General features: G+C 42.1%; 1 protein-coding gene and 1 pseudogene across 2 annotated transcripts; one reads left to right on the top strand and one right to left on the bottom strand.

Annotated features, from left to right (window-relative positions):
* The first annotated feature begins 47,166 nt into the window (after positions 1–47,166).
* LOC141422921 (small nucleolar RNA SNORA28) lies at positions 47,167–47,276 on the top strand (annotated as a pseudogene).
* Positions 47,277–55,261: 7,985 nt separating this feature from the next.
* Tnfrsf11a (TNF receptor superfamily member 11a) lies at positions 55,262–106,237 on the bottom strand. Of its 2 annotated transcripts, none has more exons than XM_074069682.1 (10): positions 106,127–106,237; positions 84,689–84,770; positions 83,226–83,351; positions 79,471–79,614; positions 76,037–76,125; positions 74,741–74,826; positions 73,352–73,465; positions 69,600–69,652; positions 67,553–68,303; positions 55,262–57,758 (listed from the first exon to the last, which is right to left on the bottom strand). In XM_074069682.1, the coding sequence occupies exons 2-10, from the start codon at positions 84,725–84,727 to the stop codon at positions 57,472–57,474; spliced, it is 1,689 nt and encodes a 562-aa protein (XP_073925783.1). In that variant the 5' UTR covers positions 84,728–84,770; positions 106,127–106,237; the 3' UTR covers positions 55,262–57,471. The 2 variants fall into 2 exon arrangements, with proteins under 2 accessions (XP_073925783.1, XP_073925782.1); XM_074069681.1 differs by having other exon boundaries at positions 76,037–76,130; positions 106,127–106,231.
* Positions 106,238–121,896: the final 15,659 nt, after the last annotated feature.

Below are 121,896 nucleotides of genomic sequence, written 5' to 3' on the forward strand. Positions count from 1 at the left end.
AATAAGAAGGAATTTTTAAAAAGTTTTCATGTTAAGAAAGTTTGGGTAGGAAATACGGATCTTTTTTTATTGCTTTATTTTTGTTTTAAAATTTGACACATAAAAACTATACATATCCATGGGGTATCATGTAATGTTTTGATACACGTACAAATGGTAGGATCCCCTTCTTCTAGAAGCTTTGACACACAGCAAGTTATGCTGAGCTGACGGGCATGAGTCAGCGCCTGGCTCCACTCCTAGTAGGCATTCTCCATCCCCCAGAGTCACTATTCTCTGTGACTCAGCTGTCATGACCTCTTTGGGCAAGTTCCACTACATGTTTTGTGGGCCAGGGCTCTTAATGTGAATTCAAAGACCTTATCAGCCAAGCAGATGGACCAACAGCTGCCACTTCCCAGGGAAACCAGGAGTTCCCCCTGGACCAGCAGGGAAAGGTTTCCTGTGAGGATACCACATGCAAAGTCCCCTGGGATGGAAGGCATTCTGAGGATGTGAGTTGTCACATGAAGCTCAGCAAAGCTTTTGAGTTGATATAAATAACTCTGCACTGGCAGCAGATGGGAGGAGAGCCAAATAGTAATAAATACTAGGACAAACAAACAGGCCTCCGGGATGCCAGCCCAGCCACTGGAAACCACAGTTAGCAACAGGCTGGGTGGTGGTGGTGGTGGGCGAAGCTGTAGTGACAACATTGCATTAATCACTGTGAGTGAAGGGAGGAAGCGCTTAGAATAATACAAGCTCAAATAATTAGGAAAGTCCACACCCTAGACTAGAGCATTGAATTGAAAGGGACATCACCATGAAGCATGCTAATTTGCTCGATTTGATGCTTAAATATTAACCAACAAATCAGAAGTTACATAATGGATACGTCCTATATACAAAGTACTGTGATGTGACATTGTTTCAGCACCTCCTCCACCCCCAACAGAGAGGAAATAATTGAGTGGAAATAAATTGAAAAAGGAAGCCTAGAAGTATTGTATGCAATTAAATCCTATTTTAAAAAATCAACTTTTTTTGCATCATTGTTGAGTTTGTATGAAGTATGAGGGGAAGAAAAGTGAGATGAAACCAAGGGGTCACACCGAGGCACAAACAAATAGGAAAGACAGAGTTGCCTTGAGCTGGGATGCCAGTGTGCTCTGTGGAATGATTAAGTTGTGGGCCGTGGCAAAAGGAGAGGTGGAAATGGAGTTTTTTGCACTGGACTGGGATGGTGCCCCCTGTCCTCAATAGAAGCAAACCCAAGTTCTCCCTGAGTAAGAACGTCCCTATCTTAGGCCCTCAGGATTCCCATGGAGTAAGAGCAATGAAACGAGTTCTGAGTCAAAAACAAGTAAACAGGCAACCATGAGCGAGAATCAGCAGAAACAATGAAACCAGAATTGAACCTCCTTTCTTCAGGCAATGTAATGTTGGGCTCAAAATGTAAAATAATATTGGATAAAATGTTTAAAGACTGAGAAAAGGAATCACAGAGATAATTAAGGCTACAAAAATGACCGGGAGGAAAAGAAAAATGGAAATTTGAAAAATAGAATTGGAAGAAGGAGAAGAAAACTCTACTCAATGGATGTGTAGATCATTATTTATTTCTTATTTATTCTTCTTTACCTATGGAGGAGTCAGGCCTCTATCCCTAAATGTAAAAATACTTGTCTCATGGTGCCAGGCTGCAATCACACTCGAACAGCCCCCTTGAACTAGTGGTTATGAACTTTGAATTTTACTATCAAATGTAGCTTATAAGCAAGCCCTAAAACTCCTTTCACCCAGGTTTATCTGGGTTCCTTCATGTCTAGGGTCCTCTAGTCCCTTGGCTTTGAGGACTTCCTGGACTCCTTCTGTCAGATTTATTTTCACCCCCTTCCCTGCTTCTGTCTCATGGTGCCATTGAGACATTGTACTGTGGTCGCTGTCGCCTGCTTTCAATTTGAGCTCCTGAAGGACAAGGCTGAGCCACAATCATCAAATACAATGCTCAGGACACTGGGTATTTCATTAAATTCTTCCAGAAAAGGCTGAATTGTGAATGTTTGCCATAAGATTCTTTTGGAGCTGTTACTAGATTTGGTTTGTCTTTAATTTAAGCACATTGCTGAATGTGCAATCAATATTTTAGTAATTATGTACAAATAGTCCCTGTTATAAATCAAAGCTTTGGCTTTGGTAACAAGGCTTGGATATTGCCCTGTTTTTGTCTCAGTCAGCACTCAGCACCATTCTCCTCTGAAACTGCATGTTAGGGTAAGTAGGAAGCATCTTACAAAAAAGGGTAGATGCGGAGCTGGGTGTCATGGCTCAAGCCTGTAATCCCAGCTACTGGAGGCATAGGTAGGAGAATTGTGGTCCAAGTTTGGCCTTGGGTTTTGCATAAAACCCTTGAAGGAATTATTGGGAACTAAGGTCACTCAACTCAAGGAATATTCCATTTTCGTCAAGATTTAAGGACATCACAAGTACACCTAGCACTGAGGTCAGGTCAGACCAATAGGCCCCTCTGCAGGCTGATGCTCCTCAGTAGACTAGTGCCTGCCTCACTGCTTTAGGGGGCCTGGCCCTTGCTCTCAGGTGTGTTGCTTGGCTCATTTTCATCAGAATCCCTTTCACTGGTATTGAATTAAAATGCAGTTTCCAAAACCTCACTCAGGCCTCCTGAAGTCCTCCTGCAGGTCAGGAGGGCTCAAGGACTTGTGTCTTCAGGCAAGCAATCTGTCCCAGGTCAGCTTCCTGGAATCAGAGCTAAGGTGCACATTCTTGTGAATGTCATTTACTGGGGAGGAGTGGGGCGGGGTAGGGGAGCTTTCTCCTGAGAAGAGTGAGGGAACCTGACAGGGCAAGGGAAGCAAAGATGTGGTTTTCACTTGAGACACTTCAGTCCTGACCCCTGCATGGCTCAGAACACAGACTACTCCATTGTCCCATCTTGATGTGAGGGGACTGCCCTGTGGACCCCATTTCCTCATTTTCTAATTAGAGAGAACTGTCATCATTCAACAGGAGACAGGTGAATCGACACCAGCCAGGTGCATAAGGCTTTGATTAGATTTCTTATAATGAGAAGGGAAAATACCACATATCTCTTCATATTATTTCATCATTGCATCGCCAGTACTGTCCAGAAAGCCTTCAGAGAGGATATATGGAGTGCTCACTGTGTCCAGGGCTCCTCCCAACTTATTCCAGACAACTTCACTGCACCCCTCTGTTTCCTTGAGGAGGGACCTAGCAGAAACCCCACTGGTCTTGTAACACCTCAATTCCCACATAGGTCATAATGAGAAACATGTATCCCTCACTCCATTCTTGCCTTTGGTACAAATAAACTAAAAACCCAAAACAAAGATTCTAACGGGAAATGAGAACAAAACCCTAATCTGAAAGAACTAGTCATTTACCCCCTGCAGGTCTGAATAGCTCAGGCTTTGCTCTGAATCAAGGCGCTGAATAAAACCATATGTGTTAAATATATATTTAAACCTTACCTCAGACAGATGACTAATGGGTGTTATGCTGGGTTTATCTGTTATTGTTAAACCCACAGAAATAATTATTTATCCAATAAAATGTAAACTGTTATCATAGCATAATTGGAAGCCAATGGTGTTATTTTTCTCTTCCCGCCCCTTCCCAGCTGTGCTTGACATGGTCCTAGAGTACACAGCACGCTCCTGTATAGTTCTGAGGCAAAATATGGGGAGGAAATTCCCAAACTCAGTCTTCTTTCTAAGCTCTCCTGACCTCAAATGTTATCCCTACGCCTACCTGATTCCTTTTCCCCACCCCCTAGAAAAAGGAGCTTATCAAGTTTACTATTTGGGAAAAGGAGGCTGGCCATCTGTAAGTTCTCTTCTTGAACCATTCAAGGGAACCCTTGGGTATCTGTCCAGTGGTCTGAGAGTAGAGAACTAGGAAATCTTAGAAATAGATGAGATGAGGGTCAGGGAAGGGGAAGGAAGTGTCAGGTGCACAGCTGACTATCATGGATGTGAGCTGACCAGGGGTGTGCCCCATCTGACAGCAGTCAGGAAAGGAGTTGGATCCAGACCCAGCTGTTGGGGAGTCTCCTCCCCCCATGGGCTTCTGAGCACCGTCTCCATCCTTCATTAAGGCCTTTCCCAGTCAGCCCCATAGATCTCTTTTGACTTAGGAACATTTTTGAATGTTCTGGAATAACTGAAGTGCCACACCATTCTGGGAAATGTGATGCCCAGGAAACAAATTAACCTCTATTTGGATTTATATTACATAAATCACCCCAGTTGATCAAAATATGGGTCCAGAATCATGAAAATAAAACATAAGTTTGGTGCATTTCATGAAACTACAAAACAACCCTTCTTCAAACCTATTTTAGCAGAAAGTAACAACTCAGCCATGTCTGGGCTTCCAGTTAGCGCCTTCTGTTTATGGGATGGGTAGTGGAGCCTTCCAGGAAGGAGAGAGCAGTCACAAGATTTCTGCGGGTCAGCAGACTCTCCGTGTGGCACAGGAGCCACAGCACTCCCTTTCTTTGGAACCTGCAGCCAGAGGTCTCACTGCCTTCCCTATGACTCAGACCCCTCTCTCCTCATTTGCATTTCATCCTAGAGACCAATGGCTACCATGAGAGCCTACAGACTTTCATTCCTTGACTCAGGTTCTAGGGGTCAAGAGGCAGATGCATTAAGCCCAAGTGGACTTGATCCTGGAGAAGGGGGAGGAGCCACAGCCCACCTGGGGATGCCCCTGTCAGGGCTCTGTCTGTTCTCCACCTTTCTGATTGGCTTTCATTGATCCCTTCATTCTGGATTTTTCGGACACCATCCCCCAGAGCTGCGAAGCACTGGACCAGCAGGTGATTGCTGTGTCTGGAATCTATCAGTCCCTTGAAAATGCCTTCACCAAAGGGGGAATAAACAAAGCCAAAGAGATTTCAGTCATCGTTAATGAGGATACCTCATTGGAAAAAGTATTTTTTTTCCCCAAAAGGGACAAAGGCTTATTGACTTGCTGGTTAAGAAACATACAGCACGGGATGCTGATTCTTTTCAGTTACTTTCAGCAATAATTATAAATGAAGGAAAAGGTAAGAAGATTAAATAATTTTTCTCCCTGGAGATGAACTATGGGTAACATTCAGGAGCTCTAAAAAAAAAGAAATGTTATCTTGGAAAATATCAAACAGCAGAAAGAAAAGTACCTTTGTGCTTCCTTCTAAATTGTTCATTGTTAAAGCAATTTCTCTAGCACAATGCTCTGATTGACGGAATCCTTATGACCAGTGGCCACAGGTATGAAATAAAGTACCTGGTGATTATGCAGATTATTCCTCCGTGCCCCACCCCCATTTTAAAGTTTTTTCAACCTATGTCTAGCACCCAATGGTCCACATTTGCTTCCATTGTTTTCTTGGGTAGTTTGCTGGGCTGTTTAAGCCTACAAAGCTGCCACAGGCCTTCAGTTTCCATTCAAAACCACTGATGCTCTGTGCAGCTGATTATAGAATGGGTTCAACCTCATTCGAGCTCCAACATGGCTGCCAGGTGCTTGGATCTCATTTGTACTTTGTGACTGAAGCTGTGTCTCAGTTTTCTCATCTGTAAAATGAGAATATTTATACCTATTATCATGGAATGGGTTTCCTCTATCCCAAGAAAGGAAGATTTGGGACAGAGATACTATTTGGAAGGTGTCTTAGTATCCTAGTGCTGTTGTAAGAAATGACCACAAACCCAGAGGCCTGAAGTAACAGAAATGTACCTCTCACAGTTCTGGAGGCCAGAAAATGTTGGCAGGGCCATACTCCCTCTGAAAGTGTAGGGGAGGACCCTTCCTTGCCTCTTCCTGGCTTCTGGTGCTTGCTCACAATCCTTTGTTTGTAACTGATCCCTTCAGTGTCTGCCTCTGTTGTCACACAGCCTTTTCTGTGTCTCTAGGTGTCCTTTTCTGCATCTTATACAGACACTCTTGTTGGATTGATGGCGCACTCTGATCAGTGTGACCTTGTCTCAATCCTTAATTACTTCTACAAAGACCCTATTTCCAAATAAGCTCATATTTTGGGGTTCCATTTGAGCATGAAATTTAGGGGGACCACTAAAGTCCAGGGCTTCTGGCTCCTTGAGGGTAAAGTGTTTGACTAGGGCTCCAAATATCTCAGTGTCCATTCCATCCTTGGCTGGAATTTCCCCAGGAAGAATTTCTAAGCAATTGGACTCCATCCTGAGGCAGGGCAATAACCTCCAGGGAGGAACCACCTCAAGTGCAGTTATCAAAGGGATGGGCACACCCCAATCATCTGGGTGGGGGTGGGGGTGGGGCTGTCACAAAGAACATCTGCCTCAGGAATTCTGAAAGGGGGCCAGGAAGGAGGCCCGTGCAAATAAAGTAATTTCCCTAGTAAACTGCTGTCGTTTCTGCTAATGTTTTATAGAGCTCAGGTGTAACTTCTGTTTCAAGACAAGATTAGCCACTTCCTTCCAGGGCTTTGCTCCCTGCCCTTGTGTCAGGGAGGAGGTGGAACATGGGTGGAGAAAGCAGAAAGCTCACTAGAGAGCAGCTGGCTGAAAGGGCAAACGACTCAAATTTCACTCATTTCACATTTCCTGGAAAAAATAAGCCTACAATGTGTAGCCAGATGGCAAATGGAGTTCAGCTCACTAGTTGAAATCCTGGGTAGAACGTGTGGCTGGGCAGAATGCTGTGTTAGGAAAGATTCTGGGGCTGTATTTGGGCTATGTGACAGAGTCAAAGGTGCCACAAAAGTCTACAGGGACACGTGCCATAAATTTGTCATCCCAGGTGCATAGTTTTTTTTAGGACCATTTCCTAAATATGTTTTTGCCAGACATAGGTAACAGATTTTTCATGTCCTGGTATAAAAATACACAAACAAACAAAGTCACAGAAAGGAACTATTTCTATGCTATTACTCCTTTTCCATATTTCTAAAGACATCTGGTTGCTCAGTGTACAAATCTTGTGATTTTTGAATCATAAATTCTTAAAGGCAAAGCACTGCATCTATTTATACTCTAGTTGAGTTCAGGCTTGGTATCAGTTGTATAACCAGGATTGCTGGGCCTGGGCCAAGCCTGAGCTGAGTGAGTTGGATTTGGGTTGGATGAACAAATGAGAAGTTGGGAAGGACAGTGTTCTGGTCCTAGTTCTGCCTCAAAAGGCAGCTGTACCATCTTGGGTGGTTTATCCCAAACTTCAGTACCTCAGCTTCTCCATCTCTAAAATGGGAATTGTGGTTCTGCACCTCTCCCTCATCACAGATGGAATGAGAAAGTGTGAAGCTTGCAGGGAACAAGTGTGGTCCCAGGCACAGCCAGAAATGTCATTAAGAAATCATTCTTGCTCATTCTTCAGGCAGTGTCATGAAAATTAAGAATGTTTGCACGAGGAGGGCACTGCCAGGAAATCCAGCACTGAATGTTAAAGAGAGACAACTAGAAGTCTCCAGGGCCCAACCATTCTGAAGATGCCAAACAAGGACACATGACCCTTGGGAAAGTCAGCAGTGGTCCCTGGGAGTCCACAGAGGGAGCAAACGGTTTCAAGAGCTGACCTTTCACTTCCTCAGCACCATTTGCAGGAGCCCAGCACAGCCTGGTCAAGGTCATTTGACCTCCCAGTCCACCCCTGAGGACACTAAAAGGGACCTAAGAAATTATTCAGTTAAACACTTGCTTGTTTCTTTAAATATGAGAAAGCATGATTCAAACCTAAACTGTGGCTGAAAGGCAATAAGAACTCCCCTTTCCAGATGGCCCAGGAAGACAATTCATGGGGAGCCAAGAAGCCCCAGAAGGAAACCCCTAGTTTCCCATGAAGAGCTGGGGTTGAAAGATGGGCAAGATGAAGGGACGTGACAGTACTGGGTCCATTTCCAGGCCAAGGAGCTTTGGCTTGAGCAGAAGAAAATAAACCTGTGGGATTTCAGTCTTCAAATCTATTTAATCCAGTATAATGAAATCAGCATGGCAATAGGAAGTTATGGAATTGTGGGAACCAAGGGGGATGTCCCTGTAATCTAAACTGCAGCTTTGAAGCCGGCAAATTTTCTAGTTAATGTCTGAAGTAGATTAAAAGTGAGTGGATGAATGGTAGAGCAAGACTGGGCTTGGGAGTAACCAGACCTGGTGTGGACAATACAGGAAGTCGGAAGACAATGTCTGTAGAGGATTCGACCCTGTAAAACTATCTGAAAGATGGCCTGCTTTTCATTCTCACCATATTATGGGAATTCTAAATCACATTAGTGACATAGTTCTCCTCCCTAAATGATCTTTTGCTGCTCCAAGTTCTAAACATTGTGGCTGCTGTTGAGTTTAATAGTATATACAGAAGCCTAAATTAGCACACTTTATTGTTTCTCCTTTAATAAATATCATCTTCCACATGGAAATTAATTTATTTAGCTGTGAACTCACAAGGACTCAGCTGTGCATGTTTGGATGAGCAATAAACAATGAAGTGATGTAGAGACAAGGAACGGAGCTTGAGCGACTTCATCTCTGTCGTCCTGTGTAACCATACAGAAGTACTTGCAAACTAAGTAAGAATGTGTCTTGAACCTTACTATGGTTTAGATAAGTGTCCCCTAAAGGCACATGTGTTAAAGGTGTTGTCACCAAACTGTGGTACTACTGAGCGGTGGTACAACCTGTCAGAGGTGGGGTGTAGTGGGTGGACATTAGGTCACATGGTGCAGCATACCCTTGAAGATTTTGGGAACCCCAGCCCATTTCTCTCTGGGTCACTTCCTGGCTGCCATGAGTGAGCACCTTCATTCTACCACATGTTCCCACCATGATGTGCAGTGCTCCCACAGGCCCAACAGCAATGGAGCCAAAATAAACCTTTTCTCCCTGTAAGTTATTTCTCAGTTATGTTGTTACAGTGACAGAAAGCAGACTAACACAAGGAGGCACAGCAAAGTTTAAAATTGTTCCTTCAAGATCAGTGCAAAGAAAGCGTAGAGAAGGCCAATACTGCCAAAAAAAAGGTGGGGAAAGGGACAGTTACACTAAAAAGAAAAACAACATACAAACAGAAAAGTTAGGAGAAATGACGAAAGGTTCCAGCCTCAGAAGAAACTGAAAAGCAGCATTTGAAGCCTCAGTTGGTTTCACCAGGAAGCAGAGAACACAATGACTCAAGCCGTTTGCTGTCATGTGGCCATTTTCTCTGATTTTTGCAGAAGAAAAAGTCAAGCACCGAATATAATAGAAGTGTGTGATAAATTTGCTGGAGATGGTTTTTTAGGAAAAAATTCAACTGTGGAGACATTTGAAAGTGGCTAGGATATGCATTGTATTGCCATTTCTGGAATTTGTTGTGACATGGGGTTTAATGGATCGAGATCTCCTGAAAATTCATCTTTATGCTGAAGACTTTTCTTAACTCCATGTATTTCTCTTGCTACAGGGGAAAGAAAATTTCAGAAGTTAAAATGAACCAAATTCTTTTTCTTGATCAGCAATGAAAATGAATTGATCAATCTGGCCATGCTACTAGAAAATGCATGGAAGATCAATTTTGATAAAATCAGTAACAAATTTGAAGAAGTCTCAAAACCAAAAGCCTCAATGTTCTATTCATGACCCACATGTAGGTTAAAGTTTTCCCTTTTTCTCAGGAAAAAAAATATGATTATGATTTTAAAATACTTGCTTTTAGTGCTTTTAGTGGCACAGATCTATAACCTCAGCACTTGGGACACTGAGGCTGGAAGATTGTGAGTTTGACCCAGCCTAGGTCTTAGAGTCCAGACTTTTACTTTTTTTCACTTGTTTTTGGTAATGCCCTATTTATTTATCTACAATGATTATATCTGTGAAATTTAAGAAAAGAAAAACGTCTTTGTCTGTATTTCTTCCCCCATCATTATTTGTTATATTTTGCAATTACTACCAAAACTAATTTTTGTCATATGGTAGAGTTGTTAAAAATGATCCACTCCAGGTGTCAAATACACTAGGTTCACTGCTAGAGCAGACATAGCATTCTGGGGGTTCTGCCAATTAAAGGTGACATTTCCTCCTATCAAGAGATAGGGAGTAGCTCAAGTGGTAGAGTGCCTGCCTGGCAGGCATGAGACTCTGAGTTCAAACTCCAGTACTGCCAAAAAAAAAAAAAAAAAAAAGAAGAATAAAAATATATAATTTTGCATAAAAACTAGCACCAACACTGATACTTGCATTTCCATGGTTACCTTTATCACACAACAGATATTTGCCATCTGTTTCTCTTCTTGGCTGACAAGGGGTGTTTTCTGTACCCCCACTGGAAAATTACCTTGATTCTGGTGAAAATATCAGCTGCTACTTTTAGTTTCTCTTGTTTCAATCCAAGACCAGGCCCAGCTAGGACTGTGAACTCTGGGTGATTTATCTTTGCAGGCTTCCTTCTGCTTTCTTCTCTCTTTTCTCCTAAGAATTTAGTTTTCTCTCCCTTTGCCTCTTATGTTCTCTTACTTTGGCTCCTTATCAAATCCTCATCCATGAAAGTTTTCACACACTGGGGAAAGCAAGGGTGTTGGGGCTAAGAGAGACATAATTTTGTAAATTCTAACTCTGTCAATTACTAACTCTGTGATCCTAGGCAGCTTGCTCTCTGAACTTTAATTTTTTTATCTGTGAAATGGGGGAGGAATTTTAAGGGCAGCTCTTTGTCTCTGTGGAAAGGCCTTCTCTGCCCTGTCATGAACAACTTAACAACTGGTACATGGCTTTGGTCCTACCATTAGAGCCACACTGAGCTCTAATCAGAGTTTCATCTCAGGGCCTACTCTAAAAATGCCATATTGAACAGTGACATTGAGAGCCATGGTGCTTTGTCCTCACCCCACGAGGAGGAGGACTCAGGTGGATTAGCAATGCCTGCTGAAGGAGAGAGATCCAAGGACACCAACCAGTGTAGCTTATTTGCCACCCTTGTTTTTGTCTGTTAGCTGTCAAAGCTGAGCCTGTGTCCTGTACCCTAACACTACTCTTTCCTTACCTGATTGATACAGGTGATAAGAACTGCCCCTTGCCACCATTCTACAGCCTGAGCCGCAGCTGGTCTCATCCCTTGCAGAACAAAGCCTACTGTCCCTTATCTCCTGCCACCTCCCTTTGCCTGCCCCTAGCCCTTGCTTTCTCCCAAATGCTACTTAAGGCCAGACCCTCTGAGAGAAGCTGCTGCGCCATTTTTTCTCAGCCAGCCAGGCTGCTTATTAAACTTTTGGACATGAGATACCTCTCGTGAGCCTCCTTTGTGTGCGATGTGCGGCATTTTCCTAACATTTTGGTGCCGAAACCCAGGACCAGGTGAGCTTCCGGCATCAATCTTGCTCTCCCAATCAGTAAATTCAGGCCTTCCCAATATATGCAGTGCTCCCAAGCCTACTTTGGCCAGAAGGCAGACATCCCCTATATAGGGGTGACTGGCCGAGGGATTATACTGGCCTGCCAAAGAGCTGCCTTCCTTAAGCCTGGATAAACTTACTGGGATTTGAGCTGCTTTGCCAGGACCCCTGACCCCAGACTAGTGCCACCATTGCCACTCTCACTCACAGGGAACCTCCTCAAGGCCAGTGCGCTCCCATTACTTGCCCACCACCCGTTGATTTCCTCAGTCCTCCCTTGGTGAGTTCCCTTGCACTGTCATGCCATGAGTCATGGTTCTCTCTTTCTCGGTTGGTCAAAATCCTAGTACTAGGTCCCAGCTCACTTGCCCCAGGAACCGGATTCCTGGGGTGTGGACGATCCTCTTGGTGAAGACGTTCCCTTGAGGTCCTCCACTCCTGTTTCATCCAGGAAAGCAATATCTTGGGGACACCGACCATATTATTCCTTGGACCGGGTCTCACCATGGGGACTGGACCCTCCAAAATTCCCTCAGACACTCCTCTGGGCTGCCTATTGGCCAACCTCAAGCCCTTACAGCTCTCACCTGATCTCAAAGCCCCAAAACCATTTTTCTTTCCAATCAGGCTTGGCCACAATACCAATTGGACAATGACTCAAAATGGCCACTTAACGGCATGCTCAACCCTAACATTCTCAGGGATCTCTATAACTTCTGCAAAGCACTGGAAAGTGGAAGAAGATTCCCTATGTCCAGGCCTTCTCTTACCTCCATTCTAAACCTTCTCTCTGTACCCCTTGTTCCCCTGCCCAGGTCCTTCTGGCTACAAAGACCCCCAACTACCCTCCCTGACTCCAATGCTTTCCCTTCTTTCGATCCCGCTGATGAGCCTCTGACATGGGCTGCCATTGTTCAACCATTGGCCCCTGTCCCTCCTTCTGCCATTCTTTCTGCCCCTCTTTCTGCCACTCCTTCCACCACTTCCCCCACCCCCCTCCCACCCCTTCCTCTACTCCTCCCTCTGCTTCCCCTTCTCCCTGCCATCCTACCAACTCGGAACCACTGGATCCCCTGAGTCCCCCACACACTCACTCTCATGGACCCCCCAGCCAACCGGTTTCCCTCTACCCACTCCAAGAAGTGGCTGGCGCCGAGTTCATGTTCCCTTTTCTCTCACAGACCTTTCTCAGATTGAAAAATGCCTCGGTTCCTACACCACTGACCCTGACTCTTATATTAAAGTATTTCAATATTTGGCCCAATCTTACAGCCTCACCTGGCATGACATTTATACCATCCTCTCCTCAACTCTCCTCCCAGAGGAGAGATGAAGGGTCTGGGATGTGGCTAAGACACAGGCAGATGAGATTCACTGCACCACCCCTGCCCACCCCATGGGAACATTGGTGGTTCCAGAGGCAGAACCCCATTGGGACTATCAAACTAATGACACAACTTCCAGAGACCAGATGGTCACCTGCCTAGAGGCAGAGTTAAAGAAGGCTGCCCAAAAGGTTATTAATTTTGATAAACTCAGGGAAATTCAACAAGAGGAAAAATAAAATCCAGCCAGTTTCTTGTCCCGACTCACAGAGGTGCTACGATGCCATACCAAAGTTGATCCTGAAACACAAGATGGGACAATTATTCTTATGACCCATTTTATCTCCCAGTCAGCCCCAGATAAAAGAAAATTTAAAATGACTAAGAAATGGTCCTCAGACTCCACAGGCTGAAATTCTAAATGTGGCTTTTAAGGTTTATAATTACCGTGAGGAACACCAAAGGGCTAATAAGGAGAGAAGAGATAAGACCAAATTCCAGATGTTGGCCCAAGCCCTCCAACAAAACCCCTCAGCTTCCAACACACAAGGCCAGGGAAAATCCCGAACACCTCCCAGCCCATGTTTTTGGTGTGGCCTTGAGGGACACTGGGCCCAACCTGTCCTAAGATATGCCAGCCACCAGGACCATGTCCTAAGTGCAAACAAGAGGGCCACTGGACGATGGACTGCCCCTCCACCCCTCTAGGAGGGGGGTCTAGACCTCCCTAACTGATTTTCTAGGGCAGCAACCACGGCAGAAGACAGACGGAGCCCAGGACTCCCAGGCCCAGTGACCATAACTTCACGGGAGCCCAGGGTAACAGGCATCATTGATGGCAGGCCTATTTCTCTCCTCATAGACACTGGCGCCACTATTTCTGCCTTGCCGGAGTTCTCGGGACCTACCAAGCCTTCTTCAACCTCCACAGTCATGGTGGAGGGAAATCCCACCCAGCCCTTAATGACCTTTCCCTTAACTTGCATATTGGGAGACACCCTCTTTACCCATTCCTTCCTAGTGCTACCTAATTGTTCCACTCCACTCTTAGGTAGAGACATTTTAACAAAATTCCAGGCCACCCTCACCTTACATCCATCTCCACAAAAGCCGCGACCCATCAACCCTTCATCTCCATCCTCACGGTCCCTCCTCACTGTCATAGGTGTCTTGCTCCTCCCAACTCCTTGCCCTTACCGGCAATGTTGGTGGACCCCATTGTATGGGATTTCAAAAACCCCTCTGTTGCCTCACATCATGAGCCAGTTGTCATTACTCTCAAAGATCCTTCTACTTTCCCAAACCAATCTCAATATCATCTCTCTAACCCTAGCTCCAATGTTAGACGCACTTCCTTTCCTACCCACCAAGCCAGGGGATGCCTCCCTGCCATGGACTGGCAGGTGGACTTTACCTATATACCCCCAGTAAAGAAAATGATACACCTCTTGGTACTGGTTGACACCTTCACAGGATGGGTGGAAGCCTTCCCTACAACTAACAAAAGGGCCTCCACAATAACAACAATTCTGGTCACAGATATTATCCCACGGTTTGGCCTCCCAGCCTCCCTGCAATCAGACAATGGGCCTGAGTTTGTTTCCTCTATTTCCCAAAGCCTCCAGGCCCTTCCAAAAATACCACTCATGCTCAGCCCCTTCGAGCTCCTTTCTTCAGCCAAATCCCCCCAACATTTCCCCCACTCTCCTCAATCTTCTCTTTACCTTTCTTTGCTGTTTCTTTTGGTCTCATGCTCATGACCAATTGTCACAGCCTTCTGACACCACCAAAATAACTCCCTCCCTCCAAATGGGAGACCCCATAAAACCTTCCACCATGGCACTTCCCTGGGCTACCCAACCACATCCAGCCACCTACAGGAAAAATGGAGAGGCACATTTAAGGTCATCCTCACCACACCCACGGCTGCTAAGTTAGCAGGATTCCCTTCCTGGGTACACATTCAAAATCTAAAGTTGACAGCCCCACAAAAGATCTACCAATCTCTCCTTATAGGACCAACAAAAGTAAAGATCTCCTGCCTCCCTAAGGTCTCAGAAGATGGAGACACACCCACTGAGACTCCTGGAAAATAGAATAAAACCCTATGCCCAGGGATCCAACATCCTGCCTACTTACTCTCTATAGTTCTCCTCTCCCATTCTTTCCTGTCAGTGCCTGCCCATGCTTTTACTCCTTCCTATACCCTCTACTCTGAGACTTTAGACTTCCCACCTCCTAATACAATTAGTCTTCTTCCCTTCTCATACCTTTTCTACCCTTATTTTATAAATTGGATATCTGATCTCCATCTCCAGGGTACACGCTCAGACTTTACTCTTGAAGAAATCTACTCATTTTCCAACATACTCTTCGCCTTACTGTAAATCACTCCACCTATGCTTTCACTCCATCCCTTCCTGTGGGTGATTCTTGTCATCGTCCCCATTCTCCTGAGTGTTGGTCTGTGGGCAACTTCTCCCCCTGAATGGAGATGGCCCCATCGCACAGCTCTCTGCCTCGGGTGCCTTGCCCTGTGTACCTTACTCCCTATACTCTCCTCATTCTTATGACCTGGATCTTTATTATCCTTCCAGTTGGTTCCCCGTGTCTGTTATATCTCTGGAGATTCAGGGTCCGAGAAACCTACACACACAACCAGGCCTCAGTCTCTCATGTTGCAAGAACCACTGATTGCCCTATACAGGGATATTCCTCTACAATCACTATTTCTGTTGACCTGCAGTCTATATCCCCCACTTACAACCCCTTTGTCTGCTTTCAATATGACCAAAGTAGAGACTATTGTAAAAATGGTGACCCCACCTGAGAACATGTGCCACAACCTGCCAGCCAGAAGCAGCCAGAAGATCAAACTGTGCCCCAATACCCGACCCTTTTCTTCTCCCTCTCTAAGAAACAAAAAATGGGGGAATAATAAGAACTGCCTCTTGCCACCATTCTGCAGCCTGAGCCGCAGCTGGTCTCATCCCTTGCAGAACAAAGCCCACTGTTCCTTATCTCCCACCACCTCCCTTTGCCTGCCCCTAGCCCTTGCTTTCTCCCAAATGCTACTTAAGGCCAGACCCACTGAGAAAACCTGCTGGGCCATTTTTTCTCGGCCATCCAGCCTGCTTATTAAACTTTGGACATGAGATACCTCTCATGAGCCTCCTTTGTATGCGGTGTGCAGCATTTTCCTAACAACAAGAATGGGATAAAGTCTGGTCATTTAAGCAAACACAAATATACAATTGGTGGTTTGAATCCAGACAATGTTTTTCTGGAGTCAAGATCATAATTTGAGAGATGGGCCCAGGCCAAATTTCTATGAGCTGTCTGGCAATCCTGACAATTGTTAAATATTAGTAAAATATTGGTAAACAGTGTCTTTAAAACATGTTAAATGCCAAGCATCTTATATTTAGTTTCTAATATTTATTTATAGATATTTCCTACCATTTTTTTAGGACTCCCAGTAGCAAGTATCCAACTGTTCCAAACCTGTGTCCTGAGGCTTCTGAAATACATTTATGCTTCTGAAAGCCTTCCAGAGAAGATGGAAACCAAGGTAAAATTGGCTCAGGGGACTCCATAAAACCTTCCACCATGGCACTTGCCTGGGCTACCCGACTCCCTGAGGCCAGGATCTCTTCTCTCTTTCATTGGCCCCCTAAGATCAGTAATTTTAATCACATCCTATCCTTTCTTTAACTTCTTTATTTGTTTGAATTCCTACCACATCCTAGAGTAAAAATAAATAAATGAAATAACATGGACTCGTTCTACTGTAAGAGGAAGTTGATTCTTATTTGCCTTAAAACTGCCTTCTCTGTCCTGTCAAGGATAACTGTCTGCATCTGGTAGTCTGGAATTTGGTCACACTAACAAACCACTGTCAATTTTCAAAGTTAATCATAATTTTCATGGGTCTGCAAACACCCAGTTTAAGCCTTTCCAGTCTTCACTTTGGAAAACCCTCCTACAAAATCTCTCCATTTCTGATCATTCACTGCCTCTTTCTGTGCCCCACTTTCTCATGGTATTCTAGAGGTGTGAGGGGCAGAAGAAGGCTCCTGAGCTGTGGAGACAAGTGTGTCACCAAAAAGGCTTCTTGCAGGAGTAAGCAAGAGCACAAAGAACTTGAGCAGTTAGCTCTTTCTCTCTTTTCTCTGGGGAAAAATCCTGCTTCCTGTAATGTGGAGCTGGATGGACCTAGATTTTGGTGAAAGAAATCATTTCTATAGATTGAGATTCCCTGTGAACTTTCCTGGAAGCTTGCAGAAGGTCTAAGAGCTTCGTTCTGGCTTCTAGGCCTTGACCAGGATACCTGGGGAAAGGTCTGGTAGCAGAAGAAGCAAGGTGGGTTAGATCGTAAGAAAGAAGGAAGAAGAACAAAAGCACATTTAGGCCACAGGAAAAGCTAGGCTTGCATGGAAGATTATTCAGCAATGGTATCTTTCCTAAGGGGCAGGAGTATCCCCTAAAAGCTAGTTGGAGCTTAGCTATCACTTTCTTGCCACTATTTAATTCTGGCAGTTGTTGCTAAAGAGGGTTCAGGGAAGATGCCTAAAGGATCACAGGACTTGGTCCTTTTAAAAGACTGTGACATTCTGTGCTGTGTGCTGCTCAATATGGACAATCAATATCATTAGAAATTTTGGTGTCTCCTGTACATCTCTGGCTTGGGCATCTTTTCTTTATTGTTTTAGCAATTGTCCTAGAGCCACACAGTCCAATAGTAGTGTACAACTATTTAAATCTAATTTAATTGAAGTGAAATAAAATGAACAACTCATTTCTGTAGTTGTAGTAACCACCTTTCAAGTGCTCAACAGCCACATGTGCCTAACGGTTACCATTACTGGACAGCGCAGGTTGAATGTTTCCATCACTGCAGGAAGTTCTGCTGACAGGGTTATTCTAGACAGGATGATATGCATCTTTGACTTACTCAAGTTTATCTTAAACTAGCACTACTACCATTGCCTCCAAATGAGGTCATATCCTCTTCAATGTGTTTTTCTTCCTGTATTACCCTGTCTTTGTCTAAGGCCATTTTTCTTTTTATCTGAAGAATTTCCTTAGGACTTCTTTTAGTATAGGTATGCAGATGAAGAATTTGCTCATGTTTTTTTCTGAAGAGATTATTTTGTTTCTCTTTTTAAAGGATTTTTCTTCTAGATATAGAATATACAGATTGACAGTTTTCCCTTTAAGCATTTCGAATATACCATTCCATTGTCTTCTTTCTATGAGAGAGGTGAACTGTTAGTTTTACTGTTGGTTTTCTGAGGGGATGTGTCTTTTCTGTTTGGCTGTTTCCAAGATTTTCTCTTTTTATTCATTTAATTAAGACATGCCTGAGTGTGTTTTTCTAAATATTTCTACTACTTGAAGGTTAAATCCTTTAATTGTGTCTCATATGGTAATATGCACTTTTCTGTAGTTTAAAAATCATTTTATCTCCATGCTTCAGAATCGATATTTTTATCCTGATCTGTTTTCCACTTTACTCTCTTCTGCTGTGTCCACTCTTCTACAACCTTTTTCCATTTAATCATTAATTTTAGTTGTTTTTTAAATTTTAATATTCCACTTGATGGTTTCTAAAAAGTTCTCTGGTGAAAGCACTCATTTAAAAGTCTATTTTCTTGGATATATTAATCATAGTTATTTTAAAGTTTATATCTGGAATCCTAATATCAGGATCACCTGTGGGTTGTTTCTTTTGTCTGCTTTTTCTCTTGGCTTTTTGTCATTTGGTTTTGTGATCTGGCAAGCCTAAAAATTTTGGATTGAAAGCAGCATAAAATGAAGAGGTTCAGAATGTTTTTTGTTATCTTCCAAAAGGTATTAGTTTGTTTTCCTACATAAAGCTAGAGTTCATGCAGATTACCTTGATCCAAGAGGACTGAAATGGGTTACTGACAGATTGACTTGGTAAATTGGGTTATATGGGTCTCAACCTATCATGAGCAAGAATTGTTTATCTTTTTTAGCAAAATAAATGCAGGCTTTTTTCCATGGACAGCACAGGTAGAACATTTCCTTCACTGTAGAAAGTTCTACTGATGGTACTATTCTAGACAGAACAATATGCATCTTTGACTTTCTCAAGTTTGATATATTAATTTTTATTTTAGTCAAGATTCCATTACTACACCATGAAGAATGGTTATCTTGCCCTGAATTTCTATAAGCTAAGCCTGAGGCAAACTTCATGTGCTAATACTTTTTTGAAAAGTATCTGTTCATTTGGATTGCTATAAAAAATACCATAAACAAAAGAAATTAATTCCTTGTTCTGGAGGTTGGGAAGTCCGAGATCAAGGTGCCAATAGATTTGGTGTTTGGTAAGTACCCATTTTCTGGTCTGTAAATGGAACCTTCTAGCTGTGTCCTTGAATGTTAGCATGGGTGAATGAGTTGTTTTTGGCTTATTTTAGAAGGTCATCAATACCATAATGGCAGAACCCTCATGACCTAATCACCTCCCCAAGGCCCCACCTTCTAATACTTATTATACCTTATTCTTAGGGTTAGGATTTCAACCTATGAATTTTGAGGGGCACATAACATTCAGACCATAAGATGTATAGAAAAGAGACAAAATCAGGACATGAGAGAGTAAAGACTCAGGAGGTATTAGTAAGATGGGTACCACTTTGCACCAAGGGCCATTGATTGCTCATTACCAGTGTATTGTCTTTGGAAAGACTATATGAATAAGAGTGTCTTCAGCATTTTTGGTAGAATGAAGGGCTAAGTTGTCTTTTGAGGTGAGTTCAGGGGCACCAGATAGTTATTGTCTTCCAAAACAATTCCATTCAGGGGAAGGAAAAAGGGAAAAACATTTATCTGCTGGAGTTTGTTGCTCATTGGTACCAAACTTGCCTCGTGGGTGTTAACTCCCTGTACTCTGTTGTGTATCTGTATGGATGTCAAGCATATTCCATGTCCTCTCAGCAATAACAAGGATGTCCTGGGGATTTTGTTGTTTGTTTTTAAGGGCATGCTTCATGGGAATAAAGCAAAGCAGAGACGTTGTACACATGTGAGGTTGCAGTCACTGAAACTGGAGGAAGGCTTGTAACTATGTCTTCAGATGTGTGAGCAACCAAGGGGATACTGGGTGGGGCCTGAGAGGTGTCTGATCAAGGGTATTATTTTAGGACTCTTCAACTTGTCCTTGTTTCTGAGAGCTCTCTGTATGTAAGCTTGTATCTGAACTTCTATTGTAGGTCATTATAGCACCATAATTCTAGAGAGTCACTCTTTGCTGTGAAACTCAGAGCCATAATGTTTAAAGAGAAAACAGAGTATCTTTATTTTACCACTCTGGACTTCAAGATGTATCAAAAGCAGACATTGGTCAGTGGTCCTCAACCCTTTCTCTTTCCTGGATGCAAAATCTTGGAAGTCTCACTGGCTATTTTCTCTTCATTGAAGTGTTATTTGAGAATTGACCAGCTCACTGTTAAGGCTCTCTCTTGTGTGGGTGCCCAAGGGGTGGAGGCATTTCCTGTTTGGAGCCTAGGGTTCTGTGCATCTTTGTTTGAGTGTTTAGGGTAGATGAAGGGCAGAATTGTCTTTTAAGATTCAGGGGCACCCAAAGATCCCTGTCTTTCAAAACACTTCCACCATCTTCTTGGAGATAAATAAATGATGAAGAGTCACGTGCAACTGCTCATAGTCTTAAAGTTGCTGATAATTCTTTTCCTGAGATCAAGCTTTGACAGAGGAACAAAGAGAAGATGAGTGCCAGGAACTCTGACTAGAAAGAAAGGGATGCAGAAAAGGAAACGGAAGGCACTCAAAGTCAGATTCACCTGTCACAATGTTCCTTGGAGGGCTCAGAAAGTGCAGCCTGCCTTTGAAGGGCCAAAGGACCTGGGGTCAGTTTGGGGAAGTCAGCCTACCTTGCTTTGTCTTTTGGCCCTTTCCCAAAGCTATTCAGCACGCAAAATGGAGGACAGCAGCAAGCCACACACTCCGTCTCCATCATTTATAAACCAATAGTCAACTTTGAAGATAGTGAAGGGGGAGATGGGAGGATTTGTTCTAGTTGTGCCTATGCCACAAATCCATACCAAAGTATCTGGTAGCTTTGCTTTGTTTCACATGTGTGATACTTATGTCAACATCTTGGAGGAAGTCCTCCAAACTTCTTAGAACAGCAGCACAAGAGGAAGGAGAGTCACTTTTCATGAATTCGCTATGTGCCATGCCGTTCACTAGGAAGGTTCATGTTTTATTTTTAAACCTCATGATTGCAACACAAGGAAGGAACTATTTATTCTAATTGCTGGCTAAGAGTGTTCATAAAGCTGGTGTCAAGAGAAATTTTGTCACTTAGGAAAAGCAAACTTCATAGATAACAGGAAGTCTCTTTTAAGGCATACAGTATTAGCAGCCCGAGAGTGCTCGTGTGTTTCATTGCTATTTGGTCCCCTTGAATTCTGGCCTGACCCTTGTTGGCACACTAGTCTGTACTCCCCTGTTGAAACACTTACAGTGCTTTTGATAGAAGTTGACTTACGTCCTTTCTTCTGTCTTGAGTATTTCAAGTCAACTGGAAATGCACTTTATCCTGTCATAGTGTCAAACCTGTCCTATCCTCAGCTAGCCCCTCTCCGAGTCTTCCAGAAGGCTGTTAATGAGCACAGAGTTCTCACCATCTGGCCACTGCCAGCTGGCATCACCAAAGAGGTGCTGTAGATGTCGTCCATATCCACTTGACTACCTGCCATGCCAGGGCACCAGGCTGACCTGATTGATAGTCACATCCTATATTAAGCCCCATGGCCCTGAGAGCCTCCTACAACCATTTCTCTCACTTGTTGCTGCTGAGTTTATGATTTGCCTGATTTGGTGAGCTGGAAGCAAGGGAGGTAGAAGGAACTTGATCTTAGATGAGGCTGTTAATGAGGGAAGCATAGGAGGTTCTGGCTAATCTGAAGATCAAGTCAAACGTGAAAGGTAAGTAATACCTTCCAAATTTGCCTCCAGGAACTTAGTCTTTCCGGGATTTTGTTCCTGTAATTGCCAGATTCTGAAAGGGAAGGGCAAGGACCCTTGGCCCAACCTTCAACGGAGCTCCACCTAGTGGCGTTGCTGTTAAATGCAAGCGTTTTGTTGCCCAGGGAAGCCCTTTGTAAGGCATCCAACTCTGATTTTAGGCACTCAGTCAACAGGATGATTGAGCATTTCCTAAATCCAAGTGCACCGAGGTGACATGCCATGGACTTAAGCTGGGGAGATGCTAATTTAATAAGGACATTTCAAATCCCAGTAACTTGAGTTTCACCAAAGAGAAGAGAGTGGATACTGAGGCAGAGGGCATGGCAACTAGGAAAAGGAAGGCAAGGTGGGGAGAGAAATAGACAAGTGTCTGGAAGTTTCCCCACTAGATTAGGCATTGACATATAAAATGAATGTCCTCAGAGAAGCAGAAGCAGGCAGGAGACCGGGCAGTCGCAGACTTCAGTGGCTGGCTCTCAGCCACCCAGAGAGGAAAGTCCCCTTCCCTTTCTCTGCCCAGGTGAGGCCAGCATCACACGGATCCTAAATATTTACACATTTAAACATTGTGCTGAACACAAAAGAGTTCATTCCCCTCACCCTTCTGCTTAGACGCAGAATTGCTATAATTTCATAAAGTTAGAATTTCAGGGAATTAAAAACAGCTCAGATCAACAACCAGTGCCCAGCCACGCCCTAACTTCTCTCTGCTAGGAATCCTGTAGCCCTTTCCTGTGGCTGCCTTAGCAAAGTACCACCAACTGGATGGTAATTTCTTGTTACAACAGAAATTAAGCCTTCCATAGTTCTGGAGGCTAGAATCCGAAATCAAGGTGTGAGTGAGGTCAGGTTCTTTCTGGGGAGAACCTTGACTTTCTTTTTGTTCCTGTATTGTTGGTGACTCTTGGTGTTCCTGTGCTTGTTAGACATATTATTCTAACAGATGCCTCCATGGTCAAGTGGTGTTCTCTGTCTTCACAGTTGTCTTCATGTGACTTTCCCTTCCCTATGTATCTCTTCTACTCTTCTTACAGGACATCGGTCATGTTGGATTGGGGCCACACTTCCCCAGCTCTCCCTCCTCTTGACTTACATTGTGATTAGCTCCAATTTCCAAGAGGGCAGGACATACAGATCTCTTGGGAGTCACGTTCAACTCACAAGAAATAGGAAGAGACGATGGCAGAAAACCCCAAGCTTAACATTAGCTATAAGATGGAATTCCCATACTCCATTCATACTACCTCTGTTTATGAAGTCTGATATAGCATATTATTTGGACATGATTAGAAATATATTTTAAAACTGATAATTTTATTTAGAAAGGCAATAAAGGGCCCATTATTTATTTGGAACACCTTCTAGTTATATGTCACTAACCTTCTAGTTATGTGTTACTACCTTTATTTTTAGTGTATATAAAGGAAATAACTATGACCTGTTTAACACTGTGCATTTCCATTGAAATAGAGAGCAATCTGGATTTTATCCAGAGCTCCTCTTTCTTTTTTTAAAATCTATTCAATAGACTCTGTTGCACTAAAGCATATAACATTCTGATTCTTGATGCTTTTTGCAATCTGTGTTGCCTTGTTACTGATAACTAAAGTATATATGCAAAATATAAGTGCTGTTCCTAAGGAAATACTTTACCTCTTCTTTCAAACAAAAATAAGACCTACTGGGCTGGTGGAGTGGCTCAAGCTACTCAGAGCATCTGCCTAGCAACATGTGGTCTTGAGTTCAAACCCCAATGCTGCCAAAATAATAATTTTGCCTTCTTATGTGCCTGCCACTGTGGTAATTACTTTATATGCATTGTTTTGTTTGACCCCTAAAATAAACTTCCATTATTATTCCTGTTTCACTGATGAAGAAGCTGAGAAGGAGTTCGTGGTAGAAGTATAATTTAAAACTGAGTTTGTCAAGGGGATTGGACTTTGAGCACATGATAAATCAAGAGCACACAAGGGAGGGGTGAGGATAGGTAAGACACCTAAAAAACTAGATAGCATTTGTTGCCCTTAACGCAGAGAAACTAAAGCAGATACTTTAAAGCAACTGAGGCCAATAGGAGAAGGGGACCAGGAACTAGAGAAAAGGTTAGATCAAAAAGAATTAACCTAGAAGGTAACGCACACGCACAGGAAATCAATGCGAGTCAACTCCCTGTATAGCTATCCTTATCTCAACCAGCAAAAACCCTTGTTCCTTCCTGTTATTGCTTATACTCTCTCTTCAACAAAATTAGAAATAAGGACAAAATAGTTTCTGCCGGGTATCAAGGGGGTGGGGGGAGAGGGAGGGGGCGAGGTGGGTGGTAAGGGAGGGGGAGGGGGCGGGGGGAGAAATGACCCAAACATTGTATGCACATTTGAATAAAAAAACAACTGAGTTTGTGATTCCAAAGCACATATTAGACTACCTTCAAATAATGCTGTTCACAGTAATTCTGGTGGCTTTGCGTGACCAGTCTAGTACTTTCCCCTCATAAACCTGTAACTTACTAGAAAAATAGCCCAGATTTAGCTGCATAGACCAAAACCTAATGGTTCACATCCATTTCAGTGGTCCTGTGTTTTACTTTTGACCTCTAGGTGGAGATATGCCTATTTTTTTTTTTTTTCTCCAAAAGATCTTGAATCCTGCAAAAATCCTTGTGAACTCATCTTCTCTCTGTTGGCATCCCCACCCCCACAAAGTCCAAATGGCTATAGAACCAGAACCAGAGTACTCATGAGTCCAAACACCCAGAACTGGTTCTATAGACTAACCTATTTACCTAAAAGTTAAAAAAATCCATAGTGACTATAGATGCTGGTTGAATCAACATTCTGCTTAGATACAATAGATACTACAAGCTTGGAAACTACATGGTTTTTGACCCATAAAGAGTTACACCAGTGTAATAATCATCATAGTAGAAAATTACTATTCATGACTGGGTGTGGTGGTACATGCCTATAATCCTAGCTATGCAGAAGACTGAGGAAGGAGGATCATAGTCTGAGATTGGCTTAGGCAAAAGGCAAGACTCTATCTGCAAGACAAACCAAAGCAAAAGGGCCGGAGGTATGGGTCAAGTGGTAGAGCACTTGCCTAACAAGTGCAAGACCCTGAGTTCAAACATTGGTATGGCAAAAAAAAAAAAAATTATTCACATGTATTAAAGTGAAGATGTGATGGACATCTTTAAAATGGCCTTAGTAGCTTTTATAAGGCTCCATCTGATCTATATGGACTATGAACCTGGAGTTGATGACAGAGTATACTTTCTCTGTGAGTGTATAATTGACTTTATAATCACTTTCTGTGATTCATTTACTTGTCCACAAATATTTATCAAGGGCCTTTGGTGTCAGGCCTTGTGATAGGTACGGTGAACCAAATGCCACAGTCCTAGCTCACATCATGGCCTGTGCTATTTTCGATGCATTGCAAACAGACGATATCTACCCTGGGAGGTGCGTGTGTGTGTGTGTGTGTGTGTGTGTGTGTGTGTGTGTGTAGTCAATCTTCATTACTCACAAATTCTGTATTTGAGAATATGCCTATTTGTAACCTCATAATAAACACTTATGGCTTTTTTTTTTTTTTTTTGGTATTGAGGCTTGAACTCAAGGCCTTGTGCTTACTAGACAGGCTCTACCAGTTGAGCCATGACACCAGCCCTACGTGTGACTGTTTTGGGTCATTTGCAACACACAAAGAGTGTCCAAAATTTTTAATCACCCAATATGCATGTTCCCAGCTGAGAACAAGGCTCTGCTTTCTTATTTTACCTCCCATGCCATCAACAAATGTCTTTTTAGTGCCTCAGTCTATTTAGTGCCACACTTGTGTGGGTGAGTCTGCTGCTTAACGTAACCTCTACACAAAGTGCTGAAGTGCTGTCTCATGTTCCAAAGTGCAAGAAGTCTGTGAAGTGCCTTAATGGAGAAAATATGTGTGCTAGAAAAGCTTTATTCAGGCATAAGTTACAGTGTTATTGGACAGGTCAATGTTAATGAATCAGCAATTATATATTAAGTAAGGAGTCTTTAAACAGAAAATATACACAAGTCAATGTTATGTATGGCCAAAAAATGAAAGTGACCAAAAACTCATAGGAACCAAACCCTTTATTTCTCCTAGGAGCAATGTTTTATTGCTCACCAATTCAGAGTTCATGATGACTTTATTGACCATAACTATTCTGAATAGCAAGAGTGGGCTCTGTGTGTGTGTGTGTGTGTGTGTGTGTGTGTGTGTGTGTGTGTGTTGGAGTTGAACAGAATTCCAGGTGACCCTGATGAGGGCTGCCATTGACAGATATTCCTGTGGCTGCTTGGTGAACTCTCAATGAGTCACAGACACAGATGGGAGGAGATACCTAGAGAATAAGAAAGGGGATTCCTGATTTGTAGTACAAATGCCCTAATATTGGCATCTTTCAAACAAGGTAAAACAACTCATGAGTGTCCCTATGCTACAAGTGCACACAGAGAGGGAGGATGAAGAGATCCAACTTGTGAGACTATTGGGTGAATGAAAGAGATGGGATCCAGAATTACTTGTGTCACAGTAGACTCAGGGATAACTTTTATACAAGCTAAATTTTTTAAAAGAAATTTTCCCTTGGTTTTAACTCCCTGTCAGTTTTCCTGCCCTAACCAGGGCCAAATCACCTCAGATGATTTCATCTTACCTTATTCAGAATTGGGATAATGCAAGAGAGATGTACAGCTAGGTTTCTATCTGCAGAGCCCAAGTGGGACAAGAAAGACTGGAGACAAGTAGTTGGTGGCACCTAAGAAAGAGAGCAACTAGTTAATCCCTAAACCCCTTGAAAGGGAAACCAGGGGGAAGCCTTCATCATGTAGAAATTACTCCAAGATGGTGCCTAAAGGTCAATGGTACTATATAGCCAGTCATGCAAAGACACCCACAATTGAGGGGCCTTGATCTTTAAGAATTGTATGAGGAAGTTCTCCAGACTACAGTGAACAGGGCTCGTGAAAAATGTTGGGACCAACCCAGAGGGCTTTATTGACCCATCAGAGCCAGGGAACAAGGAAGAGTCTTCAGAGGCTTGAGGGAGAGTGTAGGGTAAACACCTACTGGAAAGAATACGGAACTACTCAGAACTACTCAATAATGCTTTTGTTCTCTATTGGGGAAAATGATCTTCCTACTGGGAAGGGTATAATAAAAAGAAGCTTAGAGAGAATGAAACCAGAGAGGAAGGAGCCCTGCAGCTTTACGTGATAAATGCCTGAGATAGTGAAAGCAGACAGACTGGAGCTCCAGTGAGCCATATATTCCAGGGCTAAGCTACGACAAGGGTGGGATCTGAAGAACAAGGGCAATGAGAGGCAAATGAAAGGTCCTAAAAGGATCTGATGAATACAAATAGGTAAAGAAACTGTCAAAATATCCCTATTTGCAGATGACATGATCCTGTACCTTAGAGACCCAAAAAACTCTACTCAGAAGCTTCTAGACATCATCAATAGCTATAGCAAGGTAGCAGGATATAAAATCAACATAGAAAAATCATTAGCATTTCTATACACTAACAATGAGCAAACTGAAAAAGAATGTATGAAAACAATTCCATTTACAATAGCCTCAAACAAAATCAAATACCTAGGTGTAAACCTAACAAAAGATGTGAAAGACCTCTACAAGGAAAACTATACACTTCTGAAGAAAGAGATTGAGGAAGACTATAGAAAGTGGAGAGATCTCCCATGCTCATGGATTGGTAGAATCAACATAGTAAAAAATGTCGATACTCCCAAAAGTAATCTACATGTTTAATGCAATTCCCATCAAAATTCCAATGACATTCATTAAAGAGATCGAAAAATCTACCATTAAATTTATATGGAAACACAGGAATCCACGAATAGCCAAGGCAATACTCAGTCAAAAGAACAATGCAAGAGGTATCACAATACCTGACTTCAAACTATATTACAAAGCAATAACAATAAAAACAGCATGGTACTGGCACAAAAACAGACATGAAGACCAGTGGAACAGAATAGAGGACCCAGATACGAACCCATACAACTATAACCAACTTGTCTTTGACAAAGGAGCTAAAAATATATGATGGAGAAAAAGCAGCCTCTTCAACAAAAACTGCTGGGAAAACTGGTTAGTAGTCTGCAAAAAACTGAAACTAGATCCATGTATATCACCCTATACCAATATTAACTCAAAATGGATCAAGGATCTTAATATCAGACCACAAACTCTAAAGTTGATACAGGAAAGAGTAGGAAATACTCTGGAGTTAGTAGGTATAGGTAAGAACTTTCTCAACGAAACCCCAGCAGCACAGCAACTAAGAGATAGCATAGATAAGTGGGACCTCATAAAACTAAAAAAACTTCTGTTCATCAAAAGAAATGGTCTCTAAACTGAAGAGAACACCCACAGAGTGGGAGAAAATATTTGCCAGCTACACATCAGACAAAGGACTGATAACCAGAATATATAGGGAACTTAAAGAACTAAATTCTCCCAAAACTAATGAACCAATAAAGAAATGGGCAAGTGAACTAAACAGAACTTTCTCAAAAGAAGAAATTCAAATGGCCAGAAAACACATGAAAAAATGCTCACCATCTCTAGCAATAAAGGAAATGCAAATTAAAACCAGACTAAGATTCCACCTCACCCCTGTTAGAATAGCCATCATCAGCAACACCACCAACAACAGGTGTTGGCGAGGATGCGGGGAAAAAGGAACCCTTTTACACTGTTGGTGGGAATGTAAACTAGTACAACCACTCTGGAAAAAAATTTGGAGGCTACTTAAAAAGCTAGACATTGATCTACAATTTGACCCACCATTTGATCCAGCAATACCACTCTTGGAGATATACCCAAAAGACTGTGACACAGGTTACTCCAGAGGCACCTGCACACCCATGTTTATTGTGGCACTATTCACAATAGGCAAGTTATGCAAACAGCCAAGATGCCCCACTACTGATGAATGGATTAAGAAAATGTGGTATCAATACCTGACTTCAAACTATATTACAAAGCAATAACAATAAAAACAGCATGGTACTGGCACAAAAACAGACATGAAGACCAGTGGAACAGAATAGAGGACCCAGATATGAAGCCACACAACTATAAGCAACTTATCTTTGACAAAGGAGCTAAAAATATACGATGGAGAAATAGCAGCCTCTTCAACAAAAACTGCTGGGAAAACTGGTTAGCAGTCTGCAAAAAACTGAAACTAGATCCATGTATATCACCCTATACCAATATTAACTCAAAATGGATCAAGGATCTTAATATCAGACCACAAACTCTAAAGTTGATACAGGAAAGAGTAGGAAATACTCTGGAGTTAGTAGGTATAGGTAAGAACTTTCTCAACGAAACCCCAGCAGCACAGCAACTAAGAGATAGCATAGATAAGTGGGACCTCATAAAACTAAAAAAACTTCTGTTCATCAAAAGAAATGGTCTCTAAACTGAAGAGAACACCCACAGAGTGGGAGAAAATATTTGCCAGCTACACATCAAAGGACTGATAACCAGAATATACAGGGAACTTAAAGAACTAAATTCTCCCAAAACTAATGAACCAATAAAGAAATGGGCAAGTGAACTAAACAGAACTTTCTCAAAAGAAGAAATTCAAATGGCCAGAAAACACATGAAAAAATGCTCACCATCTCTAGCAATAAGGGAAATGCAAATTAAAACCAGACTAAGATTCCACCTCACCCCTGTTAGAATAGCCATCATCAGCAACACCACCAACAACAGGTGTTGGCGAGGATGCGGGGAAAAAGGAACCCTCTTACACTGTTGGTGGGAATGTAGACTAGTACAACCACTCTGGAAAAAAATTTGGAGGCTACTTAAAAAGCTGGACATCGATCTACCATTTGATCCAGCAATACCACTCTTGGGGATATACCCAAAAGACTGTTACTCCAGAGGCACCTGCACATCCATGTTTATTGCGGCACTATTCACAATAGCCAAGTTATGGAAACAGCCAAGATGCCCCAGCACTGACGAATGGATCAAGAAAATGTGGTATCTATACATAATGGAATTTTATGCAGCCATGAAGAAGAACGAAATGTTATCATTCGCTGGTAAATGGATGGAATTGGAGAACATCATTCTGAGTGAGGTTAGCCTGGCCCAAAAGACCAAAAATCCTATGTTCTCCCTCATATGTGGACATTAGATGAAGGGTAAACACAACAAGGGGATTGGACTATGAGCACATGATAAAAGCGAGAGCACACAAGGAAGGGGTGAGGATAGGTAAGACACCTAAAAAACTAGCTAGCATTTGTTGCCCTTAACGCAGAGAAACTAAAGCAGATACCTTAAAGCAACTGAAGCCAATAGGAAAAGGGGACCAGGAACTAGAGAAAAGGTTAGATCAAAAAGAATTAACCTAGAAGGTAACACCCACGCACAGGAAATCAATGTGAGTCAATGCCCTGTATAGCTATCCTTATCTCAACCAGCAAAAACCCTTGTTCCTTCCTATTATTGCTTATACTCTCTCTACAACAAAATTAGAAATAAGGGCAAAATAGTTTCTGCTGGGTATTGGGAGGGGGAGAGGGAGGGGGCGGAGTGGGTGGTAAGGGAGGGGGTGGGGGCAGGGGGGAGAAATGAACCAAGCCTTGTATGCACATATGAATAATAAAAGAAAAATGAAAAAAAAAAAAGAAAATGTGGTATTTATACACAATGGAATTTTATGCAGCCACAAAGAAGAACGAAATGGTATCATTCGCTGGTAAATGGATGGAATTAGAGAACATCATTCTGAGTGAGGTTAGCCTGGCCCAAAAGACCAAAAATCGTATGTTCTCCCTCATATGTGGACATTAGATCAAGGGCAAACACAACAATGGGATTAGACTTTGAGAACATGATAAAAGCGAGAGCACACAAGGGAGGGGTGAGGATAGGTAAGACACCTAAAAAATTAGCTGGCATTTGTTGCCCTTAACACAGAGAAACTAAAGCAGATACCTTAAAAGCAACTGAGGTCAATAGGAGAAGGGACCAGGAACTACAGAAAAGGTGAGATCAAAAAGAATTAACCTAGAAAGTAACACACACGCACAGGAAATCAATGTGAGTCAACTCCCTGTATAGCTATCCTTATTTTAACCAGCAAAAACCCTTGTTCCTTCCTATTATTGCTTATACTCTCTCTACAACAAAATTAGAAATAAGGGCAAAATAGTTTCTGCTGGGTATTGAGGGGGTGGGGAGGAGAGGGAGGGGGCGGAGTGGGTGGTAAGGGAGGGGGTGGGGGCAGGGGGGAGAAATGACCCAAGACTTGTATGCACATATAAACAATAAAAGAAAAAAAAATGGTCTGATGTATTGCTTTATGAAAAACAGGTCAAGGTGAAACTCGGAAGTAGAGACAAGTTAGTGCTTATTCCTGGCTAAAGGTTAAACTCTATCATTAAACTCATTATTTCTGCCTTATGCATGAACATTGAGAACAGGTGCCACCAACAAACTACATTTTTCCTTTTGTGGGATTGCTTACTAGATTAGTAGCTCAGAGGGATTCAGAGAGATTACGCATGTGGATTTTGTTTAAAAAACTCGCATGGTTCCATGTAAATGTGAACTGGACCATCCAACCCACCTGTCCATCTCATTTACCCAGTCAGGTGACTGACTTGCAGCATAGGCCAGATGACAGCAAAGACTCCTCCCATTTTCAAAACACAGGAAAATTGATCTGACAAAAGGATGATGGCTATACTTGGTACTGGGAAACAAAGAAGTATTTGGTCCCCGAGTGAATTCAACAGGCTCAACACAGCAGCCCCACTAAGATTCTACTCAAAACCTCCTCCTCTAGCAGTGTTATTCCTAATAGCTTTGTTTAGATATAATTCACATACGGTATAGTGTGCCATTGAAAGTACACAATTCAATGTTTTCTGTGTGTGTACATGTGTGTGTTCACATAGTTGTACAATCATCACCACCCCCAAAAGAAGTCCTGCGTTCACTAACGATCACTCTCCATTTTTCTCCACCCTGCTCAGGCAACCTTTAATCCTGATCTTGATAAGTATACCTGCTCAAAGTATTTCATACAAATGAGTGAAAATGAAGTCATACACTAGGTAGTTTTTTTTGACGTCTTCTTTTAGTTAGCCTATTTTTTTCCAAAAGGTTTACCAATGTAGCACATGTCAGCATTTAATTCCTTTTTATTGTCAAATCATATTTCATTATATAAATAAATCATACTTTATGGGTTTATTTTTATTTATTAGTTCTTCTTTTTTGTGGGATTTCTTTTGTTTTTCAAGTTGGGGGTCTCACCATATAGCCCAGGCTGGTCTGGATCTCATGACTCTCCTGCCTCAGCCTCCTAAAATTCATATGGAACTATAAAAGACTCCAAAACAACTCTAAGCAAAAATTATAATGCTGGAGGTATCATAACACCTGACATAAAATTATACTATAGAGATATAGTAACAAAACCAGCATGGTACTGGCACAAAATAGTCATGTAGATCACTGGAATGAAATAGAGGACCCAGAAATAAGCCAGTTCAGGTATACCTACCTGATTCTTGACAAAGCTTCTGAAAACTTTGGAGGAAAGACAGCCTGTTCAACAAACGATGCTGGGAAAACTGTCCACTTGTAGAAGTCTAAAACGAAATCCCTATCCCTTACTTTTCACAAAAATCAATTCAAAATGGACCAAAGACCTTAGTGTAAGACCTAAAACTTCAAAACTACTAGAGGAAAACAGAGGGGAACATTTTAAGATATGGGCAAGGACTTTCTGATTGGGACTCCAGTAGCTCAGGAAATAATAGCAAAAATTGACAAATAGGATTGCATCAAATTAAGAAACTTCAGTATAGCAAAAATTATCAAACCAATTAAAGAATTATCAGAGTGAAGAATCTGTCTATAGAATGGGAGCAAGCCTTTGCCAGCTACTCATCTGATAGGGAATTAATATCCAGAATATGTAAAAAAAATTCAAAAAATTAAACACCCAAAGAAAAATAATCCAATTAATAAATGGGCAAATGAACTGAACAGGCAGTTCTTAAAAGAAGAGGTACAAATGGCTAAAAAAATATCTGAAAAACTTTTAAACATCCTTAGCCATCAGGGAAATGCAAATCAAAATTGCGCTGAGATTTCTGCCTCCCTCTGTACGGTTTTGACCAAAGGTATGGTGTGCTTTCCTTGGTCATCTTTCACCATGAAACCCTGGGTGTTCAGGATGACCCCATGTGCCTCTAACCCCAGACTTATATTTACGCTTCTTCAAAGTCTCCTTGATGGGTACCCAGGCCTCCACAGGTGTTCAATGGTTTATGTTGCTTTTAGAAGCTCTTTGAGGCCTCTTGCTGTAGGATTGTGGCTATTTTGTTTCCATATGCTCCCCATGATTGACCAATCCAAGGCTACCTGCAAGACAAACTTCCTTACTCAACAGATGCTGCAGCCAGAGTGATTTTTCTTTTAATCCCAAAGGTGTTACTGTCCAGAGGAATCCCATCTCTTTGGAATTAAGTTCTTAGTCTATGGATGGAAGGAAAAATTGAAAATGAAAGCTTCACCAGGACACTATTTCTCAGGCCTCAGAGGGGTGAGGTCCAAAAGTGGAGCAAGATATTCATTGCTGGTGGAGTGCTTGTGTGGTAGAATTCTTATAGAGGAGAATTTAGAAGTAACTAGAAAAATCATGCACATTGGTTTTTGACTCAGCAGACTAATTTCTAGGCCCCTTTTTCAGAGATTTGCATATATGCAAGGATTTTCACTGAAACACTGTAATTGTTACAGACTGGAAATAGCCTCAAAGGACCATCAATAGGGAAATACTTGAATAAATTAAGTTATTAGAGTACTATGCAGCTATAAAAAAGAATGAAATATCCTATGTACTGATGGATTAAATGAGTTTTTTGGGGTTTTTTTCCTTTTTTAGAGTGAGAAAAATTCACTCCAAGTGCAATGCATATACAGAAAACGTATATAATGTTATCTTGTTCTAAGAGGGAAAAGAATGAATGTGTGGATACATGCATATTTATTTGCTTATATAAAAACCAAAACAAATAAAAACCAAAAAAATAATATTACTGGAGGGGGATGGAGATAAGAGAGAAGGAAACAGGAATCCCAGACTTTTTTGAAGTGACCTTGTTTGGCAGTTATGGGTTTTAACTGTGTATATATTTAACAACTCCAATACAAAATTAAGTCAAAATGAAAAAGAAACACTAAAAAAACAACGACAAACTTGAATGAACCTAACTACATTGACTTAATAGTTTAATCACACAGAAAGAACTTTAAAACATTAATTTGACCATACACCAAGTGGAAAATATAGATAGACAGATAGATAGATAGATATAAATATGTAGAGTGGAAAAAATATATAGGTTGGATGTGTGTGTACACACACGTGTAAATGATACCTCATGGTAACCAAATATTTGTTCAGAAAAGTCTATTCTTTATAGAGGAATTCCAGCTAATAGATACAAAAACAAAATACAGAGAACAAAGAACATGTTGAATGATACTAAGTATACAGTCCGGAAAATTCATCTACATATATGTATATTTTTATATATATGGCACATATTTTACACACACATATCCTAAGTATCAAAGATAAACAAAAACCACACACACAAATCTTACAAAGAACTCTTAAAGAATGTTCAGTCCATATTATTGATAATACTGTATTATATTATTATAGAATAAAATAAATAAAGTTCCTGTGATTAACATTAGAAACCCAGATTTTTAGCATAAGAAAAGTCATAAAAGTGAGAAAAATCAAAGAAACAAAAAATTTATAGTCCTAATTTTCATTTGCAAACATCAGTATGAATTTATAATGTATATTACATTTAAATTGTTATTTCTTATTTCTTTTCACTAAAAATACAAACATGCACACACACACACACACACACACACACACACACACACACACACACACACACAGTGGTGGACTAAGTCACAAAGAGTAAGTATTCCCAGTGCCCCGATGGTAGTGTCTAGATACTATTTTGCAATGAAAGCTATCAGAGATCCTTAGATAAATGGCTGATTCCACTGCAGAGGCAGGAGATACATAAGATGAGCCTGGACCATTTTCTCATAGAAGAAATAAGGAAGCTATCAACATCTACTAGGATTATATAGAAAGGACACAGGAGGTAATTTGAAGAGGTTCCATTTGCCAAGGACAGGAAATTTTGAATGTTTAAAAAAAGAACTCTAATGAATTGGATCACATAAATAATGCTAAAATCTATGAGTTTATTTTTTAAAAATAAAACTCTTAGAAGTCCCCTTAGGAGGCCCTCTCATTCTAACCATTGCTAAATAGGGGGAAAAATTAAGCATTTATCTATATTTTCCACGTAAATGATACCTCAAGGTAATATTTACAAAATATTACAGAAAATACAGAAAAAAAAGAAATATGTTGAATGACACCAAGGATATAGTCAGGAAAATTCAGAAGATGCAAAAATCTACAGGACAAATGGCCCAATATTCTTTTTTTTTCAATTTCTTTCTTTTTTGCAGTACGGGGGTTTGAACTCAGGACCTCACGCTTGGCAGTTACCCTACCATTTGAGTCACTCACCAGCCCTCTTGTTTTCAATTCTTTTAATTAGTGCATACAAAGTAATGAGCTTTCCTCTGTCGTTTCATGCTTGCATGTACTGTACCTTGATCATACTCACCCCCACTGTTACCTTTCTCATCTTCTTCCTCTTCCTTTCCCCTTTCACAACCCTAACAGCCCCCCTTTTACTTCCATGTCCTCCCCTACCCCAAATTCTTCCACATGTGAGAAAAAACATAGCATACTTGTTTTCGTGAGACTGCCTAGTTCACTTAAGATGGTGATCTCCAGTTCCATCCATTTTCTCGCAAACGACATAATTTCATTCTTCCTTACGGCTAAATAAAACTCCACTGTGTATATGTACCACATTTTCTTTATCCATTTATCTATCTGTTTATTCTATAGTTGCTCCATCCCTCTTCCCTCCCCCTTACCATTTATTCTTAAACAAAAAAAGAGGGACAGAAAAGTTACAGAATAAAACATACTCAACAAGGCATACCAAAAATATTCAAAGTGTGGATCTTGTTAGGATCTGGTTTGTACTCACCAATTGTTAAAAAATTCATATGGAAATTAGAGACATCAGAATGCTGGTTATCTGGCGATATTAAAAAATTATTACTAGCACTTAGGTGTGATTATGTTGTTCTGGTATGTTTAAAAATGCCCTTAGCTTTGAAAATGCAAACCAAAATATTTTAGATGAAATTACATGATGCCTGAGATTTTTATTTAGAATGATGCACTTACGATCATGAACAGGAATCTGTAGGTGAAGTACAGAACAAGAAGACTGGTCAAGTGTTGGAAATTTTTGAATCTGATTAATAGCTCCATAGGGGTTCATTATATCACTCTTCTTGTAATTCTGATCATTTCTTTAGTAAATTAATATTTGTCATGAGCAATAGCTTTTCTCTTTAATGACTTCCAATAATTTCCTAGAGTACTATTTAATGCTTCTGAATCAGTGCTTGTCCCCTGAATTATAATATTAAATTTCCTGATGATCAGGCCATCTTTGCTATGGCTAAACTGTTTCCCATATATTGGAAAGAAGTAACATCTGCCTTCCTAACCCAGAGACAAAATAATTTGCTGGTTGCCATGGATTTCCACCAACTATTTTCTTTTTGATTAAAAACTGTGGTCATAGCTTGATGGAACAAGCTGAACTGGGAAGATCCTCCATGCATACATACCCTTGGTATTGACTCCTAAAGATGTCTGGGTTGAACTTTGCACCGGTCCCTAAGCATTGAGTTCATAAAGTCCTTGGACCCAGCTGGGCTACCCTGAAGCCTGAGGCTGCTGAGTAATCCCTCATAGCTGTGTGTGCTATGGACAGTGCCCTGGATCACTCTGGGATGGATAAGGGGCATTTGGTGCGGTTAAGGAGACCTCTGGCATATAAGAAGATTAGACTTTGTGCAAGCATGCTTTAACCATACATAGAGAAGTTTTCAGGTGCTGGGATGTGACCCCGTTTTTCCTTGTGTCAGTTTCTATCACTATAACAAATGCTTGAGATAATCAACTTATAAAGAGACAAGGTTTATTTTGTCCATGAGATTTAATTAAGTCCATGATTGGTTGACCTTGTTGCTTTCAGCCTGTGGTGGCACATCATGGTGGTAGAGCAAAACCACTTGCCTCATAGCTGGATAGTAAAAGACAGCAAGAAATGGGGTGGGGTCCTACGATCCCCTTAGATGACCGGAAGACATCTCATTAGGCCCCACCCCTTAAAGGTTCCATCAATTCCCAATAGTGTCATGGGTTGAGAACTGTGAATGTACCACATGGACTTTTAGGTGACACTTATCCAAAAAAATAGCAGACCTTATCATCCCAAATGTGTGTACCTCTTTCCTTTGAGGATATGTGATCCAGATCTGAGTTCTAGCTATTTAAATTAATTTACTCAGTAGTACTAGAAGATTGCACCTCCATCCTTGATAATATTTCCAGTTTTTCATGTGTATCCTAGTGAGCTGATGTCCTTCTTAATCGTTTGGAAATTAAATCTTATTGATGTCATCTAAGCCACCTCTGTGTTGGTCTTGTCAGGTGTTTGATCCTAGTGTTAACGTGGAATATCATGCTTCATTTCTTACATGGTGGCTCTTTTAACTTTTTTGTAGGCTTTATATTTTATGCATCATATTTCCTTTTCTCAGTCACAGTGATGAATGTAAAAATGTCAAAGCAAAGAGAAAAATGTACAAAAACCAAAGAGAGCTGCAAGAGAATTTGCTTGAGGTATGGGTGCTGACAGGGATCCTGACCAATCATTAGGCAGACATGGATAGGAGTCTGGTGATTAATGAGGGTATACTGTATGACAAGGGTATTGTAACAGCAAGAATTATATGCCAGAGTTGACTTAACACATCTTAGTCACTGAGAAAACATAATTGATTCTCATGTCTCCATGGTTTGATATAAAAATGAATTGGTAATTGAGGAAGACTGGCCCACTTACTGTCAGTCCAGAGTGGAAAACCTTTAGTCCTCGTAGAAGGTGGTCACACTGGGGTTCTTTCCTGTCTACCCTAAAGGATTTACAGAATATTCCTGGCATGGGTTTGACATTACAGTGCATGGAAGCCTCAAAAAGTAATAGTTATTATGCATCATCTTACATGGGAAAGCACCTGCACATTTTATGAATTTAAATTAATATTCAGAAATATGACTAGCCTGGTAATGAAAAAGTTTTGGCGGAAGAAGTTGTGGAGCCCTTGACAATTACAGTTGAGAAAATATACTGGGATATTTTTCAATTATGAAGGAAACTTCCAGCTTTACATTGTGGGAATTTCAGATTTTCCAGCATTCTAAAAGAAAGATAGATGGCTCTGGTGGTTAAGTGTTCCTTTCAGTATATGCAGAGTCCCAAACCAGGGCTAGAAGGTGTGATGAACTGGATGCAGAAGACAGGAACAAGCAGGTGGAGATGTGAGCCCACCACTCAAGGTAAATTCTTCACTCCAAATTCTTTGGTCTTTTATGAAATATTAGGTAGTAGGAGGACAGACACTGACCCAAGCATCTATTCATGCATTCATTCTTTCAACTATTCTTTATCCAACTCTTTATTTGTCTGTGGGAGGCTGAAATTTCCATCTCTCTCACAGTCTTCCTTTCTTCTCTTAACCCAGCAAGGAGAGGGCCTCGTAAAAACAGTAAGCTAGGCAGATAGTTTAAATATACTATGAATTAATGGTCAATATTAGCAAAAAAGAATTGTACTGTTCTCATCCTGCTTCAAGGACCCTGAAATTCTCTTGACTTGTGATAAACAGAGCAGGGAGGGGTCTAGCTTGGACTTCCTGGATAGGGCAGGAAGAAAGTACTTATGATGCTGTGACTGTTGCCAGAATGGAGCCAAGATTCCGTGGAGGGGATGGGAAGTGAGGAGAAAAGCAGGAGAGAGAGTGGGAGGGCAGGGACCCTCTCCAGAGCCTGTTGGAGGAGAGCTTTGTATGAGTGGATGCTGAGGAAAAAGAAAGGAAATGTCCAGCCCCACCTTCTGGAAGCCATGTGTGTTTCTGATTATTTAATAAGATTTCTTTTTGTTTTTCTGATAAGTGGCTGATCGGTCCATTCTCAGGGAGTTAGAATGGAGGCTGGTCAAGGTCTTGTTTGTCTATAGGCCCTGGAGGCACTTTTGGAGAAGCCTCAGAAATTTAAGGATGGGACAATAGCCAGTAGCTCCTTCTAAGGCTGACCATCTATTGGAAAGGAAAGACTCACAAGTGACCACATAGACAAAGCAGAAACTTGAAACCCAGTAAAAGAAGCAAAACGCTCGCTAATTACTGTGTGCCAGGCTCTAGATTCCCTCAAGAAGTCTCCGTGAAGCAATGTGTTTCAGAGCTATGGTTTAAAGCATCTTAGTAAATTTGCTTGCTGTGGTAGCATCATCATGACTTCCCCAAGCATGTCAGTTTTGTGTTACTATAATGAAATGACAGAGTTAACTAACTTATAAGATAAAAGGGTTCTTTTGGTTCACAGTTTTGGAGCTTCCAGTCCAAAACTGGATGGACCCATTGCTTTGGGCCTTTGGTGGATATGACAGAAGGTGATGGCAGGGCCTGGCTATGTGGTAAAACACATGGTAAAGCAAGCTGCTTACCTCATGGACAGGAAGCAAAAGAGAGAAAGAGGAAGGGGCTGGGGTCCTATAGTTCCCTCTGATGCCTTGCCCCTCCAATGACATAAAGACATTCCACCAGGCCCACCTCCTAGAGTTCCACCACCTCCCAATAGCACCACCCTAGAGACCAAGCCTTTGTGTCCCCAAGGTGTATGGAACTTTGGGGGGGACACAATCCCTGGTACCCATTAATAGATTATTTCACCGGATAAAGGACTTTGCAGATGTGATTAGATTAAAGGTGTTGAGATGGATGGTTATCCTGGATTAATCACAAAGGTCCTTTGAAATAAAAGAGGGAAACAGGAGAGCCAGAGTCAGAGAAGAAGAAGTGGCAACAGAAGCAGAGGCTGGCATGACAAGATGCTTGCTTTGAAGATGGAGGAAGGAGCCCTGAGCCAAAGAACGTGGGCAGCCTCTAGAAATTGAAAAAGACAAGAAAACATATTCCTGTGAGTCTTCAGAAGAAATGCAGCCCTGCTGACACTGGAATTTAACCTATGGAGACCTGTTTTGGACTTCTGACCTCCAGAACTGTAAGGTAATAAATCTGTGTTGCTTTAAGCCAGTAAGTTTGTGGTCATTTGTTTTGGCAGTACTGGGGTTTGAACTTGGAGCCTCACATTTGCTAGGCAGGCGCTCTAGGCAGTGGCCTTGAGCCACCCTGCCATCCCTGAATAGACTCTTATAGTACCTGAAGGGAGTGGAAGGGTACCCCAAAACCTGGCTGAGAGTGGATTTCTCTATGTTTTTGTTAAACTGAGTCTCACAACTATGTTTGAGTTTTAAAAATGTAATCATAGGACATATCCTGCTTCTGGATGTTGGGCAGCAAACACATTCACATTTGGAGATGAGACATGACAAATTTTCTGATGTGTCTACTTACCTGTCACGTCATGACTGCTCAGGCCTGCTTCATAGAAAACTAGTGTTTCCATCTGCAAGGAGTTATGTCTCTTTCTTCTTCAGTTTCCAGGGAAAACAAGAGGACTAATCTCAGCCAGTATCATGTAGACTTCTTGCTCCTGTCATGAGAATGCTTTGTCCTTCCCCAGCTCCAACTATCCTTCTTGGGAAGAGGCATGTGCTCATGTTGGGGCCATGAGGACTGCAAGTGGAGCTGGTTTTCACACTTGGTCTCTGCACATCACCTTTTCCCTGTGACTGACAGCTGGGGGTGAGGAGCTGGGAATGCAGCAACAGGATAGATGGGGATGGCCAGCATCCTGGAGGGGCCCAGCACAGCTGAGGGGATGGGGAGGAAGATCAACAGGGCACTGGCCAGGCTTGTTTACTTGAGAGGGAGTGACATTTTGTCACTGCTGGGTGCTGTGCTGTTTCAGCCTCTCCATTTGAAAAGGGTGGTGGCATCACTCATTTCTGTGGGAAATAAATTTCACTGTGCTGAGGTCCACTTAGACAAAACAGGAGGAAGAGAGGGAGACTAAAGTATGTCTGCCATCTGGAGTGGATGGCCTTGTGAGAGGTAGGCCAGGGGCTAAACAGATTGCTGGGGGAGCCACCTGGCCATTGCTTTGAGAAATAACAGAATTGTCAGAGGGAAGGGGTGAAAGGGGAAAAGTCTAGAAAATGGAAAAGTACATACAGCCTTGAGAGAATTGCTGGGGTTGGGGTGGACATGGATGGACCAAAATAGCAGAGGCCATCCAGTCTGTGTTATGACAGCCCTATAGCAAACCGATCATGTTGTTTTTGGAAATCATGAGGACTACAGTGATCCACTGGGTTTGGAAGCCATGGGACATTGCCTTCTTTGATCTAAAGAAGCCAGGGAAGCTGAATGAAGAGTGATGAGATTTTCATATGTTGGTTTTGTATCTTGCTACTTCAGGGTCTTCTGTTGGAGTCTTCAGGGTCTTTTAAGTATAGGATCATATCAGCTGCAAATAGGGATAATTTGAGTTCTTTTTCTATTTGCATCTTTTATTTCTTCTCTTGCCTTATTGCTCTGGCTAAGAATTCAAGCACTGTAGTTTTTTTTTTTTTTTTTTTTTTTTTTAGCAGTCCTGGGGTTTGAACTTAGGGCCTATACCTTGAGCCACTTCACTAGCCCTTTTTTTTGTGATGAGTTTCTTTTCAAGATAGTGTCTCATGAACTATTTGCCTGGGCTGGCTTTGAACCACAGTCCCCTGATCTCTGCTTTCTGCCACCAGCACCCGGTCAAGCACTTCCCTTGTCTTGTTCCTGACTTTAGAGGAAATGCTTTCAGTTTTCCCCACATTTAGTATAATGTTGGCTATAGGTTTGTCATGTATTGCCTTTATTATGTTATCATATATTGCCTTTTTATCAAGAAGTGGTGCTGAATTTTGGTGAAGGCTTTTTCTGCATCTATTGACATGGTCATGTGATTTGTATATTTTATTCTGTTTATGTGCTGTATTATATTTATTGATTTGCATATGTTGACATCCTTGCATCCCTGGAATGAAACCATCTTGATCATGGCCTATCATCTTCTTAATGTATTATTGAATAGGGTTTGCAAGTGTTTTTTTGAGGATGTTCATCAAGGAAATGATGGGCCTATAGTTTTCTTTTTTTGTTATGTGCTTATCTGGTTTTGGCATCAGTATATTCATGGCTTTATAAAATGAGTTTGGTAGTCTTCCCTTTTGTTTTATGGAATAGTTTGAGGAGCCTGGTATTAGTTCTTTAAAGTCTGGTAGAATTGAGCAATGACTCCATCTGGTCTTGGGCTTTTCTTTTGGGGAGATTCTTTATTATTGCCTCAATCTCATTCTTCATTACAAATCTGATTAAATTATTTATGTCCTCTTGGTTCAATTTTGGTAGGAAATATGTGCCTAGAAACTTATCCATTTTTTCTAGATTTTCCAATTTACTGTAATGTAAGTTTGCAAAATATTCCCTAAGGATCCTCTGGATTTCATTGGTATCTGTTGTAATATTCCCCCTTTCATCTCTAATTTTTATAGATTTGGGTCTTTTTCTTTTGGCAGGCTTGAGCAAGGGTTTGTCAATCTTGTTTATCTTTTCAATGAATCACTTGTTAAGTAAAATAAGTCAGATGCAGAAAGACAAATACCACATATGTGGAAGCCGGATTTTAAAAAAAGGCATGAAATTAGTATGGGGACTATTTGGGAGAGGGGTGAAAGCTGGAGGGTAGGAGGAGTAAGAGAAGTTATGGGGTGAATGTGATTGAAGTACAATGTACACTGTATGAAAAAAATCATAAGGAGGATTCAGAGCACGGCTCAAGTGGAAGAGTGCTAAAACAAAAAGAAAAGAAAATGTCACAATGAAGCCTATTATTTTCTACCATTAAGATACTCTGATTTAAAAAAAAAATAAAAAAGAAGTATGACAAAAGCTATAACCTTCATACATATTTGACCTTGGAGAGAGAAAGCTGGAGGAATCAATGCCCTGACCTCACCCACTTCCTGCTGTCTCCTGCTGTGGCTGGATCCAACTAGAAGTCTGAGGGCAGGTATCCTGTTGGCATACTTCCATTTGGTCAGTCTCTGAGTGTAGACTCAGAGGACAAAGCAGAGGCTTCCCAAACAAGCCCAGGAGCACATCAGGAAACCCACTTTCTAGTAGCATTCCCTTTTTGTTGGTGTATCTGAGTTCTGGAAGAGAAAAATCTTTGCTGCTGCCCATTTTCTTATGGCTGCTATAACAAGGTACCCAAACTTCATGGCTAAAAACAACAGAAATTTATTCTCTCAGAGCTTGGAGATTCACTGTCCAAATTCAATGTGTGGACCAAGTTATCTCTGAGGCTTTTGGGCCTCTAGCTATTCTAAACTTCTGATGGCTGCCAGCCATCCTCGATACATTTGGCTAGTGTCTATATTATTCCAATTTCCATCTCCATCTTCATATGGCTGTCTTCCTTCTGTGTGTGTCTATGCATCTAAGTCCAACTTTTCCTCCTGCAAAGACATCAGTTAAAGCTGAAGAGAGATTTATCCTGAAACCCACAGTGGTGTGCTAGAACCAACTGGAGGGACGTATAAGAATCAACTGGACATTTTTCAGGAATTTTGTAAGCTGATCGATAAACATAGTTACCATTTAAATTGAATCATACAAACTTACAATTAAATAGATTATATTAAAAGTAAAGACAATAAATACTGAAACTTACCCCTTCATAATTACTTTGATACATTTTCTTCAGTGCTCTTGAGGTCTGTTGCATTGGTGTGGGAAAAACCAGTGCAATGGTGTTAACACTGCTGGACGATGCTTCCCAACTTCCTGTCGATGACATCACAGCTGAGAGCTTGAAATCTACCATGGGGAAGTATTTACAGTACCAGATTGCAACTTCTAGGAATCAGCTCTTCTTAAATATTTTTTCTAGCACCCCACTGCCAGATGGGAACACCATTGGAAGAACTTGACCTGCTGGCTCTGGGAGTTGTCTGGTTTCCAGTGCTATATGTCTTCTCGGTGCTGGAAAAGGACAAATAGGAAGCAAGTTGGTGTCTGTGTTTTGGGAAAGTCAATACTGAAGCACCCAGAGGCCTGGGAAGCAGTTCACAAGGAGGCAAGTGGTGATGGAGCCCCACCCAGCTAAGAGCTGACACTGCTCATGATTTACAGATCAAGTAAGTACCATGGTAGGTGAGATCTATTGACTCAGCTCTGTGGCCCAAAAAACTTAAAACAAATATGTAAACATAGCCTGAGGAGTCTCAGAGTGGACCTGAGAGAGGAATGGCTCAGCATTGCCTGAGTTCCAGAAAGTTAATAGCAATCTTTTCTATAGGCTTTCTCAGGACCTTTGAAAATCTAATGTGCCCCAGGACTAAGAGAGGTACCAGTCATAGCAACTCTCAAAGTTATCTGTCCACAAGATAAAAAAGACTTATGGGCTAAGACTTTACAAAACACATTTTGGAAAGTTCTAAACTAGACACCCAGGCTGCATGGAATTGTACCTAGACAGTCCTGAGTTTTCCAGCCTCAATGATCCTTAAAGAAGGAAGGGTTTATTTTCCCATGATTGTGCTCAAACAGACCCCTGCCTTAAACCCCTTCCTCATAGCATAGCCACCACCCAAAAAATACCACATGAAGAATTCTCTGTGAATGGTCTGATAAGGGAGAGCAAGCGTCAGAACATTGGCATCTGCACTGAGTGGTCAGAATGCATCAATGAGTGCTAGGCTGCTACATTTAATAAATAAAAATATTGGATGCCCAGTTAAGTTTGGATACCAGATAAACAAGGAATTATTTTTAGTTTATATGTAGGTTTTCTATAATATTTGGGACATAAAAATAATAAAAAGCTTATTTGCTGTTAATCTGAAATTTTAACTTGGTGCACCCTGCATTTTCCTGGCAATGCTGTTGAGGGAAGGCTTTTCAGGGCATGCTGTCAGGGGAGGTGCGAAGCAGATGGATTTTGGAATCTGGTGGGACTTTCAGTTTGATCACTTAGCTAGCAATATGAGTGAATTAACTTTGTCTCTCTGTGCCTTGATTTCCCTAACTACAAGTGCGAGATAGTTCCTTCCTGAGTCCGTTGATAGGATTAAAATTGAAGATTCATGAAATGGAGTCTAGTGCAATGATTAGCACCTAGTAGTTACTTGGCTAATGTTAGCTCCACATTCTCTTCATACTGTTCTCTTTTATTTGGGGGTCAACCATTGAAGAAACAATTTTGCTGCAATCGTGAAGGATATAGTGAATGGCACAGTTTCTTGTACAGTTTTCAGCTTTTAGGGGCTTCAGCAGTCCTGAGTTGGGAGCTGACTGACAGCTTCCCATTGTTCCCTGAATAGCCCTTCAGTCCTGAAGACACTTCTAAAAGCCACTCTAGAGAGACTAAACCCATAGCACTGGTCTACCCAGTAATTCCCACACTCAACAATTATGCTAGGGACAATTTGCTGAAATCCTCACAGAAGCCTCTATATTTCATTTGCAAAGTGCTGACTTTACAAAGTGTTTTGTTCACTTGGCATGTGACCCACTGGTGGAAAACAGGCCAGGGAGGACAGAGGACCTGCCCCCAGTGGCTGTTCTTCCAGCTGTTCCCTGTCACACTGTTGCTGAACACATTTTCAATTTCCCAGGCTAATGAAGAACTGCAGAATTGATTCTCCAAAGTGAGCAATTCAAGCTGTGTGTATTAGTCTTCATACTGGTTTATAGAATTATTTTTATTACCAAGCTAATTCTCTAATTATGTTCCATTTGGACCAATGCTAATTATTTAAAATTAGTTTGCAACATGTCTGGACTGACTGGAACACAAAATCAGTTTGGCTTGGGCAATGAGGGGAGCTGGGAGGGAAATTTGGAGCAACTCATTATGCTGAATTGGTTGAGCATCATTCTAAAGCAGATAATGTATCATATAGACAGATAACTTAAAATAAAAACAAGCCATTTCCTAGAAGAGAAATGAGATCAGTCCAAGGTTACCATTGTTCTAATTATGACCGGTTTTCCCCAGAGCACAGGAATCTTCACATTCTTTTCACAAGAGCATTAAGGAAGTGGAACAATTCCTGTTAATGAAAATACAACCTCATTTGAATGTTTAAAAATACCTCTTGAACATAGGACTATCTACTGGTTGGGTAACAAGGATGTCAGTCGTAAAAGTTTTAATTAAATAATAAGAAGGAAAAAGACATTATTGAAGAGTAAAATTCCCCACATTTTCTATTTTGTCTCATTACTGATTTCTTTAGATTGATCTAAAGCCTATAGAGGCCTTGCTTCCAGAAAAGAAAACAAAGTAAGCAAGACAAACTCCGCCCATCATTTAACCATGGTGAAGTATTTCAGAGTCAGTGTGTGGAAAATCCCAGTTGCTGCATGGATGTGGAGCAGCTGGACTTTTCATACATTACCTCATTGTAAACATACATGCTTGAGGTCTGAATGCTGGGTTCCCCCGAATTTGTAAGCTGAAATGTGACCCCCAAGGTGGGTATCTTTGGAGGGTGATTCGATTATGAGGGCAGAGCCTTCGTGAAAAGGATTAGTGACTTATAAAAGAGGCATCAGAGAGTGGTCTTGCCTTCTGCATGCATAGGGACAGAGCAATAGGTGGGCAGTCTGTGACCAGAAGAGGGCCTTTACCAGGACCCCAACCAATAAAGTTTTCATATGGGAAATGTAATTTCTGGAGTGGTCAATATTTATTTTAAACTTCCTCAAATAAAAACTCTTCAATTTTACGAAAACAGACAAAAACCCTGCCTAGGCTGTGGTATGTTGTTATGACAACCCAAAGGGACTATGACAATACACTGGAAGATACCTAGCCACAGGGGAGGGTCATCTGCTTTGCCCAGTCCACCCATTCAAATGCTAATCCCATTGGGAAACACCCTGACAGACACACCCAGAAATAATGTTTGGGAGCTGGGCATCCCATGCCCAGTCAAGATGACATATAAAATTAACCATCATAGATTCAAAATTTCTAGTGCAAAACTTTAGGGCTTACCATTGAACTTGGGAAACTAATGGAAAGGTTTGGGGTATTTAAAAAATATTCCCATCATGGACTTTCTCTACCTAAATCAGTTCAGTTCTAGTATACATTATTTTGTTAAAGCCGAAAACAGAATGCCTTAGCAGAAGCAAAAATACTGGATATATTGCAAGAAACACCTTGTGACAGATGATCAAACTTGCTTGCTATAGTAAGAAAATCTAACCTATTTTGGTGTCTCTCCTCTATAAGACAAGCCATTATATAGAATTAAAATAGTATAAAAATACTGTATGTAAACATGACCATTTACCCTCCAGGTTATTATAACAGTCATTGAAAACTTTGGAACTTGGGTGCAAATCCCACAGCTCACTTTATGAACTTGGTCAAGTTTATTGACCATTCTGAGCCTTTTTCCTCTAACTACAGCTGTACACCCCGCATTTGTGTCTTCTTCCTCTAACAGAACCGTCAGTGATTACAGCTTGTATTAGTCAGACTTTTGCATCACTGTCACAAAAACAACAAATGACTTAAGGGGAGGTTGATTTATTTTGGCTTAGGTTTCAAAGATGTCAGTCCATCCATGGCAGACTGGGTGAGGCAGAACAGAATGGTTCATATCATGGCAGCCAGGAAGTAAAGAAAGGGAATACAGGAAGTAAAGAAAGGGAATACAGGAAGTAAAGGGAATATAGGAAGGGGTCAGGGCAAAATATAGCCCCTAAGGAAACGCCCACAGTGACCTACTTCCTCCAACTAGGCCCCACCTCCTACTTTGCACACTTCCCAGTAAGGCCATTATACGATGAATCATCAAGGGATTAATCCATTCATTAGACCAGAGCCCTCCTGATCTAGTTGTTTCTATAAATGCCAGCACAGATACACCCAGAGGTGTGCTTTATGAATCTCCTAGATGATTCTTAATCTAGGCAAGTTGACAATCAAGATTAAGCATTCCTCTCCCTTTCCCACAGGCGGCCACCAGTAGATTTATTTACAACAGGGGTTTAGGATCAAAGCAGAGGCTTCGGTCAGCATGGAGAGGCCTGGGTTCTGCATCAGATGTCAGTTCAGTGTCAGGACAGATGCTGGCCCAAGCTCAAGACCCCAGGCTCAGTGTCACACTTGACTTTAGTCATGATACTTGAACTCTAGCGGGGCCTAAAGTTTGCTCCTTTTATCGTCTGGAATTATTGTTCTATCTTTTCTTCATCTTCTAATAGCCACCTCTAACCTAATAAAAATGCTTTTAAAAGGGAGAGGACACACAAAGTACGTTTATCAAAACAGTCCCATTCGCCCATTAAACTGTGGCTTCCAACCAGAAAAACAGACGCTGTCTTGAGACCTTATTGGCAAAGGGAAAACAGTCCTATGACGACCTTATCCTTTTTGTGTTTTACCAGCTAGCACACCTCTGCAGCCTGTGGCTAGGTATGGCTCAGTAGTCCCCCCTCCTAATACCCTCTTCGTGTCAAATTCCCAACAGCAGCCTGAGTGTCCCAAGGCCTTGCTTTATGGTTATGGCCCAACTTGACCACAGTTATTAGACTAACTTAGTTCAAAGGTCATGTTGATCTGGGTGCACTGTTCAAGTGCTAAAGCATTTGCTCACCATGCCTAAGGCTGAGGGGGGAAAAAAGGTCATGTTGACCAAACCAGTTTACCCCTTGGAATTTGGAATTTTCACATATCCACCTAAGCCAGTGGGCAGTAGACATGGGAGTTGAAATGTTATGCAGCTTTATATGCGAGTGTGTGCACATTAGATGCTTAGAAGTTATGAGAGGAGGCAGGAAGAAGCTGAGTCAGAGAGGAAGAACATGAAGGTGGAAGAATAGAGAACAATGTGTGGAGCCACCTCCTTCCTGCCTTCCAACATTCTGAGCTTCATCTTCCCTGGGTTCTTGAGATCCCTTCCCCAATTTACCTGCTTTAACACAAGTGGCCTTCTGGTCCTGGAACCTTTGCACAAACCTTTGAGGCAGTCAGAAATAGTTCTTGGCTCCACCACTGAGCAGGGCTTAAAGGTTTGAAGAATCATGTATAAAATTGTGTCAAAGACCCATACATGTAGTCAGTGGCTGAAATGGTGGCCTGGGAGTCCAAATTCTGTCCTTTGGTCTCAGGGCTCCCTCCTAGGAAAGATGGGGTCTGGACTTTGCTCTGGAATAGACGAAGAGGAACAAACAGGGTAATTCCTAAAACACAGAGGAGTGCTGCTGAGCAGTTTGGTAGGTTTTGCTCTGGAAGGAAGAGATGCCACAGTGCCCTCTGAAAATGGGGCTTTGGATAAACAGAGATGAGAGAGGAGGCAAGAAAGGAAACGGTGGAGGAAGTGAGGAGATAGGGTGGGGGAAGTCTGAACACGGGGCGGGGTATAATGAAACTGAGTGATGGATGAAGAATGTGCGGCTGGGAAGCATGGAAAGGGGTAAGAGACCAAATGCTGGAGAGAAAAGCAAAGAGTGGAACACAGGAAGAGAAAGAGAAAGGGCACAGAACTCAAGCACCTAGAAAATGAAGAGGATGGGGAAAGCAGAGCCAGAAGCTCACTTGTTCTGGTGTGTTCTCATCGGTGGCCCCATCCTCTGTTGTACTTTGTATCTTGATTGTCCTCATTTTCTCATTTATTTTTTTAAAAATTACTAAAACCTTCTCAGTTTGTCTCATGGGGAAGAGGCCAGGACCAAATGTGAAACACAGTGCGTACACACTACAACAGGTAGGAGTCTTAAACTTTTTTTGTAAAATATTTGCTGCAGACTGACCTGGCTTACGTGCACCTCTATCATCAGCAGAGCTGAGTCAGAGGTGGCTGGGCCTGACTGACATTAGGCCAGCAGTCCAACTACCCACTTTGGGACCCAGAGGATTTTAATCCTCCAGGGACCTTCAGTGGGGGGGTGAGGGTCTCATGAACTTGCACGTGGTTTTTCCCCTCCTTATACCTTGCACTAGCTATGCAGACCCAGGAACAACTGTGGGGCATTTGTCAGGACACAAAGTTCCTGCTGTGCCCCAAGCCAACAGAAACCCAATTGCCTCGTGGCCAAGTAAATAAACAACCTTTCCCATGATGAAAAATTGGGACCAAGGTCACTTGCTCTCTCCACTCTCAGACATAGAGGATGATGGTGTTTGGATTTGTTTTTCTCTCACCCAACACTTCATTACTATTGCATTATTCTTAATATGTAAAACAATGAACAGAAATATCAACAGAAGGACATGTCATGCTTCCTCAACCAATGAAAGACCTTTACATCAGCATGTTTACAAACTCAGTCCCCCAGGGTGACTGTGCCCCAAGAAGTGTGACTGATGAATTCCACAAATGAGTATAAGATAGGTCATCCAAAAGGAAGCCAGGACTCTGGGCCCTGGCATGAGCAGTGCTACTTCGAAAAGAGGTTTTATTGTTCACACATTTACTGTGCAAAACACTATGGGTGTGCCTATCCTGAAACATAAATTTTTAAAGAGTGAAAATTGTAAGGTCTAGTAGTAAAAACTTCTAGAATGCACTAAAAACTTTATGCACTTCTGTGATTTCTTTGTCATTGAAATAGGAAGGTTCTAAAAACCTACATATTTTTGTATCTGGAAAATATAAAGAACTTTCAAAACTCAATAAGAAAATAAATAGCACAATCTAAAAATGAGCAGAGGATGTGAACACACTCCACCCAGTCAGAGATACAAAGTAGCACATGAAAATGTGTCAGTCATGGACTGCAAGTTAAAGCCACACGGAGATGCCACACACCTGTTAGAAAGGCTAAGACAAAGAGAATGGCTAGAATGAAGAGAAACAAGCAAACTACAAGTATAGCGCAAGAGCTGATGAGGTCGTAGAGCAACTGGAACTCCTTCACCGCTCATGGGAATACAAAATGGTATGGACACTTTGGAAAACAGTTCTGCAGTTTCATAGAAGGTCAAATTATATTTACCATGTGAGCTCACAATCCCACCTTCAGATTCTACTCCAAAGAAATGAGACCACACAAGTTTTTCTGTGACTTTATTAGTAATTGCTCCTAACTGAAAAGAATTTAAATGTTAATGAATAGTGTGGTATATCCTACAGAGGGATGCTATTCAGCAACAGAAATGAATAATCTTTTGATGTACCCAACAATGTGGATGGTCCTCAACAGTGCCATGCTGAAAGAAGCCAGACTCCAGGGGCTACCTGCTGTATGATTCCATTTCCATGACACGCTGGGAGAGGCAAAGCTTAGGGACAGTGGTTGCTTTCAGTGGCAACTATCTAACTATGCAGGGAAAAGGGAATTTTAGAGTGCTGGAAATACTCTGTATCTTGATTGTGGTGATGGGAATTACACAACTATATTTTTTGTTTAAACTCATTAAGTTCTACCTTTAAAGGGTGGATTTCACTTTATATAATAAGCCCAATAGATCAAATGCAAAAAATTATTATTTTCCCATGTAAATATTTAAAGAAAGCTCTTGGAAGAGAGCAAAAGACACATTTTCATGGCTTCTTTGCCATCAAAATAGGCCATTAAAAAGCCAGCAAAAATAAATCTGCTTTTTCATTTTAGAGTAAGCTGTGCCACGCCTCTGCCCATGAAGTGGCCTCTAAAAGCCTCATTCTGAGAATGTGGTCTTTCTCAAGGCAGTAGAGTCCCTGCAGCCTTTGCCTCCTGAGCGACCCCAGCCTATGAGAGACCAAGAGCCCCAGGGTTGGGGGTTAGGGTGAAAGGTGTTTTTGCGGTGCTGGGGTTTGAACCCAGAGTTACACCTTGAGCCACTCCACCAGCTCTTTTTCATGAAGGGTTTTTCAAGATAGGGTCTCAAGAACTATTTGCCTGGGCTAGCTTCAAACCATGAGCCCCCTGATCTCTGCCTCCTGGGTAGCTAGGATTACAGGTGTGAGCCAGGTGAGCCTGGCAGGTGAAAGTTTTTAATGGGACTCCAGACCCCTTCTGAAGGGGTTTGGGCCTCTAATGGCACCTCCACTGAGCTGATGGCCAATTTATTACGCTTCCCAAACTGGAAAAGGCACCAGGAACATCCAAAGGAAACAAGGAAACAACATACAGCCTTCCCACCCACATATCTAGCTTTCTCCATTCTCCCCGAATGTCTCAGGCTATGAGGAAGAACCAGCAGAGTCCATTCTAATTGCTGTCTCTCAAGAGAGTGCAATGTGAAGTTCAAGTGCCTAAGTCACTTCCCTCCCTGTGCCATGTTAGTTGGAGAGGACAATGTTCGGGTCAGCCACCAGTCTTGCCAATCGACTGTGGAAAAGGCTGTGTCCATCCATTCTACTTTCAGGAGTAGGAAGGCATCAGTGAAGGGTGGCAGGTATGTGGTCCAACTCAGGAAGGGAAGGTGATGTTTGAGATGGCTTCTGTGTCCTGGAGGGGACAGGTGTCAGAGACAGAGGTCAAGTGGTTTCTCACATTTGGGTGCCCTCATACTGGTGTGTTTAGGAGCTGTGGGATTTGGTCATACCTTATCCCATGTCGTCCTCATGCAAGCCCTAGAAAAAAGTATTCATTTTTTTCTTTCCTTTATTTTGTCATTTTTACACTTACTTACATGTGTATACCTTGTTTGAGCCACCTCTTCCCTCCTCCCCCCCACTCCGCCCCGCTTCCAGGCAGAACCTGTTCCACCCTCTTCTCTGATTTTGTTGAAGAGAAAACATAAGAGATGATAAAAAAAAGACCTCATTTTTGCTAGTTTGAGGTAAAGATAGCTGTACAGAGAGATTCCTAGCATTCTTTCCATGCACTTTTGTATTGAAATCACATTGGTTCATCTCTGCTAGACCTCTTCACTACTTCCTGGTCCCCTTTCCGTGGTGGCCTCTGCCAGTTTAAGATTACTTTATTCGCTTCTCTACACTGAGCACATCGACCACATTCAAGTTTTAGGTTTCCTTCCCTTTCCCTATTCCTCCCATGCACGCTCTCTCCTTAGCGTGTGACCCATGTCCAATAATATTACTGCATTTGTTTGGGTCTATAATCTGCATATGGAAGAGAACATGCAATTTTTGGCCTTCTGAGGCCAAAAATTAACTTTGTTTAAGATGATGTTCTCCAGTTCCATCCATTTACTTGCAAACAAAATTTCATTCTTCTTTGTTGCTGAGTAAAATTCCATTGTATATAATTACCACATTTTCTTAATCCACTCGCCAGTAGTGGGGCATCTTGGCTGTTTCCATAGCTTGGCTATTGTGAATAGTGCCGCAATAAACATGGGTGTGCAGGTGCCTCTGTAACAAGTTAAGTCACATTCCTTTGGGTATATCCTTAGGAGTGGTATTGCTGGATCGTATGGCAGATCTATGTTTAGTTTAAAAAGTATTGTTATCGCCAACTGGCACCTATGGAAAATAAGGCTAAGCAGCATGGTGGCTGCATGAAGTAAGTCGTGACAGGGCTGATTTGTTGACTTGTTTACCAGGATGAACTGAGAAACCTCCGCTTGTTTCATCCCATGGAGGAAAAGGGTAACATCACAGGCTCCTGGGCCAGAATGAAGTTACAGCTAATGAGACCTGCAATTTGTGATTTAATCTTTCATGCTGTTGGTAGTCCCCTTCTTAAAGTTCTTTTCTTCATTTGGAAAGCATTCCCATATGCAGTTTTACCAAATCTGCATTCCCATATGCAGTTTTACCAAGAGGAATCAAGAAAGGAGACATTGGCCAAACATGGGTTTAAGCTTTATCCTGGGGTCAAAATATTGTGCTGTAGGTAGGGAGCAAAAAAGAAAGACCAGATGCACAAGAGCCATGGCAAACTGTTGTGGAGGGAGTCAAGAGGGCACAATCAGAGGTCACGTAGGTGTCCCTGTATTCCTCACTCTAATCTTGGAGACATGGGGTTATTTTGCCAAGAGAGGCAGTCCTTTAGTGGGGCTGCTAAGGGCAAGTCACCCAGGGATTCTGGATGCCCTGGGCTTAGCTTCAGTGATGCCATCTGGACTCTGCTTATGCCTACTCCTAGTTGTCTATCACCACCATTTCAGGTCCCACCTCTTTTCTGGAGAGGTTTTCAGTAGCTAAGAGGCAGCCTATTCACTAGCACTGCTCTGGGGGCCAGAAATTCTGACAACCCGTCCTCCTCTGGGGCCTGGGGAGATCACTATCCTGACTTCTCCAGCTCTCTTCATTTCCTTTCTTAGGGCATTCGGGGCCCAAACATTAAAAGCATTGTAAATAAAAATGACCCAGTGAGGCATGTAGGACTTTAAACACTTCCTGTCCTCCCTCCCCAATGCAAGTATGCAACTTGAGTGCAAAGCACCCCACAGTGCCCCTCAGCAGATGGGAAAGGGGAGTCATGTGACAGTTCAATGCCACAGTTCTTCCATTGCAGATGGGGCTCAGGCTCACCCTTATGACCAGCACACGATCAGTAAGAGCGTGTTTGTTGAATCCTAGTGAAGGATGAGTACCAGGTCTTCTATCCCAGGGCACCTCACCAGTTGTCTTGGTTTTGTAAGTAGTCACACTTCAGCCTTCTGTACCAGTCAAATGAGGCAGTGGTACTGTAGTCCCACTTCCCAAATCATTTCCAATTGCTTTGGAAGAGGTTTTGACACTAGAAAATGAATGTGGTTATCTCTCCCATTGGAAGAAGCCACAGTGCTGGGCATCAAAGATTCCAGCCACCAGAGAAAGAACTCCTTGCTTATCAGGGGCTGGAAGCATGCCCGTCTGTCCATAGCTGTACTCTTCTCTGGATCCAAACAATGCCCCTGTGGTAGACAGACAGCAAAGGGGCCTCATTCTTCCCCTCCTTGTGTTGCCCTTATGTTGTGCTACAACTCTTCCCATAGGAGGTCATTTCTATCCCATAGAAGGGTGAGCTAAATAAGTGGTGTTTTAAGCCACTAAGTTTTGGGGTTGTTTGTTACACAGCAAGAATCCTCCTTTTTCTGCTGCATAAAAATTCTGTGTATCACATTCACACTTGAGAGAAATTAATTCTTCCTTCCTCTAATGGTTAAACTGAATAGTATTATACTCCAGTTCCCTTTCAACTCCTTCACTTGATAGCCAGGCTACATTTTACATATTATCTTATGAGATCAATAGCAGATATATCATCAAAGAGACTGTTTCCTCTCCCAAGTCCATTGTCAAGGGAACAACCAGTAAGACAATAAAACCAATGTTTGACACCACAGTACACCATAGTAACTGGGAATAAGTTGGATCATGATTCTGTAATGAGCCCTGTTTTAGCAAGCCATGAAAAATAATCTTTTATGGTCGAATATAAGTTTAATAACCTGTTCATCACATCCCCCAAATAATTTTTCATTACTTTCATTTCATTCTGTTTACAGTTGTCACATTCATTTCCACAATACACAGACCTACATTTGCTATACATTTCTTAACATTTCATTGGTTTTGGAACATATGGAATTAGCAGGATCAGTGTGGGAACCATTGATACCTTTTTTCTGACAGCAAATTCTTAATGTATTTATGTAGCACCTTTGATTTAAGGAGTTTTGGATACTTTGACATTCACTGTGGCATCCTTTTGATATGTCTGGGTAGGAAAATATGATACATAATCATTATTGCCTTTTTATAGAAAGAAAAATGAAAGCACAGAAAGGTGAAGTAGTCTCAGTGAGATGATGACAGCCATGGTACAAACGAGTTTTTAGCTCAGCATCCTACTTTGTGAACTATGACTCTGTCTGTTTTAATAGATTCCACATCAAAAGGTATAATGGTTTCTTCCATTTTTGTAACATCTCTCTTTGGATGGATGCTAACTAAAGGGGCAGAACAGATGGTAAATTCCTATTGGTGGGAACTGCACCCTACAGTTCTGTACATCAGTGAGAGTCCCATAAATTACATAGCCATCCTCTGCTCCTGCATTAAAAATCACAGGCAACTGCCACCACCCCAGCATTTCCAGAACTGCTACCCAGAGGGAGAAACCAGTGATGGATGGCCACTCTCTTCAGCTGGGCACTGAATGGCATTAAAGTCTGCCAGGGGCCACCAGATGTGCAACATTACATTAAATTTGCTAGGTGTTTCAACTTTTCTCCAATATTTGAGAACCAGTGCTCACTGGCCACAGTACGTAACTTCTTTCACTCTGCCTTATTGTTTCCTTGCAAGAGGACCAATGCCAGAAACCAACACCTGTGGGATAAGTCTTCTTATATCCATAGCATGAGGATTTGGTTTGTAATTTAAATTCGCTAGAAGTTAGCAGGAATATATTTTGCTTCCACAAGGCCAATTTATAGGATACACAATTACTTAAGAAGAAAAGGGCCTTCTGCCTAAACACATTTGTCGCAAGTTAATATGTCAACTTTATTCATTCTTTCGTGAATTTCCCTGGCACCTTCTTTTCACTTACATCTTTTCCAGAGAGATATCAAGAAGTAAAACGCCAAGCTGTAGCATCTTGGATTTTTGGAGACTTAGATGCCAAGTACCAATTGCCTGTCAGTGTGGATAAATAAACCAGGTAGGGGACAAGTTCACAAGTTTCAAGGCTCTGTATAAACTCAAAAACATTCAGAGGAGAATTAGAATTTCCCTTTTTCTTCCTTTTAGAAAAATGAGGACACAACATTTTTCAGAAAAGAAAAGTTTCAAGATGGATCTGGTGATGGATACCTGTAATCCCAGCAACTCAGGAGGTGAAGGCAGGAGGATCACTAGTTTGAGGGCAACTGGGCTACAGAATGAGTTCCAGGCCAGCCTGGGCTACATAGTGAGACCCTGTCTCAAAAAACCAAACAAACAAAAAACAAAACAAAAACAAAACAAAACCCCCCAAACAAACAAAAAAGTCCCTGCACTTGTTCCCTGCCTCTCACTCCAGGCTTTACAGGTCTAGCCTTGCCCTAGCAGTGTTTAAGACATACATACACCTGGCAAAGCCATCACCAGAACATATGAGAAGGGGCACAAAAGAAAATCTGTAAAGGAGACTGGCACCTTCAGGAGAATTTTGAAAAAAAAAAAAATCCTTAAATAGTCCAAAAAAAAAAAAAAAGGAGGAAAAAGTATTAAGAAACATGCTATGAAGGAAAGAGAAATACTAAAGGGGTGTGTGGGATGGGGGGAGTTACACAGTCCTGGACAGAACAACACGTAAAACACATGTCAAAGGGACAAATGAAATGACAGTGGGGTGTGTGGCAGGGGAAGAGAAATGTCTAGAGGGAAGTCAAAGGTGCCCAGCCAGGAGTGCAAGAAGCCTGTGTCCGTGTGGCGAGCTGCTGAGTGGCCGTGGAGCGCAGTGAGCAGTCACACCACTGGCCTTGTGGCAAGTCCCTGGTTCTTGGAGTGCCAGGTCGTCCGGGTAACTTTGCACACTGTACCGATCCTCGACGCGGTCAGGAGGGGACCGCGGGCCTGCGGCGACATCTGCCTAGGTGCCAGGGCCCAGGCGCGGTGTGCGCGGGGCCGGGAAGGAGGCTCAGGCCTCGGCCGTTCCCTGCTCCTGCACCGGCCGCGAGGCCTCGTCCAGCCCCGCACCGCCCGGGTCCGGGAAGCGCGGCCCGGGGCCCGCGAACGAGTCGCGGCGCACCGGCGTCTCCTCCTGCACCGGGCGGCCCACCGGCTCGGGCTCGGCCACCGCGGGCCCCGGCCCCGCCGCGCCCTCCTGCGAGGTCTGGCTGACGTAGACCACGATGATGTCGCCCTTGAAGTTCATCACCTGCCCGCTGGAAATGAACGTGGAGTTGCTGTTTCCAGTCACATTTCCTAGGGGAGAGGGAGACAATATGGAGAGGTTGAGTCAGCGTCCCCGGCCCGGTGGAGACTCAGACTTGGGAGAGGAACCTTGGCCAGGGACCCAGGGCCCAACAGCGGCCTCTGTACAACAGTCCGTGGGTCCCTCTGGAAAGTGCATGGGTCACCTCACCTGGCCCACTGAGGCAGTGAGGGAGGGAGCAAGAAGGGAGAGTGAAGAGGGAAGAGAAGGGAAATGAGGCAAGTCTGTACCCACTGTCATGTTTCGTCATTTACCCCTGTTCCTATCATTGGGGTTCTGGGATATTGGCACCTGGATTGTAGAATCACAGACCGAGTCACTGTGTGTGTGTGTGTGCTCAGTGTGCAACAAATGCAGCCAATGGCCCAGCTATGGCCACTGAGCCCACCTCAGTCCACCCTCCTCTCAGACTGGACTCTGGCTCTGTCACCCTGCATGCCTTCATTTCTCCCACCTTCCATGAAAGTTCTGAACAGCTCAGCCCTGGAGAATCGTGGAGCCAAGTGGGCTCAGTTTTTAACAGAGGTTTATAAATTTTTTTTTAACATAAAAAACCAAAAAAATAAAAACCCTACTCTTAGAAAAGAAAGGAGGAAATCCTGTAAATCACTGTTCCCTTCTGAATCTTGAAAGGTGCTCAGTCCCCATGGGGTTCTATGACATTTCTTTGTGGGTGACTGGAAGTAGCCAATCTTTAATTATTAGATGTTTTGGAAAACACAAAGTTCAACAAATTTAGGAAAACTGCCACCTTTTATTATTCTTCCATTCTAAAGACTGATGTTCCAGAAAGTTCCCTGGTGAAAATGACTGCCCCAAACCAAGAAGCTCTAGAAACTCCCCAACACTCAGCATCACAAGTGGAATCTTTTAGTCTGACCAGGAGACATGGATATCAAAACGACTCCTCAATATTCACCATCTTTACCTTTTCTCTATTGTGACCCAGCATAATAAATAATTTATCCAATTAAAATGACATTTCAGTCACTGCTGCACATGAAGACATCTTCCCCAAACTTGGAAAGCATGTTTTGGATGGTCTGACCAAAATACCAATAGGAATACAGGAAATTCCTTTAGAATGCCTTCCCCCAACCCATTGGGGTACCTCCAGAGAAGTCCAGAAAGCAGCACAGTGACAGGTCCATGGAAAAAGGGAGTTCCAAGTATGAGCAACCCAGCCAAAGTCACAAAGGGAGAGCTCTGACTCCTGGCATTTCTCCCATAGGCCATTAAAGGGGGAATACTGTACTCCAAAATGGGCAGTGTCAAGGAGTTGTCTAATAACCTCCAACCAACATGAGAGAGGCCAGCTACTATTTCTGTTTTCCAACTAGACAAACATTCTCCATTCCCCCCTAAAATACACTGACAGGTGCTCATAACATACAGTGTACTCTGCTAGGGGCCCACTCTCTAGTTTATCTACCCCTTTCTACTCCTGCCAGTTACCAAGTCTGCTGTTGTCTGTTTTACCAGATAAATTATTAAAGTCAAAGTAAGAAATAAAAAATAACATGTATATCCCATAAACATATTTTGATTTAGAATATACCATATTTAATAAAATCAGTCACTTTAAATTGCTTAAAAGTATGTTTTTTCTGAGGATAGTTCCTCTTTGGTTTTATTGCAACGTCAATATGGCTGATTTTGTTGTTCTTCAATATATAAAACAACACAGGGCATCTGTAACCACTACAGGATTGACTTGTGGTTTTGAATTTAATCTCATCTCCTCTTTATTCTCTCACACTTAGATTTATCTGGTTGTGTCATGGTATATATGGTTTATTCAGTATATAAAATCTTATTTTCCAATAATTCATCATCATGAATCCATTGTTGCTTACTTCTTCATTGTCAGAACCTTTGATTACTTTGCCCAGGTAAAAAACCTATGCTTCTTGGCATCACGTTGCACATAAAGACTTTGTGTGAAATTTTGCATCTTGAGCATTTCATTCCAGGCAAAACATTCATTCCATGGAAAACAACATCTTTGATAGAAATATACTAAAAATTCTACAGGACTGATATTCATTCTTGTTTTCTATTTTTATTTCCAAAATGCAACTCAAACCCTTTCACTTAAAGGAGATATTTAAACACTTGACAATCCTTTGATTCTTAGACTGAATCAAGAATACTATTCTTCGAGGTCCATGGGTGAGTGGTGGACAAAATCAAGGTCTTGCCAGCCTGGGCCTCATAGTGAGTTCAAGGCCAGCCTAGAGTGCACAGTGAGATTCTGTCTCAAAAATAAGAATAAGTAAAAGCCTTTAAATTCCTGACAATTAGGAAAACAAGTTATCTAGAAAGAGCATGTGATTCTCAAGGTTATTCTTTAGGTGTTTCTTTATCAAATGCAATAGAAATAGTACTTCAAATCCAGAATTTTCTGAGTGCTATCTCCAGGCCAGGCTGGCTACATTATAGACACCAGCCTGCAGGTGTTTTCATGTGAGCATTACAGGTTGGTTTATTTATTTCTCCCCTCTACTAAGTGACATTGCTTCCAGGATGTAAACCAAGAGTGTTCTTTTTCCATAGTTTGTTCAGAGTCACCTGAATATAATCTAGTGATCTAGGGACATCAGTGTCATCATGGGATTTCAGTCTCTGATAAGCAGAGGTGAGTAAGTGGTGACTATGGCGATGGAGGTGTTACTAACTGCCTGAGTACAGGAGGGTGAGGAATGGAATGAGACAGGAGAGAGCAGGTGTCTACAAGCTCTCTGTTCTTGTCTTGACTTGGCCTTCACTAGTGGTGAGAATTTGGTACAAACTACCTAACAACTCTTCATAGCTCTGTTTGCCCATTTATAAAATGAGTATCAGTTATCACCAAGTCATGCTAGCTCGGCAGGGTGCAGTCACACAGAGCGGGCACGTCATACGTATTTGTTAAATAAATGAGTGGATGAAGATCCAGCAGGATGGCACAGGGTTAAACAAGATGATGGATTTGCAAATGCATGGGGGACAGCAAAGAATTAGTCACAAGTGCAATGATAGCATACCACTTCCAGAATCCCGAGGACACAGAGCTTCATGAAGTAGACTGAGTAGTCCCGTTAGCTTTCCACCCGTCTTCTTGGAGGATCTCAGTGTGTCTTAAAGACTAAAAGGACTTTTCCTCTGGAAAGCTAACGTACTTCTGAAATCATCAATCATTATGATTGCCTCTGGGGAGAACACTCATCTACACTAGGTTCCACAATCTCATTTCTTGTCACACCAATCAACTGTAAGTTTGTGCTAGATTAGAGCAATGCTCAGAATAAATTGGTAATATTCTTATCTTTCAACTTATCTCAGTTCTGAACTGTCCTTGCTAAAAGAAATAATTCCTTAAAACTTGTGTTCTCCATTTCAGAACAGAAGTGTTTCCATGGTTACACAAGCTGTTCTGACAGGGCAATAGATCACCATATTGGCAAGCTGCAAGCTGTATAATCAGGTGTGCTATGGGCCCTCCTTTCTTTGCATGGTTATCATGGTTTCAGCAGTTGATGCATACCCTGAAGGGTACCTTTCCACTGAGAACCAAGGAATCCCCCAGATATCCTGCTGATAGGGTAGACCTCTCCCTTGCTGTTAGCTGGTTAGGGGGGGATTTCAAAGGGAGAGGATGGTTTGGATGAGGCTTACCCAAGATGGCCTAAAAAGGTCTGAGGTTTAAGAGAATGAAAGATAAGCTGCAGATGAGAAGAAAGTATATTTGCAAAAGATATATATACAAAGGACTCTTAGTCAAACTATTCAGTGAGATTTTAAAACGTAATTGTAAGAAAACAACCCAATTATAAATGGGCCAAAGACCTTCATAGATACCTCACCAAGGAAGATGTCAAGATGGCATAGGCATACATCATATTTCATGAGGGAAGTAAAAACTCACAACAATTAGACACCACTGCACACCTACAAGAATGGCCCAAATCCAGAAGATTGATAAAATCTTCTGGAATGCTCACTCATTGCTGTGGGAATGCAAAATGGCACAGCTACTTTGGAAGACAGATTGGTGACTCCTTAGAAAATTAAATATAGGGTTAGTATATAATTCAGCAATCATACTTCTTGATGTTTACCCAAAGGAGTTATAAACTTATGTCCACACAAAAAATCTGCTCATAGGTGTTTATAGCAGCTTTACTCATAACTGCCAAAACTTAGAAGTGGCCAAGTGTTCTTCAATAGATGAATAGATAAATAAACTGTGGAACATCCTGACAGTTGAACATTATTTACTATTAAAAGGAAGTGTACTATCAAGCCATGAAAAGTCACAGAGGAAGCTTAAATGCATACTATTAAGTAAAAGAAGATGATCTGAAAAAGCTAGCTACTGTATAATTCCAACTATATGACATTTGGGCCAAGGAAACTATGGGAATAGTAAAAATATCAGTGGTTGCCAAAGGCTAGAGAGGAGGGAGGAGGAACAGGCAGGGCACAGGAGACTTTTAGGGCAGTAAAACCATGCATGTGACATTGCAATGGAGGATATGTGTCCTCATACATTTATCAAAACCCACAGAATACATAGCCCCCTGAGTGGACCTTGACATAAACTATGGATTTTGAGTGATGCTGCTGTGCCAATTCAATAGGTTCATCAACAAATGTTCCCTTTCTGGTGATAATGGAGGAGGCTGTGTATGAATGGAGCAGAAGGTATACGGGAAATTTCTGTATCTCCCTTTCAATTTTCCTATGAACCCCAAACTGCTCTAAAAAATGAAGTCTGTATTTTTAAAAAGGCCTGAGGCCCTTAAGTGTACCATTAGTCACAAAGGCTCTAGGAATACAAGTAAAGCCCTCTGGCTGCTCTTCTCAGGCTGCCTTTCTGGCAGCTTTTTCCTTCAAGTCTGTCCCTTCAAATTTATTTTAGGTTTATTTCACTTGCAAAAAAAAGATGAGATTGGAGGCTTGTGGCAGGTAGGGCTTTCCCCACCAAAGAATCAGTGATAGTGAAAATAGAAACTACAGACAGAAGAGAGGGTCTCATCACAGGCTAAGTAACCGTTGCTTACTGCACATCCTATGCTCTGCCTGCTGAAACTTCACTCAGCCAGATAGCCTACTGTCGCAGGCCTGGGTTTGCCCTTATTCTACAGCAGCAAGGACTCTTCAAGACACAGTAATCAAATGAAATCAGTGTCACCTGCATGGACTTAAGAGGATATGGTGATGGTGTGGTAGTTTAAGGTACAAGCTTCACTCTCAGATATCTGAATTATGGCATCATTGCTTATTAGCTCTGTGAGTTCCTGGCCTACAGAGCAGTGAATTTCTCTGAGTAATTGAGAAGATAATACACTCGAAGCAATTCAGTGCCTGATTATATACCTATAATGCCATTGATAAAACTGTGACCTTCACATCAGGACAATCTTACAGGTCTCTGAGTGCAATGTAACTGCTAGAATGGTATGCGAAATCATGATTTGAAAGCCAGAATGACATAGAGATTTTTTAATAAAATTGGGAATTTTACTATTTAGAATGGATTGATTTAACATTAATGTTTAATGTGACTTAACTAGAAAAGTATTTAGTAAATCGCAAGTGTTAAAAATAGTATCCAAGTCAACAGAAACAATGAACAAGTGATGTGTCTCATTATAATCAGAAGGATGTTTATACTTCTCTAAATCTGAGATTTATATAGTGGGCTGAATGGAATCTGTTTTTCTCAGAGAGAAAGAAGAAGCTTAGTTCTGAGAACACAGTCCCTGACAGAATTTACATTTTTAAGCAAGGTAATGCACACTTTTCTTCTTAGAAGCTTATTATGTTGTTTAAAATGCATAACTTAGGAATAATAAATCAGAAGAACTATGCCAAATAATACCACCAAATTCTCATGTAGATTTCCTTCCAATGAACAGAACTAAAAATATACACAAATACACTCAAACAACCCAGGCTTCATTGGGTTCTTTTGGAATTTTTTAAAAACTTATTTTATATTTAACCCATATGCCTCTCATGTGACTTTCCTTTTTATGGAAATGCAAGCTCTGTTTCAGGCATTTGGAAGAAACTGGATTTGTGATGATAAGGGAAGGAAGTATTTAATAGTTCCATTCTGAATCATGCTTAAAAATTACTTAAAAAGTCTTATGGCCCAAACTCTTCCTAAAAGAGCCCTATAGGTTCAGAAAAAAGGAATGTGGGGCTAAATTAAGCAAAGCATACAGTGAATAATTTTTTCATACATTTTGAAATAATGCATTAGCTTTCATAATGGTGAATATCATTACCAAATAACCAAATTATGAAATACAAACTTTAATTCAAGATTCAGGACCAAGGAACTAGTTAATATTTGCTTGTAATAGTTAAAAGTGAAACAAGCTGGCGAATGACATTCATTCTAAGAGATAATGAAGAAAGTTAGAAATACGGGCTGTTCATTGCTAGGGAGAGGAAACAGAAGAAGAGGACAATTTGAACAGGAAAACCTTTTCTTCTCTTTTTAAGATGGAAACGAAGGGTCCAGAACAGCTATTCCAAAAGCAGGTGGGCTAGTGATGGGGGAGCAATGGGAGTCAGGCAGGTGTCTTCAATCTCCAGTACTCTTGGTTGTCAGATGTCTGCCGTGGAGAGTCTGTGCCACTTGGATGAAACAGCTTGCCTTTGTTGTGTGGGTTCTGCCTCCTCTGCCCAGCACACATAGGTGTGCCCAAAACAGCCAGTTCTAGTCCTCCTATCCCCTGTCGGTTCCCTAGCTTCTGAGAACAGACCAAAGAAGTGGGAGGCTGAGAGCAAGCTGGGAAACAAACAGGGAATGATGGATTCTTGTTCATCTACTTATATGAGAATGTAACACTCGTTCACTGAACATACCATAACTGAGCCTCTTTTGGAGACACCAGAAAGATGAAGGATGACAAGGTTATGGAAAAGTCCTGCTGATTGGTTGTGGCTGTCTAAATCTGAGTTGTTAATACAGAGTGAGAAATATCCCAAGGCTCATTATGAGCAACAGGCCACAGGTTAGTCAGAGCCAGGCTCTGAAAGGACTTCATTTCAGAAGTTGATTTTTCTTACATTTTCCCTATGATTGTTTTCCAGGTGTTTCTACATTTCTGTAGCTCAGTAGACTTCAATAAAGGTTTGGTAGAAAAGCAAATATGTAGCTGGGTTCATCAAAAATTGTTGGGGGCCTTGTAAATAAGCAACTCTCTCAGCTCAGAAGCAGCCAGTTCAAATGAGTAGCTTCAGGAGTTAAGCTAAGCCATTGGCCAATGATACATATATTAATTACAAGCAGTCATTATTTCTTTCATACGAAGTAGCAATTCTCTAGTGGCACAGTGAGAAATCTCCTAACTCTGCATGAGAGGGCTCGTAACCAAGGTAACCATCACAGGATTAGGCATCACTTAAGAAATTAATTAAGGCATAGTTGTTTAAGATATAACCCAAAGTATGTTTTATTTCCCACTTTGTTGGTCTTATCTGCTAATAACTCTCACTGTTCTTTAAAAGTTATAACATCACAAAAATAGCCTGAACAACCTTGGGTATTATTACTTTTTAATTACCTACACTTGTTCCACAAATGTGGCAGTGTTGAAGAACCACCATATTCTTTAAAAAGATAGTGGCCCCATATGGTAGAGATACTTTCTTACAGAAGCCCCAGTCTTTCTAGTTTCTCCAGAAACCACCTGATTTGGTTGGAAGTTTAAACAAATAAACAAAATAATACCTAGCTATAAAATCCATTTAAAAAAGCACAATAAAAGAGACCATCTCCCTCTAGTCCCAAGAGCTCAGTGACTTTTGGGAGACCCAATGGGATCCAACCCCTCTCTTGATTCTTACCCAAGCGCCATCCTCTTTCACATACTTTACAGAACATAAATTATGACAATTAAAAAACAAAAGAATGAGAATGTGAAATTTTAACCAGGAACCACAAGGCCCATCCATGTAGAAATAATTGTGCAGAGAATAGCACCACCTCAAAAATCAATCCGGCTGCTGCCTCTCCTTGGCCAAAAATTAATTTGGCCTGCTGGCTGGCAATGAGGGTGACAAGCGTGGCAGACTCTCCACGGATGTTGTGCATGGCTGGCACCAGATAAGGACAGAAAAAGCAGTGTAAACTTTCTGCAAATTAACACTACTCAGTTGATGCCACTTTTTATTCTTTTCCTCTGTGCCTAGCTATTCATGCTAGAGGAATAAAAGACATGAAAAACAAACAGAGTCATTGTTTTAACTCTTTGACAGGAGAGAGATTGGCTTTTGTTTTTGTGGGAACACGCGTACACACACACACACACACACACACACACACACACACGAATTTGACCAATCCTGTTCTTCCAAAAACCACTTCCAATTTCCCTACAGTGTCTGCCCCTCCCCACAGTGCTGCCAAGAGCTAGCTGCTGTCATAGATTGAGCTGCAGCCTTCTTGCTCCCCATGGCCCACAGAACCAGTGTTCTGTGTGTCTCCGGAATCAAGGGAAAGAAAATAAATTGCTAGAAAAGGTGAACAATGCAAACAAGTAACAGAGCCTAATTTTTAGTCCTGGGAATTCCTTTAAATCTAAAAACTAAATTCTGAGATCTTGAGGAGGAAACCATATCAGTTCTTTCAAAACTATCTCAGAGCATCTCATCTTCTTCTGGTCTGGCTGATAACTGATATTACAGAATTTATACACTGCAGGATTTGTGGCTTTGCAGCAGACCACAAAGCCTGGGAGACATTAAGCACCATTGTCAACCAAACAAGCCAGGAGGCGCATAACCTTGGGAGAACAGCCTTTGTGCTTAAAGCTCTGAGTTCCTGGAGGTTATTAAACGTGGTTGCTAGCACCACTTGAAGTCCAAATTAAGAGAAAAAAAAGAAAGATAAAGCAGCTCTGGAGAGGGGCACCCCATTCATGGAATTTTTTTTTTTTTTAGAGAGAGAGAGAGAGAGAGCTGGAGGATTCTGGGAAGCCCCTCAAATTCTACATATCCATGCATTCATTTTTTCTGGAGAGAATGTCTATAGCTTCTAGAAGATTCTCAAGGAAAACACTGACCCTTGTTAGGGCTCACAATTCCCAGACCCCGAGGAAGTCCTCACTGATAGCTGAAAAATATTTTGTAACTATATAATAAAATAGATGGCATTTTACCCTCAGGAAAAAGAGTCGTAATACTATCATTGGTCTCTATCACGTGGCTTAAATTACAAATTATCTTTCAAGTTCCATACACATATTACACATGAAGGTTATAAAAGGGGTTTCACCTCTGAAGCATCAAAAGACACATTTTGCTGCATCGTTAATTTGGTACAGAAGCAAGATGCTACTCAAATACTAATTAATTAAGGGTTGACTAAATAGTTTTGTTTCTTTCCCTGAAATTTATAAGAACTTTTTTGAGGGAGATTTAAGCTTAAATTGCTCTTAAAACAAAACCCCAAAAATCAGAAAGGGAATGCCTTGATCCAGTCAGAGATCCATGTCAATTTTGTCTTTTAGAGGTCAATATTGGGGTTCCAAGCCTGAATGCAAAAGGCTATGGAACACACGTAAGTGCAGCAGCAGTAGTACAAGATGCGGTCACACAGCAGTGGGCACAGCCCATGACCCAATTTATGGACAGAATCTAGCCCTCTCCTGTAAAGATGCTTTCAGAGAAAACAGTTGGACTGAACTCTTTCATGTTCCTTGAAAGGCCCTGGTACCTGCCCCCCAAACTGCTACCAAGAAGGCATTTCTGCTCAAAAGTGAGAGAGGCCAGAGTAACTTACCAGAAGCAGGTGGTTGGTCACTGGGGGTGCTTCCAGATCCCCTGGCTGAGCCTGGAAGTCTTCCATCAGCCCCATCCTTGGGGTGGCTGCCCCCCTCTGTCCCTCCAGCCACTCCTTCAGGGGGAAGCCCCATGCTGTGGGCACACTGGGGCAATGGTCCCCGTTTCAGGGAACCCATAGTGGGTTCATGGTCTTCCCTGGGAGGGCCCCCACAGCCTGTGCAGCCCTCTGCTGAGTCAGAGCTGGCCGCCCAGCCCCTTTCTACTTCTTTTTGTAAGCATTTTTCAGAATTCACAGGGATCCAGTCAGTCCTGCCTGGGGGCTCCGTGGAGTTACAGCTTTCTGAATCCTCTATGCTCTCGGTCCCTGTGAAGCACTGACTCAAACTGTCATTCTCCCCCACCTCCAGAGGCTCCGGGAAAGGGGGTGTAGATTTGCTTCCAGGTTGGGTCAGGAGCAGGGAAGAGTCTGGGGGTGGTGAGCGCCGGTCCACGTACTCATCTTCCGTGGGAATCTGCCTGAAGGGGTCCCCCTCGGCCTGCACCTCGCTGACCAGTGAGAACATCCCAGCATCTTCGTGGGGTGCACAAGGCCTGCCTCCTGCACAAGTACCCCCACGGACACCAGCACCATCCGGAAAGCACATGTCTTCTGGGACCATCTTCTCCTCCACCGTCAGCAGTAAGGCACCTTCACGCCCTTCCCGCTCACTGGAGGCTGCAGGGAGAGTGCAGCTGTCCCTCGAGGTCTCCTGTGGGTCACATTGAGAAGGCAGAGGCAGAATACCCCAAGTTACTGTAACACAGTCAGCTAAGCACTGCTGAAGACAGTGTTTATACTAATTATTTCCACCACAGCAAGTACAGGTGGCACATTGTCTGCGGCACTTAAATTGTGCTGTTTAAAATTACAGAGTGTGGGAGAAGCAGACAATGTCACACAACCAGAAACAATGGATCTTACCGCATTTCAAACAAATGGCACATTCACACCTATGCAAGGAAAGATCTCACCCAAATAACGTCTGAACACAGTATTTTGATAATATACTCTCAATCAAATAGGCAAAAATAATAACAACACGAAACCAAACTGCAACCAAAGATGGATCTCCAGTTAGTAGCTCTGTGTTTTGCTGGGGTATGGTTTACTAATTCTGGAACTCCTTTTTTTGTGTTCTAGAATAAGGCAAATTAGTCAAATCTTGAGAATAACATTGCTAGAGAATGGAAGATTCAAATAGGAAAGGTGATGATGAAAACGAATCCTGTGATGTTGGGACTGGAATTGGAGAAATGAGTATAAGGCTAATACAGTTTTAAATCTAAGAGAACAGATCTAAAGGACAAAAGGGAATAATTAGTGGAATTTTAATATCAAATGTGGATGGGAAAACAGTATTTTACTATGTTAAATTTCTTGGTTTTGATATATGTACTATGTTCATATTTGAGAAGGTCCTTTTACTTAAGAAATATATACCATGAATATTAAGGATATAGAAATACTTCATTTCCATTCAAGGAAAACATGCATATGCAATCATGTTTACACAGAGAGAGAGAAAGCAAAGACTAAAGCAATGTGATGAAACCTAAGCAATTGGTTAGTCTAGGTATTGGGAATAAGAATGCTTGCTGCAATCCTTCACTATTTTTCTATAATTTTGCAATTATGTCTAAATAAAAGGTCACCAAAATAACTACAGAATAAAGGAAAGTTATAGCTCATTGCTTCTAAGAATCTGTACTAGAAAATCAAGATTAGCACTAAAAAAATAACATTTACACAGAGACAACATAAGTGGAAGGGGCAGGGCTGGTAGTATGAAACAAGATGAAAAACAGGCATTGAGAATAAGACTGGAAGAATAAGTTAACACTTGGGCCCTGCTTATTTAGAAGGGATCTGTCCTGGGATTTGAGGTTTGACATCCTACATAGAAGTGCCTATTTAGTGATGGGGCAGAGTAGCTGACAAATTATAGTTCTATTAGTCTAATAGTAGGAAGTGCTTTAAAAAGGTATTTAAAGTCTTTTAACTTTACCTTATTTCCACCTAGACGGCCACAAGCATCATTCACCCAGTGCCACAAATTAGCTAGAAAAACAAAGCAAGGGTAAGGGCTTTATATTATAATTTCCTATTTCTTTTTTAAGTAAATGTTATTTGTATATTTAAGCTATACAACTTTATGTTATAGGATAACCAGAAGTAGTAAAATAGTTGCCATAATGAAACAAATGAAACTATCCCTTATGTACATAGTTACTCATTTGTGAATGTATATAGCAAGAGAAGCTAAAATCAACTCACTTAGCAAAGGTTCTCAACACAGTAAAATTCTCTTCTCTAGACTTGTTTACCCTTCGTACCTGCTACTTTGCATCCTTTGCCATACATCTCCCTATTTCCTTTCCCCCTGCCCCTGCTAACCTGCTATTTTATTCTCTACCTCTGTATATTTGATTTTTCCCCCTTTTTCTTTTGATTCCACAATGCTTTTCTTTCTGTGTCAGGCTAAACCACCTGGGTCTGGGGGTACAGTTTAGTGTAGAGCACTTGCCTCATTTGTGCAAGGTCCTGGGTTTGATCTCCAGCTAAGGAAATAAATAAGTAAATAAACTCATTTCAGTACTATGAAGTCATTTTACTCCTATTAAAAACAGAACTTCCTGCTTTATGTAAAGCAAAACGTGACCCATTAATGCTCCACTGAGTACCTGTGGGCACACCTGGGGCTGGAGGAGCACTGTCAGACTATAGACATTCTCATTTCCTTAACAACTTTTCTTTGACTATGAAAGACCAGGCTAGGCACAGTAGGGGGACACTGTATCAGTGCCTAGGACACCGATTCTCCCATAAATTAGCTTAGATATATGTGTAATAAAAGTGAGGTGCGTGCTGGAGAGCAAAGGGCCTAAAACATTTTCCACTGTACCATCTTGCTTCTAAGAAGAAACAAGAGTATGTTCTGTGGCATATATAAGTGATAATCTCTCTATTAACTTTTATAAAAGAAAAGTGATGAATCTAAAAAGTGAAATCTATGAATTAACAAATAATCTGTGGAGCCAGGTGTGGTGGTACACACCTGTAATCCCAGCACTGGGAGACTGAGGCAGGAAGATCATGATTTACCTAGTGAGTTCAATGTCAACCTCAGATACATAGTAAGACTATGTCTCAAAACAATGACAATAAAAACCTATGAATTTATATAATGCAAAGATAAAATTTTAGTTTACTTCTAGTGAATATTCAATGTTGCATTCACCATAAAGATTAAAGTCAGGAGTTGTCAATTGTTCATTGGAAGATAATCATGGCTCATTAATAATACCTAATGACATCACACATACTCAGGAATGATGCTAAGCAGTGAATACGCATCACCTTCACGCTACGCAGTCTATTATGTGATAGTTGATATAGCTTCATGAAGCCTCAGTTTCATCATCAGAAAATGGGAAAGTGTCTACCTCACAGTGCTGTTGGGAAGATGTATTTAATACACCTAAAATGCATATGGCCATGTCAGTTATTGCTACCACCACAACCACCACCATCATCATTTTAATTTCTATTCGATAATTTTGGAATTTTGGCAAAATTCCAAAAGGACAATAGGAATCAGTACTACCAAGCACAATGGGTACTGAAAAGACTTGTCCACAGAGGTCATAACCATCCATAGCTACCATGATCATCTCTCCCATGGACAACTGCAACGCCTTCCTAGCTGGTGTCCATGCACCTACTCTTACTACAAACCCCCAATTTTTTCTACACTAAAGCCAGAGAGCTGTCCTTGCTTTCCTTCACTAAAGATAAGGAGCAAACTCCTTAACCACCCTGCGGGCTGTGACATCTGGCTCATCATACTCTGGTTCCCTGACTTTCAGCCCCAGGTGCATGAGCCTCTTTCAGTCCTCCAGCTCACTCTGCATTGTCTTGCAATGCTCTCAGTGTGGAATGCTCATGATCTTCCTTGGTTCCCTTTGGGCTAGTTAATTCCAGCCATCTTTCTACCTGTTTCCTCCTCTGGGAGGCCCCGGCTAACCGCCAAGGCTGATGCTCTGCCACTGGCTACCTGATACTTGACACCTTCCCTTTTAGTCTTCAGCTTCATTCTGGGAACCTAAAGCTGATCTTGTGCACTAGCGTATCTCCACCAGGAGGTCTTTGGCTGTGTCTGTGGGGCTCAGTGCTGAGGCCCCAGTGCCACGCCAGTCCCTAGTAGCTAATAATATACACAGGTGGAATGAATGAATGAGGAGAAATCTAGCAGCAGTCCTAATTTGTAATGAAGAAATTGACAGGCCTATTGTTTTTCTCAATAAGACATGGCAAGAAACTATTATTAAAGGAAACAACTAAGGAATAAAATACCTGGAAGTCTGTCTGTCTCACATAAACATGACAGTTCAAAATGGTCCTCATCATATGGCCGTGCCACCCTGGGAAGCATCCAAACCCCTAGGTATGACTTTATTAGGGAAATGAAGGTGTATCACTTCCCAGGCTACCTGGGAAGCATTTCTGCTGTTTCATTTGTCTCTCTGTCTCTCTCTTTATCTTTCTCTGTGCTGGAGATGGAACCCAGGGCCTTGCAAATACTAGGCAAGTGCTCAACCTCTGAGCTATATCTCCAGCCCTTGTTTTTGTTGTTGGTTGGTTGATTTTTGTTGTTGTTTGTTTTGAGCCAGGATCTCACTAAGTAGTTCAGGTTGGCCTTGAACTTGCTATGTAACCCAGGCTGGCCCTGTATCTCCGATCCTCCTGCCTCTGCCTCCTGAGTGCTGGGACTCCAGGTGTGTGCCCTCACACCCAACTCCTTTTCTCTTTTTAAAAATAGCTTTTAATTCCCTCAGTACTGAAAAGACTCTTTAAAACCGCTCTCTGCTTAACAATTGCATCTTCAATCACCATTTTTCCTCTTTAAGTTTCTGACTTCCCAGTGTTATATTAGGCAATGCAATGTTAATAGAAATAGCAAGATGCGTGTGCTTCATGGAGTCTGTGGACATGATGAAAAACTGACCAAATCCTAGCAGGGCAGAGGTGGATGATATAAGCAACAGAGCAAGTGGAATGGAAGAAGATGTGAAATGACAGGTTCTTCAGAACAGAATGACTTGAGTATTAGAAGGTGAAGAAATATCTTGAGCAAACCTAACAAAGGCTTGAATCCTTTCATTAAAATCACACTGCTTTTGGCTTTCCAGTCTGAAAGTCAGACATGATGTAATATTTAGAGACACTATTGAGTAATTTTTGCAGAAAAATTACTTCCCAAGCAAGAAACACTTGATTATCCATTCTAAGAATGAACACTTAAATTTTACTGAATATAAAATAAATGATTTTCATAATTTTAGATTCATGTTTCAAAATAACCCCCCCAATAAAACTTTCCCTACTCTACCCCTTACCTGGACATTTTGTCTTAAATGGGTACATTAAAAATGAATACATTCTAGGATAATTGCACCCCTCTGTGTATCTGATTCTGCACAATCTATACAACTTAGACACAGAGCTGATAAGGCATCAGTTTCCCAAATGCTGGAATATTCTCATTTGCATGTACAAACAGGCACAATGTTAGGAGTTTCTGGGTTTTTTTGCTAGAGAACAATTAATCAGATATAAAAAATGTTTTACCTGAAAGTGTAGCCACCGCAAGGCACTTATTTAAGATAGCCAGTGGATGGTCTACTTATCTTCCAAAGCATTTCTCTAGAAATGTATCTTTTTGAAGATTACTTTTCAAACACTGCCATAGACCCATACCTGTGAGTGCTTTCCCTTTCTTCCTATAGTAAATGCCGAAGATGACAGCAGCAACCAGTGCCACGGATGTAAAGAGAAGCAGAATGACCAAACTAGGCAGGAAAACATGGGTTTCTGCATTGAAAGAAAAATGAGAAATACGGTATTAAAGATTACATCATTTTACTAAATTAAAAAACAAAAAACCTGTAAATCCCACTGTGGGTCTGGGATAACAGAACTAGGAGGGTCCCCACCGCTGCTGACTATGTCTGTCAGACAGTGCTCACGTTCCAAAGGGTGGACTCAGACTGGGCAATGTAGGCCGGCCCTGCACACTCTGGCTTCCCTTCATGTGAGCCAGCCTGGGACAATGATTACAACTCTAGAACAACTCTAATCATATTTACCACGACATCTGCTCCCTCTCTGCTGGCCCCCAGAACCCCTCACTCTCTCTAGGTGGATGGCCTCAGCAGGCAGAAGGAACCCCTAGCACATCTCTATCCAAATACCAACATGGCTTCAGGGGTTTCCTGGCCATGAGAACAGAACCACAGCCACCCTGGGAAGTATATCTACTCTTTCATCTATGACATAGTATGGCCTGAATCATTTTCTTTATCCCTCCTCAGTCACTTGATTTCTAAAACCCTTGCTTTCCTGGACTACCACCTTTCCTCTTTCTCTCTTTAAAATAATAACCTTTAATCCCCTTCAGTTATTTTTAATGCCATTTTCAAAATGGTCTTTTAAAAACTCTTCTCTGATTGTGTGATTCTGTATCCAGATCCTTTAATGCCCTTCTGTTTTCCAAAATATCAAATCTAAATGCTTGATTTTCTTGGTCCCAGCCTGTTAATCTAGTAGCCTGTGGCTCAAGCCCTCTCGCTACTTCTGGTCTCTTCCAAGATTTGGACTCACTTCACACTAACCCACTCACCTGGACTAGCCAGCTGCCTCCATTAACCAGCAACTTTCTGTCAGTCTTTGAAATTGTACTTAAAAGTTAATGCCATCTACAAAATGTTCCATGAATAATGACAGCTAGATTCCAACAAGTTGCAATCTCTGGTTGATGACAAAAACCTCCCCATAGAAATCACCCTCCCATGTCTGGTATTGTTTCCAACTTTCTTTCGTTTGTACATTATTAGTTATTCCCAATCCAATGGAAAAAATTATCGGCTTGCCTAGCACATGCGAGGTTCTAGCAAACAAACAAATCAAATAAACAATATGTGGAATTAAAATACTGAGAGAAATGAAATACTGAGCTGACCATGGATTGGGATGAAATGAAAAGGCACAGAGGAAGCCCTGCAGATGCAGCATGGGATTCTGGAAAGAAACAGACGGCCTACCACACTGGGGCACATTTTCCACCCAACAGGCTCTACTTCATCATACCCTCGGCCGGAGTTCTACGTGCACTGCACACCACATCTTTTTTCTCTGTCCCTCCATGTGCCTCCATCTTTCCAAGGTTGCTACAGCTGTGGAGGGGAAAGTAGTTAAGTGCTGTGGCTTAATATTCTTGTATAAACAAGCAGATGAACACCAGGCTCTACTGCAGTAATTTTTAATAGGAATATACTGGGAGCAAGCAATAAAAGGACCCAGGGATTCCACTACAGACATCTCACGAAAGTGTGTCACAGTATATACAGATTGAGTATTCCTAACTCAAAAACCTAACATCCAAAATATTTCAAAATCTGAAACTTTTTGAGCACTGACATGACATCATGATTAGAAAATCCTATGCTACAAAACTTTGTTCACTCATAAAAATATTGTATAAATTAAAAATGTTGTGTAAACTACCTCCAGGCTATGTATATAAGGTATATATGAAACAAACATAAATGAATTTTGTGTTTAAACTCGGGTTCCCTCCCTAAGATACCTCATTGTGTATATGAAAATATTCTAAAATCTATAAAAAGTCTGAAATCCAAAACATTTCTGGTCCCCAGCATTTTGGACAGGGGATATTCCAAATGTGTCTATGAGATCATTCATTATAAAATTATTCATTATTGCAAGAGTCTAGGAATAACCTATATGGCTATCATTAGAGAACTTATTAAATAACTTGTGATACATTTCCACAATGAAATATTATGCAACTGTAAAAATCCACAAAGATCAGGTGAGCAAATATAGAAACAGCTTCAAGAAATATTACATAAAAAAAAAATCCAAGGTGTTTACAATGTGCAAACATTTAAATAGAGACTTCTATATGTACATATAACACAACACACACACACACACACACATCTCCAGGTGAATAAGTAACAACGTCAAGAAGTTGGGAAAAGCAGGAAGGGTAAGTGAATGGTAAGAAATGTCATAAATCAGGCTAGGGATGTAGCTAAGCGGTAGGGGGTGTGCTCAGCATGCTTGAGGTTCCATCCCCAGCACACACCACACACACACTCAACCAAATAAGGTTACAGAAAGGGTAGCTACGAGTACGAGTCATAGACTACTGCATCTAAGAAGCATCATAAAGTTCCTGTCATACATTAGGTTGAACAACTGGTTTGATTGGCTTATTTTCCCCACACTGAATCAACAGACTTTTTCCATGAGGAAGATAATGGAGGGACTCAGCCTGTTTTCCACCAAGAAGAAGACAGTGGAGGTTGAGTTATTTAAAAAACCAACAAACTCTCTTGGCTCATTATTGTTACTTACTTGGTCCAGGGTTTGCATTTGTCTATGGAAGAAAAGGTATCTGAGAAGTAGCCTACAGGGCAAATCTTGCACACCGTGTCTGTGTTGAGCTGCACTGTCAAAAAAATCAACAAAAATGACAAACAAAAAGCAAGCAAAGATACTTAGAGATCGGCCAGGATGGTGTTCTAGAGGCTGTCTGCTTCTTGTCTCCCCCATACCTTCCCCATAGCTTGTGTCTGATGGCTTCAGCTCCCTCAGGCTTGGGCCTAGGAAGCAGTTCTAATGCCAGCAGTGAGTAACAGAATTGTGTTCAGAAGCCAACTGGCTCCATGTCAGATCACTCATGCCAGTGTCTGATGTCCAGTCCAGGCCAGCTTTAGGCCTGACTCTGCTGTCTAGAACCACTGTCCTGGGCACCAACATGCTATTTCCTCATCTGGGAGCCAGTATTGCTGGGTTTTGCTGATGACTTTGCTACTCTTTCCTTTCTACCATTATGGCTGCACTGACCTTCATCTGTAGAGAATGGCTGCTCCATTCTGCTTTTAAAGGAAACTTATTGTTCTGACCCCTCCTGGTAAACTTAATCTCACCAGTCAAGAATTGCAGGGGCCACAATATTCTTTCAGCTAAAAAAAGAGAACAAACAAAAAGATCCTTGTAGGTCTCTTTCTCCTAAACCAAGGGTTGGTATCAAGTTTTTCTGTGAAGGGCCATATAGTAAATGTCTTTGGCTTGGCAGGCCTGTTGTCTCTACTCAACCACTTGCAGCACAAGGCAGTCACAGGCAATGCATAAAACAAATGGATGTGGCTGTGTTCCAACAAAACTTATTTTTAAATATAAGTGGATTTTGGACCCCAGCCTTACTCCACAGCACTTGAAGCAGGAGTTGATGCTGGTTAGTGGGTTTGACTCAGCTCTCATATTCCTCACAAGCTACGTTACCAAAATAAGAGCAGTCTCGGGGCTCCTGTGTCTGTGACCTGTACTGCAATTGCTTCATGACCCTTTGGTAGGTCTGGTAAGGCATACTGGCTACTATGTGAAATCATAACTGGGCAATTGAATGGTGCCCAAACCACAAGTTACTCTTGAAATCAGCAGCACTTCTGTGACCTATTTTCATGACTATATCCCCAAATAACGAATTAAAATTTCTTTGCTCCAAGTCAGATAGGAAGTACATTCTCAATTTTTGCAATTTGGCTTAGTAAGTAAGGTAGTCACCCATTGATCTAGCTTTGAGATTTGCCTTGAAATAATTAATACTAACGAAGGCCAGTAACATCTACTAACTCACAGGAATTCAAATGGCTTTTAAAAAGATGAACACAATCTGGAAGATTCTGAGAAGCCCTCAAAAAATGAAGCTTCCCAAGGGACTTCCCCACATACAAAGGTTCAAGGGCATTAATTTCCATACCCTTGACTTCCATGTGACTCTTCGATAACACCAGAAGCATCCTGCAGGCTTCATTCCCTTTTCCCTTCTTCGGTCCTGTTTCTCCTGCTTACAAAACCCACCCCAAATCCTGCTGTGGTGCCAGACCTCTGAAATGCCAGAAATACAAGTGGAAATACTGGTGATGGCAAAACCCCTGCATTCTCAGAAGCCTGGTTCGGCTTCTGTCTTTCCCCATCTACCGAGGGCAAAAGCGTGGCCATGGAAATGGGGTATTTGGGTCTAGCTTGAGCTGTTCTGAATTAAAATATACTGCAAGGAGAGACAGGAGTGAAACTTTCATTCATCTAACTCCTCCCCTCCACCTGCTGTAAAAACTGCCTCATCTGCTAAGGTGCGAGGCAGAGAGAATATCTATCAGAAACCCAGCAGGCAGCAGCACCTTATTTCACACAGAGGACAGTCTTGTGGAAAGGCTCTGGGCCTGGTCTATCTTAGAATCAGAATTCAGAGGGAACTGGCTGTAATAGGAGGTTTATTTTAATAATTAAAAATCAAACAACATTGAAACCTGTTGAAATCATTCTAAGTAGAGGGGGTGGTGGTTGAAGGAGAGTGATGGTGGGGACAACCTAACCAAAGTACAGTGCAAGCCAATATGAAAATGTCACAATGAAACTCCTTGTACAACTAATATATGCTAATAAAAATGTTTTCAAAAAGCAAGTCAGACTTTTTCCAAAAGAAAACATGTCTGCTTGGTCAATGCAATGATAACAAAGCCTGGCGGTGCCAGTAGGTCTCACTGGTTACATACTTTCCTTTACATGAATTGAAATGAAGAATATCTAGTCATGTCCAAGTATTTTGGCTTAGAATAAAGTGAAAAATTTAACAAGCATAAATAATCATTTGTTACATCTTGAGGACACACAAAAACCCTGTTTTGTAATACTTCCTAGAAGTTGGGAAAGCAAGTAACTCTAAGAAATACTCTTGCAAGTCAAAAGGATTTGTATTTGAAGGACACAATAGAATTCTCAGATGACAGATAGATTATTAAAAACAACTTCGCATGTCATATCACTATGTGATCGTGGACAGATAGCTCAGAAGATACCAAAAGAATTAAGACCTCTCAGCACTTACATATGCAACAGCAAAAGGTGCAAATAGAATTGGTGTTGAGTCCTGGTGCATTTTAGCAGTAATATCCAACCACCAATATATAATCGGGAAAATTTACTCATGAGGTCCAAAAGCTTTTACTTTTATGATTTTGATATAGCAAAATGTAATGTATTAATTTATGACTAATTGTGCAGTAATAAATGTGGTGACCACTTGGTTCAGAAGAAATGTTTTTGACCCTGAGAACCTAAGTTAAAATTATAAAAACTGAGGTTTCTAACAGGCTCCTATTTTTGATATAAGGGAACAGAGATTAGTAAAGGCCCTTGGCGAATAAAAATATTCGGATGAAATTCTATGAGGAAGGTGGAGTGGATACAAATCAAAGGAGGGCAAAGAACTAAGGAAAATTTCCAACAGTTAAATATGACTCATGCATGTTCAAATGGAAGGTGGTAGGTATCAGTCTGCTGTGGTTTTCAGATTCCAGGGACTACTTTGAAGTGTTACTGTAGTTATAAATCCCTGGTAACTAAGTCCTTAGCAACTCTAAATTTGTAGTTAAAAAAAAATTGAAGACGTTAACTTAAAACTGTGGCCCTGGGTGCATGCTTTTTCAAGATTCTTCTACTAGAGGGTGCACAATTTAAAAGCATACTGGAGGATCCCTGCTCTATCCTCTGTTCCTAAGTGGGGATTGCGTTTCACAGGTGGAGGAGAAGGAGGGCCACAAAGGGGGAACGTGGGCTCTGCTCAAATTGAAGCGCCTGGTCTGGCCTACGCCTGAGTCTTTTGGAAAATCAAGGGGACCTCTCGGGTTCCTCCCCTAAGCGTCAATGAAAACTTCCTGGGGGCTCGCTTGGGGGGTTCACCACAGCACGCACACACATGCAAGCATGCAACCGTGCATCCTTACAGGGGTGCTGGGCGCCAAAACCGGGCGCGCACTCGGTGTTGCGGCGGCAGCACTCGCAGTCCTGGCTCCAGTGGTAGCCGGTCGTGCAGGCACAGCGCCGTGGGGACGTGCGGTTCCCGGGGTCCACGGCCACCAGAGCCTTGCCTGTGGGAGACAAGGACAGGTCAGAAGGACAGACAGGAGGCACAGACCATGCGCCATCCAGTCGTGCACTGTTCAACATCCAGCCCAAGCCAGATCCTGCCTGGATGCCTTACTGGATGATTCATTCCATTGGGGACACTGAGTTTAAGGAACTCCCAAGTTCCTCCTTGCAATTCTGTGTTGGCATGAAGACACTCAGCAGTCCCCTGTCACCCTCTACTAATTAAAAGTTTTATGGAATTACTAAAAAGTCAGTTTTTATGTCAGGGGGAATATATGATTACTGAGTACTTTGGCAAATGCACAAAACAAACAGTATACAGTCTTGATTTTTAATAAATTGAAATGTCGTAAGTATTATTATTGCCACAGCTAGTGTGGATGCAAGAGAACAGGGCTTTTGGAGATTTGGGAATTAGCGTGGGATCCTGGAGGGTCCCAGAAAGTACAGGGGTACAGGAAGAAGACTGGGGAATCAGTCTCTCCCCAAACACTTAGGGCTGCAGGTTTTTCTCTTCTTTCAAAACATGTAGTACAGAGCTATCTTCTTACCACAATCTCCTGACCTCTTCCAATTTTCCTGGAATATCACTCCATGGAAATTTATCTATTGTAAATGGCACACACACACACACACACACACACTGCTCATCATTCACAGACTCACATTTATGAATTTGCCCATTCACTAAAAATTCTCTGTCACCCCAAAGACAATACCCTTGGCATTTTCCAGCCATTTGTGGACAGGTGCTGAACCATGTGAACTAAGTTGCCAGCCCAGGTGGAACAAGGACCTCTGCCTTCTTGCTTCAGCTCTCCCAATAAACAAGACTGTCCCTTACACAGCCTATCCTGTACCATGCTTTTCTCATTTTCATGCTTTTTGTTGGTGAGTTCCATATTTAAAATGAGCCATAGTGCTGAAGTACTGTCTAGTGTTTCTGAGTGCAAGAAGGCTGTGACTGTGATGTGCCTTATAGAGAAAACAGGTGTGTGAGACATGCTTTGTATGAGCATGAGCTGTGGCTCTCTCTCTCTCTCTCTCTCTCTCTCTCTCTCTCTCTTTCTTCAAAACCCTAACATTAACACTGGCCTGGAACTCCGGTAGGACTGTCGACATGGCCCCTGCACCTCATATTCCTGAATACATACAGGACTTCCAAGGCGAAAAGAGAAACAAACAAGAAACCTGTTTCTTCCTCATTGTTTCCAGTTAGAGCCAGAAGGGAGGGGACATTTCCTATTTCTGTTCTTTTCAGAGCTGAGCATGGTAAACCTGGAGAAGTCCCCATTCTTTCCTGTCTCATAGTGGTTCTGCAGCACCAAGACCAACATGCAGAAACACATCCATGATGCATGGGGACATACATGGACACATGCCACTTTTCTAGAATATTCTAAGTACCCCCTGTATCCCAATCAAATGTAAGTGAATGTAAGCTTGTGGGGTGGTGAATACTTTTGACATCTTTTAAAATCAAGTGCTGCTCAGTTTTAGGTTTTAATCAATTCTGGCAGTAGACAGAATGAATCTTTATTTCCAAGAGACAGCGCTGAGTCAAGGTCATTACTAAGAGTGGGAAATAAAAAAGACTTGATCAGCTGCTTCTGTTCAGCGGAGTTTCCATGTTACCTTCTCCAGCTGAAAATCTGGCCAGCGGTCTCTAACACGTTCAAAAAATCATGCTGTTAAAAAATACTTATTTCTGCCATGCCTGGTGGCTCATGCCTGTCATCCCAGCTACTCAGAAGGTGTAGGTAGGAGGGTTGCAATGCTTGACCCAGACAAAAACACACGACCCTATCTGAAAAATAACTGAAGCAAGAAGGACTGGGGAGGGGTGGGGGTTTGGCTCAAGTGGTAGAGCCCTTGCCTAGCAAGTGTAAGGCCCTGAGTAACCCCAGTACCACCAAAAACAAAGCAAGCTTATATCTTAGGTCTTTCTGATGGGGAAAGCAAAGCCTATCAGGGCAGGCAATGCCCCAGGGAAGCGTGGAGGCCAGGGAGCCCTTCGAGATGCCTCGGGTTGCATCAGAAGATCTGGGGAAACTTTGAAGAGGAGTGATAACCTGAATAAAACCAGAAGTAACTGCAACAGATCACAACACCTCGCACACATCTAAATCCAGGAGTTCATAATGTTAATACAAATCCTTGGGAGAAAGCTTGATGATCACATCATTATTTTGAAGTGACAAGTGAAGTTCTAAGCATTTCCGTGCCTTTCGTATAGGGACTGCACTTCAGAGAAACAAATGGTTGGTGAAGCATTTCAGCTAATGAAAGCAAGAGAAAGACAGAATAAGAACATCATTTCTGCATCCCTTAACTGATGCAGGCCACGCTCATCAGCAGCTGCTAACATCACAAAAAGAGAGATAGACAAGCAGTCATTATACAATTCCAGTATTGTATTATACATATAAACTGTACAATGGGTGACAGGGTTTTGTCAACACCAAACCAGAGTCTGATTGGCTTTCTACATCTAACACCCAATGTATGGGAAACATAGGGAACAGAAGAAAGTGTTGCATCCAAGGGGAACAGCAAAATCCAGACTGTGAGCTACAAGGACTAACATCATAGGTTCTTCAACATATAAACAGAATAGAAAAAGGGAGGAAGAGGAGCCTCTAGGTTAGGACAAATTATAGTTTGTTTTTGCTGTTGTTGTTTGTTCTGTTTTTGTCTTGCTATGTAGCCCAGGCTGGCCTTGAACTCTTGATCCTCCTACTTTAGTCTCCCAAGTGCTAGAATTAGAGTGTGTGGCACCACACCTAACACAACAAAGTATAATTTTAAAAAATTAAGGCAGTCTGGCAAAGATATCAAAATGTAGAACTAATAAAACATTTATGGTTTAGGGAAAAGGTTTACGAGTCAGAAGAGCAGTGCTGAGTCCTGCTCCTCAGCAATTAACCTTGGAGAGGTCAATTAGCCCCTGAACCTATTTCCCCATATTCAAAATGGGAAAGGTACAGCTACCTCACAGGGTTCAGGAGGACCAAATGACACAAAGACACATATAAACATTATAGAAATATTTTGTCAATTATAAAATGTGTCCATGGTTAGGCTACAACAAGAACTTATTCCAGGAAAAAAGTTCTAAATGAAGAATTTTAAGGGTCCAGCATGGTGGCTCACATTGTAATTCCAGCTACTCAGAAGGTGGTGATTGGGAAGATCGCAGTTCAAGGCCAGCATGGGCAAAAAGTGAGACTCCATCTCAACAAATAAGCCAGGCAAGGTGGTTCATGCCTATAACCCCAGCCACGCAGGAGGTGCAGACAGGAGTATTTAAGCTCAAGGCTGGCCCTGGGCAAAAACCTGAGAACCTATCTGAAAAATAACTGACACAAAAGAAGACTGGAGGTGTGGCTCAAATAGTACCTATTAAGCAAATAAAAAAAAAAAAAAGAAAAAAAAACTTATCTCAGGGTTTCAGGTATCTAAAACTGTAGTCATAAATTCTTCCTGTACCCTTCAAAAGACACACTACCTGCAGTATCTAAAAACCTTTGTATAGAACAGGAGACTTGAGGGACAAAAGATGAACCCTGGTTCCCACACTTCACAGTGACATGCTAATGTGGTAACCTACCGGTATCACAAACTTTATGCAGCAGGCATTTATCTTCTTCATTCCAGGTATCCAAGTACTCATCCAGGCCGCAGGGCAGGCACACGCTGTCAGAGGTAGTAGTGCATTTAGAAGACATGTACTTTCCTTAAGTTGGAAGGGAAAAAAATGCACCAATCAGAAACAACACACCACAGTAAAAACCACACCAACCAAAACAACACACCACAATAATAAAAAACACCAACCAAAACACAATAATAAAAAACACACCAACCAAAACAACACACCACAATAATAAAAAATGACCAGCCAAAACCAAACAATTTTACCATGCACTGGTTTGGGGTGTGGCTTGGGGGAAGAACACTTGCTTAGCATGTACAAGGTTCAATCCCCAGCACTAAATAAATAAACGAAACACCAATCTTCAAGTCGAATTTGCATGACTGTGATCCCAGGAAGTCAACCAAGACAATATGACACTAAGACGAGGCCCCAGGCACAGTGAGTACAATACCCTGGGCTTGTCAGGCCTCTCTACTGGCTAAAATATTCTGTCCTGGGTCTGCTGTGACTGCTATGGGTCCCTCCTGGGTTTTCTGTGGTCATAGAAGTCTCTCTGTTTAAGTAAAGACCAACCCCTTTTGCACCCAAAAACCTTGTTGACTGAGTAGAACTCTGGACTTAAAATGGGCCCTGAAGAACTCAAGGAATAAAGGGGCACAGCAAGAAGAACACCATTCCCCTCCCCCCATATTCAAACACCACTCTACCATCACTCTGAATGGTTAACGTCTTGTGTGCTACATGTACTACAGGCTCACAGTTAATTTAACCAAGAGTTAAGCACGCACACACGTACACACACACATGAAAATCACTGGATCTTGGTTCTGTACATCCAAGGGTCATATTATAAGGTACCCCACTTTCTCATCTCCTCCCAAGAACAATGAGAGGGTGAGGACCCAGTGGGATGGGGACCTCACAGAGCTGTAGAAATACCTGGCCACACCCCAACAGAACAGCCTTGGGAAGGCAGCAGCCAGTCCCCCTTCTGCTCCTCAGCAAGTATGTGGGACAAGGTCTAACAAGATTTAGGCATTTTGGCAGGGACAATTTCAGTATGGGTTTTTCCAAAATAAAATTTCTATGCAAACAATTTTAAATAAGAGCAGCATTTCACATTTTGAGAGTTGGGATCATAAAGTGCTAAAATATGATTTGGAAAACTCTGCCTTCTTAAAAAATAGTGTTTTGGAAAAATGTGTTTCAGCACAAATGAAGAACCAGCCTCTGAAATTGCTTTTGATTTTATCTATTTAGGGAAAGACTTTGTCTTTTGAGTGATGTGCATTATTGCCTGCACTGCCATGAAAGGTCTCTCCAATCTGTCTCTCCACTGGTAGAAAGAGAAAAACAAAATTCAGTGAGAGCTCCCCATGAGGCAGACACCGGAAGGAACCCAGGAGCACACGTACCTGGCTCGCACCTGCTGCAACATTGCCCGAGATGTTCATAATGCCTGTCACTGGTACATGGAGGAGTGACCTGCAAGGTCACCTGAGAAGAAAATTGACATCAGGTAGACATTACACACATGTTCTTTCCAGGTTACACAAAAAGTGCATTGCCAAATTATACTTCGAAAATGTATAAGAGAAACCATAAGCTGCTCCTCTAACACCTCCAAAAATGTCATTTCCCTGTTCTAGTCCAGCTCTACCTAAGAATGTACAAGTCCAACCTTTTAGCACAGGACTTGACACGTTTAAGCATTTTGGAACATTTCAGTGATGTTATGGTGATATGGTGGATTAAAGGAAATTTGCAAACTGTACACAGAAAGTTGAAAACTGCTGTACACAGCCAAATACAAAATGAGTCCCACTTTGGTGGGGCCAAATGGTGACACTATGCTGTGTCAACTCTGGTCATGAAAGGGCGGGAACACAGTGAGGCCCCTTCCTGTAATTACTCTAGGCAATGTCAGATTTGGTCTTAAGTTATATCTGAATTTTAAGCATGAAGAAAATATTTTAGAGTGGGCACAGCAAAGTGAAGAACTCTGGAGACTAAGTTTCAACTGTCTGCTGCCTAAGGAGCTCTAGACAAGCTGCTTAAGTGTTGTGAGCTTCTGTTTCCTTTCTGCTCCCAAACAGTATGATTCTTTGCTTCTTTTCCTCCTCCCTGAATGATCGAGAGTGAATAATATTGAAATCCATTGCATCTGTGTAGGAACAAGACACAATGAATTGCACCGAAAACTGTTCACAATACAGGGTATGGGGGAAAGGGTAAGGAAGAGTAACAGAAGGGGGTTGACTGACTAAAGCACAATATATTTACAGGTAAAACACCAAGGCAAAAACCCCACTGAACAATGAACAAACACTTAAACTATGAAGGACAGGATGTAAAACGGGCCATGTTAAAGGGAGGGCTGCAGGGGGAGGGGAGGTAAATGAAGAGGGTAAAGGAGGTGAATATGGTTGAGATACTTTCTATGTATGAATATGGAACTTTGAAACCTGCTGAAGCCATTTTAAGAGGAGTGGGAGAAGAGGGAGAATAATGGAGGGGATGAACCAAACCAGAGTACAATATGTAAATATGGAAATGTCACAATGAAACGCCCTGTATAACTATCGTATACTAATAAAAACATTAAGAGCAGTATCATTCTAATACTACAGCGAGCTCTGGATCTGTCCTGTCCATCTCAGTAAAACAGAACAAAACGGCCTAGTCCCCTGTACTCCCCAGAGAACCCTGCAGGGCAATAGGAACACTGTCTTCCTCACCAGCCTTTTCAGTGTCAGAAGAAAACAGCAACCACAAACCCTGCTGTGGACGCACAGTCTCATTAGAAATGGAGAAGGAAAAAGGAATCAGTTCATCAGTGTGTGGATATCATGGGTCAAGTTCCCTGCTGGGTCCAGAAACCAAGTTACAGACCTTCCCCTCAAGAGGACTGGAGTTGAATGGGAAGCACACAACTGGGCAGGTGCTACCATGAAAGCAAATGGGCCCAATTTCAGCAGAGCAAGGCCAGCAAAGTCTCCTTCAGGACCTGGTGAGTGAGCACAGCCTTATAAGTCACACAGTTCAGCCAGATGAGGAAACAGCGACTGGCAGGTACAGGAGGCGCAACGCAGACAGTTCAGACAGAGGCAGTGAGGTATGAACAGACTTTTGGGCTGGGTGGGGGCAGTAGGAGAACATCAGTATGGCTGGAGCCCAGGTCAGCAAAGGAGAGGTGGGAGATGTGAACAAAGGTAGCCAGTACTAGGTCAAGGTCAAGGAGGAAATATGTAGAAATAAAATGGCTTGGAAGAAGCCATGCATCCTCAAAATACCTCAAGTATGTTAGGAAGTTTTAAAAAGAACCGACCCAGAAAACTCAAGACTAGTTGAGTAGGGAGGGAGGATGGGCCTCTGTGACCTCACCCTGACCTGGCGAGTGGGGTCAGGAACACAGTGACTCTGAGGTCCATAGGAAGGGCCCAGTGGATTACTGGAGTAATGTGTTCTGGGAGGGTTGTGTGTGGACTGGTTTCCTGGGCCTGGCTCTCGAGCTCCATGGACACCTGTAACACAGTTTGCGTGGTACCAATGCACTCACCAGTTGACAGGGTCTTAAGAACACTGCAAGAACCCCAGTGAAAATTAGGAGGAGCAACTTAGAAGAGATCATGAAGGCGCTCCCTTCTGCTCTTCTCTTTGTTCTTATGGTGATCTATTTCCCTGGAACAGCCTCAAAGAGGGACAAGCAGAGGCCAATGGCAAAACTGAATGTGGCTGATACATTCAATGTCTGGCCTAGCCAATGACAAGGGCAAAGAGGATCAATAGGTTGGAGGAAGATGTTTTAGATGACAAAGGTTATCGACTGCTTCTGACCCATTAAGAAAGCAGCCATGGTGGGTCACAGAAAGGTGACACACACAGAAAGGTACTTTTTAGGGGGAATTTGACAGAAGGCTACTGCAGTTGCTTAGGAGCACTTTTGGATGCCATGGCTGTGTCTTGGGCTCTGAGCCAGGCTTGCCGAACATCACCTGACTGAACATGTGGACAAAGTGCTTCCATGTGATTCATTTAACCCACCCAGCATCTAACCCGGGGCCTCATGCCTCCTCCTTGAATAAGGACTCACTGCTCTGCGAAGTGACCATGTGTTCTAACTCCCAGATGTTCACAGATCATTCTTTAAAATCCACCTCTCTCTTCTAACCTCCTATCCTACTGTGGCTTTACACTCAGACACACTTGTTCTCCAAAAAGTTGAGATACAATTCACATACTGAGATGTAACTTTCTGAAGTGTATCAGTCAGTGATTTTTAGTATATTTCCACGATACTAATTCCAGAACATTTTCATCACCTTAAAACTGACACAAGGACTTCACAGAGCAGTTGAATTACAGATCCTTTAAAGAAGAGCTGAAAATTTTCTAATGGGAAAATTTGCTATAGAGAGGCAGAAAATGATGATTTTAATCTCATTGAAACCTACTTTGTTCTCTCCTTCCACATTATATCTTAATCATACTTTCACATCTTCACACTGGCGATATATATTCAACTTAAGAGGCAACACTTACACATACATGCATTTATGGAAATGTGGTCTGGCAGTGATTTTTTTTTTTTAATCTGGAAAACTCTTCAGTATGCCCACACGTCCAAGAGAAGGTGAACTGTGCCTTTATTGTCTCTCCTCTTCCTTCCTGGCTCTCTGCTTCAACTTCCCTTCCCTGTTCTAGGAGGAGCTGCCTTCCTGAGGGTTTGGCAGCTCCCCAGCCCTCACACAGCCTGTGCTGGTCTCATTCTGATCCCGTGCTTCAGATCCAGGAGACAGGCTTCCAGACTGCCGTATGCACACAGTGCCCATGTTGGTAACTACTAGGAAATCTAGTTCCCATGCCCCAGTTCATCTTGCTTGGCCAGTCCTTTGCGGACTTGGACACTGTAGGATACTCCTTGTTCCTGACTCCCAGACTCCGTCCTGAGGGCCGCCTGCTTGGGTGGCCTGTCAGATACCTCCTCTGGAAGTCATTTTTGTGTGAGATTGAACAGATACCTTTTAGGAAGACATCTGGGTCCCTGTCTTGTCCAGTCTGACTCTTCCTTTTGCCTACAGGATTCTAAAGATTCCAATGTCCACCATTTCACCACTAGTTGCCCTGCCCACCAGCAGCTGGCAAGGCCCTCCTCAGGCTGCTCAAGACCCTCCCAGCCGCAGCCCTACCCCTCCCCGCAGCTGACCAGAATTGGAGCCTGACTCCATCTTCCCAGATTGAGCTACCCAGGTAGACAGGTGGTGGCTGTTATTGGTAGCCGTCCTCATGAAGTGGGACCCTGATGAAAACATGCTTCTGCTGAAGTGTTCCTGAAGGAATCCCCCAGGGAAACGGGGTATTGGAAGCAGGCTGCAATGCTCAGATGATGGGGTGATGGTGCCAGCACCCCTTCTCTGTGATATGCAATGGTAGGCCCTGGATAACTGAATTGAGATGTAAAGTTCTGGTTATCTAGGTTTTTTTCTAGCTCACCCTCAAGATGGACTTGTTTCCTTCTAAAGCAATAGCGTTACTTTCTGAAGCACAGGTGTCTTCAGGAAGCAAATGAAGCAGAACAAACTTTTTAAACTTCTAATTCTTGACTATGGGATATACTCCTTGGTGAGTCCAAAAGAAAAATGATGGTAAAATGATGATTCACTTTATTTGACTTCTTTTGCCTCAATTTCATGTGACTTAGTGTTTTGTGTACATTTGTTTCAGGGCATACAGACTGGTATGTTTGTCTTAACAGCTGACAGAATCTGCTAGAATAAGCATGTCCACAGTCTGTGTCAGGCTTTGGGAGGGAGAGAAGAGGTAACAAATTGTAAACAAAAATCTTTTTTTTTAATAAAGCTCTGTGGACTTATTTCCCTTTGCAAAGCCATGTTGGATTCTCATTCTGAAAAACCATAAGCTGAAGAAACACACCGGTTCTGCCGCAGAGATGAGTGGGTCTGCATATAGAATCCTGTGGGGAAGGTTGACATAAATATCTATTTTTCATGCCGTTAATCAGCCCAACTGTAGGGAAAGTCATTATGGATACTAAAATTACTCTCTCGCTCCACTGAAAATTCACACTGACATAGAACAAAGCAGAGACAGGCTTGGCCCCTGCTGTCAAATTAAGAGGGAAAGAACCTCACCCAGAAGGACAAATGAGGGATTTCCCAAGGATTTTATTTTGTAAAATGTCATCCATGACTCTATTTGAGAATTTGGCTATAATTTCAGAAAGATGGCATCAAATTTCTGAATGTTTTAGTAGAAGTGAATGATTTGGCTTTTGTGAAGAGAGAAACTATAAAATGTGAAAATAACACTTCACTTAGTCCTGCAGAAAATATATTCTTGATCCTACCCAAAATACAATACGAATAAATTACTAGAGACCAGTGTCCCCAGAACACTAAGATCAACATAGGTCCTTACTGTGACCGTCTCATGCTAAGAAATTATTTCTTTCTGAAGCATTTTGTCCTTACAAGTAAGCAATAAACAAACAAAAGGTAGACTCAAAAGATCAGAGTAAACTACAAACAAATGCTTTTGTTTCTTTTGCACGTCTTTGAATGTCTTTCTTCTCAGCCAGCTGAGAAGATGAAGAGAAACTGAGAAGCCAGAGAGAAGGCTTCAATTCTCCCCCTCAAAAACGTTCATTTAGTGAGTCAAAATGCAGACCCTTCCAACTGGGATGTTCTGAGGAGACCTTTCCAGATTTGCCCTTTCTTAGCTGCTTTGCTCTGGAAGCTTCAAGACATCCTCCTCTTTATGTAGCTTTCTAGATTTTTCTTTCCCCCTCCATTTTTTTTCTTTTTTTCTTGTTTTTTTGTGGTGCTGGGGATGTAACACAGGGCTTCTCACACATCAGGTGAGCACTCTCCCACTGAGCAGAAAGACAGCCCAGCCCTGGTTTTCTGTTGGTGATCATGCAGTGACATGTCTGTGGATGGAAAGAAGGCACCCACTGTCATGCCTCTCAGTTAACCGTTTGCAGTGGGGAATGGAAATGACACAGAAATCCTTGTAGCTCAGAAGTCAGACAGGGCTGCTTTCTCTAGAAAAAAGGAAAAATTAAATACCAACTAAAGTCAAATCTGATCAGACAGAATATAGGAATTATGATGAGCACAGATAGGGGCTGGGTGAACTCAGGTAAGAGTAGGGAATGTGGTACCCAGTGTGCTGTCGACAAGGGTAGGTAAAGGCCTGGACAGGCAGTCCCCAAGGGCCAGGAAGGGAAGGCTTCTGGGCAGAGAGATTTTTCTAGTTGGGGCAATTCTCAGAATTCAGCTTCGTTTGGTGTGGGAAGAAGTTCTGGATTTTCTTTAACGAAACCATCTACGTTTCTACAATTTGAGGCCCAAAAGACAAAAAGCTAGTTTTAAGCCTTAGTCTTCATACCTGTACACTGCTTTCAGAATGAGATGCAGTAACTGGTGGAAATGATGCAGCCCTGGCAGACCATAATACTCCATCAACGCTAAGGTCCTGCCTCGTTACCTTGCTAGTAGGTTGCAGGAGAAGTCAGTGATATCATTGCATTTTGCCCTCTGCACAGCAGTCTGTACTTGACTGGGGGGTGGGGGAAGGGGCTAGGGGCCGGATATCATGTGCACATCTGAGCAGAATTCGTAAGTATAAGTTATTATGCCCAATCATTCCCTGAGGGGACAAAGGGAAAAAACAGCCACCAGAAATGGGAAAGAGAAGCTGGGTGCTGAAAGAAAAATCCTGAAGTCCTGACAGTTTTCTGAGTACACAATATTTCTTTACTTTTTTTTTTTTAATTTGGTGGTATTAGGGATCGAACTCAGGGCCTTGTATTTGCTAGGCAGGTGCACTACTACTTCAGCCATGCCCAGCCCTTTTCTGCTTTTTTTTAAGATAGGGTCTCATGCTTTTGCTTGCACTGGCCTCTGACTGCATTCCTTCCACCTCTGCTTCCCATGTAGCTGGGATGCCTGGCCCCTTCTTTACTTTTAAGCTGGCCATGGCAAACAAGGACCGCAGGGCAGAGTACTTCAGCAGCACAGGGGTGTGTGTGTTTGGGGGTGGGAGATACATGCTTTTTGAAGAGCATGTCCAATTTCAAATCAAGAAGTGCTTTTTCATGGGATTGGAAATGTGAAGCACCACTCTGAAATCCTGACAAAGTGGTCCGAGTCATCTCTGTGGTTTTCCGTCTGGGGTTCAGTTGGTTGTGTGAGCCACGCTTGGGTGCGGGCAGACAGTTTACTCACTACGTCTGCTGATAAAGCTGCCTCTAGATTATATCTGCCAGTGACTTCTGTTAAATAGGACATTAACTGAGTTACGACCAAGTGCCCAAGTTTTAAATAAACTTTTAGATAGAATTTCAAGCTTACAGATTTACAAAAAATTGCAGGCTCATTTTTCTTTTGCACAAACCAAAACTACATGTCATGCTTCAGAACACTGCACAAATACCTACAAATATGGATGTAACAAATTAAAGACACAAACAGAATAAGGGACAGCATTTGAGGATCACCTGTATACCCCAGTGGATCACGTGACATACTCCCTAGGTGTGCTCACGTCACCTGGGAGACCAGTGAACTATGGGACCTACTGAAAACTCAAGAGTGCCCAGGCCAGATACAGTACATAAGTCATATGAAAGTGGGTAACTCCCAGAGTGCTTAAAATATAATTCATTTCAAAGAAATATATTGTACACACCGCTCTTGAAAAATTCTCCTACCAAAAGTGAGACTTGAGTATTTGTGATGAATTCAGTATGAAAAGATACGTTTCATTTGCTGGAGAAGATTGTAAAGATTGGTCTTTTCATTAAGATCAAGTGAAGATTATAAAGAAAATTATGATTGTAACACTATGATTTTCCTGGTACTAAAGGATCTGGGCATTTTGAAATGTCCAGTGATAACAGTATGCAAACCTTCAACTTGAACACATTCACCCCAGCTGGTCAGCTCCTTTTGGTGCCATTGGAAATGGCCAAGTGGGGGCTGGAAGTCACTTACTGACTATGCAAATAATAGAGTAAGGTCAGTAATTCCTTTGCCTGAATTAGTCACCCTTATCTCAAAAACCAATTTTCCTCCTAGTATGAAGTAGAAGATGAAGCTTGGACTAGTCTAGGGTTTAACAATAGAGAGCATCCATCTCTTCAAACAGCTCTGTTATCATCACACTGCCAAAGTCATCTTTACCTAGCTGTCTCTCACATGCTTGGGCAAGGTATTAGCTTGGAGCAGGACTAAAGGACAAGCCTGTCCCCAGGGTAACAAAGCCACCAAAACAGAGGGAAAGGATACTAGTGGACAGAGTCCCATGCAACAGTCCAAGCACTAGAAAGAACCAAGTTCCTGCTAGGTATGGAAGTGCACACCTGTAATCTCAGCACTTGGAAGGCTGAGGCAAGAGGAGTTCAAGGCCAGCTTGCACTATGCAGTGAGACCCTGTCTCAAAAAAGGGGGCACCTGGTGTTTAGATCAAATGGTAGAGTAGTTGTCTTGTCTGGAAATTGTAGGAACTGAGTTTGATCCCCACAAGGGGTGGGGGGAAGTAAGCTTCACTCACTAAATCCTTGAGTTCAGTCCTCACTGATGGCTGACAGGATAGGACCAGAAGCTTGCCCCGGGCACCTCTGACCTGTGTCTGAATCTGCGAGATGAGGGAAAGGAATGCTGATGGGAACTCACAGGACTCAGGGAGGGGTGCCCAATCTGGGGAGGGTAATGGTGAGGGGCAGAGGCAGAAGGCAGAATGAGGGGAGGGCACTTGGGCAGTGGAGAGAGGGAGGGAGAGAGCAAAGGGAAGGACAGGAAGGTGTAGAGCTAGAGCCTGGCCTAGAGCCAGCTGTGCTCTGATCCTGGGAGAGGGTGTAGGACACTTTTGGCCTTCCAGCAAAGGGCAGCCAGGTCCCCGTAGGAGAAAGGGAAGGTCTTTTCTTTTTAGCAACCCCAGGAACCATACTGTAAAGACTGCTGGGATGAGGAAGGGCAATAAGATGGTGCCAATTCCTTTTGGGCACTAAGAGAGCCAGATCTCATGGAAGGAATGGAGAGCAAAGAGACCAAGTCGACAGCACAAACAGCCAAGTCATGAGGGACTGGTGACAACTGAGGAGGCAAAGAACGCAGCTCATTTCAGGGGGGTGAGAAAGGGCCGCCTCCATTGGGAAATACTAAATTTTGTTCTTTTTATACCAGTCCTTTGATGTCATTTTTAAAAACTTTTGGGCGATTTAATTAAATCAATAAAATATTTATCATGGTAAGATAGATATGCTATAAAATTTGCCATTTTAAGTGTACAATTCAGTGACATTAATTACACTCTCAATACTATGCAATGATCACCACTATGCTTTTCCAGAACATTTTCAGTATCCCAAACAGAATCACTGTGACCATTATGTCCTCACTCCTCCTCCTACCAGGCCCTGGCCACTGCCATTCTACTGTCTGTCTCTAAGCACATTGTGTTTATTTCACTTAGCATAACATCTTCAAGATTCATCCATATTGTATCATGCCCCAGAACTTCATCTATCTTTATAACTGAACAGTATTGTTACATGGACGTACCATATTTTGTTTATCCATCCATCTGTTGATGGATACTTGGGTTCTTTCCACATGATGGCAACAATGAGCAATGCTTTAATGCACACTGATATATGAGTATTTGTTTCAGTAAGTCCCTGTTTTCAACTCATCTTGTTCCATTCTTACAAATCATATGGTAATTCTATGCTTAGGTTTTGAGAAATCCCCCAAACTATTTCATACAGGGCTGTACCATTTTATGTCCCCAGTGCATAAGGGTTCCAATTTCTCCACCTCCTTTGTGGTTGTTCTATACCAGTCATAAAGGCTGCAATATGGTGTTTCATTATGGTTTGATTTTCATTTCCCTGATACTGATGATGCTGAGCAGTCAGCATTGTGTGGTTACTGCCTGTCATTGCATATTTTCTTTGGGGAAGAATATCTATTCAAGACTTTGCCTATTTTTTTAATGTGCGAATTTAATTTTGTTGGGACTTGCTTGAAGAATTTGATAAGACAATACTGACTCGTGATCGAGAACACCAGTGGCATAGGAGTAAACAGTCTAGGGCTTCAGCATTTAAGTAAGACTTGTCCAGGGAGTTTACAACCCAAAAGTGAGACAAATTAAATATCCATTCTTTTATTCCTCAAATCTTAACTGAACACACACTATGTGAGAGAGACATTGGGCTCTGTGGACACAGTGGTAGATACTCCACAGAGGGTTCTGGCTTATAGTCCAGAAGAACAGAATGACAACACACTAACACACTAATGAAATCTGGTGGTAATAGCTGCTGTGACAAAAACAAAATGGTATCCGTGAAATGATGGATTATGGAAAGCCGCCTTGATTAAATGTCATTTGAGAGGAAACCTGCACAAAGGGAACAAACCAAATTAACAGCAAATGTCATGAGCAGCCTGTGTGACCATACACAGCAAGAGGACGGTGCTATGGAAGGCCAGAAAACTGACTACAGAACTTACAGACATCATGAGTTAATGTGTACCCACAGCACCACATCAGGAACGTGCCATAGTTACTGGGATCGTCCTGGGCACTGCCATGAAGGTTTAAGTAGTAGGCACTTCATGCTACTTTTGTTACTAGGCAGAAATCACACCATTTGTGCTATGGTTTGAATGTGGCTTGACCCCATCAAAACTCTTTTAGAGGCTCAATTCCCTAAGGTAACAGTGTTGAAAGGTGGGGTCTAGTGGGAGGTGACTGAGTTGCGACCATCTTTGTGAAGGGATTAATGCCAGTGAGCAGTGAGCAGGGTCTTACAGGAGTGGATCTGCTCCCATGTGAGCAGGTTGCTATAAAAGAGTGATCCTGGTCTCTCTTGGGCCTCTCACTTCCTCTCTTGCCTTGGCCCCACCCGAGTTTACTTCAAGTTGGCTGCTCTTGGGCATATCTCTGGCTATGTGATACTATCTGCAATGTTGTGAATCAGTCAGGGGCTCTTACCAAATGCTGGTATCATGCTGACTGGACTTTCCAGAAGCATGAACCAAATAAACCTTTTTTTCTATTAAAAAGTACAGTCTCAGGTATTTTGTTATACCAACACAAAATGGACTAAGATAATTTGCCAAAATGTGTTAATGTGGTTCTAGGGTTTGAACTCAGGGCCTCAGGCTTCAGAGATGCTCCTTAAAGAAAAAGAGTGATGCACTCAGACAGGAGCTTATCAGAGGTTTATTGATTTTTGCCCCTTCTCTGCAACCCTCTTCCCTACTCTCCTCACAATGCATTTATTGTCTCTACTCCTTAAAAAGAAAACTTGTGGCCCAAAGGAAAATGAAGAAATCACCTCGTATTTCAAAATCTTTATTGCAAGTTTCTTTGTCTTCCAGGGAGATAAAGAGTGAAAAAGTCTGCAGTTGTAGACAACTTGAAAGCACAGAAGGTTTGCTTCCTAAACACAGTAATCAGGAAAGCTTTGGCTTGTCTTGGTGTCACTCACAGGATTTCCACAGGCTCTAGTGAATGTGTCTTTATTCTCCCAATGTGAAAGCTTTTTTTTCTTTGTCATTCTTGAATTTTTTTTTAAGTTTTTGTTCATTTGAGATGAGAACTGCATCCTCTTCTTGTCTGTAGTCAAGCCAGTGATTTCTGGGCTCAGCTTCCAAGAGCTCACTGGTTTGCTAGAGACAAGGACCCTCCCAGACTTTACCTCCATTCTGGGGATGCACCAAGCTGCTAAGGCCATGAACCCCCAGCGTGGTCAAAGAAGGAAACTACCCCTCTTGCCCCCTTCTCTACCACCTCCCCTGGCATGGCTGCCCCCAGCCCTCAGGGTGAAATCCATGGCTTCTCCAGTTTGCACAGAATCATCTGGAGATCTTACTAAAACTGAGATTCGGTTTCAGCAGGTGTGGGTGGGGCTGGATGCTGACGCATGCTGCTGGTCTGAACAGCCAGGTGAGGGACCAAGCCGAAGTCCAGTACCACAACAAGGCTCTCAGCGCTCTGAGCCCCGCACAGTCTCCCTTCCAGCGACTTCTCTTCCCAGGATCCTTGCCCAGAGCACATTCCGGCCCTAATCCTGGCCCCCGCATTTCCCCCAGCACCTATATGGTCCTTCTCAGCCTTCCAGGCTCATGTCAGCTACTCAGATGAAATGTGCGACTGCTGATCTTGGTCACTTTGGTTTGGTCTAAGATCCCCCTTGAATCAAGACTGGTGAGACCCTAGTGCTAGCCGGTCTCAGGCCCCTGCTCTCTCTCCAGCCCCACTACCTTTGATCTTCTATGGCTGTTTTTTCGTTTGTTTGTTCTTCCTGGTAAACTGTAAGATTGGATAGGCCCTGAGTATATTATCCCTATCTCCCTCAGTGTTTACTGGAAGATATCCGCAAGGTGTTGACAGCAGGTCACCTACTGCTCAACACCCTTGGTTGACTATGCTCACTGGCATCCTGAGCTCCTGGAAACTTGTTTCATATGTATACCTGCTAATATCAAAGACCAAGAGTCTCAATTATGTAACAGGCACTGAGAACCACTTCTGCCATCACTGGCCACAGACTCCATTTACCCTGACTGGGGGCCAAGTAAGAACTGGCTCTTTTGAAACACCTCCCATGTGCCAGGCACAAGGCTAGGGATGTGATCTCTTTAATTTCTTGTGTTCTCCCAATCAAGATGAAGCAACTTGCTTAGGTGGTAGTAATGCACGGAATGGAACAGTACAGGGCATGGGGCAAAGCTCAAGTCCTAAATTAATAACACCTTTCTGCAAAGGCCATCGTGATCTTACAACTTTCCCTTACAGAAGACTGTAATAGTTTCCTATTAGTGCTGAATCAAATCCACACTCCCAAGCACAAACTTAGAAAGACGCCATCAATATGGAACAAAGTCAGAGATACCCTGAGGACAGGGAGTTACAAAATCAAGATTAGAAATCTCTTCCTCACTTGAAGTGTCTTCTCTGATGAGGACAGAACACAGGGGCTGCCTGAATAACACACAACACAGCTGCTTGGGCCTCTCTGTGTTGGGGGAATGGAGAATCCCTCACACTGAGTGGGACCTTGTGCACATGGACTCTCCCAGTGCAGAGGAGCTGGGCACATCTTCACACAGCTAAGATGGTATTTATGAGTTCTGGTACTTTGATCATTTGTAATTTTTACACATACATTCGACCCCAATGGCCTGGTCACAGGGACTCTCACTGGAGCATGGAAAATCCTGGCCCGTCTGAAAGAGGCAATTTTTTCTGGTTTTACCTTTTCATTTTTAAACCTTGTGACTATTAGAAATTAACAGATTAGGGTTCAAGTCAGAGTAGTGTTCCAGGCCAGATGTGTCCCCACAGAATTTAATGTTCAAGTCCAGATATGGCCCCATGGAACATCTCACCCTCCACTGTCATAGGTTTGGGAGTCTGTTTTTAGACTTCTGGACACTGTACATTAGTAACACCATGTTGTCATTCTCCACCCATCCCCACTGGCATCGCCCATCTCACTCTGAGCAAAACTCAAGAATGACAGTGGCCCAGAAGGTTCTATATGTTCTGACCCTCTCTCTTATTTGGCATTCTCTTCTATTACCTCAGGGATGCTGTTCAAGGAACTGAAAAATTGTCAGTAATGGAAAAATGGTTTCTATATGCCCCATAAGAGAGACATATCAAAATAGAGGCCAAGGTCACTTGGGTCAAGGGAGGTATCCCCAAATTCACTGTAACTATAGTAAGAGTAAGACATGAAGAAAGCTTGAACAATATAATAGAACTACCTCCAAAAGCTTATGAGACCAAATGTTTAACTTCTGACCTAAGACTGCACTGGAGCATCCCCTGCATGCAGCCGTACACCAGGCAGGTGGGGGGCAGTGGGGTAGACACCTGTAGAGGAGATGCAAACTGTCTAGGGGCAGCAGCAGGGAAAAGGCGCCTTGGAACAGCACAGTTTGTTTCTGGTGTGGGGGGCAGAGAGGAGTCAGGGTGCCTCTGCTCTGGGAAGTGGAAGGATGATTCAGTGAGTCACATTTCTTTTCCTCCTGAGTCAGGGATCAACGGACGTGCAGACCTTATGCTAAAGGTGCTCTGGCTGCCTGTGTTTTAACTCTAGCAGCTTTAAAGACAGCACTTTCATTTCTGCTTAACAACAGTTCTAGAACACTCTCAATGAACACATCCTCAAGCAAACAACATAGACCCCCATAAAGGCAGATGGCTATGGCACCTTCTAAAGCACTAGAATGCTTCCTTCCCACCAGGAGCTCTCTTTCTCTACGCCCTCTCCCTTTCCATAGAGCAACTATACGAGTAGGGCATGGCTGAGACCATGGCCCCTAGAGCAGATACCTGGGAGGAGCTCTACCTCTGCCACTTGCTATCTGGGCAAACTTGGGTGAGTGATTGAGCCTTTCCATGCCTCAGTTTCCTCATCTCCCTGACAAGGTGGAGTAGGGCATTAAAGATAAATCACCAAGGCCTGGCACACAGGAGGGATCCAACAGATGGCACAGGATTTCAATATATTAATCATATCTTAATGTTCATATAGAGCTGAACTCAAAACCTTTTCTTGGAATCCTGTGGTCTACAGCAGCAGTTCTCCATTTTGATCAGAACCACCAGGAGAGGGTGTTAAACCACAGACTGCTGGTACCCACTTGGGAGTTTCTGTCTCAGTAGGTGTGGGGTTTCCAGGAGGCACTGATGCTGGATCCAGGTATCACAGTTGGAGAATTCCTGGGCTACAGGGCAGAGCCCCAGTTCCTGAGTCTGCTTGCACACCCTTTGGGACTCAAACCCACACTCCTCCCCTAGTTGGTTGTATCCTACCCAGCTCTTCTCATTGGCAGGGTGCCAAACACTGGGACAAGATGTAATTTTCTCAGGCATGCTCTGCTTGCCCCGCCTCTGCCCTTCTAGCTCTGCTCACTCTGCCTCTCAGGACCCACACCTCCAGTACCAGGTCAAGCCCCACCAGCCCATCCCTCCGCTTCAGAGTCACCTTTCTGCCTATGTGCTCCTGCAGCAGGGACATGGGCAGTCCTAAGCTCTTGAGGTCAGAGGCTGCAAGGTCCTGCCTAACACTTTCCCCAACACCTGGTAGGGTTATTTTATTTTACTTCATTATTTTTTGCCAGTTAATATAAAATGAGTATCCACTTAATTGGAAGGGGGAAAAAGCTTGCAAAGAGGTTAAAGTAACTGGCCCGAAAGACCCTAGCGATGGGGAAGTTGTCAGTGGGCAGTCTTCAACAACAGAAATATAACATAAAGAAGACATTGAATAGCCAGTGTTTACCCCCATTAAAGAATTTGAGGAAATGGGATCAAATTGTGACATGTTACATTTAAGTCTGCTTTAGGGAAGTTCCCAATACTAGGAATGTTTAAACACTGACGTGGGTTAGCAAAGACGGGTATGAATAATCTCCACAAAGCTTCAAGAGAACTTTTCAGTACTACCATGAGAGTTGTAGACGTGATCCTCTCGTCCACCTCGGGTCTAACACTGAGAGAAGGCAAATACCATTAGAGGTCTCTTAACTGGACATGGCTATGGCAGCTACTGAGCTTCACACTTCACTTGCATGCTAACTACATTAGAGAGAGTAACAAAACTTTTTTTAAATCAGTACCTTAGGGAAGTGGTTCGTTTCCCACTTGGGAGATGTGAGGAGAACCCTAGACTAGCAAACACTGTGATGCTCTTGGGAATGTAGGCAACATGTCCTCTTTCCCCACTTGCCTGGTTTAGCCACCATAGTCACCAAAAGCTAAAGAGTTTTTCTTCCTCATTTTTAATGGAAAGTCTTCAGATTTCTGATAGCGTGAGGAAGTGGCTGCTGTACTCTCCACATCTGAACAGGAAATGTAATAAGTTATTATTACTCTGATGAACTGAAAGGGTAGTTCCTGCAGACAGTTCTTGCTGATGCCTGGAGTGCTCTCTGTCTTTGCTTGGGCCAGAAATGTCTCCATGTCACCTGCTGGGTTAGGATTTTGGGGGCTGGGGAATCCTAAGAGGGGCTGTGCTGAGAGAAAGGGAAACACTCATCTTGGGCAATAGCAACCTGCCAGGAAAATGTATCATGCAGGTGAGAATTTTTGCCAAGCTATGGATCCAACATAAACACTGCTTCTTTGGTAGCAGGTGACCTCTCAGAGGGCAGTGTGGGGAGAACACGGGTCAGGTCACACCTGCTCTGACATGTACCCTCTGGGAATCCCTGGCTGCTTATCTCTCTTCGGTGTGCTTATCCTGATCTTCTCATTTCAAGACACCACAAGGTCAGGAAATGGCTCTCTGAATTCCAGAGCACACAAATATCCTGCCTAGTCCAGCGCCTTGGGGCTTTAGCTTGTTTACCTCTACACTAAGGGGTGTGGTCTTTGCCTCCCAATAAGATAATCCAAAAAGGCCAAATTCAACAATGTAGGCTTCATCTTCATTTTTGTTTGTCTGGGGAAAATGTCCTCTCTCACTTGAACAACACTTTGATTTGGACTAAGACAGCAATTTCCTCAATAAACCATGAAAAACATAATACAAACAGGACAGATATTTATTCTGATCTCCGCAGTGTTTTGCTTTTTAAATTTAAATAGTAAGTCTAATGGCCGCATCTTTTGCACCTGTACTGTGGGCTATAGCACAGCCGTACTGGCTCTGAAATTGCCCCTGCACTCGGCTAATTTTCTGCCTTGACCTGATTTGGGTCTTTTCTAGCTCTTCCCTGAACCACAGCAGTGGCCTCCTTACTGGCCCTGGCCCCACTCCTCCCCTAACATACAAATCTGATCATGCTTACTTGATTACCATGCGAGATTACATCTGAACTATTTTGTTTGCATCTAAAGCCTTGAGTGCTGGCTTCTGTCTTCCTCTCCCCTGACACCCTGGAGGCCAGGAATGCTATACTTTCTGTTAGGTCCCTGAGAATCCTCCACTGAGGCTTTCTGCTGTTGCTGCCACCACCCAAAGCACTGGCAACCCTAGAATCCCTGCCTGGGTCCAAAAGCCAGTCTGTGGGTATCTGAAGTGTTTGAACACACCTAATCAGGAAGAAAGGAGGAACTGGAGGTCTTCACTAACATTTTAGGCTAAGGCACTCCTTGCTCTGGGGCCCACCTCACTTTGTCCTAGGAACAGTGTCCTGCTATCTTTTCACCGTCTGCACACTCTGAGTCTCCTGAAGACAGGGGCTGTGGCCTTTGGTCTCTGTCTCCTTAGCCTATTGCAGAAGTTGAACAGGTAGTAAGTGTTGAACTTGTTGCAGCAAACGAATGCATTTAACACAAATTCAGTCTTGTTGCTCATTACCAACTGTCCTGTCCTGCATGTGGCAGCCCCCAGCAATCAAAGGCTGAAGATCCATAGCAGCCAGCAAAATAAATACAGATATAAAGTTGTCATCACACAGCCAAAAAGAATGTGCTTCCACTTGCTGACTGCAGTTTCTTCGGGTTCTTGTCTGAGAGCAGCACACAATTGGAACGTGCTGCTGTGGGAAAAGCGACAACAGCCAGACCTCCAGTGACCGAGACAGAAAGGGAGCTGCAGGGGTGGGGCGGGGAGGAATGACAGGAAACAGACTTAGGGTGTCTCTCAGAATCAGGACAGAAGACTCGGGCTGTGCAGTGCATAACCCCCTTCAATGCCCACAGGGCTTCCAACCTCAAAGGTTCACTTAGAACTTCAGAAGGACTAAGCCTGTTGGCGGAAGTCCACTGCGCCTTTTTGGTTCCTTCAAGCTCAGTGCTTAGGGGCAGAAAGGATGAGCTGAACCTGAATTTCCTTTTTAGTGGTGGATACTAGAGAAAGCCCATACATTGCTCCTGGAGGGAAACACACAGAAGGATTCCCCCAAACCAGAGAGAGAACAGAATAGTGCTGGAGGAGACCTTCCAGTCATGGGATACATGGAGATGGAGCCAGGGATCTGTGTGCTGTCTCTGGGGGCCAGGACCAGGACACTGCAGGACAGTAGAGGGGCCCCCCAGTTCTCTCTGGCCAGCAGGGAACTCTGGCTAGGGCATGAGCCACCTGGATAGCTGAGGGCCATTAGGGGCGGGACACAGATTCACATCAATCAAAAAAAAAAAAAAAAAAAAGAAGACACAGACAACACTTCTAGAACTCATCCATCAGACACACCAGGTGGGAAAAAGACTTATTTTTTTTCCCATGCACTCCTAAAATTAGAAAATACAATAAGGGAATTTTTAAAATACTGCCATGGCAGATAAACTTCACACCATACCTTCTTAAAACAACACTCTCTGCAAAGGAGCCCAGGTCTGGAACTCCCCTTTCCATGGCCTCATAAAACACTGATTTATTGACATTCAGAGACACATCTTTATTGTTCTAATTTTCCTGGTGTAAGAACTACTGGTAGATAACTGTAAAAGCAAGCTCATAGCTCCTTATCAACACAGAGAATGTGTTCCTATCACAGATTTGCCATTTGGGGGGAGTAATGAAAAGGAAGTAAGAGGGGAGGCATCTGAAATATTTATCAACACAATGAACTGCAAGCCCACCTTTCTGTCTGTTCTCAAACAAGGAATTAATCTAGGGCCAAGTCTCCCCCTGTAGGATGGCACGGTATGCAAGGAAGAAAGATGGCGGAGGCATCCATCTACCCATATCCCTAAGCCCCACCCTGGGGGATTTCCTTTGAGGGGTCTCCCCAAAGGCCTTTTCAGGGCCTGTCACCTATCTCCCTTTTACTAGTCTGCCTTGCCACCTCAGTTAGGGTCAAACAAGAGTTATCTCAAAACAATAAAAGTTTAATTGCCCCATCTGTTTGGTGGGGTTTCCTGCACTATCTGAAAGGTCATAAACATATGGGCTTTCTTTCTGGCAAGATTCCTTCAGTTTTAAACCACTCACAGCTCTCTTCCTCACTACCTCTTGGAATCATTTCTTCTCTGATCCTTGATTTCCTCCCCATCCTTCAAAGACCACTCTGAAAATCTCTTCCTCCCCAATTTCTCCCTGCTTCCTTCAGCTTTCCTCACTCCTTCCTTCCCCCTTCTGTCCCCTGAATTTCACTTATCACATGCTGTTTTATTGCTATTGCAATCTCACCCATTTCATCCTCTTCACTAGACTGTGACCTGTGAAGACACAACTGCGTCCTCAACCTGTTTCTTGCTAGTACAATGATTTACAAACCATAAATGTCCCTTGTCCTAGGAATGAAGGCATATGCCCTTAGGTCTTAGATAACCTCAATGAACACACTGTGCATGATCAATTATCTTCATGAAGAGTGTGTCTGTATTCTCTCAGGGCAAACTGCAGAACTATCAACATAAGCACTCAAAGCTTTTTAAAGGTAAATACTATCATGTCTGAAAACAAATTTGGTCACAAATATGAGACAGATATATCACAGAAATGTTTTAAAAGACAAAACACAGTCTTCAAGGTAAGTTTCAATCTACTCAGTGTAATGGAAATGATATTAAATACAACAGATGCACATATAGTGTTTTTAGGAGCCATTTTTGCTAACTACTTTGCACAATCAATTCCCAGCTAAGCAGGTTCCCAAGCCTTTCCTAGGGTGTGACTGCTAGTCACATGCATGGACTGCCATGCATTTCCTAAATTTTTGAACTGATGGAATAGGTTGGCCAAACAAGCAGTAATCAAACATAGCTAATGTTTGTAACCACAGTATCCTATAACATGGTATCCAGCCCCACTATTCAGAGAGCAAGGATTTCCACTGGAGAGGTTAGGCATCAACTAAAATAAGCAGAAAAGCACCCAATATCATTTTATTGGAAATGACCAATACAGAAGTTTAGGTCTGATTTAAAATGTACACAAGTAATGTTCAATGCACATTCTAACTGCATGTGGTATCATCTGAATTGAAACTTGTATTTTAGCAGCAGGCTTTCCCAATTGACTTACTGAAAAATGATAAAATATGCCTCTTGTTACAAATAAAAATTGCACATAATTAAAATGGCTTAAAGGGCAATAGAAAATAGCACTTGTTGAAAGATCGCTCTGATAAACTCGTCTCCATACCATCTGCTATGAATATTGGAACCTGATGCATTTTACTATTCACGTATGCAATTTTTGCAAAAGCAATGTGATTTTTTTTTGGCTACATGTTTAGGGATATCTTTTTTAGGTGGCTAACTGTTTACTGGAGCCCTAGTCCTCTAGTTCAAATAAGGTAGCACCCTGTTCAACCTGTTGGACACTTCATTAAGCAACACCTGAGCTGCTTAAGATGAAAAATTCCATTAGGTTTTTCCTCCTTCTTTTCCCTTAGCCATTAGAAGAGACTCAGACAACTGGGAAGGAAGTAGAATCTTGGCTAAGTGGTCAACTTCAGCCTTCAGCATGTTCCCACTGCTTTTGTCAGGCTTTCACCTAAACTGTCTTTCCCTTCTTCTCACCCCAAACATAGGTGTCCTTCACAGAGTGACCTTACCAGAAGCCTAAGCCCATTTTAACAGAGAAGGGAAATCTGAAACTGTTCAAACCAAGAAAACCACAACCATTTGCCCTTCCTTCGGAGGAACTTTCAAATATAAGTGCTTTTTTTTTGTACTGTACAATGTTTGGTGTGTGGGGTTCCCTGCACTGAGTATCTCTCTTCCAAAACAGAAAAGCAGTACTTGATTTTGTATACCTGATCACCATACTGGGTGATCTGGCAAAGAAATCCCTTCTGAGAGCCTTGGGTGGCAGCCAGGGTCTGAGAAGCCACTCAACTGCCAGCAGTCCTGCGGGGCTGGTGCTCTTTATCAGCCACAGGAGCACCTAAGAGTGGGAGCAGGGGGTGGCCCATGAGTTGGGGACAGGGAATCGAGGCTCCTCCTGCATGGCAATTTGGCAGTCTGGCGGGTAGATTATCCAGAAAGGACTTGTCACCTCCTCCGACCTGCAGGTGGGCCTGGGGGCACCCCCTCGCCAAGGCCTTGGCCACAGTGAGGTTAGCCCCTGCCGCGCTGTGCAATCCTGCGCCATCCCTGCCCCAGGTCCCAGTCCTACTCCCCATGCCGGGCTGAGGCCAGGAGAGCGGGGCTGTGCTTCTGCCTTGAAGCACATCACGTATCCTAGTTTCTCCTACTGCAGGAACGATTTCATCCGAACATGACCAAAAGGTTCTGAGAACAAGCGATTTATGTATTCAGGGCCAGAACCCGAATTAGCCAACTTTAAACTGTCTGTGAAGAGAACCGAGAGGGGCGAGGGTAGAAAAACGAGGACATGAAAAAGAACGCTTGTCAGCTTTTCAAAAGAAATCCCCAAATTCTGTGTCACTGCACGCTCAGGCTCCCCCTGCGACGGGACTGCTCGGTTCTCCCGACGGGGAGGAAACTGAGGCCGGAAAGATGTGAAGGCCAGGTTCGAGACCCAGGGCACCACGAGCGGGTCTGAGATCGGAGAGAAATGGTCTCTGGGCCGGGTGGGTTCTCGAACCTCAGGGAGCGTTGTCTGCAACCGCGGATTTTCTGCGCTCGTTCTCTCGGTTCTCGGGGACCCGCTGGGTCCCCGCATTAGCTACTCGTCGGATGCGCTTAGTGGGTGCTTGAGAGTCAAATGGCACCAGTCTGAGAAGGACTTTGGGAAAAGTCCATGTCCCGGTGCTGGGGTGGCGCAACCCACCCTCCTCACCCCAGTACCCCTCCGCTCGCCTTTCCCTCCCTCCACAGTCCATCTCGGGTCACCGCCAGGAAACCCCAGGTTTCCACCATCTCCGCCCCCCACAGCCTTGGCTGTAGCTTCCGAGGGACCCAGCCGGGGTGCGGGGTGCGGGACGCGGGGCGCGGCTCCTTACCTGCAGCCGGGCGAGCAGCGCGCCGAGCGCCAGTAGCGCGGGCAGCGGGCCACAGCGCCGGGCGCGCGGGGCCATGGCGCGGTGCAGGCGGGCTGGGCGCCGCGGCCTCTGCGGCCCCTGTGGCCACTGCCGCCGCCGCCGCCACCGCCGCCGCCGCCGCCCTCCGCCCGGGTCGTCCCGCCCCCGGCGAGCGGCCCCGCCCGGCACCTGCCCTGCGCCGCCGTCGGCACAGCGCCCCCCTGGGGCCGCGCGCGCCAGGTGCAGCCCGAGCGCAAGCCGCGGCGCGCACCTCCCGGCGGGGCGGGGCGCCCGGTGACACTCCGCTGGTCGCCGCCCGCAGCCCCTGGACGAGCTCGGTGGCAGGGGGCGCGCGAGGGTCCTACCCTCCAGGTTGGCCCGGCTGCTCTCCTTGTTTGTCCTTCACCTTCACCTGCTTCCTGCACCCCCGGCCTTGCAGGCCGCCTGCTCTCCGCCCTTCCAGGCCTGGCCTTTCGAAGGTGGGTGCACCGCCACCGAGAGGGAACGAGACGAGGACCCGTGATGCAGATTTGTTTGACTGCACTTAAAGGATCGGCGCCATGTACGGCCTCGTCAAACCCCGGGCCTCGGTGCAGCAGCCCCTTCCTCTGGCCTCTCGTCTGCGCCCCTCACTCCTCTCCTTCCCGACCCCGCCAAGCGTTCCGGTCCCTCCGCCCCAGCCTCCAGGTTGTCCCTTTTCTGATACACAGCTGGCTAGACGTCGCCTGTCATCACTCGCTCCCTCCCATCCTCGGTCCGTGTTGGCTAAGCAGGCACTCCCTTTCTCTGGGGAGCTGACTTTGCAGGGAGAGGCTTGTCCCACGCCAATAGAAACGTCCTGCTTTGAATGCAGGTCAGAACTGACCCCTTGCCTTGCTTTAGTCCCAGCACATGGCACGTGGTGACTTCGTCTACTTGTTTTGAGAGAACTGTGGGAAATTCAGTAATGACTGACTGCACTTGTCTATTTTTCCTTTCAGTTCTGTCACATTTGTCATGCTTTGGAAGCTGATTAGAGCATTCGAATTTAGCATCATGTATTCTTGATGAGTTGACCCTCTGATTTCGAGGTGAAATTTCGGGTTCCGAAGTCTACTTTGTTATTAGTTTCATAGCCACGTCACCTTTCTTGTGAATACCGTTTACATGGCATATCTGGTTCTGTCTTTTAAATTTATGTCTGTCTAAAGTGACAACATGTAATTGGGTCTTTTATTTTATCCAGTTTTAAAATCTCTGCCTTTCTACGGAGCATTTAGACCATTCACAGTTCATATGACTATATGTGGTGAAATTGAGGTCTACCATCTTGCTTTTTTTCTATTTGTTCTTTTTTTCCCCACCTTCTTTTGGATGTTTAAAAATTCCATTGATTTTCTTTCCTCTGTTAGTCTATCTTATACACCTCCATCTTCTTTTTTTCTTAGTGGTAGCTCTGGATTCACAATATGCGTCTATAACTTATCACAGTCTATCTTCAGAAGGAAATCTGCACTTTATATGTAAGAACCTTACAACAATGTACTTCCGTTTCCCACTCCCTACCTTTGTGCTCTTGTAGTCACATGTTACTTACCTGTGTGCATGTGGTTTTTTGGTTTTTTTTTTTTTAGAGAGAGAGAGAGAGAGAAAGCGAGAGAGGATCTCATTATGTAGCTTAGGCTGGTCTGGCCTGGAACTTGAATGTAGCTCAGGCTGGCCCCAAACTCGTGATATTCCTGCTTCAGCCTCATGAGTGCTGGAACTACAGGTGTGCACCAATATGACCACAGGCCTCGCTTTTTAACTCCCTGTTTTGCAGCCTGGTTGGTACACTGCCCACAGTTCCTTTTTGTTTTTTGGAAAGTAGTCTGGAAGCATTGACATTAAAAAATTTAAAATGCAAATATCCTTAGGTGAAGCAATTCTATATCTTGGAATTTAATGTGTTAATATCAAAAAAGGCAGGCACAAAGACGTTTGCTGTAGCAGTTTATAAACCCATGAAAAGAAAAGAATGCAATTGTCTGTTAAAAGAGGAAAGGGCTGAAAGTAATTAATTACATGCCATCCTAGCTTAAAATGCAATGTAACTAGTAAAGAAAACTATGTAGTTTTGGAAAGAGGTTAAGAGAAATAAGTTATAGAGCAATATTATTCCATGTTTGTAAACGACAATCATAAATATTTTATTTGGCTAAGCAAAGGAAGTTTCTGCAAAGAATAATAGAAGCAAACACTAATAGCATGCTCACACTTCAGAGTCACATTTAGTCATTACAACAGCCTTGCGAGAAATGTCATTATTACTCTTGCTTTACAGATGAGGAAGACAGAGGCACAAAGAAGTTAAAGACTTGTCTGTGATCAATTACCAATAAACTGCAGAGCTGGCATTCAGATCCTGCCTGCTTGATGTTGGAGTGTGAGTCCTGCCTCACTAAGCACTGAATTTTTAGCATCAGGTGAGTTGCAGATGAGAAAGGAAAAAGTACTAACTTTGTTTCTGATATTTTTAATTGCAAGCAATGTGATTACATCAAGATAAACTCACCTTAAATTGAAAATATCTCAAATCAAAATTTAATACCCTAGCCTACCAAATGCCATCGCCTGCCAACACAGTACATGGTAGAGAACTGATCGTTAATCCCTTTTGATACGATGGCTGAAGTAGCTCAGTGCCACCTCCCAGCATTATGAGAGAAGCTTGTATTATGCATTTCTACATCAGAATTCAAAATTCTAAGTTTGACTCCTATTGAATGCTATCTATCACTTGTGCACTATGGTAAAGTTGAAAAGTCAGAAACCATCTGTATTTACACTGAGGAAAAAATACATTTGCATTTTTAACTGACATTAGTGTAAACTTGGTAAGTAGGTGTTAAAACTCTAAGAAAATATGGGAGTGGTCACAAGTCTGTATGAAATAATGTTGAGTTATCTGGCTGATGTGATCTTGAATCAGGCTTTCTGGAAAGAGCAAAAACTAATTAGAAAAGCCAGATCAGGTCAGGTACAGTGTCTCACACCTGTAATCCTAGTTAGTTGGGAGGTGGAGATGGGGAGATTCTCTGAAGCCAGCATGGGCGAAAGTTCACTGGACCCCATCTCAACCAATGGCCAGGCATGTGTGTGCCTGCCATCCTAGCTACACCGGGAAGCACAAACAGAGCATGGGGTCCCGGTGGGCCATCCCAGGCAAAAAGTGAGATCTTATCTCAGAAGTAACCAACCCCAAAACAGCTGGTGGTGTGACTCAAGCAATAACAAGCCTGAGGCCCTGAGTTCAGCTCCTATTACCGCTCACCCCCTCTAGACACCCCCAAAGAAAAAGATAAAGGAAAAAAAGCAAAGCTGGATGGGATTGATTTTGCTAAAGGGAACTGACTCGTGAGAGAAGGTACTTTCACCATGGCACTTTGAGAGAAATACCAAGGCTTACTCCTGGCGTGTTTCTATCATTACCCTCTTCTATTTTCAAAGATCAGGGGATTTAAAACTTCTGCTTGGAAAGCCCCAGAGTTGAGTGTGCTGCTTTGGGAAGCACTTTTGAACAGTCAAAGGCCATGTTAACACATTACAGCTACCATTTGTTTTTTAAGTTCTGCCTTTATAGAACTACCAAATAACTCAAGTACTTTATACATATTAGTGAAGAATATCATTTATTAATAAAATCTGTAAAAATGGGTTTGAAGATGTCCTCTTTCTCAAGAGAAACATGGAGTAAGTTATCTCTAATAACACTTTTCTATGTTAACTAAAGCATGCACACAGTTATAGTTAAGGTGACTTCTTCATTTATAAGAACTATTTTAAATGTTATTTGTGATTGGGCTGGTGAGTGGCTCAAATGGTAGAGCACCTGCCTAGCAAACGTGAGGCCCTGAGTTCAAACTGTAGTACCACCAAAAAAATTTTTATTTGTGATTTAAAGACCCACATTTATAAACACATGCACAATGACATTTTGCTTATATAAATAAATATGTAAATATGTTTTAAAGTAGCCAGTGTTATTGTTTTCAAGTTAAATGTTCCCAATTTTAAAAAGTGAGTTGACAACAAGTTTTCTTATTTGCACTGGGAAGAAGCAAAGTGTAGTGTGCATGTACAGAAGCTGTGGGTTTATACTGAGAGGGATTTAAGGACCATGTGCACCTCGCCCTGGAAATCCCCACTTCTGCATAAACTCTAACTTTCAGAATTAAAAAGGTAAAAGAAGAATGTGGTTATCATTTTTGTTTCTAGTGGATGACTTGCAAGTATTATATTACATCTTAAAAAGTCTTTGTTTAAGCATCAGAAAACAGGCACAACCTTGTAAATGAAATGTTTGTAAATGTGAAGAAGAATAAGAAGTAACCAGTTTCTGAAGTTTTTCCACATGCTGACATTAAAAATAGTTACTGTTAGTGGGCACAGAACTAAGAGAATGCATAAAAGACTTGAAGTTATTAAGTAAATATAGGACTTTATAAATCTTTGTTGCAGTGAAATATTTTTATTACCTACTCTGTAATGTTTTGCTTTTCCTCTCCTATCTCCTATAGAACACTTTTAAGAGAGGAGTAAACCATCAATAAATCAGAGTTGACTTAGAGATAAATCAAGGCATAATGTTATCCCACAATGACATCCCAACACAACAGGAAAACCATTGAAGTGTATATGTGGACTCTTATCTTGCTTACTTTGGTGAGACAGGAATTTTCTTAGTTGTACAGATTGCAAAATAAATGAATTGCTAAACTGTATAAGTAAAACTAGTTTATATATAATGATCATATATATTATATGCTATAGATAAATTAGTTTCCAATGGAAACGGATATAATTTGCCTGTCTTCTATTTTGCTCCTTTTTAGCTCTGCTACATTTATAGGAGGTGGTGCTACATCCCTTACGGGAGAAGTACAAGGGTTATCTTACATGCTGAGGGCAACAGCCTGGCTGGGTTCAGACTGGCCTCAATAAAGGATTGATGCTCCTGTCTGGATTGAGATAAAATGACTATTTGTGTGTTTATGTGTGGGACTGGGGTTCAAATCCATGGCTTTGCACTTGCAAAGCAGGAGCTCTACTGCTGGAGCCACACCCCTAGTCCATTTTGCTCTGGTTATTGTAAAGATGGGGTCTGGAAAACAACTTGCCTGGGCTGGCTTTAAGCTGCAATCCTCCTGATCTCAGCCTCCAAGTAGCCAGGATTATAGGCATGAGCCATCATCATCCAGCATAACATACATAAAAGTATACGGTTTGGTGAAAATGTGCATGTAACCAACATGCAAATCATGAAGCAGAATGTTACAGCACCTGAAATGCTTGTTTATATTCACATTTAGTGTCCCTTCTCCTTCTGGATTAGATTTTTTTTTTCAGCCAGAGTCTCCCTACAAAGACCAAGCTCATCCTCAACTTCCTATGCAGTTCAGGCTGGCATTGAACTCACAATCCTCCTGCCTCTACCTTCCGGGTACTAGGATTACAGGTGTGTGCTACCGCTTGCCAGATTAGATTTAAAATGATATCATTGATTGTTTTGTATGCTTTTGAACTTTATATAAACAGAATCTACATTTAAGTATGTATTATTTTGTGTGTGGTTTTTGTTCAATATTATGTCTGTGAGATTCATCCATGTTGTTACTGTGTAGGGTTGCACTGAATGAATATAGCACAATTTATTCATGGTTTTACTATTGAAGTATATGAGTTAATTTCCGTGTGGGGCTCTTTGATAAATATATGGATGCATTTCTGTCGGAATGAAATTGCTAGGTCCTAGAGAGACTTAGGTTCAATTTTAGCAGGTACTCTGGTTTTCCAGTGTGGTTGTACGAATCTCACTCCCAGAAGTGTATGAAGACCTCCACCTGCTCCACAGCCTTGTCAAAATGGTATTACCAGCCTTTGCCTTCAGCTCTTCTGGTGGATGTTTAGTGTTACCTGAAGTGTCATTCATATCATTTTATATCACTTCATTTTATTGTTTGATGACTAGTGAGGTTGAGTGTCCTTTCATGAATTCATTGGCCTTGAAGAGCCTCTTCTGAGAAATGCTTGTTTAAGCCTATGGCTATTTTTCACTAGGTTCTCTTCCTTTTAGATTGGTGGGAATTCTGACTGTGGTGTGGATGTGACTCTGTTGGTGATATATGCTACAAATACATTCTCCTGCTACATGGGTTCTCTTTTTAATCTCTTAATTGTGTCAACTGAGGATATCTTCTCTAATTTATCAGTCTTTTCCTTGTAATTAGCACTTTTTATGTCATATTTTAAAGTTAGTTTTACCGTCAAGATAGTCACTATGTTATCTTCTAGAAGCCTTAGTGTATTGCCTTGGGAACCTGGATGCACAATTCATCCATTCATCTCCCCCAGACTGGGCACCATTTGACCTAGCAACCTCTGTTGAAAAGGACAGTCCTTTCTATGTTTGCACAGTATCCACTTTATGTGTGTTTACTTCTGAATTCTTTCGCTTTCTGCCTTTTATCTCTGTCTTTATTCTCTGCCTCTGTGCCACATTGTCTTATTATATAAAAAAAATCTTCCTGTCTGGCATTGTAAAAGCCTTCAACTTTGTTTTTCAAGATTGTTTTAGTTCTCCTTGACCCTTTGAATTTCTAAGTAGATTTTGAAATGTTTTGTCAAATTCCAAAAAAAAAAAAAAAAAATACCAGTAGGATTTTGTTTGGGATTGTATAAAGAGGTAATTAGATCAAATAGAGTCTTCCAATGTATGAACACGGTGTATTCCATCAACTTAAGCCTATAAACTCTCCCAGTGTCTTGTGGGGTTTTGTGCAAAGGTTTACTCACCTTATGTTAGATTTACCCTAAATGCTATTTTTATACAGATAATGTCAAATTTTACTAGTTCATTGCGGTTATATAGAAATACGACTGATTTTTCAATATTGAGTTTGTACCTAGCAACTTTTGTTTAGACTTAATTCTACTTTATAGGCTTTTAAAAAGATTTTTAACATATGCAATTATGTTATATAAAAACGACTGTCTCTTCCTTTCTACTTCCTAGTACCTTTAAATCTATTTCCTTGCCTTGTACTAACAAAGATCTCTTGTATAATTGTCAGTGATAGTGGTATCAATAAGTATCTTTGCTTCATTCCTGATTTCTATATTTTACCCTAAGTATGATATTTACTACAGGTGTTTTGTAGATAACTCTTATCAAAATAAGGAAGTTTCTATTTGTAGTTTGTTGGGTTTGTTCATAAATAGAATGTTACCAAGTATTTTTACTGTACCTATGGAGATTATATTTATTCTGTTAATATGGTGACTTCTGAATTATAAATCAATATCAAATCTCTTGAATCAACACAGTCATGATGCTTGATTGTTATGGCTTAGGCTCTTACATGTATGTTCATGAGAGAGACTGGGCTGTCATTTTTCTTTCTGAATGGCTCGTTAGGTTTTGGTGTCGGGATTTTGCTGACTAAGACTGTGGAAAAGGTGGAAGACCTTTGAAAAGGTGTGCAATAATGGTATGATTTTTTTTCCCTCAAACATTTGGTAGATGTCATTGACAAAGCCTCTGGGCATTGAGTTTTCTTTATGGCATGGCTTGAAGTTCAACTTTAATGGGCATAGAACTACTCAGATTTTTCTCTTTCTCCTTGTGTTGGTTTCAGTAAGTAGATTTAATAGAAATGTGTCCATTCCATCTGAACTTTCAAATCAGTATTGTCATTAATAATATTTTCACATTATTCTTTGAATGTCTTAAAATTCATAGAAAAATTTCCCTTCTTTTCCATTTATAATGTTGGCATTTTATGCCTTCTCTTTTCTTGATGTCTTGCTAGGGTTTAATCTATTTTATTCCAACAAATTAGAACTAAAATTTTGGCTTTTTTGATCTCTATTGTGTGTTTGAGTTTTCTATTTCTTTAGTTTATGGTATTTACTGCTTCTTAAGCTTACTTTGTTCTTTGCAAACTTCTTGAAATAAATGTTAGATGGTTGGTTTTAATCTTTTCTTTTTTTTTTAGACTATGCATTTAAAATTGTATGTGTAGGGAGAGGAACATGAGGCTATAACCATAAGGTAAGCCAGGCAGCCCTGTTGACAGCAGGTTGGCAGTCTTAGCCACAGGAGAAAGCCACACTCCTCACAAGCTTTAAATCCAGTGTGGGGATTTGGTGTGACAAGACTCTCCCTGTGTGACAGGCTAGCATTGGAGAAGAAATTCGTTGTATAGTTATCCATATTTTTAAGTGCTATAGCCAGGTGCCATCTTGAAAGAGGACCTTCTGTTTGAGATGGAGCTACTCTAGAGATCTGAAAATAAGGAACATCACAAGTCAGGGAGCCTAAGGGCACTTGCCACACCATCTGGGTGAGAGATGGCCATGAGAGGCAGTTGTGGAAAGAGGGGACACAGACTGCTGAGGAGTATAAGCAGCGGGGAACTGGATCTGTGAAGGGTATGTGGTTGGTGGCTTTGGTCTCTGTGGCAAGGAGCAAGCCCCATGCCTAGGGATGACCACAGAGGCTGAGCGTGCCCAGCCTGTGGCCACAGAATTGCTTGACCTCTGGAGTTGCTTCCCTGTCATGCGTGATTTGCTGCAGGGCAGGACTGAGAGCTCTGAGCCTGGGTTCCCTGATCACTTGAGTTTCACAGCTTCCTCCCTCCTATGGGTGGTTACAGGTGGGGGAAGTGGTGTCTGAAAGCACTGAGACCACCAGACAGAGGCAGAACTGTGTTCTGTTTGCTTCCTCCAGTCTCCAGTGCACTTGAGGGTGTTACCCCCTCCGCTTGGACATTGACGGCCCATGAGTGTGTACAAATGGGGGCCTCTGGAGTGGTGTGAGTGGGAATCTGTCTGGTCCAAGAGGCTACAAAGTTTGCTGGGGCCAGCTAGTGGCTCCCAGTAGGCAAAAAAAAAAAAAAAAAAAGGAAGCTTCTAAAGTGAATGCAGCTATGACCCTGCCAATATACCTTTAATGGGCTTGACAATCAACCTGCATACATCGCCGTGCACAGTAGAACTGAGAGAAACTATAGTAGACTTCAGATATGAAGTCCACTCATGCTCCTTCCACCACATCTAGTGGATTCCAATATTAGAGGACTTGCAAAGGAGCAGTTCCAATTCTTTTTTTTTTTTTGGCAGTACTGAGGTTTGAACACAGGACTTTGTGCTTGCTCCGTGGGTGTTTACCATGTGCGCCATGCTTCCAGCTCTTTTTGTTGTGGTTATTTTGGAAATGGGGGTCTCATATTTTCCCCAGGCCAACCAGGACCATGATTCCCCTATCTTATGTTTCCCATCATTGCTGGGATGATTAGTGCCTCACCACACACAACTTTTTCCATTGAGCTGGGGTCTTGCAAACTTTTTTACCTGAGTTGGCCTGAACCACAATCCGCCTAATATCAGCCCCTCAAGTAGCTTGGGATATCAGGCATGCCACCACATGTCCAGCTATTAGTTGAGATGGGGTCTAACAAACTTTTTTGTTGGGCTGGACTTGAACCATAATCCTCCATATCTCAGCATCCCAAGTAGATATGATTACAGGAGTGAGTCACAGGCACCCAGCTACAATCTCCTGTTCTTTTTCTTAACTTTAAAAAAACCTTTATCTTATTATTTATTTTTTTTGCAATACTGGGGCTTGAACTCAGGGCCTACACCTTAAGCAACTCCACCACCCCTCCCCTTTTTGAGAGAGACCCTTTGTTTTGAAATAGGGTCTCTTGGAGTATTTGCCCAGGCTGGCTTTGAACCATGATCCTCCTGATCTTTGCCTCCTGAGTAGCTAGGATTACAGGTGTCAGCAAACAGTGCCTGGCATACTTTTAGTATTTTTTTTATTTTAAAAGTCTTTTGGTTTTACTTTTTCACCTTACTTTTATTTAACTATATTTATTTTTAAATTTTATAATCAGATATTTAAAAACTCTTGTGCTTTTCCTCTTCCTCACATTCTTTTCCTTCTTTTCTTTCTGTTGCTTCATCTTGCTTTTTTCCATTTTCCTTCTCATCCTTTATATCATTCTTTTATTATTACTACTTTTACCTTTTTTAACTTTTAACTTCATAGTTTATTCCATATTATTTTTGTTATTATTGCTGGCATAGCATTTGTCTTTATTTGAATTTTGTGTATTTCTATGTCTTGTTTGTTTTGGTGTTGTTGCTATCATGGAGGTTTGTCTCCTCCTCACTGAGCAATTCTGGAGAGCAATCCCTCAGAGAAGACTCGTCACTAAGATGAACCCTCACACAGAACTGGAAGAGAGCCATCTCAACAGATTAGCATAGAAACACAAGAAATATAAAAAAGCAAGACAACATGACTCTTCCCCTATTTGATAACCAAATCAAAAGCTTTAGTTTGGATAACTAAATCTAAAGATATTGAAATGGTCAAAATGCCTGATGAAGAAATCAGGCTTGGGCAGTGGCTCATGCCTATAATTCTAGCTACTCAGAAGGCAGAAATTGGGAGAACTGGTGATCAAGATTAGCCTGGGCAAAAAGTTAGCAAGACCTCACCTCAAACAATAAGTCAGGCAAGGTGGCACATGCCTGTGATCCCAGCTCTGTGGAAGGCTGTAGGTAGGAGGATCAGGGTCTGAGACTAGCCTCAGGCAAAAACATAAGACCCTACTTGAAAAACAACTAAGGCAAAAAAGGGAAGGTGATGTGATTCAAATGGTAGAGCACCTGTCTGGCTAGTGTAAGTTCTTGAGTTCAAACCCCAGTACCACACACACACACACACACACACACACACAAGAATTAAAAAATGATCAATGACCTTAAAGAAGATTCAAATAAACAAATGAAGTAATGAAGTCAATTCAAGTATTGGATTAGAAATTCAGAAATGGTGGACAAGAAATTCCACAGAGATAGATTTTCTGGGAAAAAAGAAAAAATCTTGGAAATGAGAAGCTCAATAAATCAAATAAAAATTCAATGGAAAGCATTACTAATAGACTAGACCAAGCAGAAGAAAGAATGTCAGGGATTGAAGACAAGGTTGAGGAACTACTACATTCAGATAGCAATAAAGAAAAAAGTAATCATGACCACAACATTAAAGACCACTGGAACACAATTAAGTTGACCAAATCTATGAATTTGTGGTACAGTAGAGGGAACTGAGGTATTAACTCAAGGCACAGAAAACCTATTCAATGAAATTAAAGCAGAAAATTCCACAAATATAGGGAAAGAAATTGACATCCAAGTATACAAGGCATTTAGAATCCCAAATAGTCATAATCAGAAAAGAATCTCTCTACATCATAATTAAAAAGCCAAGAATACAGAACAAAGAAAATACTGAAAGCTACAAGAGAGAAGTGCCAAGTTACTTACAAAGCCACCTATCAGAATAACAGTAGATCTCCCAGCAGAAGTCCTAAAGGCCAGGACAGAATGGACTGATGTACTTCAAACACTGAAACAAAATAACTGCCAAGATTACTATATCCAGCAAAATTATCCTTTAAAGTCAAAGGAGTAATAAAGACATTTATTTTTTTTTTTATTTTTTTTCATTTTTCTTTTATTATTCATATGTGCATACAAGGCTTGGTTTATTTCTCCCCCCTGCCCCCACCCCCTCCCTTACCACCCACTCCACCCCCTCCCGCTCCCCCCCTCAATACCCAGCAGAAACTATTTTGCCCTTATCTCTAATTTTGTTGTAGAGAGAGTATAAGCAATAATAGGAAGGAACAAGGGGTTTTGCTGGTTGAGATAAGGATAGCTATACAGGGCATTGACTCACATTGATTTCCTGTGCGTGGGTGTTACCTTCTAGGTTAATTCTTTTTAATCTAACCTTTTCTCTAGTTCCTGGTCCCCTTTTCCTATTGGCCTCAGTTGCTTTAAGGTATCTGCTTTAGTTTCTCTGCATTAAGGGCAACAAATGCTAGCTAGTTTTTTAGGTGTCTTACCTATCCTCACCCCTCCTTTGTGTGCTCTCGCTTTTATCATGTGCTCATAGTCCAATCCCCTTGTTGTGTTTGCCCTTGATCTAATGTCCACATATGAGGGAGAACATACGATTTTTGGTCTTTTGAGCCAGGCTAACCTCACTCAGAATGATGTTCTCCAATTCCATCCATTTACCAGCGAATGATAACATTTCGTTCTTCTTCATGGCTGCATAAAATTCCATTGTGTATAGATACCACATTTTCTTAATCCATTCGTCAGTGCTGGGGCATCTTGGCTGTTTCCATAACTTGGCTATTGTGAATAGTGCCGCAATAAACATGGATGTGCAGGTGCCTCTGGAGTAACAGTCTTTTGGGTATATCCCCAAGAGTGGTATTGCTGGATCAAATGGTAGATCGATGTCCAGCTTTTTAAGTAGCCTCCAAATTTTTTTCCAGAGTGGTTGTACTAGTCTACATTCCCACCAACAGTGTAAGAGGGTTCCTTTTTCCCCGCATCCTCACCAACACCTGTTGTTGGTGGTGTTGCTGATGATGGCTATTCTAACAGGGGTGAGGTGGAATCTTAGTGTGGTTTTAATTTGCATTTCCTTTATTGCTAGAGATGGTGAGCATTTTTTCATGTGTTTTCTGGCCATTTGAATTTCTTCTTTTGAGAAAGTTCTGTTTAGTTCACCTGCCCATTTCTTTATTGGTTCATTAGTTTTGGGAGAATTTAGTTTTTTAAGTTCCCTGTATATTCTGGTTATCAGTCCTTTGTCTGATGTATAGTTGGCAAATATTTTCTCCCACTCTGTGGGTGTTCTCTTCAGTTTAGAGACCATTTCTTTTGATGAACAGAAGCTTTTTAGTTTTATGAGGTCCCATTTATCTATGCTATCTCTTAGTTGCTGTGCTGCTGGGGTTTCATTGAGAAAGTTCTTACCTATACCTACTAACTCCAGATTATTTCCTACTCTTTCTTGTATCAACTTAAGAGTTTGGGGTCTGATATTAAGATCCTTGATCCATTTTGAGTTAATCTTGGTATAGGGTGATATACATGGATCTAGTTTCAGTTTTTTGCAGACTGCTAACCAGTTTTCCCAGCAGTTTTTGTTGAAGAGGCTGCTATTTCTCCATCGTATATTTTTAGCTCCTTTGTCAAAGATAAGTTGCTTATAGTTGTGTGGCTTCATATCTGGATCCTCTATTCTGTTCCACTGGTCTTCATGTCTGTTTTTGTGCCAGTACCATGCTGTTTTTATTATTATTGCTTTGTAATATAGTTTGAAGTCAGGTATTGTGATACCTCCTGCATTGTTCTTTTGACTGAGTATTGCCTTGGCTATTCGTGGCCTCTTGTGTTTCCATATAAATTTAACAGTAGATTTTTCAATCTCTTTGATGAATGTCATTGGAATTTTGATGGGAATTGCATTAAACATGTAGATTACTTTTGGGAGTATAGACATTTTTACTATGTTGATTCTACCAATCCATGAGCATGGGAGATCTCTCCACTTTCTATAGTCTTCCTCAATCTCTTTCTTCAGAAGTGTATAGTTTTCCTTGTAGAGGTCTTTCACATCTTTTGTTAGGTTTACACCTAGGTATTTGATTTTTTTTGAGGCTATTGTAAATGGAATTGTTTTCATACATTCTTTTTCCGTTTGCTCATTGTTAGTGTATAGAAATGCTAATGATTTTTCTATGTTGATTTTATATCCTGCTACCTTGCTATAGCTATTGATGATGTCTAGAAGCTTCTGAGTAGAGTTTTTTGGGTCTTTAAGGTATAGGATCATGTCGTCTGCAAATAGGGATATTTTGACAGTTTCTTTACCTATTTGTATTCCTTTTATTCCTTCTTCTTGCCTAATTGCTCTGGCTAGGAATTCCAGTACTATGTTGAATAGGAGTGGAGATAGTGGGCATCCTTGTCTGGTTCCTGATTTTAGAGGGAATGGTTTTAATTTTTCTCCATTAAGTATAATGCTGGCTGTAGGTTTGTCATATATAGCTTTTATAATGTTGAGGAACTTTCCTTCTATTCCTAGTTTTCTTAGAGCTTTTATCATGAAATGATGTTGGATCTTATCAAAGGCTTTTTCTGCATCTATTGAGATGATCAAGTGGTTTTTGTCTTTGCTTCTGTTAATGTGGTTTATTACGTTTATTGATTTTCGTATGTTGAACCACCCCTGCATCCCTGGGATGAAGCCTACCTGGTCGTGGTGAATAATCTTTTTGATGTGTTGCTGAATTCGATTTGCCATTATTTTGTTGAGGATTTTTGCATCAATGTTCATTAAGGAGATTGGCCTATAGTTCTCCTTTTTGGAGGTGTCTTTGCCTGGTTTTGGGATAAGTGTAATAGTGGCTTCATAAAATGTGTTTGGCAGTTTTCCTTCCCTTTCTATTTCATGGAACAGTTTAAGGAGGGTTGGTATCAGTTCTTCTTTAAAGGTCTGATAGAATTCAGCAGAGAATCCATCAGGTCCTGGACTTTTCTTTTTGGGGAGACTCTTGATTGCTGCTTCAATTTCATTTTGTGTTATAGGTCTATTCAGGTGATTAATTTCCTCTTGGTTCAGTTTTGGATGATCATATGTATCTAGAAATCTGTCCATTTCTTTTAGATTTTCAAATTTATTTGAATATAGGTTCTCAAAGTAGTCTCTGATGATTTCCTGGACTTCCATGGTGTTTGTTGTTATCTCCCCTTTTGCATTCCTGATTCTACTAATTTGGGTTTTTTCTCTCCTCATTTTAGTCAGGTTTGCCAGGGGTCTATCGATCTTGTTTATTTTTTCAAAGAACCAACTTTTTGTTTCATTAATTCTTTGTATGGTTTTTTTGGTTTCTATTTCGTTGATTTCAGCTCTTATTTTTATTATTTCTCTCCTTCTATTTGTTTTGGGATTTGCTTGTTCTTGTTTTTCTAGGAGTTTGAGATGTATCATTAGGTCATTGATTTGGGATCTTTCAATCTTTTTAATATATGCACTCATGGCTATAAACTTTCCTCTCAAGACTGCCTTAGCTGTGTCCCATAGGTTCCGGTAGGTTGTGTTTTCATTTTCATTGACTTCTAGGAACTTTTTAATTTCCTCTTTTATTGCATCGATGATCCATTCTTCATTAAGTAATGAGTTATTTAGTTTCCAGCTGTTTGCATGTTTTTTGTCTTTACTTTTGTTGTTGAGTTCTACTTTTACTGCATTGTGGTCAGATAGTATGCATGGTATTATTTCTATTTTCTTATATTTGCTGAGGCTTGCTTTGTGCCCTAGGATATGATCTATTTTGGAGAAGGTTCCATGGGCTGCTGAGAAGAATGTATATTGTGTAGAGGTTGGATGAAATGTTCTGTAGACATCTACTAGGTCCACTTGATCTATTGCATATTTTAGATCTTGGATTTCTTTATTGAGTTTTTGTTTGGATGACCTATCTATTGATGATAATGGAGTGTTAAAGTCTCCCACAACCACTGTGTTGGCGTTTATATATGCTTTTAGGTCTTTCAGGGTATGTTTGATGAAATTGGGTGCGTTGACATTGGGTGCGTACAGATTGATGATTATTATTTCCTTTTGGTCTATTTCCCCTTTTATTAGTATGGAATGTCCTTCTTTATCTCGTTTGATCAATGTAGGTTTGAAGTCTACTTTGTCAGAGATAAGTATTGCTACTCCTGCTTGTTTTCGGGGGCCATTGGCTTGGTAAATCTTCTTCCAGCCTTTCATCCTAAGCATATGCTTATTTCTGTCGGTAAGATGAGTCTCCTGTAAGCAACAAATTGTTGGATCTTCTTTTTTA

The sequence above is a fragment of the Castor canadensis genome, chromosome 4 (assembly GCF_047511655.1).
Source record: "Castor canadensis chromosome 4, mCasCan1.hap1v2, whole genome shotgun sequence".
Taxonomy (NCBI): Eukaryota; Metazoa; Chordata; class Mammalia; order Rodentia; family Castoridae; genus Castor; species Castor canadensis.

Bases quoted from the DNA above. Each gene is read 5' to 3' on its own strand.
- Tnfrsf11a (XM_074069681.1), bottom strand. From the start codon at position 106,201: ATGGCCCCGCGCGCCCGGCGCTGTGGCCCGCTGCCCGCGCTACTGGCG. The intron at 76,131-79,470 runs GTAAGGATGCAC...TTTTTTTGACAG, and splicing joins TTTTGGCGCCCAGCACCCCT to TGCAGCTCAACACAGACACG. The intron at 57,759-67,552 runs GTAAGTTACTCT...CCTCTCCCCTAG, and splicing joins TGACCAACCACCTGCTTCTG to GAAATGTGACTGGAAACAGC.